Genomic DNA, 143,483 nt, shown 5'->3' with positions numbered 1-143,483 from the left:
GGAGACAGATAGAAAGCAGCAGTAGGTGTTGCAGTAATAACAGAGGATAGGGGTGTTTTTGTCTGGCGTGCATGTGACCATAGACATGTGTGTTTAAGGTAAGACCTTAAACTCTAGGATTATCCTGTTTCTACTGATTGAGAAGTTGTTTTTCTCTGCTCACGTGCAAAACCTGTGAGTGAAAAAAAAAAATCTAAATTTCACTTGGATGCATGTTTGCTAGGTTTTAAACTATATTCATTGGAACATTTAGAGAACATTTTGATGGGAGAGGGAAGGAGAGCATTTAAAAAATGTGTTTATGTTATAATGCTGGAAGGAAGAACAGTCTTTTTCTGGCTGCAGCTTAGCAACATCATAAACCCAGTCAAGCCAATTCCCAGTCTTACATTAGAAAGATTCAATTTTCAAAGTAAGTCTAATTATATTTAAAGACGTTTCTACAATGCTGGTAATTTAGGTCATTTGTTTTCAGTCCCAAACCTTCCAATTTATTTTTGTAAATAGAGTTTGTTTTTAGCTTCTTACTTTTTAACATTTACATAAGAATCAATTCTTATTTTCAGTCTGATTCTTAGTCTGATGGCGAAAAATATGGAAACAGCTTAAGGAAAGACAGATGGCAACATTCTCCATATTATGTTTGATGCATCCTCCTTATGCACAAAGTCAATAATTGTGTCATCTGTATATATTTGTAAGATAAACCTTAATGAGTCAGGCAGTGCACTTATTAAAAGAGGGAAGGGGGAGGGGGGAGGGGGACAGTGTTGAGCTACAGCATAGAAAGTTAAAACAAGATTAAGTTCACATAATTGTTCAGTCTAAGAAGGAGATGTGGATGGATGGATCTCTAGACAGTGGAGACAAGCAATTTCTGCTTTGCTCTCATTTTTATAAATCATTATAGCTCAGGCGTCCGTGGCGAAGAACACACACATTTATTTATAATGAGATTTCTGTGTAAAAAATCTCAGAAGATACAATCACTGCTAGTATGATAGACGGGGACACTCTGCTCTCTGCTCTCTGCTCTGCACAGATTGTGTTGGGGACACCGGTTTCAATGGTTGAGATTTATGGTTTTTGGCCTCTGTCGGTAATTTATATACCCCCCCCATCCCCTCCTGCCCCTCCGCCTCTCCCCACACACACTCCCTGAGGGCCCTGTCTGTCTGTCTAGCCTCCTTTTACTACCCATCCTAAACGGAGCTGGAGCTCATGCTGGAGGCAGAGTGAGGTTCAGAGTCGGGCCTCTCCGGTTTAATATCAACAGACAGCTTCCTTGAGGGCTGATTGTAGGCCCAGAGCTCTGTTCTGTGGAAGTAAGCATACTGAGTGGATGAGCTGGAGCTACTGCCAAATCCTGCTTCACATACTGAAAATTACACAAGCAGTATGAGAAAGTTTATGCGTAGTAATTCTGTGTAATGATTTGTCACGGCATGGAGAGGAAGTCTGGTTTATATGCACAATAAAAGGGAAAATGAAAGAAGAGTTATTCAGATATGACTCTGGCTCTAATGTGACTTGTTGTTATCGCCACTCTCCTCTGCCCTCTCCACAGTCCTCAGCGGGGCACCGTGACCCGTTCAGCTCGTCAGCTCACACGTAACAAGAGCTCAGTGATGAACGGTGAAGAGAGAGAGGGGAGGGGGGGGGGGTGGAGTGGAGTGAAAAAATATGACTGCTGTGCACGTGCAGCCTGATTCAGGTCGGTACAGAATAATTAAAAGTAAACACAAAGAGAAAAAGAACAGTATGTGCACACAGCTAATAACTTCCCAAATATTTATTCTTATTCTCAATCCAAAACCTTTCATCTGCCGTTTTTATCCTCCCTTCATTATCATAATCCTTTATTGACAGCTTTATTATCTGGCTATTTAGACACTTTGCCCATGCATCTGTCATCTTTTACTGACCCCCGAGGCAGCTTTTCTGTCATTCCAGTGGCCTAAAGGCTAAATAAAGTTTTGTGTGCAAACTGACAGATGGCCTCATTCCTGTCACTACCTTTCACAGGAAGAATGGCTCTGAATACAGGTGGATTAGGCACCTGTGAACACAAGTCTAATGGCACACACACGGACACATAAACCAATAGAGGAAAAAAAGGGAAAACTTTACAATATTAAGGTGTTAACGGCGTGTTTGCATCAGAGTGTGCGACCTGAAGGACTTTACATCAACATACTGAAGACAGACATGACAAGAGAATCATATCTGAATAGACAACACAGAGGTAGTTTAAGGTTCTGTCACTGAAACAATGGCACACCCAGCACATGGCTGAATAAACCAACAGCCCTGTTGTGAAATGACAATTTCACAACAAGTTCTTTTAATATGTTTTCATGTGCACAAAATGTCTTTGCAGTGTTCTTTAGAGGGTTTAGGACTCATTAATCCTTTGATGAATGTCTTCCTTTCCTCTGGTGAGAAATCTGACTCAGAGGAGTCTTGAAGCAGTTGTTTTTTTAGAAAGTAGAGCAGGGACGTAATTGCACAGAGTGTCTTCACCTTGTTCCTGAGATTCACACTTAATCACAGATGCTGTTCTGCCGAGTGCATTACTCGATGGCCCATATATCATCTGCACCTTTCCATAGCACAGTCAGAGCTTTTACATTTTGATTTTATTTTAAGGGTAATATCTGTGCTCAGAATATGGAGTTTATGCACAGTGAGGATGATTATCAGGAGTTGCATCATGAGTCGTCTTTCCTTCATCCGATAATGACTAGAATCCTCCTCCAAACACACTCAGTCTTCACAAATGCTTCCATTTCAAAGAGATACTCCAACACATTCATTGTTACAATATACACTTTCATACATATGCTCATACACACCCACGCAGACACCCATGCTTTGGCGTATGCTCAGTTATTATGCAGCATGCTCACAGGCTTTGCACAAAGAATTAAAACATTGCCAAATGAATGTGTGTGTGTGAAAGTGTGTGTGTGTGTGTGAATGTGTGAGTCTGATTCGAGACGAATCTCCCTCAAGATTCTCAAGGTCAGTCTCAGTGACAGCGTCTGTCCTTTGTGAAGGCGCGCAACAGGAAGAAGGCATGAAAGAAAATATGTTTTAATCCATGTGCGTTAACGGAAGTTCAAAGTTTTATGCTAGTCGGAAGCAGAAAACTCACCACCTTTTTTGGACTCAACTGCATAGAGGAAACAGCAAAGCTGCTCATCTGCAGTAAAGCAGATTTGAAAGCATGGTTTTATTTGTGATTATGTGGATGTTGTTTATTGACATCCACATTTTAGAACAAACCCTGCATATTTAAAGTCACCCTCTGATCAAAAATACGTCCTTCTTCTTCTTCTTACTACAGTTGAGTCTAACAGAGAGATGCATGTACAGAGTTCAACACTGTTTTCACCTTCATCTGCTGAAAGTGGAAAGTTTCTCTATGGTCACATTAAATCTGATTTTAAGGGCGGGTCAACCAGCGTGATTTGTGACATCACAAATAGTTTGGAAGCCAATCCTGGCCCAGCATGGACCTTGCACAAGTGTGATGTGGAAACTTGAAGCCTCCAGTACACAAACACTGAGAATTGACTTCACAGTGAAGTAGGAGACATCTTTTGTCAAGTAGTTAACTTTAAAATGAAAGAAAATTAAATATTCACAGATTCTGAATTATTAATAAAGCAGAGGGAGTAGATACCATTTTAAGGATATTAATGTCATAACTTTACTTTATTGTGTTAAAACCATATCAGACACACATTATCATTCCAAGCAGAGGTTTTTTTGTCTTAGTACATGTCTTGAGGGGATTTTTAGGCGGTGTGTTAAAGCATCATTGGTTCAGAGTGTGCTGTATTGCTTCCCTTGATGTGATCATCCAATTACTTCAACCGTGCCTCGTCTTCTCTGCGGCCTCTTCAGCCGACCACAGACGATCCTTGCATGCCGGTTAAGAAACACACAACGCCAGCCTGGCCCTCAGAGGCACATTATGTGTGCTGCAGGGAGGAGTTGTGGTGCAGCCAGGCCATTAGGACGCCACAGAGTGAGAAGAGGGAAACAGACCAGGCCAAACTGCTTGTGGCAATAATGGAGAAGAGGTGTCGCTGTTCTTGAAGGGTACACACTGTACCCTAAGCAAAAATTGGCAATGAAAGTGAAAAAAAAGAAAAAGATTTGCGTCAGACATCCTGAAGAAAGGAGTACCATAACCCCCCCACCCCCATCCCCTAACCTACTGAATACATCCAAGAGCTGTTTCTTCCTAATGTTTCCCACATCACACTGAAAATAACTTGAAGTCCTTTCCTAGATGTTAGGAATATTGCTCAAACCTGCATTCAGTGTGTTGCAGAATCTGAATGAATAGTCTTCCTTTCAGGAGCAGATATTCCATAGATATATGATATCATCAGATCAAATCAGGATTCACACCTTCAATGCTTTGACGCACGAGAGAAAGTCAAGGTGATTTTTCTTTCAAAGGAATGTGTTCACTTCTAGCGGATAAAAGAAGGTTTGCACATGTTTTATGCAGGTGCATCACAGAAGAGATTCCTGCACACTGATTTTATATTCAAAACATTCACTGAATCACTTCATTCAGCTAATGTTTTGGTCCATGTAGACCTCCAAGAAGTAATGTGTCACAACAATATATGTTTAAAGGCACACTCCCCAATTCCCTTAAAGAGCCTCAAATGTCCTGATTTTATACCTCAGTTCATAGTTGAGCAGTGGTGGAAGAAGGATTCAGATCCTACTTAAACAAAAATATGTAAATATGAGCAGCAAAATGTAGTATGCAGTATTACAGTAAGAGTACTGCAGAATTATGAGTGATGTAGTATGCAGTATTACAGTAAGAGTACTGCAGAATTATGAGTGATGTAGTATGCAGTATTACAGTAAAAGTACTGCAGTATTATGAGTGATGTAGTATGCAGTATTACAGTAAAAGTAGTGATGTATTATTATATATGACATCATTAGATTATTAATAGTGAAGCATCAGTGTTAGAGCAGTATGTTACTGTTGTAGCTGCTGGAGGTGGAGCTAGTTTATACTACTTTATATACAGCTAGTTAGCTAGTTTAGTCCAGTGGTTCCCAACCTATGGGTTAGGCCCTTCTAAAGGGTCAGCAGATAAATGTGAGTGATGGTGAGATAATTAATGGGAGAGCAAAGTTCAAAGAAAAGTTCTGATCAATAATGTTGTCATTCCAGCAGAAGATCATTTCCAAAATCAGGTTCTTTCTATCCTTGACTGATCTTGGCTTGACTACTGTAACACACTCTATTCAGGTATCAGCCAGGGCTCCCTTCACCGTTTCCAGCTAGTCAAAAATTCTGCTGCTCGCCTCATTACTGACACTAAAAAGTATAAGCACATTAGACCCTGTCTCTCCTTACACTGGCTCCCAGTGAGTTTTCATATTGATTTGAACATTTTATTACTGGCTTTTAGGGCATTAGGTTTAGGTACAGTCTTGCTCCAAATTACCTTTCAGAATTGTCGACGTGCTATATTCCCCCTTGACCCCTATGATCTGCAGATGGAGCCCTGCTGGTCACTCCAGATCACAGTTGGTGACAAAGGGGGATGGAGTCTTTGCTATTAGAGCCCCCACACTCTGGATCTCACTGCCCACTGAACTCAGACATACTAAATCCTTAGTTACTTAAAACTCTTTTTTCTTTGTGAAAGCTTTTGAAAATATTATATATATGAATTGCTCTATTGATTGCTGTACAACTTTTAATTGAATTCATTCTTTTACTGTTTTGCTTCTGAACATTTTATTTTTTTATCATTTTATTCACCATGATCCATTACTTCTGTACCTCCGTCTGTATCTCTGTGCTCTTCATTGCTTTACTTTTATTCCTTGTTTGGTTTATTTCTTCTGTAAAGCACTTTTGTAACCGTGTGTTATATAAATAAAGATTATCATTACCATTGCTTTCATATTTTTGTCTTAGACATACTGAAGCAATATAACATAAACTGTGTCAAGGTAATTTTCCATTCTTCTATCCACATCTCAAGCTCTAGCCTGCTGGGTGAAGGCCATGGTACATTCACTTAGCAGACATCCAGCCTCTCAAGCACCTGGCAGAGTGAATTAATGCGGTTCACAGGAGTGGAAAGTGGGTCAAGCCCCAGTGCCTTCTGCAGCAAAACCAGCTCACTGTAGACATCCAGTTATACAAACACATCTATTGTTATTGACCATGATCAGGACAAGATGCTGCTGAGCCTCCAGAGAGGAAGTAGGGCGGCACAGGAATCTGGAGCTGCTAAAGAGATGAGGTGAGTGTGTGTGTGTGTGTGCGTGCGTGTGTGTGCATGTGTGTCTTTCTGATATTCTACCCATTTTAGGCCATTTAGAGGATATGTATTTTGATAATACATCTGCAAAATGAGAATGGTTGCCTCATGTTTCATTGAATTCTCACAGTTCTCATTAAAAAGCCACTGTTGACTCACTCCTGTTATTGTGTGAACAGAAAACAGTCACGGACACTCTTTAGACACCCAGAATGCATGCACAACCCAAAAGCAAGACAAATCTGTGTGCAAATGTAGGTGAAAAACATAAAAACTAGGCCAGCGTTTTATATAGTCTCACTGCCACTATTATCCACTGACACTCTGACCTCCCATCATAAACCCCAGTGTTTAAATTGAACGCTTGACTAAAAGTTTCATAAGCATCCTTCATAACCGTTTCTAATTTGGGTGCTGCACATTCATTTGATTGCATTGTGAGCACTGAGTCACCCATATAATCATTTGCATTCACCCAACTGCACACATGTATGAGAGCTTACATACAGATATACAGGGCTGCCTGTATTAGATGGACACAGTGAACTCTTCTGCTCCCAGCTTTCTGTAATGAGAACAATTGGGCTATTGTGCTGTTGTCACTCTATCGCTGACTGAAAGTGGACGTGCAGCAGAACAGGTGCATTTTGCGGTAGTTGGGGCGAACCGAGGAGGAGGCTGTTTGCGGGGTCATCACCCATGGGAACATTTCTAGAGATTGGGGTATTTTTAGCATTTTGTAAGTTTGTAATAAAGGAATAGAAATGCTACTTTTTATTGAATTACAAAAATACTAACTGGTTCCATCTCAAATGTGAGAATTTGTTTTTTTTTCTGCTTTAGATCATTTTAAGTTAAACACTTTTGAATTTCGGACTTTTAAATGAACAAAATATGCACTGTGGAGACATCACCTTGGGATATGGGAAACTATATGAATATATATTTAAAGATTAACTGACTAATCTTAAGAAATAATGGAATAACCAATAAAAGTATTAGTGTCTGTATTTTTACTTTAGATGTATCCAAAATATGCCTTTCCTCATATTATTTCTCTGTGCTCCATGATCAGCTGGTGATAAAACACATCCAGCAGCCCAATGTGTCAATACAGCGGTGAGCTTGTGCAAATCCATGGAGAAGTGCCAGCAGCCAACATGTCCTGTTCCTCTGTTTATAGAGGCAGGGGTACCGTAAATGTAAACTATAGCGTCCAGGAGAGTCTGTTTGGAACACTATGTACTAAAGGCAAAAAGAGTGCCAAAGCTTGTGTGTGCAACTAATAATTCATTCCCCCTTTTGTCTTCGCTGTTCTCCATTTCTCGTCCAAGTTCTTGTTGTTTTTCTCTTCATCTCATTTAATAACACAGGAAATATTTATTATATTAGGTTTTAGTGTGCTCGGCCAGCCCCCCTGAGTGAAGTATGAGGAGAGTAACTTGACTGTAACAAGGGAGTCTTATCTGATTGGTCAAGTTAATCATGGTTGTAGGGAGTATTTGTGTGCTGGTGGTGCATTTTGCGGTAAGGACTCTGACTTGAATTGACTCCTCTGAGAGTTCTTTAAACAGAACTCTTTCAACACATCTGCTTAAAAGGCCACATGCATATTTTATACAGTGGAATATCTCCAATTGTGATATTGCATCTCTACCAAAAACTGGGCCAATGTTTCAGCTCCTTCCTGTTTGCCAACTAGGACACCTTTGTGCTAAGAAACCTCACTTCATAATAAACTAGACAAAGGCTTCATCATTTTTATTGATGCAGGTACATAAGATCCAAATCTCAGGGGACCAAATCATGCACACAAACAATCTGAAATGACGACCGCTAGCAGTAAGAGACAAGACACCTGCTTTCTCTCTAACACTGACTCAGGCGGTGGAAACCTACAGAACACAGCACACACATTCACTCTGATTTATGTGTTGCTGTGACAGTGAACCTCTACCTACTCTATCATATCACCAGTATAACCAGCATCTTTCAGTGGAGCAACTTTGGGAGTGTTGTTGCTGGTACTGTACAGGTGCTGAGATACACACAGGTGCATGGATTAGAAACTATGAAATGTGCATATCACTATTTGTTATTTATCCATACAAAAATTGAGCGTAGCGTTAGTTGAGACAGGCCATAAAGTCAAACTCAGCTCATAAACTCAGCCTACATCAGCTGATAGCAGCTGATCTTAAAGCCAGCCCACATCAGCTGACGTCTCAGCTGATTCCCTTCTGTACATTCAATTGGCAAACTTCATACAGGGCACTTTTTGAAGCTGCTTTACTCTGCTTACCATTACTGCTTCCTCAGCAAGCTGCCATGCAACCCGCCTCCACCCCAGCTCTTCCATACTACACCTGACTCAATCAATGTCATTTCTGTTGTCATTGTTGCTGGCTCTATTCTGTCCCAGGGGTCTTTGCTGCAGCTCTAGGCTTTCCATGTAAGCACATCTAAGAGCAGGGAGGTCCCAGAACTGAATCACACTGCCAAATATAACTTACTGCAGATGGAAATAATGGTTTACTTTAACTAAAGTGGATCTGACTGAAACATTGTTCTGACTTATGCACAAAAAAGGACTGCAATCATTCATGTACATGTCTTACATAAAATGAATGTCACTTTTGAATTAGAACATTGAAAATGAAGTTTTGTTTGAAACAAAAGTAAAGAAGTAAAGAAAAAGGACACATTTCAAATGTATTTTATTTCACTTCAAATGTAGCAAATGTCACAGTAACCAGACATAACAGATTTTCCTTGTGAGGTGCAAAAGAGCAAAATGCTTTGGGGTATGACTCAGTTTGTATTTGCAGCCATCGCCCAGGAAAGTGCACTAGCTCTAGCACTGTGAAAAAAAATAGCTTCTCTGTTGCGAGTAAACTACTACAGCATAAAATAACCTGAATAGACCCGTAGCTAACCTTGATGTCTCAGAAGTCTGTGCCAAATGTCACCAGGCTGCAGTGAATCACAGATTCCAAAATGGAGGATTATTTTCTCAGCGGTGCGGAAATGATGCATAATTCAGTTGCCTCTCATTGTAGAAACTGAACAACAGGAAGGTCATCAATGCTTTTAGTAGAGCAGCCAGACTCGTTTACGGGAAACATTTTCTGAGCTCCCATTATTTATTTTTTTCCTCTGCATGTCTGTCCGTGTGTTTGCAGCCACATAAAAAATCGAAACATTCTTCCCTACTTCTGATTTTAACCGAGGTGAGCAGAGGAGGTCCACTGAGGATCACCTGCTGGCTGCCAAAAAACGTGTTGTGGATACAAAGTCCTGTCAGCTCCATCTAAACATGAGGAGGGGAACCACGGAGCTGGATGAACGAGATTAAAACTCCATATAAACACAGAAGCACAGACTGAGCAGCCTCTGAAGCTTCATGTCAACACGTGAGCTACAAAAAAATGAAGACAAAACTGATTTTATCACCTCCACGAGGCTGCAACTACTTTATCAGATGCATAGAGCTGGGGCTGTTTTGATGCATATTTTGGTTGCTGAGCGTCAATGAATATTATCCATAGCCCCATATCCATCGGTTATCCAGTGAAGAGCAGCAATAATGACAATAACAGCAGTATTAGTCAGGAAAAGGGCAGCTGCATCCACAGTGCCCCTTGGTCCTCTTAATACTGACTGGACTGAAATAGAAAGTAAGTCTGGGAATGTTGTGTATCAAGAGAGCCCACAAGCTACCGACACATGTAATTGTTTCCCTGTCAATCAAAGACATTCATAAATAAAGCTTTGAGAACAATAAGCCCGTGGTGCATACTAAAAGTCTGACCAACAATGAGGCTCTCCCATCCTCCACAGCTCAAACTGGCAACTCTACATTATTCCTTTATTTGTTTTTCTGCAAATACTTTTATCATTCTCTCTCCTTCCCCGTCCTTTTTGAAGTCTGTTAATCATAATGATTTGTTGTTTTCCTTTCTTTTTGTTCAGATGTTAATGCTAAGGAGATAATTGGCGGGGGATTGTTGTGAAAGCACTAACAAAGCCTGTGGTGAATGAGTGTCCTGGGGGCCCAGGACTCCTGCTGAGCTCTACAGAGAGGACATCTACCTTTGAAGGCCCCCACTCTTCGTTATTGCTAGCTAATTGGTGGTTAGAGTGTGGAATACCTGCAAATGAAAGAAAAAATAATAAAACTGGTGACATCTATTTACATTCATCTTGGGCTTGAAGACTACAAATTTCTAACAAAAAGCTACAATAAAAACTGTTGACATGGAGTTAACTCTAACACCAGGTAGTGGGGGTCAAATGAAAGACACCAAGTAATTGCATCATGGGAAATGATGGATCCAGAGTTTTTAGAGCTTAGCCCATACATGGGACTAAGAGTCATGTTATCTCTATCACTCTTTTACTTTGCCCAGCACCACTCTTGATCATTTGTCTTTTTAAATCTTGTAAATCCCCCATTCTTATGGAGTTGCATAACGAAACATGCTCAACTTAGTTTTTTTTAAGGTTTCTGATGGACAAAATCAGTTATTTTACTATTAACTGTTTGTATTATTGCTGAAACAACAATTGACTGCAAATATAAATATATTGCCAATTTAATAACCAAGCAAAAGCGTTACCTAGTTCCAGCTTCTCAAATGTGAAGATTTGCTGTTTTCTGTGTTTTGTATCACTGTGAATTTAACATATTTGGATTTAAACCGTTGGATGAGCAAAACAAGCAACTGGAACATTCCCCTTGAGAAAACAGGACATTTTACTTTTTATTTTTATTTTTATTTATTTTTTTAGCATTTTAGAGAATACATTTTAAAATGAATTAACTCAAAATGAGGTATGCTTTCATTTAAAATGAGGCCTATTGACTATTATTTCCAAATATATGTGTAAAACCTGTGGTAATAAGTTGGAATGAAGTTGGCTAAAAAGGTCTAACAAAGAATTGGGTGATATGCTTTATAAATAGTCAAACCAAACTGTGTCAATTTTGAGCAGGGAGGATAAAAGTTTGAGTCATGTCAGTTTTATTTATGAATGACAAATTCACACCCGCAGTTAATGAATAGTTGCAGCCCTACATGTCTACACCTTGGATAAAATATAGTTTTGCATATAAGCATACATCTCTTTAAATGCGTCCCAATAATAAACTACAACTCCCAAAAGCCATTGCTTCAAATAGCTACCGTTAATTGGTTGCAGCTCAGCTAAACTTCACCATCCAGATCTCTGTTTGGCTGTCTGCTCCTATCAATCACGCGTAGAAAATCTCAACCAATCAGTTGTAGAGTGTCTGTCTGGAGGGCGGGGTTACTACGCTCCCGTTCTCACAGCAGGCTAGTTTCCTGCTTGTTGCTAACAAACCTGCCGTCTGCAACTTCGCTCGGCCACCATTCACTCATGCATTGACTTTTCTCAGCTGCAGGCTCGGTTCCAGTGTGTGAGGATGGAGCCGTGTGGACGCTGAGTGCAGCTGGACGCTCGGCTCCGTGCTGGCTGCATGGTGCTCCGTGTCTCTGCCTGCTGCTTTCTGACGCTCGGGGTTGCAGTCTGGCCTCCAGCCGCGGCTGCGAATTCACTTCATTTCTCAGCGTCGCCTCGCTCCCAAAGTCATGTTTATTTTATAAAGATGGCGGTGAGGGGGACACTGTGAACTAAATGACTGTCAGAAACATCGCCTCCATTTGTAATATGGTGAGTAATTCGCTGGCTATCCTTGTTGCTATCGATCTGCCTGCAGCCACTGTGTTGAACCTGGTGTGTAATGATGTACATGGGTGAGTCGCCCCCCCCCTCCCCCCTTTACACACACACACACACACACACACACACACACACACACACACACGGTGCAGGATGCAGGCTCTTTAGAAACCAGGATGCACAGTAAATCTGACTATGAGATGTCCTACTTTAACAGGCCTGCATCCCAAATCTTGATATCTATAATATGTATCGTGGACTTGTGCACACTGATGTCTCCCATCAGCGTTGACATTGTGTGCTGCTGCCTGACTGAGACGACACAGTGTGCACTTTGTGTGTCTGTCACCGATGACTGACAGCTGAATGAAGCCGCTGACAGCTTGTTGGGATTGCATAATGTAGTGCTCCACAGGGTCGGTTACAGTAGCACTAATCTGTGTTTACATTATGTTGAGGGGCAGTGAAGAGTGGGGAAGAACAGACTGAAAGGGCTCTGCTTAATGCCATTGGCCTTCTCTTTATGTAGACTGGATACTATAATGTCCTGCAGCTGCTATAATGATACTCTGACTTATCTTTTTTAGTCAAGTCAAAGATCAGCAGGCAAACTTCAATTCTGTAGGTGTCTAAATGCTCAATGACATCTCAGCAGACATTGAAAATGCTCTAAGCTCATGGAGACTGACAGCATGTGTGATATGTACAGTACTGTGGAGCCAGACCATTAAAGGGAAACTTCACTATTTTTCAACCTGGACCCTATTGTCCCTTTTTTTTTTGCATTTAAGTGATTTAAAGAGGACAAGATTTTTTCAGATTGGTCCATTAAAGTCAATAGCCAGCAGCCATGGAACGTGCTGCAATGTGATCCAAGGGGGCAATGGAACCGCACCAGTGTTTGTCCACTAAAAGCAGTTGTTTCACCACTGGCAGACTCAGATTGTTACTATAAGTGTCTGACAACATTGTAGAAAGGACCACACAGAGAAATAAAATGTTTCTCTTTCCCTTTCGCTTGATCTGGTCTGTTTGTTATTGTGTCTGAGCAAGTCTCACTCAAGAAGAAGTCTTGATCTGAACTCTTGCGAGAGTTGAGTTGTTGTAGAGATCAGTTAAATATTCAGCCATGATTCTAAAAAACTTGAAGATAACACCAACACAACAACACCAGCACTCTCCAACTCTTTAATTGGACATACATTGACCGAGCGCTGTTGCCCCAAAAGATTACATTACAGCTTGCTTAAACACTCTCACTCAATACTCAACCTATTTTCAAATGTTGTCACCATAAGTCACAAAAGATGGGAATAGGGTTGAGGTTAAAACATCTGAAAGTTTCCCTTTAAGTACTTTGTAAACCAGGAAGAGGATTTTAAATTGCATTGTGAAAACAACAGCCAACCAGGGAAGGTTACAGAGGACTGGAATGATGTGGTCTGAACTTTTTGTCCTGGATAGAAATCGTGCAGCTAAGTTGTGGATGAGTTGTAACCGACAAATAGTTTAGTTTGGAAGACCCATAAACAGAGAATCTTACTAGTCCGGCATGCTCATGACATAAGTTACGCATGTGTTCGTTAATAGTTTTACAGAAGTATCGGTGAAGACTGCTTCTCCAGTCTGCAGCAGAACTGAGCGTTATGCGTCATATTAATATAGCCTATTATTACATGGAAAAAGGTTGAATGCAAAATGAATTAACTCTCACTTTGTGCTAAACCTTCAGTTATTCATTTAGTTAGTTTTTCAGTTGAAACATACCTGCAGGCACAACAAGCTGCTGTGTGCATGTTTCCCTGGGAGACAGGAGGAGACATTAAACCTACTACTTCTCCATTAAAACATTCCAGATACTAATAAATCTGCAAATATATTTAATTCCTGAAGTTTGGCTATTGGATACAGGATGTCTCTTACTTCACTGAAGCATCAGTTCTCAGTGTTTGTGCACTGCAAGCTTCACAAATCATGCTCATAGGCCTTAAAATTAGATTTGCTATGAGCTCAGAGAAACTTTCCACATTTAGCAGATGAATGTGAAAACAAACTCCGCACATGCATCATTCTGCACAGCTATGTTCAAACATCCAAGTAAGTGGAAGAACAAGAAGTGTGAGTGGAGGGGGATATAAACTTTTTGAAGGATGCATATTTAGGTCACCGGCACACTGATTGTACCATTTATTATGTGTAATATGTCGGTCAAGGATCTTCGAAGCATTTAAAAGCATGTAGAAAATGAATACAATTTAGATGGAAGGTAAAAAATAAAAGTTTCCAGCTGCAGGCGATTATAATGAAAGTGACAACAGTGTGTGGGAGCTTCACATTGTCTTGTGTGTGTGTGGTGTCAGGTGGATGTATTGTGTAAATTCTTGTGGACTGTCAGGTGCACTAATGCTACATTTTCACAGAAGTTTTCCAAAAATGGTAACCCCAATTTTGGTCTGTAATTGCATTAAGAAAGAACCAGTTTGTGTGTGTGTGTGTGTATACAGTACATGGACCTGTGTCTGCGTTTTATGCCGCAGCATCTCAGACTGGAAGCTGCACAGTCGGAAACAAAGAGGCATTCACTGTCTGGTTTGACGGAGAGAAATGACAGTCATTGAAAGTCAAACTAAATTGTCTTCTGTGTTCGCTTCAACAAAGCTGCGGTTCATTTGGAAAAAAAGCTTTGAGCTCCGACAAGTGAAAAGGCTCTGACATGAGATAAGTGGCCTGTCTCAGCAATCAGGCGTAAAATACTCCTGACTTTTTGACATGGGTGCACCTATTTAGACCATATCCTTTTTCTACTTTGACAGAAAGTGTTTTTTGGAGGTTTTTTTTTTTTTGCCTGGCAGCCAAAGGAAGCGAGATGAGGCATAATATTCTGTGGGAAACTGAGACCTTGAAATTTGGCCAGAAGGAGGGTTTATGAGTTAAACTGTATGAGACAGGCCTCTATTTTTGGTTTAGCCTGCTAACCCTTTGTTAACTTTTCAAACTTTCCATATTTAATTTGGTTATACACACATAGACAAATGAGCTTTCTTCTTTGCCTTTGCCTTCTAAGCACAAACAAGCAAAGTGTGTCCTATGAGCTGCATTAAATGTGATGATAACATTAGTTAAAGGAAGAATACGTGATTTCTCAGTTGTAGTTTGTAAACATGAAATTTGTTAGCCCCTCCTACCAGCTTAATGAACATCCTGCATGCTGTTATTGGCTGGAGGCTACACACTCACTTGCCCAAAGGTTGACAACCAGAAACATCCCGAAAGCAACAAAATAATAAGAAAATACAAGCAGAGCGACGATTGAGAGTCTCTACATTGTTTTTTTTTGTTTGTTTTTTTTAAATGAAAACTCTACTCATTCAAGGTTTAATGTTGCCTGTTCTCATGTTTTCCCTCTGGTCTTTTCAGGGCACCAATGCCTCTGCTCTGGAGAAAGACATCGGCCCGGAGCAATTCCCAATCAATGAACACTACTTTGGATTGGTCAATGTAAGCATCAGTATAAATCCTTTCGTACACAAACAAAGGTCATTGCCAAAAAAACACTGGTGTCATTTTTCAAAAACAGACCACTAGAATGGGACCCCGATGAGTCACCTGTCCTCCTAGTGGACAGCTAGTATTGAAAATAACAGGTTGTGTTGTTGTATCTGTTAGCTAATCCAGACGTCACTTGAAATGTATTGTTGATAGAATAAGCTAGTGCTGAGAAGTCAATATATTTTGACAACTATTTGGTAATGCACACAAAAGGACAAACAGAAAGATAGAGAAGAAAACATGAAGGGGAAGGGGGGGGTGGGGGGGGCAATTACATAACAATCATTTATCATTATTTCATTATTGTAAAGATTAACATTAGAAGCGATAACTTTAAATTGACTAATGAAATGTTCTTCTGGCAAGACCGCAAATTAAGAATGTCATACTATGATGTAAACTATTTGAAGTAACATTAGACGGTAAAAGATGGAACTGACATTAAAAGAAAAACAATGTTTGATTCTATAGCAGAGACTTTGCTTTACCTTTTTTTTAATAACATACACCGATCAGCCATAACATTGAAACCACCTGTCTGATATTGTGAAGGTCCCTCTCATGCCACCAAAACAGCTCTGTCCCATCAATGCATGAACTCCAAAAGACCTCTGAAGGTGTCCTCTGGTATCTGGCACCAAGACGTGAGCAGCAGATCCTTTAAGTCCTGTAAGTTGTGAGGAGGGGCCTCCGTGGATCGGACTTGTTTTTCCAGCACATCCCACAGATGCTTGATCAGATTGAGATCTGGAGAACACCTTGAACTCTTTGTCCTGTTCCTCACACCATTCCTGACCATTGTTTGCACTGTGGCAGGGTACATTATACTTCTGAAAAGAGGCCACTGCCGTCAGGGAATACCGTTACCATGGAGTGGTGTACTTGTTCTGGAACAATGTTTTGGTAGGTGGTACATTTCAAAGTAATGTCCACATGAAAGCCAGGACCCAAGCAGAACATCACCACCAGCTGGCCTTCCTCCCACGGCACATCCTGGTTCCATCTCTTCTCTAGGTACCTTGCCTTCCACGTAAAGAAAACATGACTAGAAAAGAAAGAAATCCCTAAAGAAATCAGACCATTGCTCCATGGTCCAGTTTTGATGCTTTTGTAGGTGGACAGTGGTCAGCATGGGTACTCTGACCAGACTGCATTGTGTGTTCTTACACCTGTCTATCATAGCCAGCATTAAACTTTTTCGCAGTTTGAGCTGCAGTAGCTCTTCGGAGGGATCGGACCAGTCTTTGCTTCCCATGCCCATCAATGAGACTTGGGCGCCCATGACTCTGTCGCAGGTTAACTGGTTGTCCTTCATTGGACCACTTTGGATAGGTGCTGACCACTGCATACCTAGAATACCCCACAAGACCTGTGGTTTTGGAGACCCAGTCATCTAGCTATCACAATCTAGCCTCTGTCAAAGTTGCTCAGATTCTTATGTTTGCCTATTTTTCCTGCTTCCAAAACATCATCTTCAGGAACAGGCTGTTCACTTGTTGCCTAATATATCCCATCTCTTGACAGTTGCCATTTTAACAATATAATCAATGTTATTCACTTTGCCTGTCAGTGGTTTTAATGTTTTGGCTGATTGGTGTCATTTTTACCTGCTATATGTTGTTTTGATGGTGTTAATCTCCTGAGCTGTGAGACTTTGTTCAGAGAGGCTTCACAGATTCTAAATGTAAAACACAATGAGTTCTTGTTGCATGTTTTTATAAGAATCATTTCTCTTCTTCCTGCCCCCCCATCAGTTTGGAAACACATGCTACTGTAACTCAGTGCTGCAGGCACTCTACTTCTGCCGGCCTTTCCGGGAGAACGTGCTGGCCTACAAAGCCCAACAGAAGAAGAAGGAGAACCTGCTCACGTGCCTGGCCGACCTCTTCCACTCCATCGCCACACAGAAGAAGAAAGTGGGCGTCATCCCGCCCAAGAAGTTCATCTCCCGCCTACGGAAGGAGAACGGTGAGAGATCATGCCCGATAATAGTCTGAGGTGTCATATGGCTTATCAGGACACTTCAATGAAAGCTATCCATCGTTAATTATTTGTTACACCAACATACATTTAAAACCACAGATAGCTGATTCTTGCAGTTTTGTGTTCTATATTGGTAGCAGTGATGTCTTTTAATGTAGTCTGAATATCAGAGGTGAAGGGCAGGTGCATGTTGGTGGTAAGGTCATTCAGAGAGTAGAGCTGACAGAGAGGCCGACTGTTCTCTGCTGTCCATATTGAGGAAGCTCTTTATGCGAATGAACAATGCAATCTCTGTTGGGACCGAGCTTTTGGTCAGCTGCCTCCTCTCTACTGGACGTTTTTTTTTTTTTTTTTTTTCTTCCCCTCCCTCTCCCGACTCTCCACTTCTCAGTTTCACCTTTCACATACAGATCTGTCAAAACCAGGAGTGTGTGTACGGATGTTTGTAATATCAATGAAGCTTTCTGATTTTTAATTGGCTTGATCTACAGTAGACCTTTCTCAGGGCAGAAATTCTCCAAATAGATTTTTGATAGCAGGGGAGGGGAATGCACAGGTGTAACCAATCACTGTAATGATGTCTCTGTTTAGGTTGGCATGCCAGTGAGCCAGCAATCATTACTGTTATCAATTACAGCTGCGCTTGTCAGAAAGCCCCTCAGTGAAAAAGGTCCATTATTGATTCACATTGAATTGAAACTTCTATAATAATAAAATGAATTGCTCACTGAGTTTATTATAGGCGCTGTGCAGCAATATGATATACAAAAATATGAATGTTATATTGAGTATTAAATTTGGACATCCCAATCAGTTCTCTTCAATGAGTTATCCCCCCCCCCCTTTATCTTCACCCTCCAGATCTGTTTGACAACTACATGCAGCAGGATGCCCACGAATTTCTCAACTACCTGCTGAACACGGTGGCCGACATCCTGCAGGAGGAGAAGAAGCAGGAAAAGCAGAACGGACGCCTCAAGAACAACGGCACCGCTGTCACCACGGAGACCGACACAGAGAACAAGACAGAGCCCACATGGGTCCACGATATCTTCCAAGGCACACTGACCAATGAGACACGCTGCCTCAACTGTGAAACGGTGCGTGGCTGCATTTTGCCTTTTGAATACTTCTTGCTTGGGTTGTATAGTATATGTTCTGCTTAATGCTGATTACCGTTCAACAATTGTCCTTTCACACATTATCTATACACGCCAGTCCTGGGGTGACCGTGAATAAGAGATCCCTCCTGACAAAGAGATGAGCCCTTTACAAAGATGCTGAGAGATGAGACAGAGAAAAAAAAGATGTGGTGAGCAGGCCCGGTGGGCTCTGGCCACCCACTTTACATCAGGGCTGCCAGAGGCTTTGTCCTCCAAAATGGTGAAGGCGAGCAGTGGGACGGGTTGCCCTGAACAACCTCTGCAAACACCAAGGCGCCGCTCTGTGCCGAGACAAAAGCTGTTCATTGTAATAAGCATTTCAAAGACAGTGTGTATGTGTGTGTGTGTGTCTGTGTGTAGTTGTGGGCGGGTGGATGCTCTGTAACAGCACTGCAGGCTTATCCTCACTGACTCAGTCAAAAGGAAATGACAGTTGGATGACATCACTGTCCCTCCCTCTGTTTGTTTGACAGGTGAGCAGCAAAGATGAGGATTTTCTGGATCTCTCTGTGGATGTGGAGCAGAACACGTCAATAACACACTGTCTCAGGTAGTATCGATTTATCATACATTCACTCACACCTTAAAAGGCTCAAAGTCGTCATCATACTCTCTTTTTGCTTTGAGCGAGATCAAATAACCAAGCCTCTCCTATGGCATGCTGTCCTCTCCAGGGACTTCAGTAACACAGAGACTTTGTGCAGTGAATACAAATACTACTGTGAGACATGCTGCAGCAAGCAGGAAGCACAGAAACGGTCAGTAAAGCGCTACGCTAAATACCACTGAGACATGTGCAGAAACGTCACTCCTCTGACCTTGTACGCCTCTCTGCAGGATGCGTGTGAAGAAGCTTCCTATGATCCTGGCGCTACACCTGAAGAGGTTTAAGTACATGGAGCAGCTGCACCGCTACACCAAGCTGTCCTATCGAGTGGTTTTCCCCCTAGAGCTCCGTCTGTTCAACACGTCCGGAGACGCGGTCAACCTGGATCGCATGTATGATCTAGTGGCCGTGGTGGTTCACTGTGGCAGGTACAGTAAATAGTTAATCACCATCAGGATGTAAAGATAATATCTAAGTGTCGGATTTCGAGGTACACACAACAACTGATCTGACTCTAGATTTGTTGAAGTGCAAAGCAGGTTTAGCCAGGTTTGGTCATCCACACACACACACAGGAGCCACTGATTCTTATTGTATCACATCACTCTGTTCTATATAATATTGAAAGAGCAGTTTGACATAGTATAAAGACTGGAAACATTCAGACTGGCTCTGTCCAGATTTTATATGAATCCACTTGCCAGCACCTGTAAAAGTGTCTGAAGTATGAAAAAGACAAGTTTTCGGTTTATGTGCCGGACTGTTTCTTCTCGTTCTCGTTTTCGTTCACTTCCTGCATTCTCCGCCGGTTGCCTGGCGCCCCAAAAATGCGACAAGATTAATGCGAGAAAGCAAATAAGCGTGTTTAAATGCTAAGTGCTGAAAATGTCAAACTTCCATTTAAGCTTTCAGATGAATAAACAGCAGCATAAATGACAAGCAGCTTGGCTCATACTCCGCTATGAAATTCGCCAACGAAGGAGATCTTGTGTTACTGGACAGAATTACCTGAATACCTGTAACACAGACATGTTTTTACAATCTGTTTTATTGCAAATTCCTTGGACAGAATTTAAAAGTGATCTAATGACGATACGATGTTGTTTGGACACACTTTCTAGTTCAATAGAAGGCAATCATGGGTCCAAACTTTTGACTAGTGCTGTATATTTTTGGCTGCATTACATCACAATAATGATAATAGAATTTAAAAAGCGCTGATGTAATGTTTTTACTTTACAAGTGCGCTCCATTTCCAAATCCTAATACAATGACAAGCATGTGCAGTACAGTGTGTGAGTTCTGATACTGCAACATGCGAGTAAAAGAAAGTCACTGTCTCTGTCTCTGTCTCTGTCTCCACAGCGGCCCTAACAGAGGTCATTACATCACCATAGTGAAGAGTCACGGGTTCTGGCTGCTGTTTGATGATGACATAGTGGAGGTGCGTCACTCACACTACTCTCTGCCTGTTTGTGTTTTTGCTCGATTGTTCCCTGACTCACCTGTTTGTACATTTAGTATTGTCAGCGCCATCACACACCGTGTCTCATTATGTCGTGCAGAAAATTGACGCCCAGGCCATCGAGGAGTTTTATGGTCTTACCTCGGACATCTCTAAGAACTCTGAGTCGGGATACATCCTCTTCTACCAGTCGAGGGAGTGACTGGAGCTGGATCAGTGACACAGGAAGAGACTAAACAGGATGAGACCTGTTTGTTTTTGTTGTTTTTTTTACCTTACAGATCCAGACTCACCTTCACCCCCATCCTCCTCTTCCCCCTCCTCCTCCATGTCAGACCTCTCCTGACGTATGTGCCAATCCTCTACTACTCCAGCGCCTGCCCCTGGGTTTCCCTGTTCCTCATCTCTCTCTCTCTCTATCTGTCTTTCTCTCTCTCTCTCTCTCTCTGTCTTTCTCTCTCTCTCTCTGTATAATTTGCTTCTCATGTTCTAGTCACCTGCATCTGGACTGCACTTTAAGAGAAAGGCAAAAATGCTCTACAGCATGACAGAAACAAAAAGAAAGGAGTGTACCTCCACATCAAGCCCTGCTCCCTTTGGTGTAGACTGGTAGCAGAAACCTGCAGAGGTGATTCCCCACCAGGAACATGACTGGGTGAAGGGTCTGGCTTGTCAGAAATTGTACTATATCATTTATATGTATATAAGGTCTACTTCCATTTATTTGTCACCCTCCCCCCTCTCCTTTCATTAGGGCTATTCCCCCCCCCCTCATCACTGTCCAGTCCTTTGATATGTTCATGTCCCTGGTGGATGCATGAGAAGCGAATGAAGTTGGAGACAAACACTGTATAATAGGCACAGATAGATTTCATGCATTTCTAATGGTTTCGAAGCAATATCTTAGCATTAATTAGCGAGAAGTCACACGCTGAAAACTACCTAAAACGATTAACTCCTGATAGTACGAAGGTCATCTGTAGCTGCTGCCTGTCTAACCAGATATGACCCAGTACTTTAACACTACACACGAAAGGACACACTGCTGTTTTTAACTTCAGCAAACCTTTCTCTATCAAATAAATCTCCATTCAGATCAGCTGAATCTTTATAATTTTTTATGATATTAAAAAAAAAAAACCTATTTATTGAACTTAACATATTTATTACTGTTATTTGTAATGCTGACTGCTTGTTAATGAAGGTTTGTGTGTGTAATAAGGCTCATTTCAGAGCTGCGTATGTTAAGACTTACTGTCTATGCTCTTATGGTGTATGTAATACACGACTTGATAGGACAGCTATGGCAGGGTTGCAACAAAAAAAAAAAGAAAATTGGTTTTATCAGTTTGTTGTTCGCATGTTATGTGAAAAGATAAGACAGATTAACATGATGCAAGTGAGACTAAACCCACAACTACCTAATTTATCGATTTGACATTTAAAAAAATAATATTGAAATAATGAAAAAAATAGTGCAATAACAGAGGGAGTTCTTCAATGTGGAATTACCCCCATGAGACTTGATATACAGTATATTTAAATGTTAGTAGATGTGTTTCTTAGCAGCTGATCTTTTTCCCCCCAGTGCTGTGTATTTGTGTACCCATGATCAAAATAATACCCCCCCCCCCCTTTTAACACACATGATGCCCACTTACCTGCTGGGATGTTTGCTGCAACGTTCTGTCATCCATCTCTTTTTGCAACCTTACATAGCATATTGTCTTTTTCTTTTTATTATTACTCCTTTTGTTGAACTACAACATTGTTTTTTTTTCTTGATTTGTCTCTTGACTTTGATGATGTGACTTGTGTATTTCATATGTAGGACATGCTCCCCTAGAGGTAAAATTCATGTTTCAATGTTAATTAATACAATATCCCGCATAGATGATCTTCTCTTTGGCCTATTCCCCAGGGTTTGTTGCCATGTCCTGTATAGTGAGACATCAAACGCCTTGTTTTCATCTCAATGACATTCCTATTTGCCGCACATCAGAGGATATTACCATTTCAAACGCATCTCATTTCAAAATAAGAGGTAGGACTAGGATTAATCTGGTAGCTTTAGTGTCTGTGTCTATACAGGAAAGACAGATTTTAAGGTAAAAATAGTGAAACTCGGGATGTTGAATGCACTTGTTTCTGCTGTCTCTTCCATTGAGTGTGTTACTGGATGAAGTCATGAGGAATATGTGCCAAACTGGAGTCGATATTGACCTTGCAACATGTCTTTAACAGAACATTATTTTCTTTGTAAAGATACAACTGTACATATATATTATGTAGAAAACACTTCTGGAAATAGGAAAATATTTTTTTAAAGTGAAGATCTTGAAAATGTAAAAACAACAAAAAAAAACACACACACACAAAGATTTTAGCTTACCGTTGATCATAAATGAAATCCTGTTAAGAAATACTGTGCTATTTTACAATCACTCGATCACATAATCAATCAGAGAATCATACAGAATCACCATCTGTCATATTATTGCCGTTCTTTGTCGGGTTTAACTGAGCCAGGGTAGGGAGCGGTTGAAGGATTAGTCGGAGACATTTTAGACCCGTGTGAGAAGAAAGAGACTCTTAATGCGCTGATCTTCCATTAAACACTTATGCACTCGCCCTCACTGAGATGTTCAGTCGTTGCACTTGGTCTAATTTATCTTACTGTGATAGTGTTCTACCTAGGAGAGCTCCACCAGGTGGGATCTGATTGAGCTTGTGGGAGGGAAGGAGGAGATGAATCTGACTCTCCATTTGGCTGTAAACTGAAAGTGCACTTTATTAGTGATGAGCTTCAATGCTTTAACATGAAGAACCACAGTCTAAAGCCCAATCCCAATGTCCATGCTCACGGACTTTAAGGCGTGTTGCTGCTAAGTCTGCAATGGCTTAGGGCTCTGCCACTGTCAAATCACCAAGTGCGTTATAAGTCCTCAGGCATATGAAATTAGTAAGAGAAAAAAAATACTAAAATGACCGTATATTGACTCACCATCCACTGAAAAATGAAGTTCCATGGCCTCCACCATGTCTGAAAACATGTCAAATCTGTTGAACCTGGAGATTTCATAAAACGTTTGCTTCCAAAGTTGTGAAAACCATAAGTGGGTTATAGCATGGTGATGTTAAATTCGGAGTTACCATGGGAGATCTGGAAACATTTAAATAAAAAAAGAAGATATACATCATGTGTAGCACTTGCAGCCCCTCGTACCACACCAGGTGACATCAGTTCAGTCTGAGGGCTCAGGGTTTAGACCTTGAGGGGGGGGCATTGGGATTGGGGCTAACACACTCATTTTGAGTTTTGTTTTTTTGTTTTTTTTTTCTTCTGTTCAATAAAAAAGACTATCAACTAACTTGCTGAAGTGTTTTTTTTATTTCTCTGCTGCTTCCTGAGTAGAAGGATGATTCATTTACACACAATTGCTTTCTCTCTTTATTAACCAAAAGATGTCCTTCATAGCCATAGCCATTTCTGTCCTTAATAAATCACGTTACTGTGATATTTTTACCATTTCTATTTTGCTATTGTTACATTTTTCCAGCTTTGTCTGTGACTGAGCCATGTCAAGGGGACTTTCTGTTAGTCTGTGACAAAGATTCTTGATTTTTACCAACAGGAAATGATTTGTGCGGAGATGTAGGTCAATCAGACGGCAAGTTTGTAATGTCATTGCCAATTCAATTTCACAAAATGTTTCTCCAAAGATTGTATTATTTTTTTTTCCTTGGTTGCTTAAAAAGCTGCTTTAATACAGCTCCTCTGTGTGCTTTGCTCAAAATATACAAGCTGATTATTTAGAGTATACTTTATTATGTCAATTTTCTAATATGAATATAATCCATACTCCAAACCTGCTTGGAACTCATATAGTATTTCCATCCTTTGAGAGCATCCTGACACAATTTCTATGAAAAGCAAGGATATTACCCAGACAACATTAAGGCTGCACTCATGAGGAGAGAACATTATCATAACCATTTGTCACCACTGCAGCATCCAAGTCTGTCTCGTAGATCATTTAGTCCGAAAGAAACTGTTTGATTTGCTTTTCACTGAAAATTAGACATGTCTGTCTTCACAGCTATCAGCTTTGTGTCCTCTCAGTCACCCTGAAACCTTGAATAATCCCCCAGGAGGAAGAATACAGCAGCTGCCAAGAGTCTGGCACAATCTTCCACCTTTTTTTTTCTCCTCTCTCTCCTCTTTTTCACCTTCAACTCTCGCTACTCTCCTTTTGAGGCTGCATTCAATAAGATAACACAGTAGACAACACATGAAAAAATGAAACTTTCTACCTGACAAATGCTTTATTTTATTTATGTATATACTGTACTGTATCGCACACATGTCAATTGATTATCAGTGTTATGTAAAGCCTGACCAATATTATTGGCCTATCACAGATATATTGGTATCGGCCCTCAACTCAAGTAATTTACTTATACTTACATAAATTGATATATGCGTACAGATGTTTTTTGGTAGTTTTTATTCATAGTTGATTATAATTATTTAATAGCCAGTGAAATGTACTGTTTCAGTGCACTGATGTAATTTTTTTTACAGTAAAGTTAATCAGTAAAATATCAGAGCCTCCATTAGTAACTACATTTGAGGGATCATTACAAAATGTTCATGTACATATAAGAGCTACAAAGGACAACCCTGATTCCCAAATTATTTTAATTACACATAATTATAACAATCATCTGCATCATTAGCTCACCCATATCAGCTGAACATTCATGACTACCGGTACGTTGATTGGGGAATAGCCTGCTGCATGTTAGATTAACAGATACATTACACAAACCACACATTTTTGATTATGTTAAAATTGGAAAGATGTTGTTTGTTGGTTAACAATGTTCACAACCATGTCTCATAATCATCATTTTTACAACACTAGAGTGAGATTGTGTGGATCACAGGGTTTCCCAGTGTGATTTTCCGGTGGCGTACGATTGGAGGCACAACAAGATGAAGGGGTAACCGAGGATGTTTGTCTTTTGTGGTGCTTTCTTGTTAGAGTTAGAAGTGAAGTCACAGTGAAAACCGCAGGTGGTCTTGGACTTGATACTGACCTCTCATTCTGTTTCTTTGAAAAAATCCCAGGCTCTTCTCAGAAACACTTTGTCTCCTACAGAGAGCTGTGCTGAAGGATAAACTGAACACCCCAACATACACACACACACACACACACACACACACACATACACTCAGTCACACAATATGTTGCAAAAAATTAGTGTCCTGGTTATCAGCATATTTTAGGAAACCTTCAGCCTCTTCCCGGAAAATTCTTTGTAATCGTAAGCAAAAGAAATGCATCAAACTGAAAGACAATGACACAAAGTGTAATTTTGTAAAGCACAAGGTCTATTTTTGTACAAGGACGTTTCTGGAAAATAAAGGATGAGAAATCTTCCTGCTAAGGGTTAGACGGAGGATGTTTGCAGACCAAATATTGCTCTAATAGTTCCGTTTTTTTAATGAGCTAGTTTACATTTTCATGGACTAGAAGCTGCAATGTTTTATTCAGCGTTCTTTAAATACTGCATCCACTTGTTCAGCCTTATTCTCATATCAGTTCCACATAAATGAAGAGTGTTTACAGAAGAATCTATTTTCATCATATTATGCCCAATAAAACCATGCCACGCAATCATGAGACCTTAGTCACAGCTATTTTGGTAGTCGCTGGATCAGAAATGGCCAAAATAAACCCTGCTGCTGTATAAACATAGAAGTTTGATGTAAATTCCCTGGCAAAGTCTGCAGAGAGAAGATGGCTCAGTGACTTCCAGTTAGTCTGTGTGGACAAACAACCAGCTTGTAATGCATCACTATGAGACCCTTTTCTGCATAGTCCATTAGATATTTCACATTAGATATTAAACCTATATGTGATGATAGGATAATGGCATCATAGGTCATCAATTTAATGCCAAGCAGATATAACTGACCGGCAATAAGAGACTTGATTTGACCAGAAAACAACATGCAGCATGTGTTTGATTATAAAACTGATCCAAAAGCAGTTCTGAACCACAGCTTCATGCAGCACACTAAGTGGGACATTTATATTTATTATATAAGCTCACTGTGAGAGTCAGATGCTCTCCTTACCTACACACTAACTTAGTCACTAGTTCTCTAACTGACACCTCAGTGATTATGTGTTGGTACAAGTCTCGGCAGCAGACTGACATCCAACCGGTCTGTTTTCTTTGTGGCCCCAAGAGCCAGTTGGGGATGCTCGTGTACCATGTTGAATAAGAGGAAGGCGTTATACACTGTGTAACAGTGTAATAAAGCATGTTTTGATTGTTAATTTGCTTTAATTCAGTTCAGAATCCAATATGTTTAATGTGTATAATGTTATAACTGAGGATTATTGTGTTCTAGTCTTATTGTCAGCTTCAAAATAAGCTGGCCGAGACTCTGTTATCCATCCTTATTCTTGTGGCAGCCCGCCTTCTGATACCAGTGAAATCTGAGATTCCATCGAAGATACTCCACAGAGAACTGGAGCAGAGCAAACATCAATAAACAGTTATCCTTTTCATTTTGAGACTGTAAACAAAGTCTTCCAGAGAAATTTAGTAGACTTTTATAGTTTAACTTGAGTTTTAGGTCAGACATGCAGGGTGCTGGCCTTATAAAGCCAGCAGCTAGATAAACCAATACCATCTTAGGGAAATAGGACCATACAGTAACTTTGAGAGACACATTATTTTCTAATTTTTTAACAGCAAATTTTAAACCGTTCTCTATTACTGTTGCTGTATAAGAGTAGAACGAGAACCCTGCTATACTTCCAGTGCAATAGATGAATTGCTGAATGAATGAGTGGTTACAGTCTGAGAACTGTGCAGGTGTGCTTCTGTCTTTCCATGTGTCCATATTGCAAGTGAATGCAAACACTGCAGCCAGTTCAACTCATGATTTGTTCTTTGTTTTCTCTCTGACAACCCAGCAGCCACATTCTCTTCTTTACAGTACATTTTCCAGAGCTGACATCTGTGGTATTTAGAAGGAAACCTCCTGTCATGCTTACAGACTTATTCACACTGTACAAACTGTACTAACCATACTTATACATCTCATATGTCACATTTATATGTTGCCATGTGAAAATATTGCAAATCATATTGACTGAATGAGACACTAAAGCCTTCAGATCATGAAAAGGCCTTTTAATGAAAATGATGAGAGCATATATCACTCCAAAAATCAATATTTTGCATAAAATGTTCACCTGTTGAGATTTGTTACTGACCATCCTGCCATGACATGTTAGCTTGCTTCCACATTGTTGCATTTGTTGACCTCCAGCCCTTGTTCAGTGCGGAAATGAGACTAAAAATTTGAATTATTTTCGTGCAGGTGTTTTTAAAGCAAACACTGGCAACAACCTGATACACAAAGAGGAGACTGTGCTTGCAGCTAAGCAAATAAGCTGCAAATGTTCTCCCCCATCATGTTGAAATATTCTCTCACTAATAAGCATGTGAATTTTACATTTTGAGACAGGAAATACCTCACCTTTTATGGCCTTATACTGTGTTCATTGTTTTCGTTACACACAGGAAGAGCATTTCTAACTAAATTATCTTCCTTAAATGACCACCCGGAACACTTTTCATTCCTTTTTTCACCCCACCAAATCAGTTTAGGCCCTTAGTCAGCGAGTCATAGCCAGTAACCATGATTTTTGTCTTGATCAGGAGGCGTGTCCAGTCATACTCCCCCTATCTGTTCTGTGTTTTACCTCCACATCATAGAAGTAATATTTATTTCTCTGCCCTTTTTGGGGACTGACCATGGGCATCCGGTAGGTCACAAATAATGAACAGCTCTGTGTTGGTTGAGGGGCCCTGGGCAGGCACATGCATATATCACAGGAGATCAGCTGGAAAGTGTTTGTCCCACTAGGACAATTAGCAAGTAATAAGCACAAAGGCATGCTCACTGAAAGCTGTGTTTCACTGAGAGTAACTTGGCCAGAAAAAAATCCATTATTGTGTTGAGCTGCCATCTAGTGGTGAGTTTTAGTCAATTACTGCAAGACAGCTCACAAGAAACACAAATCTGTTAGTTCTGAGGTTGAAAAGTGATATCCAAACCAGCTCCCTTCTAATATTTGATCATCCAAAGTTACACACAAACAAAAAACATATTCATCAATCAAAATGCATCTTATTGATGTTGTATTGTGGTGTTGTAACAATGTTCAGCCTGTTATGTGTTTCTTAGAAAAAAGTGTTTGCACAACATTTTTGTTTGCTTTTACCCAGTGCCAGTTTCACCTTCTCACATCTGGGATATACAGAAATAGACAAAAGACAGAGACAGACTGATCCAAAGACATGGTGGTGTGTCAGTTCAAGTGAAGCTGAAAATACTCTGTAACCCCGGAGGTCAAACCACTACAGCCACAAAAAAGTTTCCACATATCTAGTAGTTGTTCTTGTTCTCTGTGAGGCCGATGTTATTCCAGCTCTCACATCCACCAGATATTTCTTTCTCTCATTTTTTTCTTTCTCTTTGCCTTTTTCTCTCCCTTTAATGTTCCTTTCTTCCACCCCTGTTTAGGGTGGGGGTGCTCGGACACAAGATTGGCGCCAGGTTTGATCGCCTGTTTCCGTGAGAGTATCAAATCCAGGCTATGTGTAACAAGTCCCGGCAGAGCAGTAACATTCGAAACTCACACCTGCATCAACGGCCCTCTACCCTGCCAGTGCTCCTCTGTAATGTAAATGGATGGCTGTTATACACATTAATCACATCATCCAGATGTGTTTTTATACGGAGCATTCCAGCATCCAGGCAGGGCTCCCTTTTGAGGACAAGACCAATTTTATAGAAGCAGGTTAAGTTAACGACAGCTCACCCTCCAGACAAAGCCAAAGCATGTAATTAAGGTACAGTTTGACATCTCTTCTTAGCAGTTAAGAGGTTATTCCCTCTCAAATGTAAATAGATTTCTCCATGCCAAGCCTAGCAAAACCATTCAAAACCCATTGACATCTAGTTGATCTCTGCAGTCCTCAAGAAAGAGAAAAGGTCATGACAGCCTCAGAGGTTTTAATGATGTGTTAAAAACTGTTCTGTGGAAAATCATAAGCCATCTCTCTGGGTCCTGCTTTTGTGTTGCTGTTCTTTCAAGCTCATGAAAAGCAGGGCACATGATTACCAGGCCTGGTCTGGTGCTTGTAAGAGAGCACCCATGCTGATTTCATGAGGAAAATATTACATTTTGAACAAAGCTACACTAGACACGTCTCAATGAAGATTAAAGGTACATTTCATGTTCCCCAGTGTCTGCTTTAATGTCAGGAAATCACAAGTTCACCAACGCAGGTGTCAACCTTTGTGAGAAAGTGACTATTTTGAAGAGAGCAAGCAAAATTATTCGGCTTCCAAATATTCTTAATCGTGCATTTCTTATGATAGCCCAGATGTGCAATGGATGACAGAGCAGGAAGAGGAATAAGCCTGGATAAATGTTCGCATTGGGAAATAGAGTGTCCAAATTGGAAGTCGTTTTTCTTTATTTGAAATGATAGTCATCATAGAGAAAGGAAGGAAGTATTATCCGTGGTATCTCTGGCAGAGTATTTGGTCACTAGATGTCTGATCTCACTGGAACTGAGAGGATCAGTTGTCACGCCTGTTTGCTCCTTAGTATCCATCAGGCTGATGCCTGCAGCCAGCCCTCACTATGACCTCACATGCTCAGTAGTGCCAAGGAATCGCCCAAGGAGGGTGGGGTTGGGTTGTCCATGTGGTGCACTTAACAATTATTCACCCACAACATCGCACTGATGTGTACAGCTACGGTCATGAGTGCTCTGTCTCTCTCTCTGCCTCTGTTTTGTCCCTCTTGTCATAAATTGTGAGGTCCTCCTGTGCAAACCTGCATCCTGCTCCGTTCCAGATGTGTTTAACAGCCTCTCTGGGCCACAGACAGCACTGCCTCTCAAAGATACAGAGGCTTTGTTGACCTGAAGTGGCTCATTGACTCCTCTGCTGAAGGGTGACTCCATCAGATCGACACACCCCTGCTGATGTTTATGTTGTTTGCAAAAACAATTAGCTGTTTTCCAACTTGTCTTGACCCATCAGCATTTTGGCGTCCACTGCCTTGATTTTCTCCATTCCTTCTCTGTCTATTTTGATATCGTCTTTGATTTACACACTGTAGTCTGGTCAACCATAACCATGTCATGATGTGCTGTGATATACAGCCCCATTAATATTTTCCCCTCTGGTCTAGCTGTGGGATCAGGGCGAGCACTCATCATGCTTAAGCTCAAGAAACTCAACTCTTGCCAGAATGGAGCACATTAAGAACAGCCACAGGAAACATCACACGCTCCAGGAGCGTTGAGTCAGGCTTCTGCCACCAAACTGGAAACTTTAGCTGGATTTGCAGCTTTGAGTTCTGTTAAGGGTGAGCTCCAACTACTACTGTCTCTCTAGTGAGGCCACGGATTAAGCTTTCACCAAAAGATGACTAAATCTACATGTGAAAGCTTAATAACAACTGTAATTAAAACTGCAAGCAGTGATGAACGGGCCCTCGCGCCCCATGCACCGCCTTGTACGCGCATGTCGGTGCATACTGCAGTCACATGGCAGACACAGCGGGCACGTAGAAGTCTTGGCACCGGGGCTTGTAATGAACACTGTGTGATGGGGCTAAGTCACATTGCATGTGTCCACTAGGTGGCGCTAGAGATCACCCACCAATTACATGTCATGTTGCAGTGTGTGATGTGGAGAACACACCCTGTAAATTTCATGTAAATCGGATAATGTTTGTCATATGAGGCTGACTTCCTGTGTCCAGTAGGTAGCGCTGTGTATTTGACACAGTATTGATGCATAGATGTGTTCAGGGCGGGACCCTCTACATGCATGATGAATTTGGTGTAGACAGGACAATGTCTGTAGGAGTTATAAGGACTTCCTGCCTAATGGCGAAGCATCGAAATTGTCTGCACAGCCACGCCCAACAGGAAGAAGTCATAAAAAAGCTTTTGATAACTGGTGTTATGTCTCAGCTGAGTTAATTTCAGGTATAAATACTTAAGATTATGGGAGTAATTAGTGAACGACTGAAGCAAGTGACTTCCTGTTGCCAGTAGGTGGCGCTATGACTGTCACTAAATATGAGACTGTACATGTGTTCAGACCAGGACGCTGAACAAGCATATTAAATTTGGAAAAGCTCAGACCATGTGGAGTCAAGTTATGAGGGTTTGAAATTTCATGGCGAGACATCGAAATTCGCCATGTCACCATGGCAACCAGGAATGACGGACGAAAAAGCTTTTGATAACTTTTCATCTCCAATGTCTCAAGATGATTCTGTGTGAATTTGAAGAGGATGGGATGAAATCCCTAGGACTAGTTCGTTCAAGTATGATGCGTGGAAATGACCAAAACACTCACCAAAATTGAGCATTGAGCCAAGATGGCCGACTTCCTGTTGGACTTAGGGTATGGGTCTAAATGGCGTTTTTGTGCGTCTGGAGATGATACATAAACCTACCGAATTTCATTCTTCTATGTCAATCGGGAAGGCTGGGGTTCAATTTTGAAATATTCAAGGGGGCGCTATTGAGCCGTTTAGCAACGCCCATCCTATTGAAGTATATAGGATGTTAAATGACCCCACTCCAGACGTGTGTGTTGAGTTTCGTTACCGTGGAGGCATCCTTTGCCTCTGAAAAGTGTAATCGTATTTTCATGGCGTTGAATGCGTTGTCATGGCAACAGTATTTGATGATGGGTCATGAGTTGCAGAATGTAGCATCACCAAGGTCTTATGTCTCAGCTGAGTGAATTTCAGGTGGAAATACTTAAGATTATGGGAGTAATTAATGAACAAATGACGCAAGTGACTTCCTGTTGCCAGTAGGTGGCGCTATGACTGTCACTAAATATGAGACTGTACATGTGTTCAGACCGGGACACTGAACAAGCATCTCAAATTTGGGAAAGCTCAGACCATGTGGAGTCAAGTTATGAGGGTTTGAAATTTCATGGCGAAGCATCGAAATTCGCCGCGTCACCACGGCAACCAGGAATGACGGACAAAAAAGCTTTTGATAACTTTTCTTCTCCAATGTCTCAAGATGACTCTGTGTGAATTTCAAGTGGATGGGATGAAATCTCTAGGACAAGTTCGCTCAAATATGATGCCAGATTCAGCATTAAAATCAATATTTCGATTCAAAATGGCCGACTTCCTGTTGGTGTTAGAGTATGTGTCCAAGAGACTTTTTGGTGCGTCTTGACATGATGAACATGTGTACCAAGTTTCGTTTCTCTATGTCAATCTGTGGCGAGGGGCTCGATTTTCTTGATTTTGTAGGGGGCGCTAGAGAGCCATTATGGCACGCCCATTTATATAGACCATAAAATATAAAATTTTTCGCCGGGTCTGGCTTGCGTGCAAACTTTGGTGACTTTTAAGGCACGTTCAGGGGGTCAAAAAGGCCGTCACTTTGTCAGAAAAAAAAAAAAATGAATAATAATCATGGCAAAAACAATAGGGCTTCGCGCTGGTCAGCGCTCGGGCCCTAATAATAATGATAATACATGTATAGGGCTTTATCTTGATACTAAAAGTGTTTCACAGTGAAGAGGGGAAACTCAACCTCAACCCCAACCAATGTGCAGCACCAATTTTGTTCCAGAACACCCACCAAACATCATCTTGAGGTGTTGAGGGAGCAAATCACTGAGCCAATTACACTGGGGGATGATTAGATGGCCAGATGGAGAGAGCCAGTAAGCGCTATGGGATCTTAAATGACCACAGTGAGTCAGGACCTTAGGCTAATGTCTCATCTGAGGGACGGCATCACAGCACAGTGTCCCCGTCACTGCACTGGGGCATTGGGATTTTTTATTAGGAAAAGAAGGAAGACTGACCCTTACTGGCTCACCCACACCACTTCCAGCAACAACTTAGTTTTTCCCAGGATGTCTCCCATCCAGCTACTAGCCAAACCCACACCTGCTTAGCTTCAGTCATGCAGCAGAAAGAAAATAAATGTTAGTGTGGCTGCTGACAAATGCTTTTTCTGTCTGTGCGCATCACAAGTGAAAGCAGATTTGATGCTTTATAGGGAGCAGGACCATTTTCGAACCTCTCTCATCTCCATCCATCCGCAGTCTGTGATCACACTGCCCATGACACCATAGCTGACCACAGCAAACCCCCACCCCTCAAAGGCTCACAGAATGACAACTGAGCTGACACACAGTCTACAGGCTCCCACCCACTTACATCGTGGTAGCAAGACCTGGCCTGTGTCCCAGGAGCCAGGACCTCTCCGAACCACTAGAGATCAGACAAGACTCTCATTGTGTGGGAATGGGATGAGGAGGCATGGCGGAAGTTTCCATGACATGGGTCTTTGCATATTCTACACATCATTTTTCCATACATATTCTCTAGCTCTCACAGATTCACCAATGCAAGGGTTAACAAAGAATATGTTGTGTTGTTGTGAGGATGCATGTGAATTTTGATGACTGCCTCTAGGGAAATGGCATAGAAAAAAATAGCATGGGATTCATGTTTATACTGGAATGATACTATAACCACAACACATATTTTTGCTCTCTTTGTGGGTGGAACCATAATATGATATTATGTGATATATATGCCATTCTTAGTATTTGAAGATGTTTTGTTCTTCTTGCATCCTCTGATTTGGGTCAGCATCAACAAACCCATCATATACTCCTTCCTCAGTGTATATATTCCGCTGGGCAAAGTGGATTAATATCATTTCCAACTATGTAAGAGAACAAAAGAGTTTTTCTTTTTATGAATGGACGGATGTTAACTTGGACATTAGTAAATTGCCATCCAGCAATGGTCAGTGAGTGAACCTGTTAAGACTTTTGGCCTGCTGCAGCTCAGTTTCTGCTCCACAGAGCCGAATTGTAGATATGCTTTAAAGAGCAGATGATTTAATTGGTTACGCTGGTGCAAAAAACTAGGCAAGACCTAGAGAGAAGGGGGCCTAATTAGATGGCTCTGATTGCAATTTTGCGACTGGGATGTTGCTACTGGGATCCCCTTGAGGACCCCATCCACATGTGAATGTGAATATGAAATGTTGCACTTGCATACATGCATCCAAGCACGCCCACCCACAGACACTCACACACATGCCTACACATGCATATACACACAGAGTAACAAAAACTTTCTTGGCTGTTGTGTTCATGTTTGATTTTAAATTTCTCCTCAAGGTCATGGCCACATATACACTTGTGCACAAGGGTAATCACTTCTGACTTCCAAGAAAGCCAAAGTCTGAACTTTATTTGCAGAAACTTAAGTAGTTGAGAAACTGTGCTGTTTCACCCCCTGGATTCACGATAGATGATAGAGTAGCAGCACCCTCTATTGTTGAAATAGGGTAGTGGTAAGACTGGGAAGCCTGGAAATGTAAATTGGGGGAATTATTGAGCCTATTCTGGAAACAAATAACTACAAAGCAGTCCTTTGACAGCCTAATATATTTGAGAGAGGAGCTTTCATGATTAAAATAGATGTTTTCTGCAACTTTATAACTAGTTGCATTCAGTTCTTATTCTAATTTAGACTATAAACTAAATTGATAGATATCCACCGCTTAATTGTTTGATCAGTTAAGCAGTCATTCTGAACAGTGTTTAAAGGTATTAAAAAGTGTTGTTACTTTGCTCAACAAAAAACTGAAAACAAAGAATCATTGACAAAAGCCCTGAAGAGGACAAGAACTGCAGGAAATCACAATTTTGTCATTTATTCTAAAAAAAAAAAAACTCTCATAAAAGGCACAGTCAAAGTTCATATTTATCAAAAACCGCAATTCAAATCATGGTGAATCAACAAAAATGTGCGCTCAATATTTACTATATTCTGTTAGTTCAAGTCATTAAAAGGCAAATTAAGTACAGTAGTATCAGATATAATCATATAAGTGGTGATATACAGTACACAAGTTTTAAATGAGGAAATACAATGAAAACAATGCAATGTCAAACTGACATTGCTGCAAAATGATTAGTTACTAGCCCTATTTCTATACACAATAACACACACTACTGCTGAAAAAAAATCTAATTTAAAACCAATCTTTCATCCTTAAAAACTATATAAGGCTACTATGTTTTCAATAAATGTTCTTAAAACTCAGTATGTCTCACTTTGTCTCGATACAGTTCCCAGAATATAAAACAACAGCACCAACAAAATAATTAAGAGACAAAGACAGCAACCACTGTAACTAAAAATCACAATGACCAATATCAGTTACTCAAGTACTGGAGGAGTTCATGTTAGCACAGTTCTTTAGCACCATATCTCCCACAGCATGCTGACAAAGGATTCATTAGGATTCTGCTACATTGACATTTGGTAAAAAAGTAAAGAGGAGTAAAGGTTGAATAGGTTTCTACATATATAGTTGTTTACTTACCAGTCGAACTGAGAAAGTGCTACTGCGTCGGTCAAGTTTTCACCTGGAAAATCTACTAAAAGTTTCTGATGATCACTAAAATACTGTGAGCATAATCTATCAAAAACCTAGTCACAGAGTTAATATGGAAAACTAAGATATCTATTTAGTTAGCTGCCAGACTATTTTGCTCCATCTGTAATATTCTGACTGTATCACTCTACTCTCCTTACTGTCAATGTCCCATTAAACTGCCCTCCAACAGTGTAAACTCTGAACAGCCTTTGGATAGTACAGTATCGAAGGATTTCATTGTTTTATTTGGTGGAAGCATACACATCTGAAAATACCTCACATTTCATTTCCCTGACATCAAGTACAGATGTAGATTTGTGTCCAGAGGTCACAGGCGACTGGCTGTGAGACGCTGAGGAGACAGACTTCTTTTGCTGTTAAATCGCTGAAAGCATGAATCAGAGGAGAGAGCTGTTAGAAAAGATGATGCTGTTGAGATATTTACAACTTTGGAGTACGTCAAAACTAGGCAGAATTTTTGAAATACATACCCTGAGGGCCATGGGTGTGCATGTTATTTAGTGGAAAGAGTGATAAGTATGAATTTAAAATATTGCTGAATTTCATGAGTAGTTGAGAAATGCTGAACAGAGCAAAAGGATGCATTCCCTTTTGTGACCAAAGCTCACAAAGTGTGCCGTTATTTCTATGTGGTTGGTGGGATTGTCAAATTTTATAGGGACTTACAAGGCTGCGAGATGGGCTGAGAGAGCGAGCACGCACAGGGCTGACACTCCTGCTCCTGCTACGACGTCTACTCCACTGCACAAACAGACACAACATCAATAAACACATGAGCCTCTCCAGCTACATCCATACTCTTTACATTATTCTCTACAGCAACTATTTTAAAGTAGTATAAAGTCAGTACCGGAGCTCCTCTTCTTGTGACAGCCTCGCCCTTCACTAATATAGTATGTCCTTCTACCAATGTTGGCCACACATGGTACATCACCAGAGGAGCAGTGAACTCAGAGTCATAGCTACGCCGATACCTGTTAAGCAAAGAGGGATGGCAGAACAGTGAGAGAGAGCAGTCAGTCTCTGTGGGTGCCATCTGTGTGTTTAGGGCGACCTCCACTGGTAGGAACAGCACGTAACCTAAGTTATAAGTAGCAGTTCATAACGCACTGTTTTACATTGATTATTTGAAAATGCAGCAGGTAACAGGAGTTAATTCAGACAGTCTATAATTTATGTGTATCACAAACTGACTGAATGGTTCAGCAGTAGATTTACTTTTCATGAAATTCCTGTAAGAGAACAAACTTTGTGCAACCCCAACTCAGGATTTTGACACAAGTGCTGCACATAGGACTGACTTGCTGTCGTTGTAAAGTTCTCCATCACTGGCAAAGGCCAAGTCAAGAGGGGGGTCCAGTGTCTGCATGGCGAAGACCATCCTGCATGTCTCCCTGATCAAGGCACTGATGAGGGCAAAGTCCACCTCTGGTGGGAAGGAGATCCGAGGGTTCACATTCATTGCGTTGATCACATCCTGAGGAGACCAAACACACATCAGATACGCTGCCTTTTTCAGCACTAAGTGTTAAACTACAGTAACTTTCACAAATGTAGCAGAAGAATTCTTTCCTACATTGACACTGGCCTGTACATCATAGAGGTCCAGGTTTCTGACGATGTAGTCCACAGCTGCATCCTCCAGGCTTTCTGGCCCAAAGTGGGATGAAGACAATGTCTTTCTCACACGCAGCTTGAACTGACGATAAGCCAGTTTTGCTGTTTTAAAGGATTCCTGAGATGTGATAACATATAAAAAAAGCATAAGACAAATTGTCATCCAACTGCTCCATATGCCAATGATGCGCAACTCTAATCTAATTCAACTCTTCTGTTTATCTTTGAAAAATTATAACAGTCCTACCACGACAGCGATGAAGATTATTTTCTGGACCATCTCTAGGTCATCAATGTAACGTCGAAGCACGGACTGGGCCTCCAGACGCTCCACAGCATACAGGTCACTGAAGCGTGACACCAGGCGTGCGTGGCGGGAGGAGCTGGTGAGCTGGGCTCTGGTGGGAGACTCACTCCTGATGGGGCTGGTTGAGCGGCTGAGTCTCGGCAATGGGCTCGGAGAACGACTTCTCACCAACCTGAGAGAGAAGGAATGAAAGAACACATAAAGCCATAGAAATAATTTGAGAGATTGTGCTGGGTGTGGATGTAAAGTATCTGTGTGTGTGTGTGTGTGTGTGTGTTTGGTACATGTGAGCACCTCTCCTGCAGCATGGCCTTCTCTGTGTTCAGATATGACACTTCATCTCTCAGGAGGTGAACCTGCCGCTCATAATCATCCAGAGCATCCAGCTTCCTCTTATAAATCTCCAACTGTTCATGTGCAGATCGCAAACTGAAAAAAAACCCAAACCCACACACACCTTGCATTAACACAGAATTCCATACTGTATATTGCAGCTAATATAATGTTTGGCTGTATCACCCACTCTGATTTCAATTCTAATATTTCGTCTTCGGTGGCCAGCAGAGTGGTTGCCGACTTGCTCTTTGTCTCATCCAGCTCCTTCTGAGCGTCTTCCAATCTGTAAAAAAAAAAAAAAAACCTCCCAAAATTGAATTGTATGTTTTATGTATTTCAGAACGTATAATTTAGACAACGAAGGGAAAACAATGTGCAAAAAACGCTCATATCCATCATGTTGCTTGTGGAGTTGTAGCTTTACCATATAATTTTTCAGCTGATCCAAACCACATAAAACAAGACCCGAGTCAGGAAACTGGCTGATTTATGATAGTTTGCTTCATTCCAAAATAAAATGTGCTGCATTTATTAAATCTCCAGTAACATAGCTGTCATGTGATTGTGAGTGATGTAATGAACCTCTGCGTGAGAAGTATCTAAAAGCAGAACTGCTTATCATACCATTATAATTTAACAGCTGTGTGTAAACTGTTTGTGGTTCTGTTAGCCAACACATGCTGTATTATATTTGTGAGACTCACTCGGCTCTGACGGAGTCCAACTGCAGGCGAGTAGAGCACAGCTGAGTTTCTATCTTCTGTATTTCATTGTCATGGGATGAAGAGAGCTCCCTGATCCTCCTGTCCTTTTCTGCTGAATCCTGATCATAACAAATGACACAGAAATGTCACAGTAACACCAACAGTAGATGGCCATAATTAATGAACATGATTTGAATTGTTTTTAACTGTTTTAAAGTAATTTTATGTCGAGGAAGTAGTGTTACATAAAATTAGTCTGATGCATTGTGTATTCTGTGATGTCACCTGGATGAGTTGTAAACTGGTGTTTTCAGTGACAGAGGACCTCGCCATTGAGAAACAGGTTCCCAGCCACGGCAGCAGGCGCATTTTGAGAGTGTCCACCCCAGCATAGTGTCCACCTGTTTTATAGGGACAGATTAATACAGAGTACATGTTGAAAAGTTCATGATCTGTTTGGCGCTTTGTTAAATAAAACAGTGTCTTACACTTTAAATTAAAAGTTTACCTTCAGCAGCTGTGAGGTTAAGGATGGAAAACAGCTGGCCCTGGATCGCAGCAGTTAATTCTATCAGATCACAACATCTGTTCAGATTCTGGTCACAGGAAATCACCTGAAGGGGTACCCATGACAAAAGTAGCTCAACGGACAAGACAAATTCTTGCTGTGTAACTTTTTTGTTTGTTTTTGTTTGTTTGTTTTCATTATACACCTCAATTTAAAAAGCCCCAAAACAGGAAAATGTTTTTAGTATTACATAAGAGGAGATCCCCCTCCTTCTTTGCAATTGATGGGACTAATTTATTGATGAATGGTTGCCTCTTTGTCAGATAAACATGGCATTTAAATTTTAAGGCTGCAATTGGCTTTCTAGTGTTTGTATTTTAGAGTAGACTAGACTACACTTGAAAAAACATTTTATAAAAATCATAAAATGATACCTGTTGTATCAGTTAGGATGTATGTGTGTTGTAGGCTATATATTTTTGGTCATTATAAGATATAATCTTGTTGTGGTAATGTCTGTTGAAGACAGGTGAGGATAAACCAAAGGAAGAGTCAAAGAGTATCTAAAGAGATCAAGAGGTATCACTCCTGCCTGCCGTCAACCTCCATTAAAAACAGTTCACTACCGTCTCTGGACAGTCCCGGTTTTTAAAGCAACACGCTACAACACAACGGCACAGAGTGACTGTTGTTTGCATTTATGGCACAACAAACAATTAGCCGAGTATTTTTGAAGTTTACACAAAGCAGTTCCACCCAGCCGGCAGAGACTTTCACAGCATGGAATCTTCTACAGTGAAGTAAAAGATCTCTGAACTAGTTCAACCGTAGCCATGGCGACTGGCGTCCATGGCAACCAAACTCTACCAGGAAATCCAGTACCTAGCTAAACGAGTGCATTCCTTTACTGTAATGTTTTAAATTATTTCAGCCATTTCAATAACGTTATCCATATTTATAACAATAATAAAACATAATAATTGGTCGAAAATTCTCCTTTTTATGAGAGCTAGTAATAAAAAGTCGCCATTCCACAGGAGTAAACAGCAATTTATAATTCTGAGTGGTCATTTTGTTTGAAAATATTTGACTAAAAATTACATTTTAAGTGTATGCAAATGTAACTTTTAAACAGTGGCTAACTAAAGAGATAGCATCGTGGAACATGGCAGTGATGAAGTGGTTTGGTCAGATTTAGGTCGGTCATCATTACTTATTGATGAACTTACATGATAGTCTTCGTGCCAGCTCTCCAGCTTGTCTTGTAACACGCTGAATGAAGATGTTTTAGCCAGTCTCCTTAAAGTGTCGGCCATGTCCCTCCGTAATAACTGCTTAATCCTCTGAGGTTTTAAATGACCCAGTGGAGGACAACAGCCGGAAGGTTTAATCTGTAAAGGGAGTAAAACTTCCTGTCCTGGCAGCTTTCTCCACCTACGACGCAGATGCCAAGCAGCGCTTCAGTTGTGGCAACCAAGTGAGGAGACGAGCCGACAACTAGACCGCTCAGTGTTTAAAATAAGGGAGAGCACCACTCACTGCAGGTTGTAATGTAATGTCATACTGTCAAACGACACCAAAGCCTGTAGCTCATTAACACCTAAGTACCTATAACTATGATTAACACACACTGATGATGTGTCCTCATAAAGCATTGTATTGTTTTTGACTGTTGACAGCATACACACACATCTGTATTAATGTCCAGTTATTAGCATAGTTTTTTTTTTATTTGATCTATTTTATTTTATTTTATTCATTTTAATCATTTTTAGGTTTCTCATTTGCATTAGTCTCAAATTGTGTCTCCCCCCAAAGTCCATTCATTGGGAGTCATTTTAGACTTCAAATAAAATGTAGACCTACTTACCTGAAAATACTGAAAGCCCGTGTGTACATATTTTTTTGGTTCACATTTTTAAATTCAACCTGCAGAGACACAGAGTTTGGAACTTGGAAAGCAGAGTTTTGGCAATCTGTTTCTATTTATTGATGTGGACAAAAATGATCAGAAGTTGAATTATGTTGTTCTGTCTTATTATTGGCATGTCAGTCATCTATGAAGCACTTTGACTTGCCATAACCTTTATGAAAGGAGCTAAACAAATAAAGTTTAATTGATTGATTGATATTTAATAGCCTACTACTAATAGCACTAATGATAATAATAATAATAATAATAATAATAATAATAATAATAATAATAATAATAATAATAATAATGATACTACATTATTTATTGCTACATGACTATTTGTAACATTTAAATCCGCTCACTGTCTATCTGATTTATATAATAGAAATGAGAGATAATATAATAGAAAATGTTATTTGATTTTTATTTGTTTGCAAAAGATTATTGATATACACATAAACTACAGAAAATGTGTTGGAGAAGTGTATAATTATACAGGTTGGTGTTTACTAAAAAGCTGTTGTAACTCTGAGCCAGCTGGGAAACTATTCGCTTTTGCTTAATTTTGGTTGTGATCTTTTTTTTTCTCCATCAAACACTTTTTAGACTTTACTGTTAAACAATAATTAGGAGTATAAGAGTCCATGGAAAGTATGAATGGGTATGTTTTTCTCATACAGTCTATGGTTTTTCTATTTTTGGATCCTTCTGTCATTGGCTGGTTGGCTTGGACTGCACCATCTTTTATTATCATAGAAAACGTCCCTTACTAGACTCAAATGAGCTCGTTTCAAATAAAAATACCTTACATTTCTTCTCCAGGTTTGTATTAAAATAATATTTCATTCACTGTTAAGTCATTAAAAGTCAATAATTACCATATAACCAGTGTTCCACCTATGTGAAAAATGGTATGCTCCCTGTCACTCCGCTAGCAGGAGAGGGAGGGTCAACATGGCGTCTGAGCAGGTCCGTTATATCCAATATTTGTTGTTATTGCTGCATTTTCTCCATTTCTGCGCTAGTGTTTTTTAGAGGGTATTGATATAGTTATTTTTCGAGTAACGTAATATATAATACAATATATTATATAAACGTACTTGGCTTTTCTCGGTCCTTAATGTCAGTGTATTAAATCTGGCCTTCGCTTTGTTATTTCTAACAGGCAGCGTTAGATGGACATAAAAAAGCTGTTATTTTAGTAGCTCTATTGTTTGACAACGAAGTCATTTGCTTATATAACGATCATATAAGCTGCATGATATTAAAACATTGGAGTTTATTTCCAGGTAGCGGCTAAAATGAGTACAGTTTATTTTTAGTTATGGCCACACAGACAGGCAGGCGCGGGGCTTTTAACTGAGGTGCATACCAGCGCAGAGCACAAGAGACATCCAAAATAACAAGAAACTAAAAGCTGACGTTTGTCATGTCATAATTGGTCATCTCTGACCAGTTAATAATAAGCTCACATAGAGAAACACAGTTTTACTAAACTGAGCGAGGAAAACATTATTATATATTACCCCTATGTGTAAAATAATTGTAATTTTGAGGTGAATGCATTCAAGTAAGATTTTAAAAGATCAAATCCAGGATGTATTTTAGTCATTTGTATTATGGCTCAGTGTTTAAGTAGTCTTGTTGGGTTTAAAAAAGAGATTGTTTTGCATTACAGGAAAGTTCCAACGGGCCAGTGAAGAAGTCCATGAGAGAAAAGGCCATAGAAAGACGCAGTATCAACAAAGAACACAACAGTAACTTTAAAGCAGGCTATGTACCCATTGAAGAGGAACGTCTTCATAAGACTGGGCTGAGAGGACGGAAGGGAAACATGGCTGTTTGCATCATCGTCCTCCTCTTCCTCCTCGCCTTAATAAACCTTATTGTGAGTACTGAGTCAATCCAAAGGATAAGAGTTAAAGAATGCTCACAATGTGTTGTTTCATTCATTGTGAATCATGGTCTTTCAAAATCTGTATACACTTTCCTTCAGATCACACTGGTAATATGGACAGTGATCCGCATCGGTCCGAATGGCTGTGACAGTATGGAGTTCCACGAGACCGGCCTGCTGCGCTTCAAGCAGAAGGCGGACATGGGCATTGTTCACCCACTGCACACGAGCACAGTAGGAGGTCGTAAGGACCAGGACCTGGTCCTTGTTGGCAACAACCAACCAGTGAGAATCCTTATAGAAGACACTGAGCATTTTTTAAAAACATGGAAAATGACACATGGTATGGATAATTCACACTCTTTAAACTGTTCTCTTTTATTTCATTTGTCTCAATCCAGGTTGTGTTCCAGCAAGGCACGACTAAGCTGAGTGTAGAAAAGGATAAGACCTCAGTCGTCAGTGATGTTGGCATATCCTTCACTGACCCTCGCACACAGAGCACATTTTTCAGCACCGACTTTGAAAACCATGAGTTCCATCTGCCCAAAGGAGTCAAAGTCCTCAGTGTTAAAAAGGCTTCCACAGAAAGGGTGTGTATGTCGCTTATATGTCTGATGCCTGTTACAAAAGGTATTCATTAATTGTGTCAGTGTTTCACAACCGGGGCACAAAGCAGCATCTCTCCAGAAAGTATTCAGACCACATTTAACATATTTTGTTGTGTTATACAAACATTTGAAATAGATATAGAGAATCAGTTTTACTATCATTCTATGTACAATAATTCATTACAGTAAAATGAAAGTACAGGTTTTTATTTTTATTTTTGCAAATTAACTTAAAACACACTGAAAGTCCACAGGAACACATTTGAGTGCCATTTATTTAATATGTAGGATGTTGAGAGCCAGGGACAAGACATACTCAGCTCAGATCATTCTGCAGCAGCCTTAGAGTAAGTATCTGAAGGCTTTTGAGGGGCCAGGTTCACCAGTGCTCCTGAGCCAATCTGACAAAGCCTGAGAGGATCTGAAAGAATAGCAGGTGTACAAAGCTTCTTAATACAGGCCCAAGAAGACTCAAAGCTGTAATCACTCCTAGATGTACAGTTCACAATAAAAGCCTGAACATAGATATAGATCAATACTTTAGTTAAGCATATTTAATAAAAGAGGAAAAAATAATGTAAAAAATTTGCTTTCACATTGTAATAATGAGATTTTTCATTTAAACAAAGTCTGAACGCACACATTGGAGTCTAAACACTATATAAAGCATATGACTAATCTCACATTTTGTCTCTTGATTTTAGATCACTAGCAGTGCAGCATCTGACCTGAACATCAAAGGGGACAGTAAGGCCATCATTCGTGGTAATGAGGGTGTCAATATCATGGGCCGGACTGTAGAGTTCAAAGTGGGTGGAGGCATCGAGCTCAGGGCTGTAAGTATGTGTGATTTGTGACACTGGGTTTGGTGTGGGACACTGTTGGATGAGCATAGGAAGGCGTGTTTTCTCAATTTGGTACAAAAACCTTCAAATTTCAAACCTTCAAACTTTTCTTTTGCATGGATACTATGTAAAACTAAAGAATTTCTCATTGCAGGAGAACAGCATTGTCCTGAATGGATCAGTCATGTTCAACGCTACACGCATCCCTAACTCTGCAGCAGATGAGTATTTTAATGAAGGTCTAGAGAGGTACAAGCTCTGCATGTGTGCAGATGGAACTCTGTTCCGTGTGCAGGTGAAGTATCCCAACATGGGCTGCCAGACATCAGATAACCCATGTAGAAGAGCTCACTAGGGAAGTGGACTGGAATCTGCTGAATCTCCTTTCAATCTGTCACCACTGAAGTCAGACAAAATGACATATTTTGATATTGTATTATTGCAAATCATACAATATTCTTCATAGCTCACACATAATACCTCTACAGTTCTCATCTGATAAATTCTGTATTTCTTGCCAAATAGCACTTGTGTTACAGATCATTGCCACTTGGCCAAAGATATTAACATACTTATAAGTGCTTGTTTTCTTTTAATGTTCTGCAGATTTGCCAACATAATATAAAGTTCATAATACCATATCAGCTTAACACTCCGATATTTAATATTATACTGTGGATTACCCACTTCTTGTGGTGTTTTGCAGCTACAGTATTTATTGTTTTTGCCTTACCGTCCAGTATTATCTATATACAAACCCTGTAGAGGGTCATTTTATTTGCTGTGCATTGTTTCTGGCAGCTGTGTTTGATATTTTCCTTACTACATATACTGACAAGTGTGAAACACTATATGATTATAATATTTGCAGGTGAAATGCACAGAGTTTTGGATAAAGCGTTATACATTAGATACATTTTAAGCCATCCAGTAATGCTAAAGCAGAGTAGGTCTCTTTCTGCACATCTTGGACTGTCAATCATGCACGTGCCAATGGATTAACAAGGGATGATATATAACATAATATATATGTAACATTTAAATTTTGTCGCAAAAGCTTTTTTACAGTGAAGTAGTGCAATGTGTGGAGAAACAGAGCGAGTGTGTTTGCACTAAGTTATGCTACAGATTAATGCAAATCTCTTTAAATGTTGATGTTCATGAATGTCAGGAAAGTTTAAATCAACAGCAACTTGGGTCTAAGCCTTCACTGAGTGGTTTGAATTTGTGCAATATAGTATAAAATTTGACTTTCATTTAGTTTGGATTGTCTTGTCTGTTTTATAACATTACTGATGTTGAGAAATGTCATGAAGTAGCTGTTTTCAAAGGATTACAAGCTTGTTGCCTGTTTTGAGAGAACGTTGTTTTTGATCAACTAAATGGAAATAAGAAAAAAAGACTATCAGCTTTATTTTAAAAATGTGTCCAACATTTCATTGCTGTTTGTTTCAATAAAGAAACATGTTAAAACACTGCTGCAATGTGAAACTTCTTATGATTTGTTTTCATTGTGTTTACATGGTTATTTAGAACCATAAAAGAATATTGTGTCTCATTATGATGTTTTATTACCTAATAAAATGCGCAGGCAGGGTACGGCTTTATCATAAACCTCCAGGATTGTAGTTATCTATGATACATAACAAGTGAAGGAATGACAGTAAGATATTAACTTGCCATGTAAATGATTGAATGAATCACAGAATTCCATCTTGGGGAGTTTTACGTTAAGCAAGACACAGCAAAACACACTTCAGACTTTGATCAGAAACTGCCCGAGAGCCAAAGTTAAAAGCCTGAAAGCCCTGTGAGTGTGAAAAGGTGTCACAAGATTTCCTGTCAGCGTGGCAAAGAGTTGATACCCAGGTCAGTTTGCTGTTTTTAATGAATTAGCTATTTGATACACTTATTTTAAGCTTAAGCTGTTGTATGTTAGTGAATTGCTATGTGATGAAGAGTGATACAAATTTAGCATCTGGTCTGTTGGCATAAGATTTAGTAATTTCAAAAATGATTGTACATGTAACCTGTCTCGCATACAACCCAATCCTAATGGTAAAAATGGGTCTTATTTTATGTTTTTGGGTGAAGTTCTTTCCTGTCATTCATAATCTATGTGTATTCTCAGGATAGGTAGTGATGGCAGTAGCACAGGTGCCCTTCTTGGCTCTTGTGCTGCTCATTGTCTCCTCTGGGTTCCATTGCACCTCTACCATACCTGCCTGTCCAGAGTTGTGCACCTGCCAGAGAGCTCCCTTGTTGAACTGTTCCTCCTCTGGTCTTTCTTTGGTACCACAACACATCCAAGACTCTGTCACTGAGCTAGATTTGTCTCATAACCTCCTGGACTTTATTACACTGCGCCAGCCACATCATAACCTCAGGAGTGTATGGCTGGGAAACAACAGTATCACACACCTGTCTCTCTGCATTGAGAGAGCCCCAAGAAGCCAATATGTCAGAGGTGGACGTATGCATCGCTTGAGACCTCGGAGCAGAGGATGTGTATCTTGGGCCCCGACCCTGCAGCTGTTATCTGTTGAGAGGAATCAGCTAGTGCAACTCCCAGAGGGTGAGTCAGTGTAATATCGTCATACACCCACATATAAAACACTGCTGTAACACATGACCAGCATAATTACCATTGCTTCCAGTGAGCACAACATTAAGAAATTTGCACATTTCAATAAATCAGGTGCCACAAATGTCTTTTAAGTGTTAACACTCTGGTATTCTATGCCCATGTTAACATTTTCTTATCAGCTGTTATCTATATATTCTGTACATGTAAGCAGCTTGTCCATTACTGCACTAACTCAAACTCAGACTGCTCTCATCAATCAGTGTTGGAAGTATTCAGATCATTTAATTATGTAAAGATAGCTAGAACACAGTATAAATACTTCACAACAAGTAAAAGTCTTACCTTCAAAAATTTATTTGAGTTAAAGTGCCTATGTCAGTGTTAAATGATCATATGATTGAGTTGTTTTGATGCATTTACAATGAAACAACCCTTGAATGCTGTAGCTGCTGAAGCACATTTTAATTGCTTTATGCGTGGCCGGGTAGTTTACAGTAGTTTTACAGTAATGCATTATATTTTATAAAGCTGAAAAGTAACTACTATAGTTCAGATGTTAAACATTTCAAGTGTAAAGTAACCCCAAAATAGAAATAGTCAGGCAAAGTAATTCAAAACTATATCTCAGCACATAACTTGAGCCACTGTTTTTTTATCACACATATACTGAATAAAAAGTTATAGAATACATTATCATTATAATCACAAAATCTTAAATATTAGCCACTAACACTGGCAATTATCAGCAGACCTGAGTAAGGACTATGCTACACACCTGAATGACGTACAGCATAGTAAGATCTTGTGTAATTGACAATATTGAATAGGATCCTATAATGACTTATTGGCCACACCCAACATGCTAAAAGACTATATTCTTACAATTAAGGATTGTCTTCTTGAGTGACTTCATCACAGGTGTTAAAAGTTTATAGGTTCAGAGTTTTCACCTTTGAGCTTTTCATATTGTGTGTGCAGAAGTAAAACTATTTAATATTTCAACAAAGCAGAGATTAGGGATGTCCAAAAAGATCAATTAAGAGAGTCCCACCCAGCTCCTAGGGTGGGAATCAATGACGTAGATGACGTGATCAAATTGCATCTGAACATCCCTTTTAAAAAATGTGTGTGGGTTATCAGGGATTGTACATCTGATAGAGAAGTTGTAAAACCAACATGATGCACACCTTTAGTTGCCTCCTGGAATGTCATTGAGTAAGACCCAAAGGACCGGTCCACCTTGCAGGTTAGAGTTTACCAGATGTTGCTGAAAAAGGAAAACAGGTTAATGAGTTTTGAGGCCTTATTTGTCAGTTTTGAAAAAATCTATGAGCTCTGTGAATTAATGTTACGGTTCTTTCATTTCATTTTCACATATAAACAAAGACTCCCATAGATTGGTTATCTTTAGTACTTTGCTCCACTAAGAAATGATTAAACCTGAGACCCAGATAATGACCCTGTACAGCCTTTGGATGGTCACAGTTTTTTATTGACATTTCCGGTGACTCAATGAAGAGTGTAAACACGCAATGAAACACTTACATTTCCCTCTGCGTCTCTTAGAATTTCTTCTGCTTGGTTGAACGTATGTGTGTTTCAGATAAATGTGTTCTCTGTGGTTCTTTTAAAAGGCATGTGTGGACAGCCCATTTACTTAGCAAGAGCTGTGTTGACAGTCAGACTTCTTTCCTGTTTGGTATTCAGCTCACAGAACCCTCAGTGCCTCTCTAATGAAGCACAGACCCACAGTGCCTTACTTCAGCCCAGCAGTCTCAGTGAGATTGTCTCAGGCTAGTGAAAAGGAGGAGACAGCAGGGGAGAAGGAGCACCACAAAAATATTCTAAGCCCTAAATTAGTTATTTTATAAGAGTTTTCACAGTGAAAATAGGCCAGAAGAATGTAGATTCATAATCCAGGCAAGGGATGTTAATTGATTAACATTTTACACTATTCACTATCTAGAAGTCCATAGAGAGAGGCCTGTATTTTACATGATTTAATCATACACTACTAAGGACATGAGAGACAGATACCGTCTGTTATTAACTTCTAACACACAGTACATAGCTTTCTACCTTCAAGAGCCATCACATCATGATTATTGTTGAGTTCTAATTAGCTCTAATTTTCTGTTATACAGGTTTGGAGGGTAGTGGGTCCTTACAGGTTCTGCAGCTCTCCTTCAACAGGATCTCAACTCTACAACCAGGGGTCCTTAGCAATCTTCGACAACTGAAAGAGCTTCATCTACAACATAACCTAATCACGAGTCTCCATCCACAGATGTTCCAGGACTTAGCCCAGCTCACGGTAACACTGATTTTTGCCATTTAGGAGTTTATGTATAAAGGGCAGGTCTTCTGTTCATCTTATCCCTTCATCATCCAACTTTTTGAAAATACACATAATATTTAGTATACCAACAATAACCGCATAAGCTCATTATTTATAATTTTCAGAAAAGTATTATCTAAAGAAAGGATAATGTATATTAAGTGTACATTTGAATTGTTTTCACAGTCAAATTATATTGTCCATATTGTGTATCCCTCAAAGGTCCTTGATCTGAGCTTCAACATGCTGACCAACCTCCATCCTTTGATGTACCTCTCTCTGCGTAACATTGGGGCAGACGTTAGCCTGGGTGGGAACAGGTGGGAGTGTGACTGCAGCATGCACAGTCTAAGAAGACGGATAGCCTATGACAGCAGCAGAAGCCTGCAGACCTGGAGCATTGTGTGTGCTTCCCCCTCTATCCTCTCAGGCAGAGATCTGCTACAGTTGGAGGAGAATGACCTTAACTGTTTTAACACTGAAAAGAGGCCAGAACTCCACCAAGATGTGACAGTCCATAGAGGTTCTGAGATACTGCTGTCTTGCGCTACGGAAGGTAACAGTCAAAAATTCTAATATTACTTTTCCAGTTTAAAGAACCGATAAGAATTAACTGCATAGTACATACAGTACATCAAAACTTTGGACACACCTTTCTATTCGTGGGTGTGTTGAAACTTTTGACTGGCACTATGCATACACTATAACAAAGCTAGTCAGTCCAACTACAACTCAATGTTTTTGTGTGTGTGTGTGTGTGTGTGTGTGGGTTTTTTTTTTTTTTGTAGATTCGTTTTGGTTGATGCCCAATGGTCAAGCATCTGTGAAGCAACCTCAGGCTGGTCTGCTCATCAGGAACATTACTGAGAAAGACACAGGACTATATGTGTGTGTGTCTAAGGAACATGAAGTTGTGTCTGTGTTTAACCTCCATATTAGTAGGACAGAAGAAACAAGAAGAAAACCTAGAAGTTTATCTGGAACCACCCAAGAAATAGTTGCACAAGACACCTCATTAAATAAGATGGGTCAAGTAAGGAATCAGACAGCTACACAGTCTGACTTGACATTAGCTGTATGTCTGTCTGTTTTCATCACATTTCTAATAGCCTTTATCCTTGGAGTCCTAGCAAGACCTCTTATTGATATTGTCTGGAGAAAGATCACCAAGAAGAAGAGCTCCTCTACAACCAACTCTGTCTCATCTGTAGAACAATATGATAATGAGGCCTATTCCAATGTAGAGGAACTAGAAGAGACAGTAACTTACAGGGAAAGGAGGGTCACATTTAGCACTGTAGACGTTAGAGAAGAGCAATATTATGACACTGTGTACAATGATTCAGTGAAGGAACATGAATCAGCTGAGGCTGAGAAGGACAGGCACACAGCTGAAGATTTAGGAAGTGAAAACAGCTTACAGCAGAACAGTCCAGAAGGCAACCAGAGAGATGGCAGGGACCACACACACAACATGGAGTATGAACACATCCCAGATGTTGTTGACCTGGAGGAGAGGAGAAGGAAAAGCTTGTCTTCACTGTCAGATTCTTCATTATCTGATGACGAATCAAAAGAGGACCAGATGACCCAGGGACACCACACAACACCCAAGACTCCTCAACTAGAAGAGGACTCTTTTCAGCAAAGAGCTGACTTCTCAACACCAAGAGATGTAGAGGTGCCACAACTTTCCATAGAGGGCACTAGTGAAACTCCTGGATTTTCCTCTGAGCCCTTTGTAGATTGGTCACCCCATGCAGATACTACCAACCCAACAGATGGAGAACTATTTGAATTTAGCGATTCTGCAAGGTCCAGCAGCCTGTTTGGTTCATTTAATCATTCAAAATTGATCGTGGTACCTACATCACATAAGGAAAAGGGGGGTGATATGTCCAGCTCCAGCTCATATGTCAGTGACGATGAACCTTCACACTACACTGTGAACTCAGACCCAGGGGAAGAGGAGGAAAAAGAAAACAACTACACTGAACCTGAGGTCAGTTTTGAGCAACAGATCCATGATGTAGACTCATTAAGGCCCTCAGTAGGATTGAATAATGTTGATTCCAGACATGATATAAAAAAACCTGCAATTAGACCAGACCACTCCTCTTCTTCAGATTCCAGTGACACTGATGGGGAGTCAATGCACTACACAATCAAACAAGAAACAGATAAAGATGAAAGGGAGGAAAAGTCCATTACTGGACCTGTCAATCCAAGCAGCAAGATAGTTAAAGAAAAGAGGGATACAAGTCAGAAAGTTAAACCCCTGCCAAGGACAAAGTTTCGGGATGTAAAAGCACCATCACCACATCCTGATTCATCCTCTAGTAGTGACAGTGAGGATGAAACAACAGGCTACATAGAGAAGCAGAGACCAGGAAAGGTGAACATTGCAGGTCTTCCATCTCAAGAATCTCAAACAGTAAGTCGTGATCCAGAAACAACGTGGCCTGCCCTTGATCTTGAGCATACTACTCACACCAAGAGGCATCTAGATATCAGGGCACCATCAGCAGCTTCTGATTCATCTTCTAGCAGTGACAGTGAGGATGAAACAAAAGGCTACATAGAGAAGCAGAGACCAGGAAAGGTGAACCCTGCAAGGCCCCATATAAAAGTATCTCCAACTGTGAGTCATGACCCAGAAACAAGGTGGCCTACCCTTGATCTTGAGCATATTCCACGTGTCACCAGACGTCTTGATATTAAAGCCCCATCAGCAGCTTCTGATTCATCTTCTAGCAGTGACAGTGAGGATGAAACAAAAGGCTACATAGAGAAGCAGAGACCAGGAAAGGTGAACACTGCAAGGCCCCATATAAAAGTATCTCCAACTGTGAGTCATGACCCAGAAACAAGGTGGCCTACCCTTGATCTTGAGCATATTCCACGTGTCACCAGACGTCTTGATATTAAAGCCCCATCACCTGCTTCTGATTCATCTTCTAGCAGTGACAGTGAGGATGAAACAAAAGGCTACATAGAGAAGCAGAGACCAGGAAAGGTGAACATTGCAGGTCTTCCATCTCAAGATTCTCAAAGAGATAGTCATGATACAGAAAGAAAGTGGCCTCTACTTGATCTTGAGCATAGTACTCGTATCAAGAGACGTCTAGATATCAAAGCACAATCACCAGCATCTGATTCATCTTCCAGTAGTGACAGTGAAGATGAAACAACAAACCACATAAAGAAACAGGAGCTAGGAGAGACATACATAGCAAGGCCCCATATAAAAGTATCTCAAACTGTGAGTCATGACCCAGAAACAAGGTGGCCTACCCTTGATCTTGAGCATATTCCACGTGTCACAAGACGTCTTGATATTAAAGCTCCATCACCTGCTTCTGATTCATCTTCTAGCAGTGACAGTGAGGATGAAACAAAAGGCTACATAGAGAAGCAGAGACCAGGAAAGGTGAACACTGCAGGTCTTTCATCTCAAGATTCCCAAAGAGATAGTCATGATCCAGAAAGAAAGTGGCCTCTACTTGATCTTGAGCATAGTACTCGCATCAAGAGACGTCTAGATATCAAAGCACAATCACCAGCATCTGATTCATCTTCCAGTAGTGACAGTGAAGATGAAACAACAAACCACATAAAGAAACAGGAGCAAGGGGAGACATACATAGGAAGGCCCCATATAAAAGTATCTCCAACTGTGAGTCATGACCCAGAAACAAGGTGGCCTACCCTTGATCTTGAGCAAATTCCACGTGTCACAAGACGTCTTGATATTAAAGCCCCATCACCTGCTTCTGATTCATCTTCTAGCAGTGACAGTGAGGATGAAACAAAAGGCTACATAGAAAAGCAGAGACCAGGAAAGGTGAACACTGCAGTTCTCCCATCTCAAGAATCTCAAAGAGATAGTCATGATCCAGAAAGAAAGTGGCCTCTACTTGATCTTGAGCATAGTACTCGCATCAAGAGACGTCTAGATATCAAAGCACAATCACCAGCATCTGATTCATCTTCCAGTAGTGACAGTGAAGATGAAACAACAAACCACATAAAGAAACAGGAGCTAGGAGAGACATACATAGGAAGGCCCCATATAAAAGTATCTCCAACTGTGAGTCATGACCCAGAAACAAGGTGGCCTACCCTTGATCTTGAGCATATTCCACGTGTCACAAGACGTCTTGATATTAAAGCCCCATCACCTGCTTCTGATTCATCTTCTAGCAGTGACAGTGAGGATGAAACAAAAGGCTACATAGAGAAGCAAAGACCAGGAAAGGTGAACACTGCAGTTCTCCCATCTCAAGAATCTCAAAGAGATAGTCATGATCCAGAAAGAAAGTGGCCTCTACTTGATCTTGAGCATAGTACTCGCATCAAGAGACGTCTAGATATCAAAGCACAATCACCAGCATCTGATTCATCTTCCAGTAGTGACAGTGAAGATGAAACAACAAACCACATAAAGAAACAGGAGCAAGGGGAGACATACATAGGAAGGCCCCATACAAAAGTATCTCCAACTGTGAGTCATGACCCAGAAACAAGGTGGCCTACCCTTGATCTTGAGCAAATTCCACGTGTCACAAGACGTCTTGATATTAAAGCCCCATCACCTGCTTCTGATTCATCTTCTAGCAGTGACAGTGAGGATGAAACAAAAGGCTACATAGAGAAGCAGAGACCAGGAAAGGTGAACACTGCAGGTCTTCCATCTCAAGAATCTCAAAGAGATCGTCATGATCCAGAAAGAAAGTGGCCTCTACTTGATCTTGAGCATAGTACTCGCATCAAGAGACGTCTAGATATCAAAGCACAATCACCAGCATCTGATTCATCTTCCAGTAGTGACAGTGAAGATGAAACAACAAACCACATAAAGAAACAGGAGCAAGGGGAGACATACATAGGAAGGCCCCATATAAAAGTATCTCAAACTGTGAGTCATGACCCAGAAACAAGGTGGCCTACCCTTGATCTTGAGCATATTCCACGTGTCACAAGACGTCTTGATATTAAAGCCCCATCACCTGCTTCTGATTCATCTTCTAGCAGTGACAGTGAGGATGAAACAAAAGGCTACATAGAGAAGCAGAGACCAGGAAAGGTGAACACTGCAGTTCTACCATCTCAAGAATCTCAAAGAGATAGTCATGATCCAGAAAGAAAGTGGCCTCTACTTGATCTTGAGCATAGTACTCGCATCAAGAGACGTCTAGATATCAAAGCACAATCACCAGCTTCTGATTCTTCTTCGAGTAGTGACAGTGAAGATGAAACAGCAAACCACATAAAGAAACAGGAGCAAGGGGAAACATACATAGGAAGGCCCCATATACAAGTATCTAAACCTGCGAGTCATGACCCAGAAACAAAGTGGGCTACCCTTGATCTTGAGCATATTCCACGTGTCACAAGACGTCTTGATATTAAAGCCCCATCACCTGCTTCTGATTCATCTTCTAGCAGTGACAGTGAGGATGAAACAAAACGCTACATAGAGAAGCAGAGACCAGGAAAGGTGAACACTGCAGGTCTTCCATCTCAAGAATCTCAAAGAGATAGTCATGATCCAGAAAGAAAGTGGCCTCTACTTGATCTTGAACACAGTACTCGCATCAAGAGACGTCTGGATATCAAAGCACAATCACCAGCTTCTCATTCTTCTTCGAGTAGTGACAGTGAAGATGAAACAGCAAACCACATAAAGAAACAGGAGCAAGGGGAAACAAACATAGCAAGGCCCCATATACAAGTATCTAAACCTGCGAGTCATGACCCAGAAACAAAGTGGGCTACCCTTGATCTTGAGCATATTCCACGTGTCACAAGACGTCTTGATATTAAAGCCCCATCACCTGCTTCTGATTCATCTTCTAGCAGTGACAGTGAGAATGAAACAAGAGGCTACATAGAGAAGCAGAGACCAGGAAAGGTGAACACTGGAGGTCTTCCATCTCAAGAATCTCAAAGAGAAAGTCATGATCCAGAAAGAAGGTGGCCTCTACTTGATCTTGAGCATAGTACTCGCATCAAGAGACGTCTAGATATCAAAGCACAATCGCCAGCTTCTGATTCTTCTTCTAGCAGTGACAGTGAGGATGCAAACACAGACCATACAGAGAAACAGAAGCCAGGGGTGGGGCGATTTATAGGACTATCATCTAAAAATTTGGACATCAAAGCCTCATCACCACCTTCTGATTCATTATCCATTGGTGTGTCTCAAGGCTCTCTGCAAAATGAATCAAACTCCTCCACCAGTGACAGTGATGATGAAAACAGAGAACACAATGCTAAAGTAAGCTTGGGAGCATCTACTGTATCAAAGACCACAGAGAAAAAGTTCATTCAGTCTCTAAAAATTCAAGAAAGAAGCATTTTACACAAGCCAAAGACAGACCACAACATCAAATTAGAAAAGTATGCAGTTATTCCAGATGACACGACTACACCAGAAATAAACACAGAGCTTCAGGCACGGTGGGCCACAATGAATCTTGGTTTTTCTCGCTTCAGAAAGCGTCTTGAAATCACATCACATACAGATGGAAAACAAAATCTGCCCTCATCACCTCCACCTGACTCACCTTCTTCTTCCAGTAGTGAAAGTGGGATAGAGAGTAAAACCAGTCGACCAAAGCAAAAGGTCAATGATAAGGCACCTGTTAAACCACAACAACGACTGTCTGATTCCTCTTCCAGCAGTGAAAATGAAGCCAAATCAACAGAGCATGCAGGTAAAGGATGGAGAGAGTCCCAGAATCGTTCCTCTCTATATGTGGCCCAAGCTGTTGATATCAAACTAGATCTGACACGGAGCAAAACTGCTGATGTAGAGAAGGCCAGGACAGTGCTTGAAAGTCAAACATCAAAAGTGGGAAAGGAGTCGGATTCATGGCATCATCAGAGTCTCACCAATGTCCCCCATATCAAGAGGGATTTGAATATCAGAGCACAAAGGGAATCCTCCTCTAGCAGCAGTGAGGAGGAGACAATGGACCAGAGTGTGCCTAACCTGAGTCATGGTGTCCCTCGTGTTAAGAGACGTCTGAACATCAAGGCACCATCACCACAGCCAAGCAATTCCCCATCTTCCTGCAGTGATAATGAAAATGAGGTGATAGGATATACTGCAAAACAGACATACAGCACACATGCATCAAATCTGTCAGGAATGACTGATAATGACTCACTGATAACTTATAAGCGTGTAATTATCAAATCTTCATCACTACCAAGTGATTCTTTCTCCTCCAGTGGCAAAGCTCAAACTACAGACCATACAAGACAGAGATATACAGGGGCTGAAATGGTAACTGGTTCATCCCATAGTGTGGGAGATAGAAATGCCCCTCTTGCCCCAGAGAGAGTTCCCAATATGAGCTTCAGTGCTATGGTAAAGAAAAAGGTCAGGCAGGTCAGACACACCACAGATGTGGACCTGCCACCTGAGATAAGGTGGAAGGGTGTTGGCCGTCATCTGTCTGATCTTTCCATCCCCAGTCCAAGGAGACATATGGATGTAAGCGAATCATCTCCACAACAGGCACCACCTTCAAAGCCAGAACCTGACTCCTCCAACTCATCCAGTAGTGAAACTGATGATGAAGTAAAACAAGAAAGAAGGAAAGCAGATGCGACACCAATACATGAATACTCATCTCTTAGTCCCAGTAGTGTTTCTCTTTCATCAGGTAGAGCTCTTGGCAAGCTTGACAACAGCAACACAAATGAGATTTGGAGAATTGTATCCGAGAAAAGAGAAGAAAGGAAAGGCCTCAATGCCCTGAAAGCAATGTCATCAGAGAGACGAATGTGGGACGCTGAACACAAAAACTTAAATATGGGTACATCCCCTCTGTGTGATGACCAGCTCCCACAAGGGGACATCAGTTTTAACCATCATAGGTCAGAGGAATACATCAAGCCCCTGGCCAAACAGTCAAAGTCACTTTTTTCCTATACTTCAGTACATGAGGAAAAAAGTAACTACAGTTACAGGAGACATGCCGCTGTAGCTATTGGCCCACCCCAAGAGCTTCCACCTCCTATTCCAGCAACACCACTACCAGAAGAGGCAGTAGATCTTTCATGGAGGTCACCACAAAACAGTAACAAACAAGGGCGTGAAAGCACAAGATTCAATCTGCAACAGCAGAGAAGCATGGGGCAGGCTGACCCTTCTTCACTGATGTCAGAGAACCAGACAGTATATTTTGACTCCCCAAACGGGAACATTAGTAGTGTTTAATAAAGAGGCCAATGAATGCTGATCAAACAGGTAAATCATTGGCATTGTTGTTTGATCTTTACTTTGCTGGTGAACTACAAAGATTATTTTGAATTATTGTATTTTATATGAATTAAACTAGAAATTAAATGTATACTGATCATTAAATGTATTAGCTGTTATGGAGCAAAATAGATGTTTTCTTTTCAGTTTCTCAACCTTTGCCTTATTTCAGTGAATCAAAAGTAAAATTGTATCATCTTAATGAACATATATTATTAATGCACTTATTAAGAGACCTAAATAAAGCCACATTTCTGAACAATAAAATGCAGAGCTTTCATTTGTAGTAATAAGTATATCTGAATATGGGTAATAGAAACCCAGTGGTATGGACAACCGCTAACATAAGAGCCCAAATACAACACTGTAAGTTAATAAACCCTTTTATTTAAGTATATAGACATAGGTTATAGTGAAAACAGACATATAGACACTTACAGAGTTTACATACATATATACAGTTGGGACAAGGCTGTTCATCCTCCTGCATTGTCTTGGGAGAATACTAAAACATTTATCTGTACACAACATTTGGTAAGCGATCCAACAACTACCTTAGTCTCAGATTTTATGCTGATGGTTTATGCATTGAATTATGACAATAGAGGCTTTCATATAGTTCCATCTGTTGTGGATTTCAATGAAATGAGAGCTGATTTAAATGTGTATTCTAAATGTACGTGACTGTGCAAAAGTTTCTTCCAATAAATAAAATAAAAACCCGGGTTACTGGTTGCAGCTTCCTAGAGCTTTACAGAATGTGCGAGGATGTTTAAGATTGGGTAAATGCAGGAGGGAACTCTCGTTCCACCGTGAGGTTACAGGTGTGTTCCAGGTCTTAATAGACACAATCATGACTTTCATCAGAATTAAGATAACATGATCGTGAATATCAAATTAAGCACAAAACACTTGCACAAATTCCTGTACAAAACAAAAATGTGTTTGAAAAATGTTTTCAAAAAATCTCATCCATTCACAAAAGGCTCTGTTGGAGCATGCATGCAAATATTAAATCTTCTGACAATTCAGCATCACACCACAGCCAAAGACAAAAATTTATACATGTGTTACAAGAACATTATACTAGGCGAAAAGAACAGCATAGCATCAGTACACAGTTCCAAACTGTCAGTGTCCATTGTTTTGATTAGATCCTATGGGTGGTGCAAAGCAATGCTTTCCTAGCTTTCTACTCAAGCCTAAAGGACCTCGTCCTGAGAGGGTCACTCGTCTTCCACTGTAGTTATATTAACACTGTCAATGTTGGGAGAGATGCTACTAGTAAGAGGAGACCTGAAACTATCAGTGGACTAAGGAAGACAAAACAGATGCCACATATCAAGACAAAATGGACACCAACTAGCTCTATGTCATCTTCTAACACAGCCCAAACAGTCTGAATTCATCCTGAAATATTCCCTGACCACTCAGTGTCTGTGTGTGCATGAGCATGTATGAATGTATGTATGTGTGCGCGTGTTCACACACACACAAACACACACACACAAACACACACACGTGTATATACATTTGGGTTTGTTGGTATGTGTGTGGCACACACAAAGTGACTTCCATGTTTTGAGGCACAGTAATACTCTTACCTACACAACGTAGATACATAAATTGGTCATCAGACCAATAAATGTTGATCAGAGCACTAGTGGCTCACCGCTGTACTGTAATAAGAGTTAGTAAGCAGCAATGCTGATTTGTTTGGTGTTATGAGGTCTAAAGCCTTTGCTGGGGTTTAGCAAACTGTTAGCATTAGCTGGAGCAAAACAGCAGGAGGGAACAAAAACTGGAGGGAAAAAAAGAAAAAAAAAATCACTGGCACAAATCAACAAACAAAAAAAACAAACAGCACAGGCACCGGAAACCTGCAATCAACCATTTGACACAGTGTGCTTCTTGAAGAACTCCTATCTAACTCAAAATATGACAAACTATAGTAAGTGCCATCTGTCCAGAAAAGCTCAAGTTCAAGTTCATTGCACAGATATATAGTATTTAAATGTGCCCAGGTCAAAGTGACCCTGTTTAAGACTCAGACACAACGCATGAATGGTCACTTCCATTGGTTTCTCTGTGCTGAAGACAAGGGGTGAGGAGTGGTTCTCCCACATTATACCATTTTGCTTTCATCATCCCTGTATGATACCATGTTATCCTAACACAGACAGCAATATGACATGTCACAGTGAGAGAGAGCAATGCCACTGGGATTGCTGCAAGCTAGCCCACTATGCAACTTCGGTAGGGAACATAACTCCACAATGACAGCCCTCCGCCTCTGTGCTCTGGGCAGCGTGCACCCAGGCAGCAAACCCAGCGCCCCCACCCTAGCCCACCCACAGCCCGAACCCCTCCTTTACCGGGAAGCACCCCCTGTCACTGCCTCACCATTTTTGTATTGTTTACTTATTGGTTGTTGATTCTCATAGCCGTTGTTGTCACAGTTGTATTTTTTGCCATTTTCCATTTTGCTTCTGCAGCTATGACATCTGTCTTTCCTTGTACCATTCCACAAACTCGTCCAACAAAACTGGCCCTGATAAGAGGAGGAGACAGAAATAATAAAAGATTAAAATATTGTAATTTGTGAGGCTCTGTCATCGCATTGATGTGTAGTTAAAAGATTCACTCACAGGCACCATCCTCATCATAGTTACTGAGGTCCAGGTTGATTGTCCTGCTGAACTCTAAAACATTGCACCACTGGTCTTTGTTGATGACTTTGTACTTGGATTGCTGAGGAATAATACAGCACCACAACCTTTTACTGTCAATACAAAACTGCAATTGAAACAATCTAATAAACAACCTCTGTATGAGACATATTCGATTTTGCATACTTTTGTAGAGGCAATTTCTGAACATGGCCCTTACCTCTAGAAACTGATTGAACACGGGAAACAGAGGCCACGTCTTTCCCAAAAGAAGTCCCAGCATGCACTTGGCTGTGTTCAAGTCCAAACTCCTCTGATCCTTTTCCTGTCCAATCAAAAACACCCAGGGCTTTGTGAAATCAATGCAAAATGTCAACTGCATTTTAAGAACAGGGGCAGTCTAATAACATCATTATCAGCAACATTTGCCCAACACACACACACCAGGCTGAATTCTTTAACCCACTGGTAATAAAACGTAACATTGTTATGACTACTGCATCTTGTTTTTTCTCACCATTAGTATTTGCATTCACTAATCAGAGACTTTCTTTAAGCCATATGTTTAAAGTCAAGCTATGTAAATAGGCTATACACTTGATAAGTGCTTTCACACTCCAAGTCAAAGTGTAAAATGATCTCAATCTTTTCAAAACATCAAGGTTGGTCTGAGTGCTGCTTGATTTTGCATTTAATTTCAATCAGACATACTTAGCAAACAACTATGTTTGCATTACTATTGAACTGAATGTGAATGAACTTGTTTTGAGAGGGCTTGTGTGAGCATCTTTGCAGACAAAACTTGGCTTGACTCACCCGTGCAAAATCAAAGGCATATCTATAAATAAGCTTAAAACTGGTGCTGTCGTTTAGGACAGATCTCAGGTAGTCGAGCGAATTCCTCAGCCTCTCTGTGGAGTCGCACCTGACAACAGCAGAAAAGTGCCTTAGACATGCTCTTTAATTTGCCACCTGCTCTGCTAAAAATGAAGGGCATGCTTGAAAAACATGACTCCAGACAAGGAAAACACAGCAAGGGGACAAAAAATGTTGAGAATAATGTGCTAAAAGATTTTTTTTTTTTAAAAAGCAGGTAACTGACGTACTGCAGTGAGCCCATGCCTCTCAGCCACTCCTGGAGAGTGAAATATCCCATACTCTGGGCGTCCAGCTTCCAAGCAAGCACCAGCATCACCACCTGGGCACAAACAACAATCTTCATAGCTACAGATATCCTTAAATAGAAGATGTGTCATTCATATTATCAGTCCTTCAACTGAACTGACATGTCTGTTAAATGTCAAACACTGAAAAAAACTGACATCAAAAGACCTTTGAGAGAATAAATGAGCATGGTCTACTAATTTAAACTAGAGCTGCATCCGACAATTATTTCTTATTAATTGTAACTGCACATTTTAGAAAATAATAAATTGTGAAAAATGGACATTACATGTTACCACAGCCAGAACTGGTGCCTTATAACTGCTTGTATAGTCTGACCAGCAGCCAGAAAATATCAACAGTCACGTCATGAAGCGGTAAAAAAACGCACAAAAAAACAACAACTCTTTTGCTTACGTTCTCTGGTTCCACTCCGATGTCCTCACAGAACTTCTCCATGCCTTCTGGGCCCACCACGTCATCACAGCCTGTTTTAGACAGAGGTGTGAAACCACATGTAGCTTGAATATAACATGTGCGACTAAAAACCTACAGGACTGAACAGTGGTTGAATGGGAATAAACCTATAATATACGTTGTTGTGAGCGGTGTGGTTTCTGACGTAATGCCTCACCTGCGTATTCATAGAACCACTCCAAGCATCGTTTGCTGGAAAACGTCTCCTCCTCGCGGATTTGTGGTGTTTCATGTTTCCTGAAGACGCTGCAGAGGAAAAGAAGTAGTAGTAGTTTTGGTCACTGGCTTGGCAGCATGACGGGGAGCACACAACAGAATTTCAAAAGTAGTCAATGTGATTTGGGAAAAAAAAAAAAGGCTGTTTCGATTATAGTTTATGAACTCAACTTTTAAGTTCTCTTGTATAACTGGATAAGACAATGAGTCATAGCAATGCCACTGAAGGGGTTGTGTTGTGAAAAGTAAAAGTATTGTGTCACACCTGTCCTGGCGACTTTTTTTGGCTGACATGTCATCTCCAGCAGAGGGTCTCCTCTTTTTCCTAGGAGGCATGGCTCTCGAGCAACAAGCTGGGGAAGGAAGAAGAAGAAGACAGAGTGAAAAACAAGTAATTATAAACAATTCTTAGTTGATGATTTTGTCTCTTTCAAATGTGCTAATGACAGAGTTGTTGGTAGTTTCAAACATGACTACTCTATTAATGTTAAGTTGCTGTGTAAGACACGTGGACCATTATTACCTGAGGGGTGGCTATCCTGTCCAACGTCTTCTGTCAGGTTCTGTTAAAACACATACATAAAAACACCACATACTTATGAGCAACCCAGATATGTACACTATGCACATCCACACAATCACACACACAAACTAACAAAAACACACAAGCTGCCAATATGTATTTACCAGCCTGTGCAAGGTGTGGTGGATCTTATGGATGCTGGCCAGTGTAGTCAAGTGGGAATTCAGCTGAAAATCTATTTCCACAAAAAATAAAGATGGCATCAAAAAATCAACCTAAAGCATGACACACAACCATCTGCTGCTAGTCAAACTTCTAAGCCGGGTTGTAAGTACAAGGGTACAAGAAGGTGACATCATTACATCGCCAACAAGAGCCTGTGATTTGAACTGCAAGTTTCTCAGTAAAAAAAAAAGAAACCAAACTTATCAACTATAAAGTATTCTGGTCACTTTCGTGTGATTTCCACTTGTGTTTTGGGGAAACGACAGAAAAATCTCCAACACGAATGAGGGAGTGACTCTCTGCATTCCTCGACAGACATGCAAACTCGAAAATACTGGATCATGCATGCTACCTTTTCGCCAGATGTCATCTATACACCCGCGTTGAAAAGCTGTCATCAAATGTCGCTGCTATCAATTTATTTTTCAGAGGCCAAGACCTGGACAAACCAACACACAGCCGAGCAGATAGCACTAGCTGCATACCTAAAATAGCAGTGCAGACGCGCAACTTGCACAGAGTTTACAAAGTATCTAGAGAGTTGGGCGTATGGGCGTTGTAGTCCATTTCCTTCACGGAGGCCATTGAAACGTCAGTTGTTGTCAGGATACTGAACTACAATTCCCATGCCTCGACAAAACAACTATTTCTCCTAGACCCCTCTACCCCCCAACATTACCCCAACTGACTGAATGCATTTAACATTGCCTTATATTAAAAAAATATCTAACATTATATCCCTACTTGCACACAAGCACTGCGCAGACGTTTTGCAGCAGCGGGTTTAGGTGTCGCAGAGCCCGACGGCACTGCTGCATTAGCCAAAGAAAGATGTTTTACACAAACTGCGTCACAATTTTCATTCTCTGTAATAGTCCGCAGTTGACCAGAAAATTGACCGATTTACAAAAGCGTTACGTTGATGCCAAGTTTGAGCAGAAAAGCATGTAGCATCCTCAGTAACGATGACTATAAAGACCACAACGCAGCCAGATTACCATCGAAAACCTTCCTGAATTTAACGAACGTCGGCTGCATTCAACCAAGCACTGCTAATGCTACACAAAAAATAACTTCAGGAGCACCGCCGTGTCAAAAGTAGCCTCCTGTACGTCCAATGCAGCTGTTATTTCACTAGCTATCCTTCCTTTGTTGTCGCCAAAGACAGCACTGGCAAATACAAAGAGACCAGCAAATAGCACGGAATTCATGCGTCCTCATCAAATCCTACTGAGCCACGGGGTGTGAGGAGACGTGCTATCACAAAGCGTCCGCCTGCTTCTCTCCGGCATCATCTGAGAACGGTTATAATTTGACCGACGAGAAGCCCCTTGTAACGTTACTACTTACTTGCCGCATCAGAGTGCATTTTTATGAAACATACAACTGTCTGAGGGAAGTCCGCAGACCGGCCAATAGGCGGGCCCTGTGTGCGTAAACCACGCCTGCGGGCCACGATTGGACGCGAGCCTGCTCTCTCTCCGCCTTCTCTCGTCGTCGATTGGCTCTGCAGACTGCCATGTCTCGAGACGGCACAAAAAGAAATAGACCCCTCCCTTGCACAAATGTGATTAGCCAGAGTTCCCAAACAGGCTGCGCTGCCTCTGCCGTTCATTGGTGTCGAGATTTTTATAAGGATGTCAATCACCAGAATTTCCTCGTGCAAGCTCGAAAACCTGCCCACGATGGAAGCTGATTGGTCCACTCCGTCATAAGTTGACCTCCCGGTGGGTGGGAACCTGCTGCTATTTGGGTTCGTTTAATGTCAACCCAGCCGGGTCGAGGTTTGTGCTAGTTATCGTTTTACGACTGTGTGGTCATGAGAAACTGTGCTGCTCCAGCCGTTAGCGCTTATCTTCTCCGGGACGCCGGTCGGTTGAAGCCCCGGTTGTTAACACTGGTCTCACCACACAAATAACGCTTTGGTTACTGTGTCAAACTCAGTATTGTGGAGCACTGCCGGTCAGGTGATTGTAAATGCTTGTTGTGAATCAAAACGAACGGATACACACAACGCCATTGCCCCCCCCCCCCCCTACGTTTTGTTTTTATGACCAGTAACGAATATATTAATTACATGGCCTCTTTACACTGACTACCCCAAATCTTTCGAGTACTGTATTGAATCTTTTCCACCGTAGGTGACACAACGTGACCACCTGGGCCTGAATGCCACCATTTTTAGTACATTCATATTAACTTCAAATGGGGCTAAGCAAACTGCATGTAAGTGCTGGCAGACCATTGCAGGGACAGTTTGTTGACATGACCACAGCAGGAATCGGTGTCTCCAAGGTTTATGATTAATATGATCTACCACACCTGTTGGTCCTCCCACGAATAGAGTCAATGTTTGCTTTTGCAGTGGCACCATTGGCAGTTTTCAATACAAGTAATAAAAGACTTTAATGCTACTTCAAACTTACACCCAGGTAAGTAGGTAAATCAGAGGTAAATATTGTGCTGTTAGTCCACTACATGTATCTGGTACATTGCAGATTATTATTTTCCACACAAAATATACTATAATCTAATTAAATATGATACAATTGTATTGTGTCTCGAAAAACTAGCTGCATGTTTGCCTTATGTGTGATGAGGTCATGGGTCATGATTGAAATGATCTATTGTGACCATTTTTATTCCTTTATTCAGTTCAAATTAATGTAGGTCAGCAGGGCCAAAGGCAGTTGCTGTGCTTTGCCTATAAAAAGACAGCCACTAATTATATTATGTCAAAGATGCCTCCTTTTGAATCAATAGTAAAAAGTGAAATTAACTGAAGAACCTCTCTAATTCTGTTGGAATTTGTGCAAAACAGTAAATCTGTGTCATCATTGCCTTTTTATCTGTAGCAACAAACTCCTACTCCTCATTGATTTAACCTATAATAACCATGTTGACGTGCAGTCCTATTGCCAATCTAGTTTGCTGTCTAGTGCAGTGACTTTTGTACATTGACAGACTCATGTTAAAATATCCTGAATGCACCGTTTATGTTTTCCGTTTTCATTTTTCATTTCATTCCGTTGTCAGTTGCATTTTTTCTATTTCTTTTTCTTATGATGCATTTAAAGTTTTCAAAGTATCTATTGGTCTCTTCACATATACTGTACTTCATTGTGTGACATTGTTGATAATATATTCATTCAGGAGAAACCATGCACAATATTGCCCCTAGAGGGAGCTACTGTCCTTAGAACAACTAAGAATATGACTTAGAATTCAAATGTAATGTATTTACAGTTTTATCTGTAGGAGTACAAAGTCTCTTACAGGGAATACAGCAAAGGACTGAAGACAGTACACCAAAATCACTTGGACTAATAATTAATTGCAAGACATGTTCACAACAGAAAAGAAAACAGATGACCAAAATCAGGCCATTTCAAAGAATCATTAAATTGAGAGTCCACCAAAATACACATTTTAGGACATACATAATGGAAATGTCACCACCAGTATAGTTTATTTAATAATTACATTCGTTCCATCTATCTTTATGTTGGCTTCTTCAGGAAAGAAAATAAAAGTTACTGTATATTGGACCCCGATTTCACCTTTTTATGTGCAAATGACATGATACCACCACATTCAATGACTACAGGTTTCTCCTGTTTAACTGAGATCACAATCTTTTTAGGGACAAGTATTTCAACTGAACACATTTGCAGAGTTGTAGTTGTTATGGAAACTTCACTGTTCATACTGTGTTTGTGTTTGATGTCTTCTGCTTAAAAAATATGACATGACAGAACAATATCCAAATACACATCTATTTCTTGAAATACTGTTTGCTTGAATATAGTTATTATCTGTGGCCTATTGGTATCTTTCAATGATATATGAACAGACAATTTATTTACATAGAAGAGGAAAACCTTCTGACACACAGTTACTAGTTTAGCAGTTGCATGGGACCACAGTCATTCCATACAGCATGTGGATCTGGGTGTTGTGTGATAAGGGATATTGCTTTGAATAATTTCAGCTAGTGCTAGAGATTGAACAGAGGTCAGTAGATTCACGACCCACGTATAGTGTATGATGCTTGAATGAAACTGATGAAATGTATCAGTTCCACCTGGTGCTCCCTACATGACAAAGTCTTGTCTGTTGACTCTTGGGGAATTCCATATCTTTTTTGTTCACTCAAATATGATGCCACAAATACCTGATAAGTAGGATTTGAACCAAATAAGGACTGTGCCAGAAAGTCCAGTCCAGTTTGCCATCTGCTATCTAGTAATATAATACAGGTCACCATGATGCTGCAGTAGGAACAACTAATAACACTGCAACTGTGATTTTGCTGTAGTCAAGTGAGAACAGACAATATCAAAACAATGATTTGAGGCCAACAGAGTTATAAGTTATAAGAAACCTTTATTTAAAAAAAGCCACACACTTAAAACACTAACACAGTATTATAATAGGATTACTAAGGTATCGGGATGCTCAGTGTCTGTTTTAATAAATGGCAATCAGTTTTTTTCATTCATAGATTTCTAAAAGTGTAGAAACTTGTCACTGAAAACTATGTCCTCTGGTGTGACATCATATTATTTAAAGTCGGGCAATTCCACAGACAACTTTATTCAGTTGAAGACCCTATTCAAGGTGGAGCCCCCTGTGATGTCCATCACATGTGCACATGGTGAGTTTTTGTTTCAGAATTGGTCAAATATTGAACTTTTTAAAAACTACTATAAAAGTGTTAAGTTTTGTAGTTCTTTGATGTGACACCTTTACATTTTATATTTTTGTATTAAAAACTGTATGCTAAACTAAACAATTATAGAAAATGATATAATATGCCCTGCTAACCACTAATGACAGGTTAGGCAGGAATAGCAAGATGATTAACTGACACAAAAGGCTGAAACATCCTGTCATGTGACAGAAAGTGTCACTTGTATTTTCACACAGGACAGTCATGTCTCACAAGAGGACAAAGTCTATAAAGAAGCATTTAAATGAATTAAATTTAATTCATTTAAATAATTTAAGATTTGTTTAACTCCGTGTTTTTAAATGAAATAATGATTTTTTTCCTTCTTTAACATGAATTACATTAGGAAAGATTTTGTGGTGTTTAGAGTTTAAAAAAATATGTCAAGGAGTCTCACTTCACTTTGTTCATGAACATTATTATTATTTTTTGGTTGATAATGTTTGTATCAAAACTAAACTTTCTTCTTTGAGATATTCAAAGTTAAATGAAAATAAAAATACTTGAATGTACCCTACCTCCTACCTGCCTTTCTCTTTAATACAATAATGACCACGTCTGTCCATTAATGTGACACACAGAAGAAGTGTATATACTGTAGCAGTAATCATATTATATAATACATGATATTGATGCTTCACTTATACATCTACTTATATCTACTTACTACACGTGTTAAACCATTTTTTAAGTTCTAAATTTACTGTAAGTCATTTTCATGTTGTAAATGTCATAGTTAATTTAAAGCCCCCTCCAGACATGTATTAAGCCAAAACAAAGGATGATTGCCACTTTACAATCCTTAAAATGACACTTACTCCTCATCCCTCATTAAAACTCCCATAATCTATAAATATGCAATAAATATAATTTCCAAAGTTTAACTGCTGGACACAATGTCTCTTATTTAGCTGTAAAGACCATTCTCATTGTTTGTTCTCAGGAGTTTCCAGGTTTCCACATCACACTTCATCACACTTATGTTCTGAGTATTGAACCAGAATTGTCTCCCAAACAATTTTTGATGTCACAAATCCCACTCATAGGCCCACCACTTAAAATCAGATTTGTAACAAGCACGCACAGAGAAACTTTACACATTTCCACCAATGAATGTGAAAAAAACAATGCAAATACATTATCCTGTACGTAGTGAAACTCAAACATCCAACTTGACACACATTTTTGAGTGGAGGAGGCCTTTAACAGCTTAGTTTTCCACCATCTTCTGGCAGTGTTGACACTTTGGAGTTTCCCTTTGAGCACAAATAATTCTTACCTCATTAATCATACTTATATGAACTATATGAGAGGTAGCCTACTCATAAAACATAGTGGTGTACCTAAAAGTGTGCATATTCAGTGCCCGTACATACCCGCCTAGCTGTGTAAATTTCGGTGTACGCCGGTAAGTAAAAAAAATGGACCCACAGACGTCATCCAATCAACAGGTCGATTTTTTAGGATTGCCACGTATTTGGTGAAATAGAAAGCTATATTTTATGTAGGCGTACACCACCACAGCCAATCCTCAGCAAGGAGGGCGGGACAAACAGGCTACCGTCTGCTCTGACAGTGGAGCTCTCCCCAACACGAAACAGACCGAGAGAAAAAAAAATCACACCACTACGCAAATCCTTCCCATGGAGGAGGGCCAGGACACTGAAGCTTGTTCGGCAAATGAGAAGAACGTCTGCAAGCTAGCTACCTACTAGCTCAACTAAAGGGAGAGGAGACAAAAAAGTTGTGAGTAACGTCAGCTTAACGATTATTTATGTAACGGCGGACACGGTGGTTGCTACCCGATGCAAGTTAACGAAGGCTTAGGTCAAGTTACGTGATTTACTTTGTTGTTTGGGCTTAACGTTAGCTTTCCAACTGTGGTACCCAAACTGGCTGCCGTAGCATGCTAAAGAAGGAGTTTGGCTCCTCTGCTAGTGTGAGTTAATCGCCTAGCTACCTTGCAAGTTAAACCGCACGGCTTCCGTGTGACATCAGTTTTATCGTTGCCACACAGTTAATACGGCTCTCATCTTAGCATGTTGAATGTTAACTTACAGCTGACAACTGGCCTCTTCCTCAACATTAGCAGTTTGCTCGGCACAGCATCAACACCAGGCTAGTTGCTAAATAAAAGCTACCGTGAACGTTACCCTGAGTATATGCTATTTGCTAGTCTTAACATGTCTAATGTCAGTTCTCCTTTTTTTGTGAACATAGTTTTTGTCTTGTTAGTAAAACGACACGCGTCTGACAACATAATTATTAACAAAATTGTCAAATGTGCTTACCCGCAATGTCAAAATAACCGTGCACACACAAGCAGCTTAGTGTTTTTTAGTGCACTATATTTATCTGGAACATATAACAGCGGAAAAATGCAGCGTTTTTCTTTTTTTAATGCAAGAACTTTTCTGTTCATAAGAGGTCACACTGTTTAATAAATGGTGCGTTGGAAGGGACTAAGCCACAACATGTCCAAGCATGGTGGTGGCTTCTTATATGCATTGGCACAACAGTGAGAGAGCTGTCAGCGTTGCATCTAACATTCCTCGGAGGACTTCATTCTCCCCGTTCAGACTGTATCAGTCATACAATGAAGCATTTGTTCGTTTCCTGTAGGGACCCGAGCAGTAACACTGGGACACAGACAGAGAGGAATCTGGTCAATCTGCTGGAGGTGGAGATGGCCAAACTATTTCAGAAGAAGACTCAGTGACAGAAAGAAAAGTCAGTTTGTCTTCACTCATGGGTTCCACATGAGGGTGCTCAGCTACACCAACTTTTGTTTTGCAGACAAAGATTGGTTACACCAGTTCAGCGAATACACCTGTGTATTCATGCTGCGCTGTTAAAATAAGGTGACACTCATTTCATGTACTCTCTGTTTTATTTTGCTGCAGTCAGTGTAATTTCAGTCGACCACTGCAGTGCCGCTGATGTGAAGCTGATATGCAGTGACACACTTAGTTTCAACATTTTATACAGCAGACTTTGAAATGCTGCGCTAGGCCTGACCTAATAGACCATCAGTCTGTGCAACTGACTGAGCCCCCCCACCCCCTCCCTCTCATCCCTTCCAGGATAAGCTTCTGATGGCAGTACAGATGTGTAGTTTATTCTCTTGTATATATGCACACAAACTAGAGGGAATCCCCCTATACTGAAGAGAGCCATCTATCTGTGATTATCTGGGGCAAAATTCCAGCGAGTTAGTGCGTGTTGGTTAAATCTGGTAAGACATTAATGGTACTGAAAAGTATGGGGATGAAAAACCAAACTCTGTAAAAAAACAAAAAAAAACAAAGAAAAAAACACCCCCACAGTGGCCCCTCACTAAGCTGCCCCTTTGCTAGGATTAACTGTTAACTCAGCAGTTCAGTTGTGACTACAAATAAATATTATGCAATACAAAAATAACAGCCCATTTACTTCAATATTTCATGAAACAGAGCTATCAATTAAAACGACAGCTGCTTTGAGGTCTGTTTTGAGCACGGGTAATGAATTACCACACAGTTAAATGTTTGGATGAACTATTATCAGCTGTTATTTGAAACCTTTCTTTCTTGTTCTTAACTTATATTTTAGTTTGACTGACTGCCGCATTGTCATCTGCATAAAGTAAACACGAGGTGACGCTTTGTTTGCACGGGCCTGGAGCTGGCAGCGACACAAATATCTCGGTCAGTGAATTTTCCTCAGCACCTGCTTCTATGGCCTTTAACCTCTCAACAGTTGAGCCGGTTGCATATGATGAGCGCTTGTAGGAAATCCTCCTCACGGACCTTATCAAAAACTGTGCAATGTTTTTTTCATGTCGTACCATATCTGCATTTATGTATTTTACTAGATAAGAGCAGATGACCTCTTATCTAGACCTCAACTGACCAGTTGTGTTGGTGTGTTTGGACGCGGCTAAATTATTAACTGGACAACTGAACGTGGAATATGTGAAGGAATCGCTCATGAACGTGGCTTAAAAACCTTCAGCTGTTCAATTGAATAAGTGTTCCCAACCATTTCCTGTCTATGCTTACACCTGTCTTCATGGTCATATTGTCCCACACCGAGCATTAAACCTAATACAAATTGCACCTCTGGAGCACTTTACATGGAACATCATGCTCCTCTGCGCTCTTTAATTTGGCTCGTGGGAAATACACATACTAAAATGAAGACTTCCTGTGAAACAGTGAAGATAAGAATATTCAGGAGTTGGTAAATGACCGAGAGAAACACTGCTCAAAAAGGATGATGTCCTTCCAAAATGGTTCATAAAACAAAAGTTTAAATGAGGTTTGTACTGGATAGGAGCCTACATAAATCAGTGGTTAACAAAATAATGAGCAATTACGCAGATTTGTGTGTTTTAGAGGTAATAAATGATGACTGCATATTATCTTTTTCTAATTAGCAGTTTGTTGCCATCTGTCTGACCGTCACAGATCTAACCTCTCGTCTGAAAGTCTCCTCCTCATGGCAGTGCGTCGTAGAGTAAAAGCACAACATCGCTCACTTGTGTTCCTGGATTTTTTTTTTTTTTTTTTTCATTTATTGCATTGAGAGACTTGGCATGATGTAGCACACAATAAGAATGAGTCTAGCTCGAAATAACCTATAATTGAGCCCTGCTGAGGAAGATTATCCTTGGCTTTGGGAGAGAGGGTTTGGAGCATAATTGATGTTTGGGTCTGCCTCTGCCAAAGAAACCACCCTGTCTTTGCCCTCAAGACAGCCCGAGCTGGGTCGCAAGTGTTGGTTTTTTTTCCCCTCCATGTTTAGATCCACTGACCGGATCTTTTAATACAGTCTTACATTTTTCTGGGCTATATACGTCACCCAAAGCAAGATAAAGATAAGAGGAATATCTGTTTTAAAATGTGGGAAAAAAGGGGGTTTGGGTTTGTGTACTTCCCTTCCCGGTCGGAAGAAGCGAGTAATGTTTCCGCTCAAGAGGTAGTGATTACGACAGGGCCAGGCCTGTCATTTAGTGCTGGTGGGAGCCAGATATAGGCCTTTTTCCCCCCTCCTTTTGTCCAATTTACTGTAGCAGCACACTGCCTTTTACTGGCTACGCGCCGTACCAAAAGTTTTCACAGCGCACAGCAGCAAATACACATCAGACATTCTTCAATTTGCTGCCTAAATGTTTACGATATATATATATAAGGGCTGAACTCAAAGGGAACTGTAGAGAACAGGTCGCGGGCTACTGGAAGTTGATATGCAGCAGGGAGGAGAAGGGAACATAACAAAATGAGACAGGGACAATCTAGTCTTTGTCAGGGGTTATCTTCTGTTTCCTGAATGGACGATCAGCCTCCTATTTGCAGCATCCCCACCGCCAGTATTGCAGTGTAATATTAGATGAAGTCAAGTTAACCATTGATCAGATCATTTCTCCTCCTCTGACCTTTAGCCCCCCTCCTCCCCCCTCCCCCTCCCCCTCCCCACCTGTGTGTTGCACTTCCATCAAAATGAACAATGTTTAAACGGCATAAACAGATTTGGAAATGTGCTGATATGGTAGAATAACGAGGATTCAGATATTTCTCAGCGTTAGCAGAGAAAATGCACGTGTTAGAGCGTTTTTTTAAATATAGAAACAGGAGCTTTGTGTGTGTGTGTGTGTTGACTGTTTGCTACAACATTCAGGACGTGCACAAAGTTATTTTTTTTTTTTTTTGTGGTCAGACTTTTTTTTTTTCTTCATATTTTGGAGTCGCTGAGTCGGAACAGGAAGTCAGATGTGTTATTCACAGGTCTGTCAGCGTGAGAATCGACTGATCAAGAGTGAGAATTCTTGTTGTTTCTTTCTTTTCCTCCGTGTTTGTGGTAGCAGGGATGCGCTACGTGGCTGTTAGATGACTTTATGGCTGTCAGGGTTTTTTTTTTTGTTTCACTTTGATATGTCCGCTGACCCGTTCTCATCATCTTTCCACGGTACTAGGGTGGAAGTTCTCACACCTCAACTTCTCTGTCTGGCTGTTGCGTGACTCAATGGCTTGCTCTTCCTTCCTTTGTGTGACTACAGTTTGATAATGGTTAGCAGTTCAGCCCTACTTTAGTTTCTCTATTGATGTCAGTCTGCTGTCTCTGGATTACGTCTATGCACCCTTTTTTTTTCCTTTTCTTTTTTTTTACTTACCAAAAAAACCTAATGAATATGTTTCATTCTGAGATTACCTGACTATAAAAGGAGCCCTTTTCAGCCACTACGGTGATAAACTGGCATGAAAGTACATTTTTGGAGGCCGGAATCGCTTATGTAACTGCCTCTTGCATGTAGTGGGTAATCTTCAGATTATTACTCCGCACAGGAGGAGGTTTTAATCCCGTCCCAGTACAGAGCAAGGCGAAGCCAGCAGTAGGTTGACGTATCACTCCACTGTGACCTGACAGCACCCGGCCTTTACTCCGTCCTTCATGGCCTTCTGTGTCTTAGCAAAGTTTTACTGAACAAACATGAAAGTATAATATCTGTAGAATGTGTCAGTGACTGAAATAAGACTGCCGTTCAGGCATGTTAAAGATATACAAGTATTGAATGATATATTATCACGGCTGCTGATTAATCTTAATGGTTTCTGAGAGGTCAAAGGTTGGATTGGGTCTAAAATAGGACATTTTGTGCTCAGCAGTGATAAATTACAGAATTGGTTTGTGTGTTTCTAAAGATGTGGTTTTCACTTGCTTTCTGTTTCAGATTCTTGTGCAGTGAAGGCGCGGACCCCACCCCTCTTTTTCTCTCCACCGTCAGCTCCCCTGCTCTATGGCCTTAAGGTACGTCACACGGGTTAGTTGGGTAGTGCGGTAGTGCGGTTTTAGCTTTCACAGGAACTGCACAGCTAAATCGTGGGGGGAATGAGCAGGGTGTTGGATTAATCTCTTTGTTTTGCTGAATTCTGAAAGTAGCAAAGTAGAGGTTTTTTTTAGTTTTTTTAGCTGCTGGTTTTTTCCCACATTCTTCTTAGAAAACTTAAAGGGCGACTTGAGTGATTTTCAAGTTGATTCATATGGTTTTAATGTGGGGAGAATTTTATATGAATGACCTGAAAGGTAAAATACACCTTCAATAGCCTTCAAGGAAGGTTAAAATGTGGGTCACCCAAAACACTCCATCTACCATGTTATACTAGCGATATGGAAAAGCAGACACTGACATGTCCTACTACTAAATACTTTAAACTATCTGCATATTTGGAAGGAAACTAGTTACATGATACGATGCTGAATATCGTGCTGTGAAATCATACACGACAGAGTGTGGAGGAGAAAGCGACCACCAGAGTTACAGTTCAGTGGCAGCTAAAAGAGATGTGTCGCAGCCGGGGTAGCTTTGCAGCATCGACCGGTGCCCGGTGAGGATCATCAGGGAGAATGGAGACTGTTGTTTATAATGCCAGTCTGCTGGGAAACCCATCTGCTGCCCATAAACACACCATCAGTATTAGATTGGATGGGGCTGTGTGTAATGGATTCTAGTTGTTGTTAGAGGTGTGAACATTTCTCATGTCTAAGATGCGTTGCGATGTGGATGATTCTCCCAGACAGTCTACAATGTGCACACACTAGAGTTATCTTGTAATTCATCTATAAAAAATAGCAGCACTTACAAGCATTTTTTGATTTAACAGCTACATTTTTCACAGTTTTCTCAGAAATAAGTGCACATTTCTACTATATAGGTGACATAGTTTTAGAAATCATCATATTCACAGCTGTGAAGTTGTACTCTGTTAATAAAAGTTGTCCATGCTGCAGTCAAAAGTTGAAGAATGCCTCATTCTACTTTGTCTGCAGTTTTAAAGCGTCTGTATGTTATATTTTTAGAATATCAATATGCTGGTTTGGTTTATACCCTTAACACAGCAAATCAGCTGTTAAATAGGTCAACATTATGACTCTGTAACCAGTAATCAGGGTGATAAAATAAACATGTGATGCACAAGCATGCTGTATTTAACTTCCCTCACAAAACGGATGACACAACTTTTGTCAGAAGGAAGTGAAGTGTGTCACATTGAAAAGCAGGTGTTCATAAAATAAGAACGAAACAAAAAACAAGAAGATATATGATGCCTTATGCCGATAAATATCATTAAAGTCAACATTAAATGACAAATTGAAGGGAGTATTATATTTCGGGTCTAAATTTTAAATATGTATATATAAATTTTCCAGTAAATGACCAAAGCAGACTGGGAAACATAGCACAACATAGTCTGGTTGAATGGTGGAACCAAAACTTTAGTAATCCATTAACGTACTGCATTGGTTGGTTCAATATATATTTGCAATCAATCAGTTTATTTAAAAGTTAATAAGAAAATAACCTATTGATTATTCTGCTGTGAAAATAACCTTTTATCTGCAGTTGTAGAGCTGATCAACATCCTTCTAACAATAAGTGTAAAAAGACTGTGGTCGTGCTGCATGAGCAAGACACTGTAAATGTTGTGAAGTTGAGTTGTACTGGTCTGTTCATCTAAATCGTTTTTTTAAACGTTGTTTATTGTGGTCTCTGGGAGTGGAGTGTCATCTCAGGATGGTAATTAGTCAGGACAAAAAAAAAGAGGCTGATTTCGATGCGGGTCCGGTCAGGTCACATTCTCGCATTCTTCAGCAGTGACGACCAACTTCTCTGTGGGTTGCCTCACAACTGTCATTTAGGACTGAAGAACCAGCTCAATCTCTTTGTCTGAGCGTCTGAATGTTAAACATTGAGATTCTTGTTGCGGTTTGCAAATGAAAAATGGCCTGCTAACTTCAGTTTGTAGACAACCAGATTTGAAAAGCAGTAGTGAGCAGGTCTATCCTAAGCAAGAACAGAAAGGAAAAGTGTTGTCTTCATACAGCAGAGCTCTGAATGAACCGTAACTGAACATTGACTGCGGTTATCAGAGCGTGAGACTTTGTTCCTTGACAGTCTTTTTGATATGACCTTGTTGATTTCAACTTCTAAATCTGGCAGGACTTCATAATAATAAAACAATTATAAAGTATTTAAACTACATATATGTAAGCAATAAAGCATATCCTGGAAATTCAGTCTCATTCACAGGATACATCACTGTGTTGAGAACTACACTAGCATATATATCATTTCCACTGAACAATTGCATTTGGGAATAAATATATATTGATTGAATTAACTAAATAATGAGCATTTATCAATAATGTGTCTTCAGTGAGCAAACCTTAGTAAGGGAATTTATTCTTTAAAGTTTTAAGAATCACTGATTAAAGTGAGTGAAATTAAGTGGGCGGTAACATTAAAGACATTATTTAAATGAAGTTGCCCGAGGGCAGTCGCACGCACACCTGTGCAGAAATGTAATTTTATGGCTGCAAAGTTTCAGGTTGCATTAACTCTGCAGGCAGCCTTGATAGTGTAGTGTCTATATGCACCAATAGGGGGCAGTGCAATGTTGTTTTAAAGTTCAGCCTACCTGACAAACTGTTTACTGACAGTGGGAGAGTAGCAGGTCAAATAAGTGCACACTCACAGTGATCAACATGACTGTAGTGGGGTTACTTCTGACAGTTTAATGTCCAGACCCTCCTCCCCCTTCCCTCCCCAGCTGACTGAACAACGGACTCTGACTTCTGGGCCCCAGCCCACCAGTTTTCCTGTTTTCTCCTGCTTAAAAGCAGAACAAGGCTGAGGCGGGTGGGACCCAGAATGGCATAGGAACGCTGCACATTGTTCCCAGAGCTTCCTCTTTCACATTCCTGGGCTGATTGGGATCTGGGCCTCCTGTACAGGGGTATTGTTCTAACTCAGCAGCACCACCAGACCTGGCCCCAGCAAACCGCAGCTGCCTCCACTGACCATTGTGGCGCACAGGCCGAGTGATGGCTATCTTTGCCTCATCAGTCATCCCTCTCTCTCTCTTTCTCTCTCTCTCTGGCTCTCATTCTCTCTCTGACTTTCTGACTCATTTAGCGATTCTTACCAGGATCTGCTGCCTCAGCCTCTCTGCATCTTTCTTTAGGCCTCAGAGCCTCATATTATCCCAACAAATACCCTTACAACTTAAAGCACATTTTCTCTCTTTTTCTGGTGCCTGATAGACTAGATCTATTTATCTTTTAGCATTGTAATAATGGAAAAATGAGCCCTGGGTTGTCCTTGACGTCTCTAGAACAGACCAGTAACTTGATCTTGGTATACATAATGATAATGGATCACACATCCATTTACAGAAGTGTTGTGAATTTACTTGATATTTAAAATGCTAAATCCATATCATGTATGCAACTGAGATGTTCACCAAAACTCTACAAAGAAAAGCACATCAAAAGCCTTTTATAAGTGGGTCTTAACTATTTAAATGTTACTTTATCTGTGGATTGTACAGGTTGAAAATGGATTTAACAATAAATAAATGCAGCATGAATTAATATATGAGGATAAAAGTGGGTATACATTCTATTAATCCGAGCTTTGACAGCTTTGGATGAATGGCGTGTTATTTGAGTCCAAACTTTCTGTAAAATTATTGGTGAGCCTGAGTCGGGCTTTAGCCAGCTCTGTCAAATCTTGCTGAGTGTTTTGTTTTTCCTCAGCAATTTGGGGCTCGTCAGTAGGTTTCAACTATTTGTTTGTGCCACTCGGCGTGCTTTCTGCCAGCCGACCTCTAGAGGGCACAGTTTTTCACACTGCTGCTGCTGCACTGCATTTATCATTGCATTCTTCCACTTTGTGCTTACTCTGCAGACTAGATTAGTCGCTGCATAAATGTAATAAAAAAGGGGCATAGTTGAAATGAACAGATGACTGTAGTAATTTCACTTAGGGAAAGAAACAGAAACCGTGACAATGATGACACCCCCCCCCCCCGCCCACCCCCTTCTTTTCCTCTTAGTCTCTTCACATGGTTTGTATACTAAAGTGGTTACATCATCTCGCTGACATTTTCACACACTGCAGTAGTGGGTGTATGCACAAAAAGTTTCTGACCACACATACCGGTCTTTCATACAAGCGACATCGCCTCAAAATCTTGAAAGTGATTTCTCCCCAAAGAAATCACTTTCTTATAAGATCATGACAACCTTTTAGTCATGATGACGTGCAACCCAAAAAACTGAGACTAGTTCTTTAAGCTCCTATTAAATTGTACTTTGAATAGTTGTTATCCACTTCAAATGGCTTAACATATAATATCTGGTACTGCAGTGGTTTTAGATGTTGATTTTTTTCATTGTTTCATGAGTTGTATCTTTTGTGAAGTGCGTAACGTATCCCTCCTGTAGACACTGCATGGGTAATTTAGTGTTGTTTATGGCTAAAGCTTACGGGACCCTGACACCAGGAATATAATTTGTTTATTTTGCTATTTTTGTGATAAAACTCTGCTTCATTTTTTAAAATAAAACTTAAACCAGTATTATTCCATTTTTTTTTTTTATCCTTGAGTGGTCGACAGACTCCAAAACAAACCAAAAGAGACACAGTTATGAACCTGCTGGCTTCTCATGTTGTAATGAATAGCCAAATAATGGCCACTGAGCAACACTGGTATCCATAGAAGTTGTTTCTTTTTCAATTTTATTCGAGCAGCGTCTTGTTTGCTTTGTCTTTGTTTTGCACAGGACAGACAGCTTTTCGTGCTGGCAAGGACTGATTTATGTGGGAAGGTTTCATTTTCAACCCTGAAACTCAACCATAAGCTTCATGTGTGGCCACAGAAACAAAAATAAAAATATCTGAGGTTAAAAGCTGCAAAGTTCAATGTAAAATGAATATCGACATGTCGCTTCATGGAGTTTTAATCAACTTTAAACAAAAGTATTGTGCTGTTTTGTCCAGCTGTGTTGTTGTGGTGCAGAGGTTATGATGAATCAGCAGAAAATGCTTATCTTAGAAGTGTTTTTTAACAGTTTGCTGCACACTGGTGCCTCAGTCATCTGTACTGAGGACTGGCTGTGTTTGTGCTTGGATGGGTTATTAATTTTTTTTTTTTTTTGCACTCAGTCCATGAGAACAGCAAATTGATGATTTTTCTAGTGAGCTTTTTACGGGAGTCAGCACAGCGTAGTCCCTCTCACTCCTCATCTGTGGATATTTGGAAGAGTTTGAGTTTGCTGCAGGTACAAACTGTGCAGCCAAGCAGAGCACAGCAGTCTGTCATCGGCCCCGTTTCACCGACCCCATCACTTTGCTCCGTCTGCTTCTCTTCATAATACCTCAGCAGAAGCAAAAGCAAAGGGGAGAAGCGCTGTCATTCGAGCGAGTTAGCAAGAAAGCAAACACGCGCTTGTGTTTGTGTTTGTGTGTGAACGCTAACAAGTGACAGCAGCTGCGATAAGGACTATCAGTGAAAGCAGGCGGGCGAGTGCAACCCACTCCATAAAGCTTTCCTACTTCTCACAGCGTCTGTCAATCTTCTTCCTCCTGCTCTCCGGTTCTCTCACTGGTGAGCAAGGCAGGCCAGCAAGGGTGTGGCCGACGTCGTCTCTGTTGTGATTGGCCGCCGGCCCAAGCTCATGTTATCTCCTGTGGAACATGTTCTAGTCGCACCCCAGATAGTGCCTGGCACTCAAACCTAGCCCTGCCCACTCACAATTACATCACGAGCCATGAAAAGTGCCATGTCTGTTTGCTCTCTGGCTTCATTGTGAGCAGACAGGTAATGTTGCAGCACAGGAAGTTTCTCACTCTGTCATGTTAAAACTAGCTGCAGTACACCGCTTCTCCACTGTAATCTAGTCAAAACAACTTTCAAGAAGGAGACAGTGAGTTTCTCCTCTGGGCTGTAAGGGCAGATCTCAGGGCTCATACATATAGGCCCTGACGGTGAGTGGAGCTGCTACATGTAAGCAGCACCGCCTTGTTTGCCTGCTCGTCTGTGAATGGGGCAACTGAGGCAGACAGGTAGCGTGTGTGGGAGAATGGCAGGGCACAAGTTTCTGGACCGTGCACCAGCGTGAAAGACAGAAAAAAGTCTCGAACATGGAGTTTCTGAAGAGCCTGGTTCCAGCCGTGATCTCAGGGGAGGCGCCCATTGAACATGGGGGAGCCTTGCCCAGGGAGTCGGGCCCGCGGCTCCTTCGCATGAAGCGGCTGGGCCTGCTAGCCATGGGACAGACAATCGAGGAGGATCCGGCAGGCCTGGTAACGGAGGTCGATCCGGTGATCGGGTCCTCCAGGCTGGCCACCAGTAACAAAACCCGCCTCAAAGGTACGACTGATTCCGCTGCATATCGACGCAGTAGTGATCTGTACTGATTTTGTTTGCTCCTGCTGATTAACTAGGCCACTTCATTGGCGCTTCCCATTGTTTGCATTATTAGTTCAGTATATGTTTGAGCTTTAACATGTTAGCAACATTTGGCTTTACCGCTACCTCATCCCCTCCCTCTATGCACACACATTAACATACACACACAGTGAGTGTATACATACATTTATCCTGTATACACACTGAGTTTCATGATTTTTATTGTTTTATTCTACGATACACAATATCATAGCTCAAGCAATATGATTTTTGAGGCTGATACTGATATCAATATTTTGGGGTTTAAGTTCATAATACAGATATTGGCAATTCTGTACCACAATTGCTTGTTACTAAACTGCTGTCGTCTACACGGAGACTGACATATCTACAATAAGCTAGTGTTGCCCAAAACATTGGCCTAGCTCCATCCAGTATCAGCAAGTGGCAGTAGGGCTCACCAGAGGCCTCAGCAAACTACCAAAACTCTGAGTCGGCTTAGCTTTGTGCTTTGTTCATATGTTTAAACACACAGATAGACACCATGCAGAACAACTGAGACTGACTACATTGCTGCCTGATGATGACAACACAGTTCAACACAGTTGTATTAATGATTAAAGCCTAATTTAATAGGAACTATTCAATATCAGTAAAAACATATAGAGTTAAATTATCTATAGAAAATCCTCATTATTTTAACATTAAGATTTGAGCATTTTAGTCATTTTAGTCACTTTTGCTAGGAGTAAGTGTTTTAATTGTATCAGTCATATCAACACCAATTCATTAAACCTAAGAAGTGGTGAGGCTTGCACTGATACATCATGTTTATCATGTATCAGTCTATTTGGCACCAACACCTCCCAGCAGTGTTTTAAAAGTTGCAACCAGACCAAATGAGCCGTCAGTCACATGTGTGAAGGTATCGGTACAGTTAAGCGGCCTGATCGCGTGAACTTTCGGTTTGGTTATATTAGAATTTGTTGTGAATCTTAAACGTGTTCAGACAACGATCAGTTTCAGGACATTGTTTTAGTTTCACAGCCAGCAGATTTACTGTATGATTCAGTCTCACCGCTCTCATTAATCCTGTCGCTAGCATTGCTTAACTGACTATACGTAACCTGTGTGGAGAACGACCAAGTTGGCAAAGATCTAGCAAGTTAAAGACTGTGGGGTTTTTTTACATGTTTATGAAGACCAATGCATAGTTAAAATGACAGTGGATTTTGGATTTACATTTGTCACGTAGCAAAAAACAAGAAATAGTAACGTTGCTCTGTGTCTGCTGAATGTGTAAATAAGCATTTGTTTGCTAACACAAGTGTTTGCAGCTTGTTTTGGAGTTTGTCTGAACCCAAATGTCAAAACCATCATTGCAGCTTTAACTCAGGACCAAGGACGTCATATACTGACGTGTTGAAGTTCTGTCCTATTTTACACCCCCCCCCCCCCCCCCCTACTTTTCATCATGTGATTCTTGTGTATTGTGATGCAAGTGTTGTTAAATAATCCTTTAATTCTTAACAGTGTCATAACACGGGCAGTGTTTTTGTGCTGAATGTTTTTTGTTTATTAGCCACACGAAGATGACATTGTAAGATAGGAAGACATGTGTCAAGTTAGAGTAGGGGGCCTCTGTGCAAATGCAGGACACACTCAGTGTTGCTCTGTAGTTGCACAGTGAGTCTGCATTATTCTCCCTAAATATGAATGAGAAGCTGTGATGCAGTTCATGCTTCTGTAATGCAGAACTTTTCTGCTGTATGAATTATTTTATCAAGATTAATGCTGGCTTAATTTGCAGTATGCAGCTACATCAAGAACAAGTAATCCAAAATATAATTAAAAATTATGGGGGAAAAAACAAGATTGAGTTTGTTGCAAAAGTATAGACTTGGTACTTAAAGCATGAGCTGTGCTGACAATAATAATCCTATGAAATAGCTCTGCTATTGTATCTATGGATACAGTAGTTAAAGGTTTAGTAGATGTGCATGTGTGTGTGCGTGTGAGTGTGTGTCCGCGTGTGTGTGCAGGCCAGCCAGTTTGCATAAGCAGTGGCGTGATGACTTGTCATCAGTCTTTTAGTATGGCTTCTTTTGCAGTGTTACCTGTCAGAGCACGCTTGTTCCCTGTTTGCTCATGGCTAAAGCATGACAGAGCTCTCCCTGCTCAGCTCACCTTTCTCCTGAGAAAAGGGCTAGACTGGCTAAACTAACCCACAATAACAATGATTGGATGACTGTTTCTTGAACACACATTGATTTGAAGCCTTGATTAGTTATATAAATACTTTGCCTATGACATCAGGATGACTCCTCTACATCCTGGATTTGGGCAAATTGTTTTCAAACCTTTCCTTTCTTTCTTTCCAACTAGGAAACATCAGGCGTTTTAGAAAAGTCTCCTTTTTACAACATGCTGGTGGTGGCAAGGGCCACGATGGTGAGTTATGTAATAAAAAGAAGTGACGTGATGACCACAGCAGTTAAGGGAAGGAGGGATATATAGAAATTGTCATATGGGTTTTTGTTGATACCTCAGGATCATTTTCCCTGCATTTTAATCAGTGCTGAGTACCACTCCCTGTTGCAGAACTGGCATAGCCTCAGTTGGCTTTTAAGGTGGTGCTGCTCCTTTTCTTTTTGTCATTTGTCTTTCTTCGCACGCGCTGACATCACCCGGTAGTTAGATGTACAGCTGAGTTTTTGTGAAGGGTTTGATTAGGACAGTATTTGGTTAATGGGCGCAGCAGGTTTCCTGTTTGTGATTTGGGAGTGTTTGGAGCATGAGACAGAACATGAGTGCGCACTTGGTGGAATCGTGCTTTTGTAATGAAAGAAGAACATGTGATTTCTCTCTCTCGGAACAGTCCGCAGGGTGTGTATTCAGACGGCCCCGGACAAACTTATTCATCAAGTTTCTTAAATAGGTGTGAGCCAACTCCAGTGAAAGAAACCTCCGTAATGGTGCAGCACAGCACAGACTGTGCACTTAGTGGGAGAAATGGTGTCATAGCTGGGGAGACGAATGCTGTGAGTCACTGTTGGTGCTCCGTCTTTTACTAGCTGTCCTCATAAAGGTTCCTCTTTAGTGAGCAACTTAAAGGCAGCTCATTTGAACATGTGCTCTGAAAAACACGCTGACCCATTAGGTACCTGTGTTAAGATGAGTTTTAATTCAAATTTTCCTTGTGTGTGCCGCTCTGTTGTTCCACAGAGACAATACACTCGTGACCTAAGAATGACTCTTTGCTGAAAGGAGTCGCCTCTCTTGATTTGCCAGGCAAATCTGAGAAATGCGGCTTGTTCATTCTCAGCTCGAGCAGAGGAGAAAAGCCACTGTGGTTTGTAATAGGAGCTATTTACAATGACATGCCTGAAAATATCTAGCTGTGTACATTCAGGTTATGGTTTCAAGCCTTTTTTACCTCACAGAATGTGTAGAGTTTATGTCTGTATGAAATAGCCCGTTCCTGACTCGAGGGGGAATGTTTGAAAGCGAGGGGCAGGTCGTAGAGCCGTGCCGCATACCCAGACTGCTCTGATGGATCTAAATGGCGTGTCCTCTGCAGCCCAGGCACCACCGGGGAGGTCAGGGATTGAATTACAGCTCCTATCGATTATTGTTCCCACCACTGCCCTTCAGAGAGGCCGGGACAGGAAATACATCCTCCACCCTGTGGGCTCCTGGGAAGAACAGCTCCCCTATAACGTCTGCAGTCAAGATGGCTCGCCGTCAATCACCGCTCCCACTTTGTGAATGGAGCTACTCGCCTCAGCTGTGCGTTTTGAGTTAAGATGATTTGATCAGCGAGCTCTTTGTTTCCAGGAAGTCTGTTTATAATGTTGTTAATTTGAAGTCCTGAACGTCAGCTGTGTTGGACAGAAGCTCGTAACTCTAATGTTCCCGGAGAGATGATGTTGTGGGTTATTCCTCTGCATTCTTTAACCAATAAAGCTGGTTTACAGACAACAATGCCTGCCGAGGTCTCTGCATGTTTGTGTGTTAACTGCTCTGCTGATAATGGTGATTATACGAACTCTGATTCTGTTTTTGAACATAATGTGTACAGATTAAGCTTCCTTCCTTCTGCTTGCCCAGGAGCTTGAGCTTAAAGGCTTTCAGTACACCTAAACAAGCATACTAGTACCACAGCCAGAAGGCAGTGCACTAGGGAAGGAAACATGTTACCTCTCTTTTTTGTTTAATCTGCACACACACACACAAAAAAAAACCAGAGGGTAAAAAAAAACAAGTTGTGGTTTTTATGTGAGGGTACATGCTGGACTGTTTCTCAGCCAGGCTCAGCGACTTCCTTCTGTCTCTGCCGGTTGCCTGGCAACCTCACAGTGACGACAAGACTTCACGTCGGGCAGACACGAGAGTGGTGGTATTGACCTTCTCATCTGACTCCCGTCAAGAAAGTGTAAATAGGCGCACCCATGGCAGCCCGCTGGTTAAGAGGCATGCCACCTAACCGCAACGTCTGTGGTTCGATTCCAGCAGCAGACCTTTGCTGCATGACTGACGTTAAATTAAGTCTGTTCAACTTAAAAAGCTGTGACTTTTTTTTTGTTATTCACAGAGAAAATGTAATGTTTAAATGTCTCTTAATGATCATCAAACTGCATTTAATTGTATCCAAAAGGCACCGAAGCAGGACAACAAATAAATTGAGGCAGTATGTAATTATAGAAAATGTGCAAAGGCGCTGTAAAGAATCTGTGCTTGTTTATTCCACAGTGGCAGCCTGCATCAGGGTCGCACCAGCCAGGCCTCGACAAAGCATCTGCTTGTGTTGTGTTTGTTTGCAATGAGCTCTGCCTCGTTTTGCATAACTTGTGTAGCGGAGGGCATGTGACAGAGAGAGAGACCGAGGGTGAGAGACAGACAGAGAGAGAAAGAGAGAGAGAAATGAAGACTAAATCGACACAAGACAAAGAGCATTTGTCTTTCTTAGCCTTCCCAGCTCTTGTTCCCTCCAAATATTTTGTTAACAAACTTTAATCCTGAGCTCAACTACTAATGACTTGACGGTCATGCAGATCTGTTTTTAAGTCTCGGCAAGGGCAGAAAAAAAGACGACCATCAACAATAATTAAATTATCAGATGAATCAGGTGTGTGTGTGTGTGTGTGTGTGTGTGTGTGTGTGTGTGTGTGTGTGTGTGTGTGTCTCTCTCTCTCCCTCTCTCTCTCACATATACACACACAAACACAGTCAGCTGTTTTCTCACTAATGCAGTGTGTAGTGAGTTTGTGTATCTTTCTGTGTGTTACTATGCCTGGTAGCTTTTGGACGGAGCAATGATGTAATGCCTATGACTCCATTGGGTGTGAGCGGTTAGGTTTTGCAAATAGATGAACTGCGATAGCTATCATTGCGTGATCTGACATTAGAAACTGGTTTGAAGTACTAATAACACAGTGTCATGTGTCTCATAGTTTGGACTGATGAAATATTGTCATTCTTTCAGAGTGAAGCTGGAGCACAGTTGACTTTGTATATGAATAAGAAGAGATGTAGTACATTTAAGTACATTTAATTTAGGAATCATTTTATTATCTAGGGTCAGGGATAGGAGTCGGACTACTGGTTGTTTGTGCCCACCCCCCCCCCCCCCCCCCCCACATTGAGTTCATCCTCCCTTTTTCCTTTCTTTCCTCTATCCTCCCATTCTTTCCTTTCCCTCCTACTGCAGTCAGGGATGACGCATCAGTATTGCCGTGGAGCTTACAGGAAGTGTCGTCTCGATAGGCCAGTGGAGAGGCAGCACAGTAGCAGCTCTGACATGCGTATGCATTACTGAACCAAAGCCAGGGAACACTCGCAGCATTTTGATGACATCACCCGCCCCCACACCGTGCTCACGCCCCCCCCCCCCCTTCTGTTTGCTGTTGAAACGAGCTCTCTCTCTCTCGCTCTCTGTCTCTCTCTCTCTCTCACTCAGAGAGAAAAGAGCAGGCATCAGTAAAAGAACAAGAGCAAGCTCGGAAGAGGAGGGGCCGCCCGCGAGCGAATGGAGAGGCAGAGAGCTTCGGGGGGAGGCGGAGGGTGGCTGACAGTGCTAGCGGGCTAGGACTGGGCACACACACATACATACTCACACATACACGCGCATACACACACACACACAGGAAGAGAGGAGGAGAGGGAATATTGCCGTGCATTGTTAAGACTTTTTAGCGTGTACTGTTCAGCTGCTTGTTTTCTTCCTACCAGGAGCAAAAGTTCTCACCCGGTTTTGTCCTTCGCCTTTCTGGATTTTTCCGCGCTGAAATGGGGATGAGGGACTCTGTGGATTGGCAAGCGGGCAGCAGGCGCCGGGGTGGAATACTTCTCTAGCCAGGCAATGCTCTCTCTCCTCTTCTCCCCCGAGCAGTTTCACTCTTCACTGAACTAGGTGGCAGAGGAAACAAACCGGTATAGCACTTCTCGGGTCCCTCTCTTCTCAGCAGCTGCTCACACTCGGGAGTCAGGATGCTGCCTTTTTAACTAGCACCTGTGGAGGGGTATCGCTCGGTTCAAGTCAAGGGGAGAGGAGCTGCAAGAGCGAGAGGCGCACAGATTTGTTTTGAGGGTGTTTATATTTTGGAGACGAGTGGAAATGCTTGGGTTTCGTGACATGAAAGTGACAGGAGCTGTGTAAAGAAATAAAAAATAAAATAAAATATTGTGCCTTCCGGTGAAGCCTAACTTTGAGAGCCGCCATGCTGAGCCTGCAGGATTCAGTCTTCTTTGAGATCAGCATCAAATCTCTGCTCAAGTCTTGGAGTAGCAGCTGTGAGTACCTCGCCAAAGCTCGCACACATGTTTACATACCACCAGACTTATCTGCCACACACACAGTCGGCAGGGGCTGCACAAGCCACCCTGAACACGCTCGCATGCAATCCATGCTTTGAGCTCTCTTATCTCCCTACCTGTATAGGAAAAGTAGTTATTAATGCAGATGTCAGGATGACTGATCATGTTTAGTCCAGGTTTAGTCAGGCTTGTTTGATGTGTATGCAGGTGGCAGCGGTTAACCTCTTCCTTCAGCAGAGTCTATCATCCTTCTGCTTGTCCCATAGATAATCTCTCTATTGACCAGTATCTGCTGATACACAGCACAGATTAGTGGACTCTCAGGCTCTTGATGGTACTTCCTGTTCTCATTCCCCTTCAACTTTTTTCTCATTTAACCATCCAAATCTCTCTCTCGTCTCTTGTTTCCCTCAGCAGCACTCAATGCAATCTTCATCCCTCCTTTTTTTTTCTTTTTTTCCTCCTCCCCTCCTACTTTTATAACCCTCTTCTCTCTTCCCTCTGGGGCAGCTAATGTTTCCCTACTATTGATCCGTCTCCTGCTTCCCTCCTATTATTAGCTTCCCATACAGCCCATTACATCAGGAATCCAGAAAGGCACCAGCTCTTTATTCCCACTCAAGTGTCGTGATGGAAAACAGCAGTTTGAATATTCCGGCTGCTGCTGATTCATCACTCCAGTTTTACCGGCATCAATGTTATAAAATGATTGGTTTATATTTCCTGAAACACACATGCAACCCTGCGTCTTGTGCAAACTCAGACACACGCATTTTGTCCACGACTCATTTAGGATACAGTTTTGAAGAATAACTTATATTTGCTATGAGTTTCAAATGCAGCAGGGGCCGTGTTTGTGTTTACATTCGGATCGAGGCCTTTGTGGTGCCTCACGGTTTGAAGTGTTTGATAAATGTCGCTTTCCACGCAGCTGTTTTGACTGCACGGAGAACAGCACATAGCCTACAATACATAGATTTGCTGTGATTGCAGAACCACAGCCACGCAGTGAGCCATTCCTGTCCGAAAGAGGAATGTTTGGTGCGCCCTTTTTATGAGGGACCACCCACCGGTCATTCCTCACCTGAGTTGAAGCTGTTTGGGTTCAAATTAAAAGGGAATTTATATTTTTTTGGCCGGGCTAGTTCCCTTTTTTGTGACCACAAGATGAAGTAGGTGTTGGCAAAACTTTTCTGGCAAATTAAACAAGTAAAGATATTTTATTACATTTATTTAAAAAGCCATAATGATTGAAAAATCCAGTACTGACATAAATCATTTGCTATAAGTAGTGTCGTCACAGTCATCATCATTTCATCCTATTCAAGGCCTAAGTGAGAGGAGGGTTGTCAGTTCAGACCAGACTGACTGATCGTATCTTTTGTATTATAGATGCTAATGAGAGCTTCACATTAGCTTTCCCTTCTGTTTGACTCTCATACTCTCCCTCTCTCTCTCTCTCTCCCTCCCTCACACACATGCTGATAGTGGCGGGGAACATATTCTACAAGTTTGTTCTAGATATGGAAGTTTTGAAGTTTGGTCTAGATATACTTTACAATGTTTGGAATTTGATTTGGGAGCAATCTGCGGACCTGTGCTGATCAGAGATTTAATTTGGTCCTAAACTATTTAATTATTTATACACACGTTTCTGTTCTCTGTCTGTTCTAAGAGAAGTGGATTAATGTGATCAGAGTCCAGCTCTTTTCCTGTATGGAAAGATTTTTATCATCCATATTGATGAATCAAAAATGGGTCCCTGATGTAATTGTAGGTAGGTGTGGTTGGCAATAGGATGATATAGACCAAAAGATGCTAGATTTGTCATCCCATACATGGTGATACATGGTGATTCATGGTTTATGGATGTAATTATCTCATATTACCCTTGGTTTCACACAGCAGGCCAACTTGCGTCAAATAGAAAGAAATCCTCAACCAACACTTGGAGAAATGACTAAGTAATGGAGTGGAGGCCCTACATCACGGATGTAAGAAGAGTGTCATCAGCATAATAAGAAATGTTGTTTTTCATGATGTGAACTGTTGTAGCATGTAGTGGTGTGGATTGATCTCTGGGATCCAATCTTTTAAGAAAGACTTGATAAGGTTTAGCATTGTGCCAGTCACTCCATCAGTTTTCTAAAGTCTAGCAGCGGACAGTTTGACAGCGTACATTAACATACTATAGATAACTCAATGATGACCTGAGATGTCAGGATCATCATTTTGTGCCTTCCCTGACAGGTCCAGTGTCACTTAACTGCTATCATCATATACTGTATGTGAAGCATTGCAGGACATAGCAGTGATGTAAGTAGCATTTCTGTGAATTCTAATTTTATTTGTTCCATTGGGGGGTTTTTGTGGAAAATATTTAGTTAACTTTGTGTTTAACACATTTGAATAGAATGGGGAAGGATGAGTATAGCACACTGGCTAGGAAATGGTTAGTGATGTCAGACGTAACCACAGCTGTCTGTATGAGATTTGTCATCAGACGGTTAAAACCACACATAGGCTCAATAGATTGATGATCTTGGATGTACATTTCAAGGGTTGTCAGTAGGATAAAGCAGGGTATTAACAAGGATGTTTCTGGTTGATTATGGATATGACAGAGCATTTGTGTGTACCATGAATTTACCAGCAGTTGAATTGTGTCAAAGAAAAATGAGGCAAATTCACTGCAAGACTTGATAAAGAGAAGATTGAGGGCTTTTGGCACTTGAAGAATATTTAGCACATTAACTGTGGCACATAATATGTGAACAGTGTAATATTTGGTTAAAACTTTAAAAAGAAAACACTTATTTCTTTTTTTTTTTTAGCTCAGTAGTTATAAACTGCCACCACAGAAACCTCAAAAATGTGTCTGGTTTTAAACTTTTCTCTCACTGTCTCTATATTTCCTTACACAATCCAAAAATATGCAGCTTTGGCAAATAAGAAACAGGAATAGCTCATAGGTGTGAAAAATGAGCGTGAATGTATTCGTCTGTATTTAGCTCAGTGATAGACTGCTGCCCTGAGTCCACTCTGCTCCTCACACAGTGTGCTCTGGAAGAGTTTCAACCCTCATGACCCTAAACAGGATATGGGATTTACAAAATAGTGAACAATACTGTAACAGTGATGTATTTACAATATTTAGTAATGAAACATAGCAACCATTGTTTTGAACTTCTCAAATATTGCCCCCCTCCCTAAAAACAAGGAGGACATGCATGCATTCCAGGACACTTTTTATTATGTCCCTCATGGCAAGAATAACTATGAAAATTATGTAATATATAAACATATTTGCACTCTGTATCCTTAAATCATCTAATAGCTACCACTCAGAAAGGCCTATGCACATCATTACTGTTAATTAACCTTCCCAACGCCCAGTTTTAGATCTCGGATTACTTTTATCTTTCCAAACAATGTTTTAAGACGGCATGAGCACAGAGTATTTAAGGTTTCCTGTTTGCTTAGCAGTAAAATGTTCACCTGTTAAGTAAATCACTTTCTTTTAAATTGCCCTGCTTTGTAATGACTGTCCCCCCTCTCTCCCCCCCTCTCCCTCCTCTTCCCTGTCCCGTATCCTCTGCTGTTTGCCAGTTCTTGGTTGGGCCTCTCAAACAAAGAGAGCCTGATTTCAGAGACCCTTTCCACACTGTCCCACTACAACTTCCATCCACATACTCTCTCTTTGTTATCATTTTGAGGAATGTTAATAGTTGTTTTCTTTATCCTGACATATATACAGGATATATAAGACATGTCAAGTTACAACACAGAGTTTTTACTGTTAAATCAATGTTGGATTCACTCAGTAAACATGTTGGATTCTCTATCTTTTCCCATTTTGTGCTGATATCTCGTCAGCTTTGGGTAACATATTAGTTTTTATTGGGTATCTTTTTAATGTGGGAGTGCTAATGGTGAAGAGTAAACCAGTAGTAACTCGTCAGAGTCTGTGCATGTTGAGACACAATAGCACAGTTGGCACTGCCACACCACATAAACATTGGCGGTGACTCTTTTGTCTCTCTTTAAAAAAAAAAGAAAAAGAAAGTGGACGTACTCACGGGTCCTGCATTCCAACGGTATGTGTATTTGTGCTGTTGTTTCTCGTTGTCCTAACAGGGGAAGTGAGCAGGCGTTTTATTGAAACTGTGACAAGGTGAAGTCGCTGCTCTAATAGTTGTATAATCCTGCGGGGTGCTGTGTTTCTCAAGTTCAGCCACGGAGCTCTGGCAGAGTGCAGCGTGTTGGCCTCTCACAACAAAACATGATAAGCATTTTTTTTTTTTTTTTATGCAGCAGTCAAGCAGCAGCTTATCCCACTTTCTATCAGAACTGTGGTTCAAGTGCTGTCCACCTTTTTAGTCCAAGATGTTCTGAATCATTTAGATACCACTGCAGCTGAGGTAGACCACAGATAAACTGTATTTTAGCAGATGACTTGAGGTATATAAGAAGGAGGAAAAACTCTTGAGCTACTGGTAAATCAGAAACCAGTAAACCAAGGCATATTTCAGTCATGAGAAACCCATTTTTTTTCCATTTTGAATATTTCGAGTACAGCACTGACGACATCCAACATTTGAGCCGACAGCGAAATAACACTGCATTTATGAGGTAACGCATAATCTTCCCAGTCAAAAGGATTGTACTGGAAATACTTGAAAGGCAAACCTTTCTCTCTCTCTCTCTCTCTCTCACTCTCTCTCTCTCTCTCTCTCTCACTCTCTCTTTTTTTTTTTTTTTACACGTTATTTGCAAAGCATGCTTGAACTTTAGTATTTAGATTGGACTTGAAAAGGAACATGGCCTCAGGGTGACGAGTGAGTCACTGGAGTCTCAGTCGGTACACTTCCCAGCTTAATAAAAGTGAGATGTTTGTAAGCAACCTTGCACTATTGCTAAGTATTAGTTAGCTAAGATTTGTGCAATAGGGTCAGCTTTGCAAGGGAATTGTAGTTTGGCATGCCACAAATGACTGGCATGTCCTAGGGAGAGGGAGGGAGGGAGGGAGGGAGGGAGGGAGGGAGAAATGGAGGAAGGGAGGGAGGGAAGGTCGGTGCAGAGTCTTGGCCCAGAAAAGGATGCCTTGCATTTTTTTTTTTTTCTCATTTTGTTGTTAACTGGAAAAGTACAGTGTTGGGGTATTCATTTGTGTTAACCAGTCAACAATCCAGCTGGCCCCAGGGTCGGGTAGAAAAAGAAGGGTGGGGGGGGGGGGGTGGGGGGCTGAGGGGGGGGGGTTAAAGGACCCGGCACTGATTGGATATCGGGAGCTGGCTATGTGACATCATCGTGGGGGGGTGGGGGGGGTGTTGTTGGTGAAGCACAGTAAACAAAGAGGGAAATGCTTGAAAGGCTCTCTGTGCTGCTGGACAACATGAGCACAATACACAGCCAACACTTATCACGCTGCTCCTGCCGCTGCCCCACTTCAGTCTGCTCTGGAAAAAAATAGTATGATACGTTTATGATGATGAGATTTAATGAGAAGCAATCAATTTCAATTTGTTTAAGATTGTCTTTTTCTACATTTTTCACATGTATACTTTCAAATTGAGTTAGTTTTTAAGGGGGTACTGGGGTGGGGATATGTAAGTGGTTACACATTTTATAGGCCAAAATAGTCCCTGTAACTTAACCTGGTCAGATCAAATAATGGCACTTTGGGAATACTATATAAAGTTTGTGTTTTGGTGCATGAGTTTAAGTCTGCTGTATTCTTGGGTAAATCTGACAAGTAAACAAAGCATTTGTTTGTTAAAGCACTCCCGTGATGAACTGGTCTCTGCTCCCTAAACTCAGTTACAGCTGCAGGCAAAAAACATTTTAATCCACAGTCAACCTTTTAAGTGTAACTGTCACCTCTGCGTGTTGTTGCTGTGACGGCATAATTGTGTTTTAATAGACCTCGCTTTTATTCGTACTGTATTCACCTTTTGGTTCCATTTACCAATTCATCCAGTACCATGTAAAAGATAATACAGTTTAATGCTCATTAATTGAAATCTGCACTTCTCATTGAATTCCTGAAATGTCTACTAAAAAACATTGCTTGATAAGTCAAATCTCATCTCTTGATGTTTTGGTTGGGAGTATCAGGGTAGTCTGTTTATACCAGACAGTCAGTGATTCAGCATATACAGGCGTCTTGATTAGCAAGTAGATTAAGTGAAAAATATTTAGAATTTTTGTAAGATAAAAAATCTTTCATGGACTGGGTGTGAATGTTTTTTGCCCTCAGCTGAAAAAAAAACAAAAAACAAAAAACCTATGTTGTACTGCAGCTCAGCTCCTTAATGGTATTCAGACTCTTCAGTATGCACGAGTGTTTCTGTGACAACCAGGAAGAAACAGAACAAGGCTTTTCCTGGGAGGGAATGAGGTAAAGGGTCAATTTACTACTGATTGTCTACTTGGCTGGACTGGAACCATTGTGGAGCATACTGGAAGTTCTGTCCCGGCTGTAGCATAAATCTCAAGGGCACCATTATATGTTATGAAGCCTTTGAATAGATACAATATGAAGTTGGCCATCTGAGCATGAAACCAGACGAGCATTGTGTGATGTAATACAGTTTTTTGTGATGCATTCAATTGATAAATAGCGGAGATTGTACCTAAGTGCTTTTCCAGGTAATTTTGTTGTATGTGTGTGTGTGTGTGTGTGTTGTAGTCTGGTAAACCTCAGATGATTTAGCAGTTACATGGAAATGCGAGTGAATAAGGCATAATGAGCATCACTCTTCTTGGAGAATCACAGCAATGTCGACACTTGACTCGCATTAAAAGTTTCACACACTTTCATTCAGCCGAGAAAAGTAAACTCCTGCTTCTGTTTGGCCAGGAAACCATAAACACTGGTCTCATAAATGTTGCACATTTGATTTAGTAATTAGACTGCTCCTTTATCTTTGGCCGTGTAGTCTAACTAAATATGGAGACGCCTGAAGATGACACCCATACGGACTTGAGTTCAGCCACCTCTAGACCATCTCCACCGAACACCCAAAACGAAACCCTTTAAGATTTGCTTATACTATTTGAATAGAATGAGCAAATGATCTCTGCGGCAGGCAAATGTGCAGAGAACTCCGGGTTCTCCTCACTGACCCTACATGATTGAGTTTCAGGAAGCCAGTCTTAAATAGTGCGATTAGGCCTGTGTGGACATACAGATAATTTTTTTTTTTTTTTTACTTTTCTCTCTGCTGAACTTTTTTTTTTTTTTTCAAAGTTGCTGCTCACATTGATTAACTTAATATTCCTTCTGATGTTGGTGTTTGGAAAAGTTTGATTCAACTGGCTCTATATGATGCTTGTAGGAAAAGTCGTCAGAAAAGCAGAAATACTACTGCTGAGTTGTAGTAACACAGCACAATGCACCGCTGACATTTTACCTGCTAGGATTCATGTAATCCTCTCTAACCACAGTGACTAATTCACATTTGTACGAAGCTTTTTCTGTGGTAAAAAAAAAAAAAAAAAAAAAGGAGAGGAATCCAGAAAGGCTTTCCTTAAACACCATGACACTAAACAGCTGTTTGAGACCGTAGTTGACAGTTTATCTTTCCTTTTGCATAAGAGTTGAACCAAGGACATCCTGTTTAATATTGCATGCAACAAAAAACCAATGATCTGTTAATGGCCACTGTAATATCTCTTAATTTGTCATAAATAATATAGATGCACACTTTGTAAAAATATGTAGATGATATGCTGATGACTCTTGATGTTTTGCTTAGTACTTAGTCTTGCAAATCCGATCATATGAAATATAAATGCAGTTGGCAAATAACCATCTGTAACATCTAACACGGGGTAGTTGTTAGTGTGTTATTCACAGCTTAGAAATATTATGGAAATGTCAGCAATATCTGACAATGTCTCATCATCATCTATCATGTGATAAAATCAAATCTGAATCTACTGTTTTAAATGATTAAAGGGATGAGCATGTTACAAACTGGAAAGGTACAATGGACCTAACATCTCTACTGTAAATAGGGTGATCTAACTGCAATTCACTAAATGTCATATATTATAGTGTGTTCAGTGTTTCAGCAATGCCAGATGTTTTTGTACTCTTGATGAAAGGTGTTGTAAATCTTACTTAAAGGTATAATTTACCACTCTCATGTCTGTACAGTAAATATAAAGCTACCGTCAGCGTCCAGTTAGCTTAGCTTAGCACAAAGACTTGAAACTGCAAGCTTGGCTCTGTCCGAGGCCTTGAACGAAGGGAAACAGCTTGCCTTGTTTCTGGTCTTTATGCTAAGCTAAGCTAACCAGCTGCAGGCCGTAGCTTCATATTTACCTTACAGACCTAAAAGTGGTATCAATTTTCTCATCTGACTCTCAGTAAGAAAGCAAATCAGCCTCATCAGAACAACAACATTGTTGACATAGCTACTGTGCCGCTGTTTACTCATTCTAACTTTAGACATAAATAGGGCAACATATTTTATCATGCTCATTTTTGTTATATCAGTTCATATCGATAAATATATATATCACAATCTAGAAAACACAAACAGCACCTTGCTGCTGGTTTGCTGCTGGTTGTGACTGTTAACGTGTGCACTCAGCATCTGCTGTTAGGTGAAAGATGTTTCAGGTGATGAAACACATTTGTGCGGTTTCCCAGTTTCCAATATATGCTCCACTCTGGCAACTTAAAGTCCGACTGACATCAAAGTATTGACATCTTTGTACCGTCTTTACCTACAATATTTTCCTTTGTTTACGTTAGTTTTGGCCGCTGAACTATCACTTTCTTTTTTGACACTTGAAGTTTCCACTGAAGAAGCGCTCGTCTCTTTCATGTCTCTCTTGTATAATCAAAATAGCAGCATGTGGTTTGTTCAGCTACATCAACCATCTTTGCTGGGGACAGCCTTAACCATGAGAGTTTAACATTGTTTTGATAATTAATAATATCACTGTAATATGTTTTTAATGTAGGGCTGGACAATATATCTATTATATCAATATCGAGATATGAGGTTAGATGAGATGTTGTAATATTGTTATATGGCATAATTGATGTCTTTCCTGGTTGTAAAAGCTGCTTTACAGTAAACCGATATCATTTTCTGATTGTTGTAGCTCTTCTATTGTTTGACTTTACCTACCTATTATGTGTGATACGAGTTTATTATGGACGTGAAAATTGTGTGTTTGCTCCATTCTGCACTGTCGAAGTTCTTGCTGCTTCATCAATTCAGTCCATTCACCTCTTTAGGAAATGTCTCTGTTCCTGTTTGGATTAGGACTAGTTCATGACATTGCATACTTTTACAAGAGTTGTTGTTCTCTGTCTGACCCTCCTGCTTCCACTCCCACTGTATTATTTCCTAACCTCTGCCCTCTGCCCTCTCTGCAGCTTCTGCACCGGTCAGCAGCAGCGTGAGTAGGCGCCGTGCCCCCTCCTCGGTGACTCCCCTGTCGTGGGATAAACACAACATCGCCGCCATGTCGAGCATCACCATCGACCCCGAGCTCAAGCCCGGGGAGTTTGTCATCAAGAGTCTATTTGCTGAGTTTGCCGTGCTGGCCGAGAAGAAGATCGAGATGGTGATGGCTGAACCGCTGGTGAGTTTACGAGGGGAGGGAGGGCGGGCTGGCGGGAGGGCGGGAGGGCAGGGGGGGGTGGTGGGGTGAGGGGTAGTGAACACCAGTGTCAAGAAACAAAGGAAATGAAAGTCAATACAAAACACGTGATGTGGAACATGCTGCTGAGATAACCTCCTCTATTTTGCAACTAACTGCCAGGAAAAACTGAAAGATGTGTGAGGAAACAGGCAGTAGAGGTGTATAATCATTATGTACTCTAATCTTATGCACTGTTTATGATCCACAGGAACGATAGAATAGTTAATTATTAACAGAGCGGATTGACTGTCGGCATATATCCTCCTTTTCTGTCTTTTCACTCAGCTCAGTTTCTTTTTTATCCATGTGGGCTTCAGACAGGCTAATAACCAGGTTGATAGTCTTGCCCCTAAAATTGTTATTCTCTATCATTTACTTAATTATCATCTAGCCTGCTGCTTGACTGACAGCAATCTGCTATTGTGCAAGTGGCAACAGTGTCTCTGCTGGGTTAGTACACACTTATTCTTAATGACTCTAATTCTTTTTCTTTGTCTTGCCCCTCTAACAGGAGAAACCCCTGTCCAGATCCCTCCAGAGAGGGGAAGATGCACAATTTGACCAGGTCAGTCCAGCCTTTGCTACAACCAGAAGTTAAAAAAAACCGTCATCAATGTGACAGTTTCATTTCCCCCCGACCAACAGCAGCTCTCTCTCCCACCTCCTGTGTGTGCACGCAGTATTTGAATCCCCCCAGCTCCACCCAATCAATCCCCCACTCAATGGCTCGTCTGTCCCTCATCTGTAGCTGGTGCAGAACTCTATACAATGGGCCTGCCTGCTGCAGAGTGCTTTGTTCAGCACAACACAAAGCCAATGAGGATATGGTGCTATAGATCCAGCTGTCCCCCCATTGTGAGTGAGGGAGAGAAAACGGGTATAGAGAGCGCAAAAAGTGAGAGTGTAGAATCGCTGTGTCATCCTCAGCAGTAAATCAGCATTGGGTGCTGGAGTGTATCTGCCTCGCGCCATAAGGGCAGAGGGAGCAGTTGCATAACTCTCCTGCCTAGCATCCATCATCCACCTCCCTCATCACACTGCACTGGCCCTTAAACACACACACACACACACACACACACACACACACACACACACACACACACACACACACACACACACACACACACACACACACACGTACACTTAAATAGTTTATTCATACTGACCACCTTATCTCATGTTTTATGTATCGTCTGAAACTATTTGGTGTAATCTTGAGTTGCCAAAGTGCTGATTTCCTGTTTTCTCAGTTCACTTGTTAGTTAATAAGACTTAGTGTTTTCTCACTATAGTTACTATACAGTGCAAACTTTCACCTGTTTTAAGTTCATCTCTCGCAATGAATTCACCTGACATCAAAATGTCAAGTGTGTTTGGAGGACAGCCTATCATTTCTGCTGTCTGACATACAGTATGAACACCAACGAGTCATGTGTATTGTGAAGCTGTTCGGTAGGGTAGCAGCACTGTGACGTGCTTCTTAGGTCACCCAACACCACCCTCTCAACTGCAATCAATAGCTACAGTATGTCACCCACCAGTTCAGAAAGCTTCCGGTCTGTGCTCACTCTGTACTGTATGCCACTCACTTATTGAATATTCACTTTGAATGTGTGCTTGTGGGACAGCAGCACAGCATTTTCTATTTGACTGGTGTGAGCATTACATAAGCATTTTAATGCTGAATGGAGACAAGGTTAACTTGTTACTAATCCATTTGTGTGTGTATATTGTTTTACAGTTAATAAGCTCTATGAGCTCAATAGCGGAACACTGTTTGCCCTCTCTACTGCGCACACTGTTCGACTGGTACCGGCGGCAGAGCGGCACTGAAGATGAGTCTTATGAGTACAGGCCTCGCTCCAGTACTAAGTCCAAAGGGTGAGATGCTCTTTACATGATTATAATTGCTGTGTGTTTTTTTTAAGGTGCTCAAAATTCCTTGCTTACAATTACTTTTCTCTCCTGCTTTTGTAGAGATGAACAGCACCGGGATAAAGATTACCTTCTGGAACGGAGGGACTTAGCCATAGATTTCATTTTTTGTTTAGTTTCAGTGGAAGTTCTAAAACAGGTAAGATACACAAGAAGTAGAACCAGTTGGATGATGACTCTTGTGACTACTAAATGTTTACATATAGAAGAGGAAATGCTGTGTACTTGCTTGACTAAATATTGACACAATCTCACCAAAGCTGTTTGCACATTTTGTTTAATCCTAGTATAGTTTTATATACACTATAGAACATATTTCTACTATAACTTTATGTAGGCAGAATTGCTCTTTTGTGTCTGTGTACTGTATTCTCTCACATGATTATTTCTATATTTGATTTGGTTTTTATATTAGAATTTGAAAATGGAGTAGTTTTAGTTACAAAATGTGTTCAAGTCTTTGTCCACCCTCTTCTATCTACCAGTCCTTCCTATATATTTTACTGCCAGAGGGTTGAGTTAACTGTGCTCCTCCAGAAAGTAATTGAAATAAGCATAATCACATATTTACATATGGTTTAATAGGTTTGTACTGGTTTTATTTACTTATTTATCGTGATACAGGAATGAGCTGCAGTGCTTTTAGCGAGGTCTTAGTAAATAAACACGATGGCACCATACCAACTTCCAGCTGAGTGTGTTTTCTAAAGCAGACTGTCTAAATCTAAGCAGCATTCTTAACTAAAAGCCAATCCCTGGAGGCCAGAGCTAAGTTGTCCTTGGCTTTGCTCCTGTAGGGAGGGCAATGAATAGTAGCAGTGAGAAAGAATGAAGACTTATGAATGCATCTAATAAGACTAATGATTCCATGTTTACGTCACAGATTCCTCTTCATCCCGTGCCAGATGTTTTAGTACATGAAGTTCTAAATCTGGCGTTCAAGCACTTTAAACACAAAGAGGGGTAAGTATGCATAAACACACAGATAAACCAGTGACAGATAAATAAGGCATGAATAAAAAGTGCTGATGAGTGAGAGCACTGTGGCACTCTCACCATACTGGGCATTTGGCTTTGCAGAGGGGATTGGGTTATTTATTTATGACATTGGTCATTGTGTTGCTTTATGAACTGTCTGTATCATTATTAATATTTACACAAAGCACAAGTGCTTCTTGTTGAGCAACTTCAGTCAGCTTCCACTAAGCACACCTACTTGCACATGGGATGAATGATGATACATGATGTATCATCGGATGCATCATGGATATTATTGTGAAAACACAACTTACAAAAGTGTTCTCAAACTTATCCATTCCCAGGTACTGTGGCCCCAACACTGGCAATGTGCACATCATCGCTGACTTGTATGCTGAGGTCATTGGAGTCCTTACACAGTCGAAGTAAGAGAGCTCAACTCTGCCTGTTGGCTCAATATTGATTAAAATGTTCACAGCTTGTCACATTTTCTTGTCAAATTGTCACCTCTTCACAACAGCTTAAGCATTTTTTGATTGTACATGTATGTATCTTTGTTTGTGTGTTTAGGTTTCAGGCAGTGAGGAAGAAGTTCATCACAGAACTGAAGGAGCTCAGGCAAAAAGAGCAGAGTCCTTATGTACTCCAGAGCATCATCAGCCTCATCATGGGCATGAAGTTCTTCCGTGTTAAAATGTACCCTGTGGAGGATTTCGAGGCTTCTTTTCAGTTCATGCAGGTAAATTATAATAGTTTATATACATGCATGTAGTAGTAGGGCTGTACCCTCAGAAAGCATGAGTTTGCCAAGACGTTTTGCACCCGACATTTTTTTTGTTTTGTTTTTTTACTGCTGGCCATTTGTTCAAACTCAGCAGCTCTCCGTAGCAATGGCTCATAAAGCCAGCTAGATGAGTAACGATCAAAGGTGACGTTTGCCAAGGAGTTAGTGCATGTGTGTTTCAGACTCTGCTAAGAGCAGTAGCTTTTCATTAATCTCTATACAGTGGTTTAAAAAAAAATCACTCACTGTTCTCACTTTTAATGTTAATGGAACACACTGTGGTTTATGTCCACCACTCTATTTCAGTACATATCTTGGTTTTTCCCCATATGGTGACCAGTTAGTGTCTAAATAAAGGTAGTGATACGTTTAGAAAGTATTATTATTATATATTATTATATCTAACATGAACTTGAGTTAGGGTTGGCAGTATTATGGTCTTAATACTATATGTTCATGTCAGACTGCACAGTACTTGTGTCAGTTCCTTTATGTTTACGTCTGTATCCGCTATATATTCTTCTTAACGTGTGTGCCTTTTGTTGTCCTTCCCTAGGAGTGTGCCCAGTATTTCCTGGAAGTCAAGGATAAGGACATAAAGCATGCACTCGCAGGCCTTTTTGTTGAGATCCTCATCCCTGTCGCTGCTGTGAGTAACACTTAAAACCACTTATTTTGTTTTAATCTTTATTTATTTAGATTAATCTCTGAATGTAATTGTCAATTTGAGAGCTCCGTGTTAACGACATGTTCATTCTCAGGCGGTGAAAAATGAAGTCAATGTGCCGTGCCTGAAGAACTTTGTGGAGATGCTGTACCAGACGACATTTGACCTAAGTTCCAGAAAAAAGCACTCTTTGGTAATAATTGATCGTTCTAGTTTTTTTTTTTTCTCTCTTCTTCTTCCCCACTCTTGCCACTATCTTTATCTTTGCTACTTCCTTCTGCTTTGGTGTGTCACTCTTCCTGTATTTTGTCAACGCCTTTATTAGCCTGAGCACATCAAGTCTGTCATTGTTATCCAGAAATGTTGGTCTTAAATGACTCCAACCTTGTTAGTCCATTATGTTTAGAGACAAAGACTCTCTCCCATACAACCTGCTACTGTTCAGGATTGAAGGAGCTCTGTAATATATCAAGTTCTTTGACATATGCTTCATGAAACTGGGATCCCTGCATGATTAAATCGATCTAAAAGTAATTCTGCTGCTGCGGTCTCAGCTTGTTACACTGCTTTTCACACTTTGTTTGCTCTTCAGAAATCACAATCATCACTGCTTGAATTTGTGTTTTGTAATATGAACCTAGAAAGGAATTAAAGGAAGTGTACAAGGCGTTTGAGTAAAACTCCTTCTCCCCCCCTTTCTGTTTTGATCTGACACTCTTTATCTTTCCCCCTCTAGGCTCTGTATCCCCTGGTGACATGCTTGCTGTGTGTCAGTCAGAAGCAGTTCTTCCTCAACAACTGGCACATCTTCCTCCAGAATTGCCTCTCGCACCTGAAGGTAACCCCATCACGAGCCTTTAACTGAGATACTTCAGAAAGTTTGCAGTCTGTAGCTCTAAAGAGCAGCACAATGACTGTATTCTGCACACTAAAGTATATTAAGGGCACCATACTCAGCCTGACAATGCCTAATTCAGTTTGATCCTCAGAGGTCTTATGACTCTTATGAAACCTATAATAAAATGGTGGTGTTCTTGCTGTCAGTATAAAGTGACATAAACCTCCTTCAAGCTAATAACGTCACTCTTATGAATGTGAAGGCCTCAACATTTATTTTAAGAAAGATATTATAAGTGTCGTGATGGTTAATATGTGTTTTTTGAAGAAGTTCTCTTGGTTGTGAAGGGTGTGCTCTGTGGTTCTGTCTAAAGATCATAATGTACTTTCCCTTCCATTATCAACAACCAGATCTGGACAGGAATAGCACTTGATTTGATAAGGTAACAATAGAGCCTTTGTTTGAACAAGATACTCTGATTTATGGACAACATACAAACATTCAAAGTTTACTACAGTAGGTGTCACTAATAATCACAAGTTGAGCCACAACTCATTTTTTACAGGCATACTAATAAAATAATCCTGTGTAGCAACTTCAAAAGTATCTTCCATCTTAGCTAAACCAGCTATAATAAAATGTACCTTATATATTTAATCTCAAGTGCTGTTTTAACTCAGGTCTGTTAATGACTCCTTGCAAACCAATTACAAACAGATCAAACCTACTTTCCTCCTATCCCTGACCATCATGAAACCAATTCAACTCAGCTACTCTCAGCCGATGGACCGAATCACTGACTGACTGAAAGACCTGACTGTCTTTTCCATTCTACATTGATTTACTCCCCTTCTTCTTTTTTTTTTTTTTTTTTGGAAATTGTTCAATCTTGTGGTGGATGAAATTCCGTTTGCGTCTTTCTGTGATGGTGGAATCCGATGGTTTTGAATGGCCGTCTTGTCTTCCCAGTGATCTCATCCCAGCATTCTCTTCTCATCATCGCAATCTTTTTTAGATTTCCTTAATTTGAAACTTAGTAATCAAGTCTCCTGACGGGAAGGGTGGTGCTGATTCTGTGATTGAGATGATTTTTGCGGGCTTGTGTGATGGCTCAATTGGTAGTGATGATTCTAGTGATGTAGGGCTTCTTGTCTAAAACTGTGATTTAACCCTGTGGCTGCTCTTAATATAAGGACTAATAAATTACTTAAACTGGCTTTTATAAAGTGAAAAAAGGGCGCCACCTCCAAGCAGGAGGCATTTTTGTGATTCATTCATTTTATATCAAATTACAGCAGTGTATAATGGATACAGCTTCAAGTTTTACTTAATGTTGCTGCTACAACGTGATTATTATAATATCATTATATGATTAATTTTCTTTTCCAGACAGGCTAAGAATGCTAACTACTTTGGAAATATTCTACTAAAAGGAGAGAAAATATATACAGGAGGAAAATATGGAATAATTGTTTCATTCAATCTGATCAAAATTGGTGAAATCCACATTTATGCCCTTATTGCGCAACCCTACTTTTTAAAGTTAGACCCCCACAGGGTTAAAATGCCAGTTTGCATTCTGAGTGTGCTTGACATAGATTTGAATGAATCACTGAGTTGGGTGTTGCTGCTTGTCAGCTTTGTAGGTGAAACAGGCAATTTTTTCTTCTTTTTTTTTGTGTGTGTGTGTGTGTGTGCGCGCACCCTTTTTTCCTCTTCCATTTTTTTCCACATCCTTTAACATCCCTTTCCTCATCCCTGTGTTCCATTCATCTATTTCTGTGTATTTTCTCTGTCCATCTGTCTGATTCGCAGGCCACAGCACACCGTCTTTTGTTTTTAGTTCACACTTCTAAATTTTTAGATTTTGCTCACTCTCTGTTTAAATATATAATCTCATATCAAATGCATATGAACTGTTTCTTACTAGCATGCCACGAAAAAATCCACCACTCAATCCCATGAGTGGCATGTTAAACAGTCCATTGTGTTTCATTTCAGTTAAATAGTTTTGATTTATTTAATTAATGTCACACTGACAAGAGTTAGAATAGTTTCTACTGCTCTTGTCATATTTGTTTAGGTTATGTTTTCTTTTGTTTGTTTTTTTGCTTATAACTTGCATGTGTCCCTCCCCAAACCCTACATTCTTTGTCTCCTGTCATTTTGATCTTTTTCTCACACTGACTCGCTCCAGATGCCGTCTAACAACAGCATCCGAAAGCAGATTGAGACGCTGCAGGTGAGTTATCTTGTGTCAGTGACCCTGCCCGGTGCCCCCCTTTAAATGCCACCTGACCAGGACGCAAGAAGGTGGTACAGTTCTGCCTGTGATTGGCTAATGAGAGGTGTTAATGAGATGTTTTCTGTATTGACACAGTGACATTTAAATGTGAATCAGTAGAAGTAGAGAAGAGGAAATTGTGATGTTGTGTTAGGCTTTGTTGTTGCTGGTTTGTGTTTATGAGCAGTGGTGATGACTTCTGTCTGCTGTCTAGTTACATATTTAGATATTTATGATAGAGTATTTATTAGGGATGCACAATACATTGATATTGAACAACAGTTTCTTTAAAGATGTTTCTTTTATTTTGACTTAAATTTATCTTCATAGTTTCGGATATATTTGATATCAAAATCAGAAACACCTTTATTGACCCAGCTTATTTACACATGCAATGAATTTGACTCTGGTTTAGTAGCTATCAGTGTACTTACACAGAATAACAACAGAAATATACATAAGAAATGACTGTATACAGGTGAAACTGTTCCTGTGAATTGTAGACAGGATACAAATAGTGCAAAGAAGTGAAGAGTGCTGGGATAAATATTATTAAATGGTTAAAAAAAAGGGATGTTACTTGACAGGGAGTTAGATATTCATAACATGACAGTAAGGGGAAAGATACTGTTCCTGTGTTTGGTGGTTTTTGGTGTGCAGTGCTCTGTAGCACCTACCAGAGGGGAGAAGTTGGATCGGGTTATGTCCAGGGTGTGAGGGGTCTGGATATGATCTGTTCCATACTGGTTATTTATGATTCACTTGATAATTACACACGTTTTACAGACTCTGTGTGAAAGGGGCAAACAGTTAGTAATGTAGTGGTAACCATTATGAATAATGTTTACTGTCAATTATAAGTAATGGTTACTATCATGGCAATATTGATATATAAATTCTGAATTGTGCATCCCTAGTATTTATTACCTGGGGGTTATTAGTTATACAGTAGATGCATAAAAGTTTTATTTGGCTATCATGGAATTTGGTGTTTTGCAGTGTTTTCTGGCCGTAGATACTGTGTGTTTTTTGGTGGAAAGAGGCTGGCTGGCTGCAGCCTCTCAGCTCCATGTCAATAGCCAATGAGCCAATGTATTGTTTTATTAAGTTGTTAATTAACAATGTGTGACAACCTTGACATGCACAACACTGAAGTGGGGAGGGGTTGTTGTTGTATTTCTTCAGCAAACATATTGCTTTGGTATGTGGTGGGGATTCTTCATCTCTTACTACAATTAGCAAATCCAGATGTACATTTACATGACCTAAGAAATGAGGTTACTGCTTTGTGCTTGAAAACACAGTCACTGCATCAGTGTCCAGTACCTGATGACTTGGTGCTGACAAAAATAAGACTTGTAAGTGATGATAAATAATGCATGTTTGAATCATTGACCTTTTTTTCACAATTGTAGAGTCAGATAAGTAGCTTCAGCATTTGCACTTATAACATTTTGCATTACCTAATAATATGTTTGGACCTTGTCAGGTTCTTGAAATAGAAACTCAGTTAATAATTTTCTGCCTTCTACACAAAAGCAATTGGAGATTATTAAATCTTACATCACATGTTAGTGATTTTATGTAAAAAAAATAAATAAATAAAAAAAATCAGAGTTACATAAAAACGCTGACTTCAATCAGCTCTACTTGACATTTAAGACTACATTTATTAGTGCTCAGTGATTTATTGCTCTGTGTGACTGATGTGTTGAGTTACCGACAGAAAGATAAGACGTGTAGCATTGATGCAGCCGAAAAATGACTTCTGGACTGTTGTTTTTAGAGGTCTGTCTCAGACGTATCTGCTACCACCTCCTTTTGCAGTATTTCATATGTTAAAGCCAAGTCATGGCGTGCCATACTTGCAAATATTTCCACAGCACCTTCCCAAGAAGGGGTTCTCTGTGCTAAGCTAGGAGCAGGGCCAGACTTGGATGGTGTCTCTTCTCAAACTGTGTCTTTACCATTAATGTTCCAAACTCAACTAACAACAACTTACTTAAATATTCAAATAAAGGAATGGTAAAAGGAGGTGCAGGCACAGTAAACTATAGGCCAATAGGCACTAAATGTTGGGTAAACCACAAACCTCCGTTATGCCATCAAGGTAAAGCTGTCATTTGGAAATTCACCTGCACAATGACCACATCACAGTATGGTACTGTTCATTCCCCAACAATATGGATACTGATTACAAGAGGTAATATGGTTGGTCCTAATAATTCCTGAAATACTGACTGGATCTGTGCTGTTCAATTGAGCATTTAAATGGTTTAATTTTATTTTAATGGATTGTATATTTTCCTAAAGATGAGTCCCTCTGGTTGGGAATGATGGCCTCCATAATCTGCATTTCTTCCTACAGCCCATAAAGTAGTTTTATTAGTTTTACTGATGACTACACCAATTAGTAATTCATTAGAAATCATGCTTAGAGACTGAGAAAATGATGATATTATTCGTTTCTGCATACAGTCATCCAATTTGAATGTGTTTGATCTGAATTACTTCAGACCACAACGGCCTGATGTCTTTTAATTTCACGGTTGGGTGATGAAATGTAACTCATAATACTGTTTTTACTTCTACAGAACAAAGACCCCAAAATGTCCCGTGTAGCGCTGGAGTCTCTCTACAGACTGCTATGGGTCTACATTATCAGGATCAAGTGTGAGAGTAACACTGTCACACAGAGGTCAGTCCCAGTGCAAGTTGTCACTCGCTCACTCTCTCACACACACGCACAATCAAATCATTGGCAATCAATACCTATCAGGTAGAAGTCCTTTAAATCAGCGCCTCTGTTGTTCAGCACTAAATATGCTTATTAAGTTTCCCCCTTTCTTTTCCTCCTCCTAGTCGACTACTCAGCATTGTTTCAGCACTTTTCCCCAAAGGCTCCCGCAGTGTGGTGCCCAGGGACACGCCCCTCAACATCTTTGTCAAGATCATCCAGTTCATAGCTCAGGTAGGCCCCCGAAGCATGAACTGACATACCTGGACTCCACAGCTGAGCTAAAACTGAATGCAGTGTTATGTAGTAGCTGTGTGTTAGTGATTGCTGGTTTGTTTGGTTGTTACAGGAAAGACTCGACTTTGCTATGAAGGAGATTATCTATGACCTCCTGTGTGTGGGCAAGTCTCACAAAACCTTTACCATCAATCCAGAGGTAAAATATTTATAAAATTTTAAGTACTGTTATTGTCGGTGTATTGGCATATTCTCTTTCTTCCATTTCATACCACTCACCCTCTCCCTATTCTCTACTCCCAGAGGATGAATATCGGTTTGCGAGCTTTCTTGGTGATTGCTGACAGCCTACAGCAGAAAGATGGAGAGCCTCCTATGCCTACGACAGGGATCATCATGCCATCTGGCAACACCCTGCGGGTCAAAAAGATCTTCCTTAACACCACCCTCACTGATGAAGAAGCCAAAGTCATAGGTAGGTTTTGATTGCTGAAACTTCACTTTTGGAAGATTGTCAACAAGGTGTATTTTTGGGCAATGCAAGTGCAATAACTCTGCTGGGTGTTTTTCAGGCATGTCACTGTACTACCCACAAGTAAGAAAGGCCTTAGATAACATCCTGCGACACCTGGACAAGGAGGTGGGGCGCTCCATGAGCATGACCAACGTGCAAATGTCCAACAAGGAGCCGGAGGACATGATCACGTATGTAACCACAACCTGGATCTAAACAGTTACTCCTGTGTTACTGTCTGTGTGTTTCCAACCTGTAGCAGGTTCTCATAAGCTGTTTATCCTACAGGGGAGAGAGGAAGCCAAAGATTGATCTGTTTCGCACATGTGTGGCTGCCATCCCAAGACTGATACCAGACGGCATGAGCAGACAAGACCTAATAGAGCTTCTAGCCAAGTATTTCACCTTCTTTAACTTAACTTCAATCTACTGTAGCTGTGGTGGTCTTCTATCTTGTAATATTTTTCTCCCCATTACCTCCTTTTCCTCCTCCAGACTGACCATCCACATGGATGAGGAGCTACGTGGCCTAGCCTTTACTACCCTTCAGGCCCTGATGGTGGACTTCCCAGAGTGGCGGGAGGATGTAATCTCAGGCTTTGTCTACTTCATCGTCAGAGAGGTGACTGACGTCCACCCCACACTGTTGGACAACGCTGTCAAGATGCTACTGCAGCTCATCAGCCAATGGAGGCAGGCAGTGCAGAGCAGCAATAAAAGCCATGACACACAGGTTGGTCAAGGAGGTTTCAGCAGGATTAAATTTGTTGCAAGTAATTTTTTGTCACAGCCTTAAATGATAATACATGTTCTCTTTAACAGGGCTCAAGCAGCGGCCATTCTCTGTCCCTGGATCGTACTCCTCCGTTAGGCGTACTACATGTTGTGGAGGGTTTAGCAATGGTGGTGCTTTGTAGCTGCCGCCCTGCCACACGTAGGTTGGCTGTTAATGTTCTCAAGGAGGTCCGTGCTCTGCACACTGCACTGGGCATTGGAAAGGTAAATTCACTGGACTGAAACCACAGTGCATTTTGTTGTGATTGATGAGGTCACAACAAAATGCACAAAATGTTTATTCTTATGACGAGCACTCTGTTTTCTGACATTTGTTTTGTCTCCCCCAATCTTTTAGGGGGATGAGGAACTGGCCATCGATGTAATGGACAGATTAAGTGCATCAGTGTTGGAGAGCTTCATTCATCTTACAGGAGCTGACCAGGTAAAAATGCCCTGGCTTATTTACACAGTCATAAAATATGCACGAATACTCTGAGACTCAGCCCATCTCCTTTCATTCCTCTCTGTAGACCAACCTGCTGTACTGTCCCAGTGGGATTGATCTTCAGACGCTAGCAGAGTGGAGCTCATCTCCCATCAGCCACCAGTTTGATGTAGTGAGCCCATCCCACATCTGGGTGTTTGCCCACGTTACTCAGGGCCAGGACCCCTGGGTCATCAGCTTCTCCAGCTACCTGCGGCAGGAGCACCTGCCAAAACATTGCCCCACTGCACTCAACTATGCCTGGATGTTTGCCTACACCCGCCTGCAGCTGCTGTCTCCACAAGTTGACATCAAGTATGTTTCCTCAAGCCTCCATGTCTTTGTGTTCAGTGTGTTTTTCCATCTACGTAATTGCTTGTTTTTCTGCCCTTGTGGGTTTTTTTTATTATAGATGGTCTCTCTGCAAGGGTGCTATGTGTTATTATTATTTGGTGAAGACTTTGCACCAAATAATACTAGCATAATTGGGCTGCCACACAATAAATAAATGACAAAAAACGATGAAACCTTGCACCTCCATGTGAATGCCCTGGCAGCAGTGAAGCAAGCAGTGAATGCAGCTCTAGAGATCTAGAGAGGATCGAGGGGCTTGTTGTGCTTGTTAAACAAAGGGCTTCCTGAGAAATCAAGCTAGCAAAGAAATGTTTGGGTATAACTGCAGTATCTGTGCCAGCTATATAATAACTGCTATTTTTCTTGGGGCTTGTTGAATGTCATTCTGCCCTTTTTTTTAGGTCATGTCATTAATCTCTGATCTTTCCTGTTTGTCCACCTGCAGTAGCCCCATCAATGCCAAGAAACTGAACAGTCTGAACAGCAGTGATTCCTACATCGGCCTTTGGAGAAACTACCTGATTCTCTGCTGCAGTTCCGCCTCGTCCTCCCCCTCCATGTGTTCCTCATCCTCCACCTCTGGCTCCGTCCGCTGCTCCCCGCCTGAGACGCTGGCGTCCACGCCGGACAGCGGCTACAGTTACGATTCAAAGGTCAGGAGCACCTCACTCTACCAACACACATCTATAAGGACAATAGAACAAAATATTTTGCTAATTTACATGTATTGAAAGGTTTGGAAGGTGTGCACAAATTTTTAAAAAGCTATCCATACTCAGTTCAAGTGTGACTACATATTATGAGTGACTGCAAAGTCACAACAGTTTAGTACCCATTTAATATAACATCAGCTAACAATGAATAGTTCAATGACAATGTCAATTTATTTATTTTAACATTTCATCCATGACGTTCCTCTTTTTCTTTGTGTTAATAGATTGTTGGCACTCCTTCCCCCTCCTCCCTGTTCAAACACATTGTTCCAATGATGCGCTCTGAGAGCATGGACATCACAGAGTCTCTTGTGTTGGGGCTTGGCAGGACCAACCCCGTAGCCTTCAGGTAAACAACTGTCAACATAATCCGTGGTATAATTAATATACTGTACATTCATACACCTTGACATACTTGAGAAATGTTGTGTTAATTTTTAGTTGTTTGTTTACATGTAACTTCCTTGTCATTCAGAGAGTTGATAGAGGAGCTAAATCCCATCATAAAAGAAGCTTTAGAAAGAAGACCCGAAGTAAGTGCAGATCATTTCTAACTTGAAATCCCTTCTGTCACAGTTTAATGTTAAGCAAAAGACAATTTACTACAATGGTGCTGTCTTTACTCTGCAGAACATGAAGCGACGCAGGCGTCGTGACATCCTCAGGGTCCAGCTGGTCCGGATATTTGAGCTGCTGGCTGATGCTGGTGTCATCAGTCAGATGTATGTATCCACAACAAATTTGGCCCATATGATAATAAGAAATGGATTTGCACTCTTATCTATCTGATTTATAGTAAAACATAGTAATCTTTTCTTTATTGTTTATTTTTCTTCTTTTACAGAGCCAGTGGAGGATTGGATGGAGAAAGCCACTCTCTGAACAGTACGCTGCTCGAATATGTTGATCTGACCAGGCAGCTGCTTGAGGCTGAAAATGACAAGGACTCTGACACATTAAAGGACATTCGCTGTCACTTCAGTGCACTTGTGGCCAATATCATTCAGAATGTCCCAGGTATTTCTCATGCTCACTTGCTCACTCATGTTACCCACTGAAAATATGCTCTTATTTTCACTGAATGTGTGTCTAATATTAGAGCAATAAAAAGTTAACGTGTCATCAATGTCATTATTTGTTCAGTACACCAGAGGAGGACCATCTTCCCCCAGCAGTCACTGAGACACAGTCTGTTCATGCTGTTCAGTCACTGGGCCGGGCCCTTCAGCATCATGTTCACTCCCCTGGACCGCTACAGTGACAGAAATATGCAGATCAACCGTCATCAGTACTGTGCACTAAAGGTACACACAAACGCTTATGAATTCTGTTTTATGCACACAACAGCTAGTCTATACTTATATCAGGATGTATAGATTATATTGTATGCATATGTTCAAACATCTTATTTGAATCTTCCAGGCCATGTCTGCAGTGTTGTGTTGTGGACCTGTAGCTGACAATGTTGGCCTCTCCTCTGATGGCTACCTCTACAAGTGGCTGGACAACATCCTGGATTCTCAGGACAAGAAGGTATGAGTGGTATTACTGATGGGACCTATTTCATTTATGGCTAAAATTAGCTTTTTATAGTCTGGCCAGTGACTGCGCTGACAGTAATGGATAGAAGTTATGCACCACAGGTTCATATATCATGGCACTAGCACTACACAGTGGTGTTCAGAAGTACTGCAGGAGGTCAATAGCAAAAAAGTTTCATTCAGAAAAAGGCCTATACAAAATAAAATATTTGTAACATGTAAATAATGTGGAGTTATAATTGGAATATTGGTGACTTTGAATTGTTTTACAAGTGAAAAAATGTTGAATTCATTTGTAACTGTATATCAGTGTTTCAGCCATACAGTGATTGTGGTTAAAATGAGCAGGATTGTATGAACTCTGGTTGTAACAGTTGCTGCGTTTTCTCCTTCAGGTTCACCAGCTCGGTTGTGAGGCTGTGATGCTGCTGCTGGAGCTGAATCCGGACCAGAGCAACCTCATGTTTTGGGCCGTGGACCGCTGCTACACCGGCTCACGTCGTGTGGCTGCCGGCTGCTTCAGGGCCATTGCCAATGTCTTTCACAACAGGTACTACACATTCCCAGCTTCAATTTGGAACACATTTTTATGGCTTTATTTAACTAATTAAACAACTAAAACACTGTGTGTGTTTTGTTTCTCTCTCTCTCTCTCTCTCTCTCTCTCTGTCTGTCTGTCTGTCTCTGTCTCTGTCTCTGTGTCTTTGTCTCTCTCTTTGTCTCTCTCTCAGGGATTACCAATTTGACACTGTGGTGCTGCTTAACCTGATTCTGTTCAAGGCAGCTGATTCTTCCAGGGATATCTATGAGGTGGCCATGCAGCTGTTACAGGTCAGAATGTCTGATTTATGAAAAGTGTTTTGTTCTGACATATCTACACTACACTTCATCTACACTGCTATATACATTTGTGTTCTTAATGAAATATATTGTAATTGTCTGTATTAAAACGAATAGATCCTGGAACCCAAGCTCTTCCGTTACGCCCATAAATTGGAGATCCAGCGAACAGATGGTATCTTGACGCCCCCCTCACCGCTGCCGCACCTCTACTCTGTGTCTTACTACCAGCTGTCTGAGGAGCTCGCAAGGACTTACCCAGAGCTCACTCTACCCATCTTCTCAGGTTTGCTACATGACAATTTGTCACAGCTGCTGTTTGGTTAGCAGGGTGCTGTAATGTGTGGAATCATCACATTAGCTGGAAGTTTTTTGTCTTTGTGTGTGTGTTTTTGTGTGCGTGCGTGAACCACTGAGGCTTTTCACAGCCACATTGTGCCATGATCATGTGCATTTTCACCAAGGCCTCAAAGTATCATTTTCGTTTTAAGGACTAACAAAAAATGACAATATGCTGGCATAATATTGCTGATGATACAACAGAAACATACAAAAAATCATGAAGCAAGGAAACATTTCTCCATTTAACTTTACTATAGCAACACAGAAAACAATGGCAAGTATTGTGGATATTATGATACTGTTGTGATAAGAAGATGGAAATAGGGTAAAAGATTGGCGGAGTAGTATTTACATGTTAAATCAGCTGCAGCTGCCAACTACCTCCTTACTGTCCCCACTGCAGAGGTCAGCCAGCGTATACAGACAGCACATCCTGGTGGTCGTCAAGTGATGCTGCACTACCTCCTTCCTTGGATGAACAATGTGGAGCTGGTTGACTTGAAACCCACCGTGCGGCGAGCGGAGGATTGCGGCAGCATCGAGGAAGACGAGGAAGCACACGGGGAGATGATGATGGTCAACAGCCGACGCTGGCTCCATGGAGAGGGCTGGGGCTCACCCCGTGCAACAACCATGGTGTTAAACAACCTCATGTTCATGACCGCTAAGGTGAGAGAGCTGATGGACCACGCACACTCGATTATATTCAGATTTACATGTACAAGATGGTTTTTTAAATGTTAGTTGAGTTTAACGACTAATCATGAACTGATTCTGTTTTTACAGTACGGGGATGAGTTTGCTTGGTCAGAGATAGAAAATGTGTGGACCACATTAGCAGACAGTTGGCCAAAGAACCTCAAAATCATTCTGCACTTCCTCATCAGTATGTCAGGAGTCAACAGTGAACCCAGCCTCTTGCCCTATGTAAGTAACAGCAAATTTACATCAAGCAATGTCTCCGTCTTGTCCATGTGTGTGGCATGTGCTACTCAATTCTCATGTTTCTGACTGTGTTATATGTGTGTCCTCAGGTGAAACGAGTGGTGGTTTACCTGGGCAGAGATAAGACTATGCAGCTGTTGGAGGAGTTGATGTGTGAGCTCGAGCTGACCGATCCTGTTAGCTCAGCTGTCACTCACATGGACAACCCCCCCTATTACCGCATCACCTCCAGTTACAAGATCCCTTCAGTCACCTCAGGTTAATGAGCATTTTAAATATACTAGTTCACAACATAGGCCATGTCCAATGTTAAATAACACCTTGTTAGTGCTACGCAGTTAATGTTTCATATCTGCTCCCACAGGAACAACCTCCAGCAGCAATACCATGGTGCCAGGAAACGATGGTCATCATGACAGCAAGATCAAAGACTCAAACATGGAGGACAGGTAGGGGCTCAAATATAGCAATCACACAACAAAAGTATTGATTGTGATTAATGAAAAAGTCATATTTCACACTAGAATAAACTAATTGTGGTGGAGATCCAGCAGTAACTAGTGCAAAGCTCAGTAATTTAATTATGTACGAGCCAAAATATGTGCAATCACAGCATCTTATTTCAGTAGTGATGAGCAGATATGATAGAATATATGTTATGAACAGTCTGTACTTCTTTTATAGTATCATATTTCACCTTTCATGCAAGTAAAAGGAAGGCACTAGGCATCACATAGTTCTCTTGTCTAAAATTACAAAATTAAGTCTCAAGTTTATTCTAGAAACATTTTAGAGACACTAAGGGCTATAAAGTGAGATTTCATTGAAAATACTTGCTGATGCAATGTGTTGTCGACTGTGGGTAAAAGAACCTCCCTGCTGGTACTGTCCTTTTTAAATCAAGCCTGTGTGTTCTGCAGTTACACCCACCTGGATATCTACAGTGGTCTGAACAGTAACCTGAACCGGCAGCACCACCGCCTGGAATCTCGCTACAGCAGCAGCTCTGGAGGCTCCTATGAAGAAGAGAAGAGTAAGAACAGACTCTTAAACACTTCCACACTCATCACACAATACCTCATTATTTCCCATTAACATATCTGGTCATCTTCTCACTTCTTCAGGTGACTCCATGCCACTTTATGCTAACTGGCGTTTGAAAGTGATGGATCACAACCGGCCAGAGCCTCTCCCCTTCCCTCCAACAGGGGGCTGCTGGTCTCCTCTGGTGGACTACCTGCCTGAGACCAATACCCCTGGTGTGCCGCTTCACAGGTACATCATACACCGCCCTTACTCTCCATCTCCTGTGCATTAGATTATTCATTTAGTAAATCAATCCGTATTTTCTCTTTCTCAGATGTAACATTGCAGTCATCCTACTGACAGACCTCATTGTGGACCACGGGGTCAAAGTGGAGTGGAGCGCCTATCTGCACCTCTTGCTCCATGCTATTTTTATAGGTAACTCACTAATTGTTCTGTTGCGAATGTCTCTATTGACTCCTCCTAAAGCCACTTTAGCTAATCTCATTCCCTCCTCTTCGTCTGTGTCTTCCTCCAGGGTTTGATCACCAGCACCCAGAGGTCTACGAGCACTGCAAACGTCTACTGCTGCACCTGCTCGTTGTCCAGGGAGCGAATAGCAGCGTTCAGTCCGTCGCTATGGTGCTCCTACGCAACAGAGAGTACAATGAACCCAGAGTCCTGACTGTGAAACCAGCAGCTCCAGAGTTCAACCTCACAGGTCAGTTCTGCCATGTTGTAAAGTCAGAAAGGGACAGGAAAGAGTTAAAGTGAAGGAATTTTGGTTTACCAAAAAAAAAACATAAGCTTGAAGATTCCATCCAGCTGTATAATTTACTTTTCTCGTCACTGTGAAAGGAAGGAATGCAACAAAAAAAAATTGTGTGTACGTCTATTTTTATTCATACAGGGGTGCAGGACTTTTTGCCAGACTGTCAGCCGTCACCTATGACAGACTCTGGCCTCAGCTCCAGCTCCACGTCCTCCAGCATAAGTCTCGGCGCAGGAGGAACGGCTCTGTCTCACCTCTCCCCCACATTCCTCAGTGAGGTAGATGTCACTGCTGAGCAAGACGAGAAGGTCAAATCTCTCATTGAGTTCATTACCTCAAGGTGAGTTTTTCCCATAAATGACATTTACATTTACCCCAGTCACTACTTGTACTAATACTACAGTTTGCTCTAACTTGCTAACTTGTCCTGATATATAATCTCACACGCTTATCGGTATTAATTACACTTTTATGTTACTTCCATGCCTCCAGCACTGTCTGAAAGGACTGGGTATTTTTGCATTGCATGGGTTTGATTTTGGGTTGAGTGTCATATTGGCTATATAAATGTTTGGAGTTGTGGTGTGCCTCTATAGTTGCAACACTTCACTCATCTGATGTGTGTTTGCTCTGGCCTTATAGAAAGCGGGGTCCGCTCTGGAACCACGAGGACGTGTCACCCAAGAACCCCAACATAAAGAGCGCCGACCAGCTGAGCGTGTTTGTCAGACACGTAGTGACCGTCTTCAAACACTCCCAGTCAGGTCTGTGTAGTTAATAGCTGCTTGTTGCTAGATTTAAACTTAAGTTACAGGTATGATTTGGACCGCTTTATCATATTTACCTGTGTTCTGTCTGTGTGTGTTCATCCCGACAGGTTTCCAGCTGGAGTCGTTGCTGAGTGATGTTGCCCTAGAAACAGCTCTTTCTTGCTCTTCTCGCCACTACGCTGGTCGATCCTTCCAGATTTTCAGAGCGCTCAAACAACCTCTGACTCCCGCCACACTGTCTGACATTCTCTCTCGACTGGTAGAGACTGTAGGAGATCCGGGAGAGGAGGCTCAAGTAAGAACATAATATATATCACAAGTAAGATTTTATAACTTGCTGGTATCCAGTGTCATCAGTTTTAATTTGACTGGTGTTTTTTTTTTCTCCTCAGGGCTTTGTCATTGAACTACTCCTCACATTGGAGTCTGGCATTGACACGCTAGCGGACACAGTCAAAAACTATGATCTCCTCACTGCCTTAGCACAGTAAGTTCTCATACTTTCAACTTCTTTGTTACAGTATGTTCGGCTCAGTTTTACTTTTACCCCACATAATAACATTGCAACATAAGCACGAGTTGTCATTTTTTATTTGCAGATCTTCTACCTGTGAGAACGTGTTGGGGCTCAAGTTTGCCACAAACAGGAAAAGCACGGGCCAGCTGAACCTGAACAGCGGCGGTCTCTTCCATCACGCCCACGCTCGCAGCAACTCCCTTCGAGCCAGCCTGATGGGCGAACGAAAAGCAGACAGACGTAGGAGTAACACATTAGATGTAGCCGACCGACTAGGAGGTAGCCACGGAAACCTAGCGCGCACGCGGAGTTTATCATCTCTAGGTGGTGGAGGGGGTCCAGGAGGGGAAGCCATCCCCCCCGTGGACCCTTCGAACCTGATGGCCACTGTGTTCTGGATTGCCGCCTCGTTGCTCGAGTCGGACTATGAGTTTGAGTACCTGCTAGCCCTGCGGCTACTCAACAAGCTGCTGGGCCAGCTGCCTCTGGATCGTGCAGACAGCAGAGAGCGTCTGGAGAGGGTCCAGGCCAAGCTGAAGTGGTACAGCTTCCCCGGCCTACTGCAGCTCTTCCTGAAGGGTTTCACCTCTGCTTCTACTCAGGAGCTCACCATCCACCTGCTCAGCAAGCTCATCAGTGTCTCCAGACATACACTGGTAGACCCATCTCAAGTGGCAGGTGAGTGTTTAGGGCTCCACGCAGGAGGTGTTTTAGCCTTAGTTTCATTTCTATTTTATTCTATACAATTTTCTACATGTGTTGGCTTTACTTGCGCTTTACACATGTAACCACAACCTGAAGCACAATTTTAGGCTTCTTAAGGCTGCTAATTTCTTACATTTTACACATCCAGCGACATTGATTGAGCATTGTTCAAAGCGCTACTGAAACGTAGGTGAACTACACTCAATAGTGCACCTGAACACATCCATTGTAGACTGACCCTGCACAAAGCTGCTGCATGTTTTTTTTAAATAAAAAATATGACACATCAATGTTAATCAAGAAAAATAGAGTGCAGGATAACTGATTTGTCTGTTTGTTGTTGTAATCTGACATGTGAAACTATAATTACCCCATCAATCCATGCAGCTGCACAAACTTTCCTTATTCCCCTCACTGGATTTATTGAATTTCCGTTATAAGTTGCGTCAACAACCGTAAATTACATCATTGCTTTAGATTTCTAAGATTAGACTGGTAATAATGTGTGTTCATTTTTCTTCCACAGGTTTTCCTTTGAATATCCTGTGCCTTCTACCACATCTCATCCAGCACTTTGACAGCCCCACTCCTTTCTGTAAGGAGACGGCTGATAAAATAACGAAGGTGTGCACAGACGAGAAGTCAGCCACACTCTCCAACCTGGCCCACATGATGAGCCTGTATAGCACGCACAGCTACTCCCGCGACTGCACCAACTGGATCAACGTGGTCTGTCGCTACCTCCACGATGCTTTCGCGGAGATAACTTTGAACCTTGTCACATACTTGGCTGAGGTAGGCGAAATGAAGATCTCACTTTTTTTGTTCTTAGTGATATTATGATAAGGTTGAATCAGTATTGACCGTGACCGTGTCAATCTCTTGTCTCTCAGTTGCTGGAGAAGGGCCTTCCCAGCATGCAGCAGTCCTTGTTGCAGATCATCTACAGCCTGCTGAGTCATATTGACCTATCAGCAGCTCCTGTCAAACAGTTCAACCTGGAGATAATGAAGATCATTGGCAAATATGTTCAGGTGAGCTGTCACTGCAATTCTTGTGTAAAGCTGGCTGATCATACTTGGAAAATATTATCCATTATTCCCATCACTTATTTACTCAGTGAGTAAGTAAGGTAAGTAAAGTAAACCTGTTAATGAATTAAGTAAATATGCTGTATATTGCTTAGTATTAATTGGTTCATTGCATTATTTTCTGAAAGTACCAGAACCAGGAATCAAATACTGCATCTCTGCTGTGGTGGACAAGAGCTTTACCCCATATACCACATAGATTATGTAGGGTTTATATGTTGCTTTATGTACTTCGAGGATGTCTTATTAGTACAGTATGTTTCACTGGGCTTACAGCTTATATTCACATACAGCCTAATGTTAGTGGAATGTATGCTGGAATGATCTGGTCTATAAAAAGTTGCACAATTGATAGTAAGAAAGAATAACATATCTTATAGGGTCTTTATTTTTTTACAGGCCTTTTTGATATAGTCGCAGCTCTTTATAGAAGCCTTTTACCAGTCCTGACCCAGGGCACTAAATGCCTCTCACCCAGAAATGCATCTGACAGCTGTTGTACCGTGATTGCCTCAGGCCAAGTCTGTACTGACTTACTACCAGCGTTGCCTTTTGTGGGCGGCATTGTGTTTGTGCGTATACAGTATGGCTGTGCATGTGCACTGGTGTACACTGTAAGATGTATTTGTTTAGTGTCTTCTGAGGGTTCTCTGGCATTAACACAGGCCTTACATTGTAGAAAACATTACAAAATATATATGGCTCTTGGGATTCTATAGCTGCTGTGGTTAGGGGATGGTTTGGCTTTGAGGGGAAAATATGTCTATTCACATTCATAAATTCTGTATGAAACGCCAACACAGCTTGATATCTCACAATGGAGTCTTTATGTTTCTGTGGTTTGTTTTTTACAGAGCCCACATTGGAAGGAGGCTCAAAACATTCTGAAGTTGGTGGTGTCTCGCTCAGCCAGCCTTGTTGTCCCAGACGACGTTCAGCGCTCCTACAGCACAGAATCGTGTGGCTCTCCTGAAATTGCCTTTACACGCATTTTCAATAATTCTTCCAAGGAGCTGCCTGGAAAGACTCTGGACTTCCACTTTGACATCTCAGAGGTCAGCTTCTGCCTGTGTATCTGCTCTGTTTGTTTCTGCTCTCCTTAATACGCTTAAATTGGTTTTCTCATCTGTGTTGTGCTGTCTTGCTAACTGGCATCTTTGGACTCTACAGACACCAATCATAGGGCATAAATATGGTGACCAGCGCACTGCAGCAGGCCGGAATGGAAAGCCGCAAGTGATCGCTGTAACCAGGAGTACATCCTCAACGTCATCTGGCTCCAACTCCAACGGTCTGGTGCCAGTGAGCTGGAAGAGGCCTCAACTCTCTCAGGTGCTGTAAAAGACACACAACATTAAACACTGTGTACTCATTTAAACCAGATGCTGTGAGGCAGCACATTCATTCATGGTGAAGCTTCGCCAGATTCAACTCTGATCCACTTTTGTCTGTTTTTTGGACCTCATTTGTACTCAAAATAACAGCACAGCCAGAATCGTAAAAAATACACAACACATTGTGTTTGGAACACCCCCAGACATATAAACCCACTGATTTTTATTAAACCTCTTTCTTAATATACTTTATCACAGTTAAAGTTATAGCAATAATGTAAACCTTAAGTTTCTCACATCGTACATGGTAACTGGGTGTTTCACAAGCAAAACTATATATTATTTTATCCAGTGTGCAAACAAAACAGACCAAATACTTAAATAATGGTTTATTAAGAATAATCGTCTTCCTTTTAGTCTTCCTCTTTTATCTCAGTGTTTCCTATAAACCAGGTGTCACACTTTTAAAGTCCGACATTTATCATGCTTTTGACTTTTCTCATCTTGTTTCTGTATTCTCATTTCAGAGGAGAACCAGAGAGAGGCTGATGAATGTCCTGTCTCTGTGTGGTCCGGAGTCTGGCATACCCAAAAATCCATCTGTAAGACTCCTCTCCTACTCTAAAGCCTCAGATAAGGTCTCTGTAAATTCTGTGTTAAGAATATGTTCTAAATGCTGCTGTTGTTTCTGTCTTATCTATTTGGTGGTGGTGTTTTTTTATTTCTGTCTATTTGATTTCAGTTTGAATTCATACAGATATACAACACTTGTATTGTACTGTTTGACAAAGACTCTCTTCCCTTCCCCTCCGTGCAGGTGGTTTTCTCATCCAATGAGGATTTGGACTCTGCGGACCAGCAGACCAGTCTCATACCTACAGTGGAGGAGGTGGTCAGAGAAGAGGATGTGCAGGGAGAAGATACGGGCAGTGAGCAACAGTTTGGTGTCTTCAAGGACTTTGATTTCTTAGATGTGGAACTGGAGGATGCTGAGGTGAGAACACACAAACACAACAAGGCTTCAATGCAGGTCTCAAAAATGTGAAAATGTTAATTATATAGAAATAGGGAGGAGCTTATAATGAGTGGACAGCACAACTAGTTGTATAAAGTTAAGAAGTGTAAGGACTCTGATGCCAGTACAACTGCTCTTTATAATTCTGTATTTTGTTGTTTTGCTCCAGATGGACAACACTAGAGTTTTGTTAGTACAACTCGTTGTCTCTTGTCCGTCCTAACTGCTGTAGTAGATAAATGTCTGTTTTGTGACTGTCTTTAGTCTACTAACACACTTGTTCCTTCTCTTCTCTTGCCACAAGGAGTTGCAGGTAAGTCTGTGGCCAGTAAGCTTTGTAGAGATACTTTTCTCTCTCGTTCCCTGGTGTCTCATCGTGTTTGATTTGCCTTTGATATAAAATCATGGTTACTGTGGTTGTGAACCCTTTAGTTTTAGATCTTTGCATCATTTACCATCCTAAAAAAAGTGGTGGGGAAATCATCTCACCCAATCATACATTCTTTTTTTTGGTTTTTGTTTTTTTGTGGTAAAAGTTGTGAAATGTATTTATAAGTGTTTGTCTTGTGCTTTGTTTCCTTGTTTTGTGAACTCTGCCTCACTGTTGTTTACTTGGCTGTCCTGCAGGGGGAGAGCATGGACAACTTCAACTGGGGCGTGCGTCGTCGCTCCCTGGAGAGCATGGACAAAGGGGACACGCCGTCTTTGCAGGAGTGCCAGTACACGGGCAGCACGCCAAGCCTCAACCTCACCAACCACGAGGACACGGACGAATCGTCTGAGGAGGAGGTACTAAGCGCTAGCCAGATTCTCACCCGCTCTGGCCTTGTAAGTCTCACTCTAATCAGGGTCCTCCCCTTCCCACCCCCAACCCCCACCCAACCCCACCATGCTCCTCACACAGCCCGCTGGCATGGTGTGTGTGTGTGTGAGTGCGTACTGAGCTGGACCTGCTGCCAGTGTGGACAGGAGCTAGATGCTTGCTTCTTGGCTGGTGGTAGACGCCCCTCTTCAAAACCTCAGCCCAGTCCCGCTCTCTCTGACTGCTAGATTAATGCTGTTATCCTCTCTTTTAATAGTTTTTTTTATTTTTTATTTTTTCCAATAGGTAAGTACAGTGTAGGAAAATTCAAATAAATAATTAGTTCAATTCACTCTCTGAGTAAATCTTCTATGAGTAATTGTTTTATTAACAAGAGTAGAAGAGAAAAATTGGAAATATTATAATTTAATAATATTTTTAAAGATAATGAAAGTGTAAAATATGACAAACAGAGTAACAGCATGTTCCTTTTGCACTTTTTTAATAGTTCGGCTGCTTGTCTCTAACTCTTCTTTGCTTTGTTTTGCACTGCAAGCAAGGTCTTCTCTAAAGCTGCCAGTAATAACGCCACTGATAGAACTGCTTTACCTCAGTCTAATGGGGATTTCTTTCTCTTTTCCTCTGCTCTTCTTGATCTTGGTAGTGCACGGTGAGAGAATGAGCTTTTTGCCTGTAGAGGATATTTGTCCTTTAAAATGTTTGCAGTTGTCCAGTATTATACTGTACCACTAGAAAAATGAGCATGCAGTATTTACATACGAGTTACACCAAATTGTGAAAGATATTAATTAATATTAATTACATTAGCATGATCTTACCGTTTTGCCTGAAGCTATTTCTATATAAATAGTTAAATAAAGTGCTGAATCAATTGAATGGAAGACTAAAACGACTAAACATGGTCTGTTTGATACAGACATATTGGTTAGTAAGCCACACAGATCATAACTATTAAACAGTGTAACGACTTGATACAGTAAAAGTAAATTCAGTGTTATATTTACAGAATATGATGAACACAAGTGGCCAGTTAATTCTAAACTAATCATTAAGCTCTAGTACAGTTAATAAGAGCACATTACATAATAATAATCTATCAAACCCAGCACATCATCATCACAGTTGAGTGTAGCCCACAGAAAGGTCATATACAGTGTCAGCAGTATGTAACACTGTATTAAAGTTTAAAGGATCTACTTGACATGACAGCAGAGTGCTTTATATGACCTTTTACCAATTTTTAACAGAATTATGAAAATATACTTTTTTTTAGAAATGTTCATTTTGTGCAGTCTCATCATTTTGTGTTGACCAAGGCCCTGTTCACACCTGGCATTAACATGCATCTCAGTGATCTGATCACGACTGGACAGCACTAAATAAACAGCCTCTGAGACAAACTGTGATCCAATCACTCAAACCGCTGACCTAGGACACATTTGACTACATATCTCTTGTAGTGTTAATGTGTTCTGATGCGACAGGAAATATGTCATCAATGCAGGACGTGGAGGAATAAGGGGGAGCTTAGATGTATGTGGTTGGAGTAATCTGAACAGTTGGAATAGCCCGTACACATATACTAGTTCTTGAAACTTTAGCTTTAGTCCACACTAAAAACAAAATGCAGGGACCTCCTCGCAGAAGTGATGTGACAGCAACAAAATTGGGACATAAGTGGTCAGCTCGAGACACTGAACAGAGACAGGTGTAAACAGGGATGTCTTTCGGCTGTCTAGTTGTGATCGGATCACCTGGGAGGCATGTTAATGCCAGGTATAAACATGGCCATAGTGACCACCCGTAGTGTACTTTAATAAAAACAAACTAGATGATGTCTAATATAATTTGTTGTGTACTGTATCTTAGCAGAGAAGCTAACCAACTCTTCTATTTTTCTCCTCCAGCTGAACAGTGACTCTGCTACGGACGACACCGCATCCAACCATGTAGACTCTTTGCAGCAGTCTCAAGAATCGTCCAGTAGCGCCCTGACAGAGGAGGCAACTGTACTACCCTCCCTACCTTCCCTTCCTCGACTGGATAGCCCCATTTTGGAGATGGCCCACTCAGACAGCACCAGCAGCCAGCTGCCTGAGGTGCGATCAATCGGGAGCAGCAATAAACTGTGGTGCTCGGGTGCTTTCTAGCTTGTCTTTCTTTAGTTTTCTTTCTGTTCAACTTTTATCTGCTTGTGCTGTACTCGTTGGCTCCGTCTTGTCATGTAGACAGATGACCGGCAACCTTCAGGGAGTTTTGGATGGGGGGGGAAAGGTGCTCGGTCCATAACTGTCTACCTGTTATCAAGTTAAAGACCTGCGTTGCTTTTTGCGGCTTCTCTGTCCTTTCTACAACTGCTTGCTTTTTGTGCTTTGCTCTGGTTATGGGTGCTGAGGGCTTGCTCTTGCTCCTTCTTTAACACTCATGTTGGTGGGGCTTGCTTGTGTGATTTGGGGAGAGATGAAACAAATGCTCACCTCAGGTCAGCTGTTACTGCACACCTCCAATAACACAGCAACTGACCATTCCAACTAAATCCCTCCATTAAAAACTTGTGAAATGGACACCAGCTCCTTTATCTTCGGGCATACGCATGTGTGAGTATAAGTCCATTTCAAGTGGTGTGTTAACATTATAAATACAGTTAAGTGAAAAGCAGTGGGGCTAGTTGAAGAAAGCCCTTCATCAGCCACTGGAGTTACAATATTAGCATGCTAAACCTTTCCGGTGATGAACATCTTTTCTATCTACTGCAACTGACATTTATCACTTATACTAACAATATTATATTGTCCTGATTTGCATTTGCACATTCACTGTGGGAAAGGCAGGCTCTTGTTTAAATTTAAAGGACAGTCGTAGCTCAAGCTGTAAATTGATATGTGTGCAAATCATATTTTCAAGTGGGTGTCCCTGCCCCTCAGCACCCCGAACACCAAACCGAATGTAACTTTCTAGGAACTCAAGCTTAGCCAACGGTCTCAATATCATCCCAAGGACATCTCCCCCATCACAGCCCCAGCTCTTAGCGTAATGAGCCCCAGATAAAACCATCAATACTCTTACTCATTCCCTCCAGGATGGCCACGACCACTTCTAAAAGCTTTCTGTAATATAGCTGCTGTCTCTGTGATGTACTGGCCGCCTGCCACACTCAGCTGTCTTAATGCATTAGACTTTTAAATAAAAAATAAAAAAACAAAGAGTGGAAGAAAAAACAGCAGCTTTTAATTAGGACTCTTTCTGTCCCTCCTTCATGTGTACGTGCTTTACATCAGGAATTTAATGTCCTGTGTTTAAGGCAGACGCTGAAACGGGTTCGATGCTAATATTATTAAATTGAAATATATTCAGATGTGGTTTATAAGACTGGAGTGTCTGTTAGGTTATCCCCCCCCCTCCCCCTGTTGATTACTGTTATGTCACTGCGACAGTCCATCATCTATGTGTACTCATGGAGTATGGCTCATAAATCAGTTCATACAGAACGTGCGTCAGAGCGTCTGCTATACCGTTGGATCTCACACCCCGTTGTGTCACAGTGTTGCTACTTTTTTATTAGCATTGAGGTCAGGTTTTTTTGAATAGCTTCCCAGTGATAGATTGCTATTGGCTCCTGTTTATTGATCCTTTTTCTTTTTCTTTAATTTCTCATGAGAGACGTTAGCTTACGGAGTGACATCAAGAGCAATCTCCAAGGAAGTGAACATCGTAAAGAACGCCGACTAAAAAGTCCCTCTTGTGCAATTGAAACTAATATATGCTCTTAAGTGTAGGCTGTAGTAGTCTTAATTAAAGTCAATGTTCTCAAATTGGCTTAAAGAGCTGCTGTTGTCATGACAACCAGTCCATCTCACGGTCTGGGGAAAACCAGTTTATTATAATGTTGAGTGTTTCAAGTGGGTGATCTACTGAGCTGCTCCTGAGCGCCCCCCTCTGGCTTGTGTTACAGGATGCTGTGAGCATGACGGCGGCGGATGAGCTGAGCAGCAGCGTGAGCGAGGACACGGGGTTTTGCAGCGCCCCCCCTCTGCCCTCTGACCCGTCGGAGCTCGGTGACCTCCCAGACTCGCAGGATACCCATGACTCCCAGGAAAGCCGGGACCCTCAGGACGACTTGGACCCTGCCCCCCCTCCCCCGCCGGCCATAGACACTCCACCGGGGTCTCTCTGTGAGGAGGACCCCCAAACAGTCCTGCCTCTATCTCTGCCCCTGCCCATGCCAACAGAGACCAAGCCAGATCCAGACCCGGACCCTGACAGCACCTGTGGCTCAGTATGGGAGGAAGATGTGACGCAGGCCCTGAGGGAGCTGGATGAGCGCTGTGAGGAGGAGGAGGCGGACTACTCTGGCATGTCCAGGTAAGCTGATCAGTATTTTATTTTGAAAAGGCTGGAAAATACGACACAATATCAGGTTTTCACTACACGATTATCACAGCCAAAAGAAGTCACGATAACGATATTATCACGATAATTACAGCAAAAGTGAAAAAAGAAAAAGTCAAACTCATAATTCACTTTGTTTATGATGTTTTGTGTCTTTTTCTGGCAAATGAGTCAAACTCAAAATACAAGTGTAAGGAGTTAGAGGAGAGAGAGTGTGTAACTATAACTGCACAATATTGTACAACAAGAACAGTAGCACTTAATAATAAATAAAACAGATGAACTGATGTATGTGTGGTTGGGGGAGGGGATACAACGTGAGAACAGAAAGAAACTAAATGATTTAAGAGGTGCTGGATTATTTACATGATATTATCATACATGTTTTATTAACCGGATATCAATATTTCATTTTTAAATATCACGGTTATCGTCAATACCGATATACTGACACACCCCTAGTGCAAAATTTACTTCCACCAGCCAGAAGTTTGCAGTTACTGTGTGTCATGCTCTTAGCCGCTCTTTTGTTTTTTACAGTGACAAAAAGTAATTTGTTGGCTAAAAGAATAGCTTGGGTATATCTGCTTATGTTGATATATAGCTAGTATAACCTCTATGAGATGAAGACTTCTGTGATGGCATGATGGGTAATATCTTTGCTGGCGTGGCTCCCATGTGGGCTGGGACTATGAAGGTGGGCCAGTGTAGGCTGGCTCCAATTCACTGTTAAACATTCCCTCCTCAAGGTGGGCCAATACTGGCTGGAGGACAGTTAGAGTCTGGGTTTTAAATCACTCTGAATCAATATAAAGAAACAAGGCTGGACACACACACAAACACACACACACACACACACACACACACACACACACACACACACACACACACACACACACACACACACACACACACACATATACACACACACACACATACACATACACATACACACACACACATACGCGCGCACACACACACTCTCTCACTAGCATTCATCACTGTAGTTGAGGACTATCACTTAGCTAAGCCACACATGATTGATAGATGTGTGTGAGCAGAGTGTACTCTGAGTGATTGTGTGAAAACAGTGGGACTCTGTACAGTCCAGTGTTATCTGTGTGAGGATTGATGTGAGAGCGAGAGATAAAAACAACTCTCCTACATTCTGGCACTGAGAGGATGGGAGCTGGCTGTGTGTGTGTGTAGAAGTCTAGCTTGTATAGAGCTCTCTGCAGTCCTGTGTGGGATGGGAGAGCAGTGCGCTAGTGCTGTTAGCAGTTGCAGCACAGTCGTGCTGCAGACGAGGGGGGAGAGTAAGGGGAAGAGAAGCGATAGTTACGGTGAGGATGAGGACAGAGACAGTGTCTGCTGCAGCGCTTGGCAGCGCAGGCTTTAGATACTTATATTCTGTCTGCTTCTTCAGGCTGTTTGGTCCTACAGGCCTGTGAGTATCTGTACGTGTGTGTGGGAGAGGGAGAGAGAGAGAGAGAGAGAGATGTTTTGTTTTCATGATGATGCTAAAATGCTAATAGCTCATGTGTTGTTATTGTGCTAGAGCACTGCAGTAGATTAGAGCTCTCAATATACTGCAGCAGAATTGTCTGCAGTGAGGGAGGCAAAGATACGAGATGCCAGGTTGTTTACTTGCAGTGTGAGGATGAACATGTGTGTGTGTTTACGTTTGTCCTTCAGTAAAGACTGAGGGGAGAGTAGAACATGTAGGATTGTAGCTCATTGGCCCTCGTGTGTGTTTCAGTCAAGATGAAGGTGACGCAGACTGCTTCCCAGAGATTCAGGCCTCTCCGCCCCCTTCGCCCTTCCTCTCTGCTATCCTGGCAGCATTCCAGCCTGTTGCCTATGACAATGAGGAAGATGCTTGGCGTTGCCATGTCAACCAGATGTTGTCAGACACAGATGGCTCCTCTGCTGTTTACACGTTCCACGTGTTCTCCAGACTCTTTCAGGTAAATGCCTCTTCAATGCTTTTTTAGGTGTTTTTGTATTTTTAGTTAGCAGGGCTGCACTGCATCTGAACATTCTCAACAGGATTTTTTTTTCTTTTTTATTCCTCATCCTTGTTTGGTACAGAGTATTCAGAGGAAATTTGGCTCCATAACACATTCATCCGTGCGCTTTCTCGGGGAAAGGCTCCAACGAATGGGTAATCAGTTTCTCAGCTCCCTGGAGGTCATGACGTCTTGCTCTCAGTGCCCCGCTGTGCTGCTGGATGCAGAGACGGTGAGGCTGTTCTGCATGGTTGTCATAATCATTTTAATAAAACTTCTAAAATAACACGTGCTAATATTTTACAGACATAGTCCTGCATGTTAGGCATATTCCATAATGTGTATGTGTGTCCTGCTGTAGACTTTTTTTTTTTTGTCATGTACTGTATATGTTTTGGGTTTTGTTGTGAGTTAATGTATGTGGTGTCCTGTCTTGCTGTTGTAGCTGGTCTCTTGTGGACTGTTGGAGACTCTGAAGTTTAGTGTGCTGGAGTTACAGGAACACCTGGACACCTACAGCGCCAAGAGAGAAGCAGCAGAGCTTGTAAGTCACCACATATCGTCACACATCCACCGTATGTGCTTCCCATATTCTCTCTGAAGCTCGTCCCTCAGGACATCCTCCGCGATTCCTAACTTACTGCTACCACAGCGCTTTCGGTTGCTGTGTCAGGATGTGTGTGTGTGTGTGTATGTGTGTGTGTGTGTTTGGGACTGAAGAACTGTTTCTTAATGGCGCCTCACCTCAAGAGGGATGAGCTTAGGAAGCATGTGTAAATTGCCCTTCATCTCTCTCTGCCATCGCATCATGGAAGGCCAATAGGACACAGAGACAAATAGCTGATGCTTTATGAGATAAGCCCCAGTCTGCCTCATCAGTGGCATGCATTGAATCAGCGTTGGGCATGAGTAGATTTAGCCCCCGTTTAGTGTCTGCATCACTAGCAACATCCCCCTGCTGAAGGGATAAAAATAACTCTTGGCGCTCCTAAATCAGTTATAGAAGGCCAGGCAGGAGGAGTCGTGAGGGGCGAAAGGGGGGAGGGGAATAAAGAAGAAGAGATGAGATTGCAGAGAGTTCTGGGATGCAGGGGCGCTAATTGAATGAGATGGCAACGGTCCCTGGAGGGCTAGATAGTATCCCGCTCTCTGGAACAGGCCTTCTATAATTCGCTAAGTACAACACTCTTATTAGATCTACTCCTTGACCAACCTTTATTATACAAACACACACACACACACACACACACAGGCACACACAGGCGCACACATGCAAAGGAGGAGAAAAAAAAGCTCTTGTATATTTCCTGTGTTACCAATCTTCCCCCCCCCCCCTCCCTCCTTCTAATCCTTTATATGTTTTTATCCTCCTCACCCTGTAGTGGCTGGAGAACTGCAGGAAAACATTTGGGGATAAAGACAGCAGCCAGCGACCCAATACTCACGCACAGGTAAGAATGATAACACACACACACACACACACACACACACCAGTTTAGTGGCTGGAAATGTAATCTGTCGTGTGTTGATTATTACAACTTCCAGTAGGGAAGTCCACAGATATTCTTCAGAGTGAGATATCCACTTAAAATCTGTGATAAATATTAGTTTCTTTAATTATTATGATGTTTTTTTTTTTTTAAGAATTGAGAATTGAGAAAAAAAATGAGAAAAAGAGAGAGAGATGATGAAAGGTAGAGCTACTGGTTTTCCACTCGAGTTGACCTCAGTTTCTTTTTCCAGTCCTTTGCATTGTCTCTAACTTCACATCCTAGAATTGCCGACACTTTACTTAGCTCGAGCTCCTCACACACATCTTTTGCGCTCCCAGCTTCCCTCAGGAACAGTTTTATCTTAATGCGTATGTGCTGTTTTTAGTCACAACACATTCAGATGAACTTTTAACTCCACTCTCCTTCCTCTCTCTCTCTCCTGCACCACATCTCCTCTCTCCTCCTCATCATACTGTACATGCTGTTTTGTTTTTCAGCTTCTCAGAGTAAAGGTTTCTGTTACTGCCGCTGAAATGAGCTCACATATGTATGTGTGTGTAAGTGTGTGTGTGTGTGTGTGTTTTTGGCAGCGAGCCTCTCCCGACGTGTGAGAAGGCGCAGCTCGTCGGCCGTCAGGTCACTGTGTCTCAGCTGCCGTGTTAAAGCTCACTAATTCTTGGTCTTTCTCTCCTTCTTTTTTTTTTTTTGTTTTTTTGTGTTTGTTGTTGTTTTTGTGACCTGCTCACCTTCTTGCTTAGCAAATGGAAAATCTAGCAGTAAGTGGTTCTCATATTATAGACTTTTAATAATCATGACATCCGGACCAAACACACTGACCATCTTCATCTCTGTGTACATACCTGCGCTGTTGACAGCCACAGACTGTGCTCTGCCTCCACCGCCCTCACCCTTCTGCATCCGTCTCCGCCTTTATCAGCCATGTAACCCCAGCTCAACCCCCCCACCCCACCCTTCACCCTTCACCACCCAATCATAATGAACTTTTTTTTTTGTTTCTCTTGCTACATCCTGATTTGGATAATCAGTGTCTTAATTTCTCCTCTCTTACTGCACACTGATTGTGAGTCTAAACTTGTACTGAGTGTAATAGCTACTGATGATTTCAGAGGATGATGCTGCGCGGAGAGATCATATTGTTGTCGGGGTTTTAGTTCGCTTTTCATTTTTGCATGTTTTGTTTGTTCCATATTCCCATTTCTGTTCAAATCACCATTTTTTCCCCCCTCTCCTCCCTCCTGTGTTTTCCTGCATTAAAGGGTCTTAACTTTTTTTTTTTTTTTAGTAATTCCAACTCATCTTTGGATCATTCATCAAATTAGCTGTAACCATTCACAGCGGCCTGTAGAGAACGTCACAGGAGGTTGCTGACGAGTAGTTTTTTTTCTAATCGAGATTCTTCATGACTAATTCTGCTAGCGATAGACTCTCACCTCTCGGCCCCCCGAACCAGATGGTGGCACTCCACTCTAGGCCACGTTAACCCTTTTCATCTATTCCCCACGTCTAACCCAGGACCCACCCATCTCCGTCTAATCATTATGATCATTTCAGTGCCAGTGGGTCGCCACGCCGCCGCCTGACTCACGTTCACGTTTCTGTCTCTGTAGGAGCTGGAGTTATGTCGCAGGCTCTATAAGTTGCACTTTCAGCTGCTGCTGCTCTTCCAGGCGTACTGTAAGCTCATCAGCAGGGTGGACACCATCAAGAGGGAGGCAGAGGTGAGTCTGAAATCACACTGACGGGTTTAGTTTTCCACTGATTGTTGCCTCGCTGTCTCTTTTACCACATTTGTTTTTCATAAAATGAAACAGTAAGCAGATGATTTATGAAACAACATTGTGATTATGAATTAGCAGTGAGATTTATTATTGAAGCAAAGGATGGTCAAAACAATCATTGCTGAATCTGTGCTGCAGTCGATCCCTTTCTGGGCTGAGTCGTAATGGAGCTTTAATTAGATTAAAGTACTTAATGAAATTTAATGATTTCTCATATGGAGTGATGGGGGGGGGGGGGGGTCATGTACTCCAGCTCATATTTAATCAACATGTTTATTTTGTTGACCTCCAGAGTAGATTTCATGTTATGTTACATGTATGCTTGTGTTATTTAGCGCAATGATATTAAATGTTCTTATATCTCCGTTACTAAGGTGACCAACATGTCTGAAGAACTCACTATTTTGGAGGGCTGCTTGAAGGAGGCAGAGACAGAAAACGATGGTCAGGAGGACGTGTGCATGTCAGACGCTGCCCAAACCAACACAGAGACGGCCATCCAGTCACTGATTGAAACCCTGAGAGCCAGAGACTTCTGCTCTGCCCTCACACAGGTCAAAATCTTCAGGTGAGATGAAGAAAACGCGCATCAGCACACTATTCACTTTGATTTATGATAAGTTGATTAATTAAGTCAGTTGACAAACAAAACTTTTAAGTAAGGAGTGATTAGTTTTGAAGTAATAGTGTCTGAAAGTTGCTTTTGACAACTGTTTCAATCTGCTTCCTCTCATATATTATATCTTATCTTAGCATGCATATCAGTGTAGTTTAAATACCCTTTGTTTTTGATAGATTAAACAATCAAATCTTTTTTCAGGTCCTTATCAGACAGAATTTGTCTTGTAGACTTAAACTCATGTCAAGTGTAAAGAAAAGCATTGGCTAACACTCAACCCCCCCCCCCTCAAAAAACATCTATTGTAGTGGCAGTGCTCCAAAGTGTATTACAAAACTGTTTTCTCTGGAGAGGAAAAACTGCTATTAGCCTCTCCTCTGCTTCCTTCAACACCTAAAAGCCACAATGAAGTCTGATGACAATGCACACTGCAGAAAAATAAAACAGGACTTCTGAGGAAAGGAACTTCTGTGCACAACAAACTGACCAAAATACTTCAAAGTCCTTGAAAATGTTTCTGGGAATGTTCATCCTGCTTCTAGAAATCCTTTTGTTGCTCTTCCCTTCATGTGCTAACCCCTGACCTTCCTTTATCCACAGGTCTCTTTGGCCCAACGACATCTTTGGCAACGAGACAGATAACGCGGTCCAGACCCTTCTGCACATCTACTTCCGTCACCAGACGTTGGGCCAGACGGGCTGCTTGGCGGTGGTGGGCCCCAGCAGGGACCTGTCTCAGGCTAGCACCCGTCTCATGGAGCTCAACCTGCAGATCCGTGAGGCTCTGAGTCAGGCACAGGCCTGTCAGCCTCACACCACCACCATGATCAGCACTGGACTGTGAGCCTGATGCTGCTGCAGGCTGCAAGCCTGGACTAGACTGGACAAAAATACCCCCCTCCCCTGCTCTACACAGACCTCACCTCAGCTGTAGAGAGAGGGTAGACAGTGAGGGGCTTCAGAGGAGGACGAGAGAGACTCCACCTATAAAGGGCTAAAGGATGTGTGGGAATAACTGTGACTCTTAATATATATTATTACATGTATGAATGCTTAAAGCTAATATCTTTTCCCAGACTAAGCCAACTTGCAAAATTCAGTTGCAATAAGTCATGTTGTGGTGTGCCTGGGAAAGAATAAGAGAGGACGCAGTGGGATGATAACTTTATTATTTTTGGTTTTGTTTTTTTATTTTTTTGTCATTTTGTTTTCTTTTTTCTTTTTTTTTCTTTTTTTAATTTTTATTCTTATTTTTTTGCCTGATGACCTGATGGACCTATCGTACCGAGCGGTGGCGTCCTCGGGGGCCTGGGCTGGGAGACGGTGTTGAAGCATGTAAGACAGTCCAGAGGAGGTGTCGTATGTGTGAGGACACGCCGTCAAGATTCATAAGCAAACATAGAAAAATCTTGTTTAAAAAAGTTTTCAAAAGCATGCTTGAAAGAGAAAAGCACTGCAAGAATATTTTTTGAGAAATGTATTTTTTATTAGAGCTAACATCCTAGGTTGTAAATGTTAGGATATTTAACATGTAATTGTAACCCTGTGGGAAATGTTGGCCCTCAGGGAGTGTAAAAAGAAAAATATATCTGTTTATTGATCTGCTTTGAGAGGAGAGTCCCCTTCAACAGGTCTTCACGCAAAACTCACTCTTTAACCAAATAAGTAGCTGCCTTTAGAGACTCTTGACTGTGTGATATATATTGGATATTCTGGTATACGCTCACACAAAAATGCATATAATTGCACACAAGTGCAGACTGGCTACAACTCATTATGGAAACATAACTTATTTTACTCTGTATATATTTTAGAAAATGTATAGTGTAAAACCAGTATTTTTCCCTTGTACTTTTGTGTAATGCACTGTTCATCCGAATAGGATGTTATGTATAAAGCTAATGTGATGAGAGAAAGCCAAGACCAGATTTGAGTCATTAATGATCCGCTCCACCTTTTGTCATTCAATCACACAAACTTCAAAATTTCCCAAAGGCTGCCTTGGTTGTTGGTTTTTTGCAAGGGTGGGTCATTTGGGACTAGCCACCTCTTGCCTTTGTGATGACGGCGTGGGGGGGGGTCTAATGTAGCCTCCATCTCCTGTTGGGCCGCGCCAATCCAGCCAAGCCAAGTCATATGCATTCCTTCTCTGCACTGTGATCTTTTTTTTTAGCATGGCACCCTTCGGCAGAGGCGCTGCTTTAAAGTCTTATAAAGGGGAGACTAAGGTTTGTGTTTTTGTCCATGTAGGTTGACCCTGTTGCAAAGCAGCGCTCATCCTCCGCCACATTTTTGATCCTGTTTTCTGAGGGGAAATGGCTGTCATTGAAGCTGCGCTACGCTTTCAGAATGGCCCTAACTTGCTGCTGTGACTGCAGGACATGAACCGTTATCTGAATGCTTTCTGGAAATCTTGTCATGGCACATTGTACTAGTCACTGTACTCATTCCTCAGAGAGCTTTTTTTCCCCCCTGCTTGTCTGGTACATTTGAATGCTGTTCTTAATTATTTAATGAATATATTATTTACCTGAAAGATGTTTTTAATGTAGAGGTGCATTATACATTTTTTTTTTTTTTTGTTCACTCACATACCAGCCTTCTCTCTGGATGAATAAAAACTTAATCATACAGTACCAGCTTGGTCTACATTTTTAAATGAGGAAACTGTATGATTGACTTGTAATGTACAGACAGACAGTGACAAATTAAAAAGGAAAAACTGAATGCTTGACCCCTACAGTGAGGGGGTCCAGTTGCTCTTATACAGGGGAGGCATGTTGCTGGCATGGTTTGAATCAACTTGTCCATCTAATAGTGAAGTTGTTTTGAATGATCACCTTTATCCTATGATGAAAAAATATCCTCTGGGAGTGATGTCTTCCAGGCTGACAATGCTTCAATCCATTGGGCATGAGGGGTCACTGAATGGTTTGAGATGTGAATAATATGCTGCAGCCTCCAGTCAGGAGATAAACCCAACAGACCACCTCAGAATTTGCACCAACATGGTCAACACTCAAACACCAAATGAGGATTCTCATCTTTAAAAGTTGTGTTCATCCCTGCCAGTAGAGTTGTTACAGCACATGGTGGACCAACACCTTAAGACACATTGCTGGGTTTTCCCTTTCATTTGTCACCTTGCCCCAAGGAATAAAACTAGCACAGTAATAATTAAACTCATTTTGATTATACTGCACGCAGTGAAATGTTTAGTATTTAGATGGCAGAAATAATTTGTTTGTGCAAGGTGAGCTGCAGTGACCTTTGAGCAAAAAGTGCAACAGCAACAGTGGGGGGCTTAAGCCTCAGTCTCTCAGCCAAACTCATTTCAAAACACTGCACTAGCAATTTTAATCTGAAATACAGGAAGCAGTTTAGAACTAATTGGAGTTATATTCAGTGTCACTTATGTGTAAGATGACATGGAATGAGACTTCAGGTCACTAGAAGCCCTGACTAGTATTGTGTTTCTGCCATTTACACTACTGATTGTAGTAGACAGCAGGGCAAGTGAAAAACATGAATGCTTCAGTACGAAGTGCAAGGTAGCCATTTATTACAGCAAAGTGAGTGCTTACCATCAATTTCATCAACACAAAACAAGCATGAAATAAAGTACTGAAACAATCTATAGTTTTGCATCCAAGATGCCATTATTGCATTTTTTGCAAATGTAATGGCACTGGGTGGAGGGATGACTATGTGGTACAGGCCAAAGTTCAGTTGAGATGTTTCTCTAGATGATGTATTTGAAGCTGAAAGTGCTGTCACAGGACAGCCGCTTGCCTTTGCACCTGCCACACAAGTCCTGTCTGTGGGGCCGTTTGGGGTCAACGTGGCGTTGTGTTATTGCACACGAACAGCGAGCTTTGTTGCACGTCTGGAAGGAGAAGGGCTTGAGTTTAGTGACAGTGGGACATTTTAATATACAGTGGAAAGAAAAAGGGCTTACGTGACATGTGATGTCCTCGACGCGGTATGGGTTGAATTCCTTTTGGCATTTCCTACAGAACTGTTTGAAGTAAACCTGGAACACACCACGCTTCCATTAGACCATTTACATTTTAATGTTAGACATTTTGACTGCTGACATCATCACATACAATTTTACTGAGGGAACCCATCTGACAACTAGATAAAAGTACACAAGTTTGCTCCATACATGAAACAGTCAGTGTAGTACAGTTCAGTCTTTGCTGTCCAGGATTCAGGTAATAGCATTAACTCAACTCTGACCTGATTTAGTGTCTTTATTGATAAATCACTGACCATGTTTTTGACATAAAGTACTCACCTTATTGGTGCCCTGAACACACCACACATAAGCACTCTCCCATCGCAGGTTGCATGCTCTGCAGTGATAATAGCCGTACTTCTGCTCCAGAAACTGATGGACAAATGACAAGTCAGTGAGAGTTTGTTCTGTTCAGTGGATCTTCACATGTAGACCATTCAGCTGATCAGACATATAGCCCATTTAGGAGGTGGCAGTGAATCGTGACCAATGTGATTTTAAATCATTATCCAAAAGTTTCATTTATAGAAACTTGCCTCATTTAAAAAGGCAGGTTTTACACTTCTGAATCAGGCCTGTGTCCATATTCTAAGAGTCTGCATACTCCCTGCATCCAGAGTCAGTGTTTACTGTGGGTCTGCCTCAGGATCTCTGGATAACATCTGGATAGGAGACTTGACATTTAAACTGAGTTGTATTATACTGATGCGATTAGGCTGCCAATTACTGTTAGAGAGGAAACAACTTTGAACTTGGAAGTTCATTTTGTGGGAAAGTTTTCCTTTCCTTTGAGAATGATTGTATTGCTTTAATAAGTTTACTGTTTTAAGGGGAAGGTTGCAGGTAATAAGCCTGAACTAAACAGGAGGTCACAAGCCAAATTACAAATAGACTTTAAAAAGTTACATTATCTTGTCCGTGATCACGTGACTAAACTCACCTGGAACCGCACGCGCGCCTTGCGTTTAGACCCCTCTGTAGTTAACTGCGCATCCTCACCGGTCACCTGTTTAGATTTGGGTTTTTTACGCGGTTCCTGGAGCTTTGCGGTCTTATTATCCTCTCCTGCCGGGTCGCCTTCCCCCGCAGTAGACTCCGGCGGGTCACCAGGCGGCTCTCCGGTGTTCTCCTCCCCACAGGAGACCACCTTGTCGTTATTATTGTTGTCCTCTTCCACCAGGAACGAGGTGACGCTTCTGTAGGCGACGGGCGAGTACACGGCCAGGGTGCGGGGATAACGTACACCGCCGGCCGCCTTGGGTGTTCCTCCGTCGCCGGGCGTCGTCGTAAGCACCTGCCTCCCTTTACGCCGCATATCTCGCTGCATGGCCAGGAGGGTCCGCGGGCCGATGGAGCACTGCACTGAGGCGTCTCTCTTCGGGTTGACCTGCACCGCCACATCTTTGGTGTTCGCCTTCCTGAGCCTCGGGGTGAGTTTAGGATTGATTTGAGATAAGATGGACTTCAGCTGGGCGCGCTGGTGGTTGTTGAAGGCGTCACAGGCTTCCGAGGCGTCTCCATAATGGGAGAGGTAACTTTTATATTTCCACCCCGCGTCTTTAGGCCTGTGGTATCTGCCCGTGTAAGGGTTGTAAGGTGAATAGAAATAGCTATCGACTGGCTCGTCACCATATGCTGCCATTTTGTTCAACCAACCTTGGTTGGTAGGTGTAGCTATTTAAATAGATTGAACTCTCCATCAGGCTTAATTAAGGGCAGGTGTGGGACAAAAACAGCAGACACGTGACGACAGTAAAAAAATAAAAATTAAAAGTTTTACTTTAGTCTCTATACATCTTTTTATTTTCTTGATACACTTGTTAATAATATACACATATTGTACATTTGTTCAGACTGTTAGCTCTGGTGCACACACACTGGACCGGCACTGCCTGGTTGGTCTGCACATGAGTTACACGCGCACACACACACACACACACACACACACACACTGACAGCTAAATACTGTCCTGCTTTGATGGTGTAACATACTGATTAATGTTACTCTCACAGATTGAAGTTAAGCTCAGCTGATGGAAATGTTTTACAGGTAACAGCAATGTATTCTAACACAATGATGTTTTTTTTATCACTACATTGGTGACCATGTTTGAAATGAATGAATGAAGCTTTTGACATCAAGCACCTTTTTTCAGCTGTCAGGTCAGTGATTAACATTCAGGGTTTCTCTGCACAGTGTGCAAGTTTTTCTTTGTGAATGACAGCAATCAAAACGACGGATCCACCTGCAGGTCTTATTCTGCTCCACTACACCTGTAGCACATTAAACAGGAGTTGGATCGGGAGGACAGGGGTCCAGCATGATGGTGTTGGGGTCACTCACTGTCACAGCACCATAAGATGAGTCAAAACCAATGTCCTCATCTTGAAAACGTTGATATGTTATATCCGTGTCCTCGCCGTCCCCCATGGGGTCTGCTTTGTGTAGGACCTCCTTCCTGTACATCTTGTAGGCCAGGATGAAGATGCCGGCCTCGGCAGCTTGGAACAGGGCGTACAGCAGAGGGAACATGTACATCCCTCCCATCAGCTGAGGGGGGAAGGCAAGCTTCAGGATGGCAGTGCACAGCTGCACGTTCTGGCATCCTGTCTCCAGGGAGACGGACCTGCAGCTGTTGGGCGGCAGCTCAAAGAGCAGAGCCAGACCGTACCCTGCAGCGTAGCCACACAGAGGCATCAGGACAGCCACCACGTAGACGGAGGGTGGGATGGTGGACAGCAGCTCCGGTCCCAGCATCGCTCCAGTCAGGATGAACAGCAACACAAGGGTGATGAGCAGAGACCACAGTGACACCTGGAGAGACACAATCATTCAGGATGATTTACTGTAGGCTACATATGAGGACACCTATTGCACGTCCATCATGAAAGAAGAATTCCTCCTTTTTTGCTCTTCAGTAGGTTTTCCCATGTTTTCCTGTTAAATTTTGAAGTCTGCATCTGATTATTTTCATTGTAAATTTGATAATTTTTTCGATTAGTGTTTGGACTTTCAAATGTCAGAAAACTGTGAAAAATGTTGATCACTGAGTCCTGAAGGCCAACATGCAGCCTGATATGTTCTAATATGTCTTGTTTTTTCTCATAGAAGACTAAAGAAACCAGAAAATATTTACATTTAAGAAGCTGTGACCAGAGGATTTTTACTTTTTTCTTGCAAAATTACTTAAAACGATTACTAGATTATGGAAATAGTTTTTATAAATTTTCTGCAGATTGACTAATCAACTAATCATCTGGTTTACTCATCTGAATTGGGGGGGGGGGGGGGGGGGTTGAAGCATAGAGATTGTCAGGATAACTTGGCATTTTTGACCATGTAAAACTTGATTTATCAAACACAGGGCTGGAGTCTCTGCTGCCTGACGTTACTGTCTAATGAAACTAATGTGGCTCTCCCTTATGCGTGGCTTTTATCAGAAATGGGAGGGAGGAGCCCTTCCTGTCACAGTGCCTCTGATGTCACTTTTCCTGCGGCCAGCATCCCCCTCTACTTATGACAGCCACAGAAAATTACGCACTGCGTTTTTGCGCAAAGGTGGTTCTTCACCGAAAATCCTCAAGGTCCAAATGACAAAGCAATAAAGTGTTTAATCAATCTAACACATTCACTGTGTGAGAAAGTAACTCTGATCTTTTTTTTTCTTAAATTACCTTTAAAACAATGTCGGCTACGCGCGTGTAGCGGTACCTCAGCACAACTCCTAAACTGATGGGGATGAGAGTGCTGCACAGGGTCAGGATGATGGCCCCGAAGGGCATGAGGTTGACCACAGGTGTGTTGATCCATGCCCGGCTGTAGATCCACAGACACAGTGGCATCAGCACGAGAGCCAGCAGGGTGGAAGAGATGGTCATGATGATGCTGGGGAGAGGAGAGAGAGCAAAGACGCGCAGTTATAGTAGCTTAGAGGATCATCAGTGACTGTGTAAGTTTGAGAAAATGTTGCGGTAACTTTGGGGAAGCACGCAGAACTTTAGTTTCACTGTTATCACTGCGCGCAATTTGCTGATTAACACGCCCAAATCACAGTCCAGCCTGAGAAATCATTTTTCAGGTTCACTTGATAACTCACTGCGTGTTTTTTTCTCTTGGTGAGAGCAACATATCTACCTGAGATTCATCTCTCCTTGCACCAGCAGACACATGATATTGGATAAGTTTCCTCCCGGGCAGCAGCCACAGAGAAGAACGGCCATCGCGGCCACATCATCCAGAGAGAAAGCTAAAGCCAGCAGAAAGGCCACCAAGGGCATGATAACAAACTGACACACCAGAGCCAGCAGCACCCCGATGGGTCTGCGGATATGCTCTCCAAGCTGGCTGATCTCCACCGTGCAGCCCAGCCCCAGCATAGTGAAGCAAAGGACAAGTCCCACAAATACATTGATTCCATGACTGAGCGGGGAATCCCAAAACGCAGGCATCAGGTGAGGGGTCTCCGACGGCGGAGCGGCCATAAAGTCAGCTCCAGCTGCATTCCTGAATGCGCTGCCTTCAAGAAAGATGGCACTGGCCGCTAACGCCGCATCCATGACAACGTCCTCCTGAGAATCCACAACTTGCTTTAAAGTCTCCATCCTAAGAAAGTCTATCAAGCCCGAATTGTGTGCGTCGCCGCCCAACAGGCTGGAGTTCTCCATGGCGCAACAGGAGGACAGAGGCTCTCCACAGTCAGTTAGTGACCGTCGGTGCTCGTGCGTAAAATGATTCCCCTAGTGGCGCACTGTCACTAATAAGAAACAGCCGAGGATCCAGCGGTCGGGGGATGTGATGGTGCCATGGCACTGGGTCTTAAAGCATCTCTCTGAGTCAGACTGGTGCCACGGATTGGCTCCCCGACAGACGCACAGTGCTGGAGGGGAGTCTGCTCTGCACACGGTTTAAAGCCTCAGCGAGAGTGGATAGACCAATCAATAACGCCCAACCTGCCCTTTTATACTCCGCTCTGAGCCGTATAAAGAGGAAAGTCCCCCAAAATATCAATCTAATCTTTATATATTGACAGTTTCCCCATCTTGAAAATTATACACCACCGACGGCAGCCACCGTCCCTCATATTTCATTTTGACGCACGGGAAATTAAGCTGTAGTAAAAAAAAAAAAACAGCTGTTTGTGGAGACTGAGCGAGCCCAGCCGACATGAATGGAAACTGTGCTGAGCTTTATATTAGTGCAGCAAACTGTGAACATCTGCGCGCCCCTAGCTTTTGTGTTTCTTTCTCGAAGTGCGTCCATTACGCACGAGTACACATCTTGAGCGTTATGGTGCAGGTCTGATGTTTGGTGTAATAGATGGTTATTAATGTGAGTTAATTATCTTAAAGGACTCGCTTGTTAAATATTATGGACTTTTGCATTTAAGCTGTCAGCCTGAGAACAAGTGAATCTGTCACTGCTGCTACTTTAATCACTGAGATGACTGAGGGTTCAACTGAAGGTGATCATATTCTGCTCTGAACAAATGTAAAAGAAAAAAATATATGTTATGATATGTTAAATCATATGTAATATAGACTCGTTTAATTAGTAAAATAAGCACTTACTCAAGAACCATTTCAAGCTTCATGATGATTATTGATCTCTGGAGTGTAACTAAAGGTTATGTATAAACCTCTAAGTATATAGTATAGTTGAAGCTGATCCAAGGAAGTCTGACCACTGTATTGATTGTTGGGTTGTTAAAATGATATGTTTTATGATATTAAAATAAAATCTGCAAAATAACTACAGCTTAATTTTAAATGGAAATAATAAAGTAAATTCAGTGATTTAACCATGCACATAAATCATACCTGCATAATGTACAGGACTTGTATAAATAGATATTTTCCATCCCTGCAGTCAAGTCTTAGATGCTGGACTACCTCTGTTTGTGTCTATCCCAAAAACCTCTTTTCATACAGTTTCTAGTGAATAATCTAATTAAACTTGTTGGTCTTTTATTTAAATTAGTGTCCTCTGATTCTGTGTGGGTTGGTTAATATAAGCAATACTTGTTAAACTCTAACAGTTGACTTCCCACAATGATGCATCAAATTCAGAGCAGCATCACCTC

At 41.4% G+C, this 143,483-nt stretch overlaps 7 protein-coding genes across 22 annotated transcripts; 3 read left to right on the top strand and 4 right to left on the bottom strand.

Annotated features, from left to right (window-relative positions):
• Positions 1-11,695: 11,695 nt before the first annotated feature.
• On the top strand, positions 11,696-21,229 carry usp46 (ubiquitin specific peptidase 46). Its single transcript, XM_053322525.1, has 9 exons — positions 11,696-12,017; positions 15,444-15,524; positions 17,330-17,543; positions 18,420-18,658; positions 19,195-19,271; positions 19,396-19,479; positions 19,559-19,756; positions 20,694-20,772; positions 20,894-21,229. The coding sequence occupies exons 1-9, from the start codon at positions 11,982-11,984 to the stop codon at positions 20,993-20,995; spliced, it is 1,110 nt and encodes a 369-aa protein (XP_053178500.1). The 5' UTR covers positions 11,696-11,981; the 3' UTR covers positions 20,996-21,229.
• Positions 21,230-36,694: 15,465 nt separating this feature from the next.
• Positions 36,695-41,175, bottom strand: spata18 (spermatogenesis associated 18). Its single transcript, XM_053321911.1, has 12 exons — positions 41,089-41,175; positions 39,860-39,965; positions 39,637-39,752; positions 39,352-39,470; positions 38,835-38,930; positions 38,606-38,740; positions 38,252-38,483; positions 37,964-38,122; positions 37,689-37,864; positions 37,238-37,361; positions 37,054-37,128; positions 36,695-36,751 (listed from the first exon to the last, which is right to left on the bottom strand). The coding sequence occupies exons 1-12, from the start codon at positions 41,173-41,175 to the stop codon at positions 36,695-36,697; spliced, it is 1,482 nt and encodes a 493-aa protein (XP_053177886.1).
• A 1,538-nt stretch (positions 41,176-42,713) lies between these two features.
• On the top strand, positions 42,714-46,625 carry sgcb (sarcoglycan, beta (dystrophin-associated glycoprotein)). Of its 2 annotated transcripts, none has more exons than XM_053321914.1 (6): positions 42,714-42,743; positions 43,453-43,662; positions 43,771-43,956; positions 44,073-44,264; positions 44,987-45,118; positions 45,282-46,625. In XM_053321914.1, exons 1-6 carry the CDS (start codon positions 42,729-42,731, stop codon positions 45,480-45,482), a joined length of 936 nt encoding a protein of 311 aa, XP_053177889.1. In that variant the 5' UTR covers positions 42,714-42,728; the 3' UTR covers positions 45,483-46,625. The 2 variants fall into 2 exon arrangements, with proteins under 2 accessions (XP_053177889.1, XP_053177887.1); XM_053321912.1 differs by lacking the exon at positions 42,714-42,743 and adding an exon at positions 43,130-43,138.
• A 2,207-nt stretch (positions 46,626-48,832) lies between these two features.
• dcun1d4 (DCN1, defective in cullin neddylation 1, domain containing 4 (S. cerevisiae)) lies at positions 48,833-65,009 on the bottom strand. Of its 3 annotated transcripts, XR_008321588.1 has the most exons (12): positions 63,954-64,928; positions 63,541-63,611; positions 63,377-63,416; positions 63,119-63,206; positions 62,795-62,883; positions 62,578-62,648; positions 62,103-62,194; positions 61,813-61,921; positions 61,217-61,321; positions 60,976-61,078; positions 60,731-60,878; positions 48,833-48,981 (listed from the first exon to the last, which is right to left on the bottom strand). XR_008321588.1 is itself a non-coding variant. In XM_053321916.1 (11 exons), exons 1-11 carry the CDS (start codon positions 64,968-64,970, stop codon positions 60,823-60,825), a joined length of 843 nt encoding a protein of 280 aa, XP_053177891.1. In that variant the 5' UTR covers positions 64,971-65,009; the 3' UTR covers positions 58,695-60,822. The 3 variants fall into 3 exon arrangements, 2 of the variants coding, with proteins under 2 accessions (XP_053177891.1, XP_053177890.1); XM_053321916.1 differs by lacking the exons at positions 48,833-48,981; positions 63,954-64,928 and adding an exon at positions 64,952-65,009 and having other exon boundaries at positions 58,695-60,878; XM_053321915.1 differs by lacking the exon at positions 48,833-48,981 and having other exon boundaries at positions 58,695-60,878.
• A 4,955-nt stretch (positions 65,010-69,964) lies between these two features.
• On the top strand, positions 69,965-136,018 carry fryl (furry homolog, like). 13 transcript variants are annotated; one of them, XM_053323174.1, is made up of 64 exons: positions 70,008-70,079; positions 70,956-71,063; positions 75,043-75,119; positions 97,782-97,990; positions 98,562-98,615; positions 99,792-99,931; positions 100,028-100,124; positions 100,869-100,948; positions 101,308-101,388; positions 101,534-101,702; positions 102,304-102,396; positions 102,509-102,607; positions 103,151-103,252; positions 105,450-105,494; positions 108,131-108,234; positions 108,399-108,507; positions 108,623-108,709; positions 108,814-108,985; positions 109,083-109,215; positions 109,313-109,420; positions 109,520-109,757; positions 109,847-110,023; positions 110,157-110,243; positions 110,332-110,600; positions 111,085-111,292; positions 111,577-111,701; positions 111,828-111,885; positions 111,983-112,074; positions 112,197-112,369; positions 112,496-112,656; positions 112,775-112,885; positions 113,289-113,443; positions 113,625-113,724; positions 113,851-114,019; positions 114,479-114,744; positions 114,862-115,002; positions 115,110-115,278; positions 115,385-115,469; positions 115,941-116,053; positions 116,145-116,295; positions 116,381-116,484; positions 116,585-116,767; positions 116,957-117,158; positions 117,461-117,582; positions 117,696-117,883; positions 117,981-118,075; positions 118,188-118,783; positions 119,337-119,605; positions 119,704-119,844; positions 120,756-120,956; positions 121,072-121,233; positions 121,763-121,873; positions 122,053-122,229; positions 122,878-123,078; positions 124,981-125,172; positions 127,026-127,435; positions 129,222-129,429; positions 129,554-129,703; positions 129,917-130,015; positions 130,854-130,922; positions 131,723-131,740; positions 132,593-132,703; positions 133,138-133,331; positions 133,983-136,018. In XM_053323174.1, the coding sequence occupies exons 4-64, from the start codon at positions 97,871-97,873 to the stop codon at positions 134,224-134,226; spliced, it is 9,288 nt and encodes a 3,095-aa protein (XP_053179149.1). In that variant the 5' UTR covers positions 70,008-70,079; positions 70,956-71,063; positions 75,043-75,119; positions 97,782-97,870; the 3' UTR covers positions 134,227-136,018. The 13 variants fall into 13 exon arrangements, with proteins under 13 accessions (XP_053179148.1, XP_053179149.1, XP_053179150.1 ...); XM_053323173.1 differs by lacking the exon at positions 70,956-71,063 and having other exon boundaries at positions 69,965-70,079; XM_053323175.1 differs by lacking the exons at positions 70,008-70,079; positions 70,956-71,063 and adding an exon at positions 71,151-71,194.
• A 1,106-nt stretch (positions 136,019-137,124) lies between these two features.
• Positions 137,125-139,045, bottom strand: zar1 (zygote arrest 1). The gene is made up of 4 exons (XM_053322455.1): positions 138,344-139,045; positions 137,683-137,775; positions 137,341-137,415; positions 137,125-137,268 (listed from the first exon to the last, which is right to left on the bottom strand). The coding sequence occupies exons 1-4, from the start codon at positions 139,043-139,045 to the stop codon at positions 137,125-137,127; spliced, it is 1,014 nt and encodes a 337-aa protein (XP_053178430.1).
• Positions 139,046-139,687: 642 nt separating this feature from the next.
• slc10a4 (solute carrier family 10 member 4) lies at positions 139,688-142,068 on the bottom strand. The gene is made up of 3 exons (XM_053322515.1): positions 141,539-142,068; positions 141,079-141,289; positions 139,688-140,218 (listed from the first exon to the last, which is right to left on the bottom strand). Exons 1-3 carry the CDS (start codon positions 142,066-142,068, stop codon positions 139,688-139,690), a joined length of 1,272 nt encoding a protein of 423 aa, XP_053178490.1.
• Positions 142,069-143,483: the final 1,415 nt, after the last annotated feature.

This window comes from Scomber japonicus, chromosome 7, assembly GCF_027409825.1.
Source record: "Scomber japonicus isolate fScoJap1 chromosome 7, fScoJap1.pri, whole genome shotgun sequence".
Lineage (NCBI taxonomy): Eukaryota > Metazoa > Chordata > Actinopteri > Scombriformes > Scombridae > Scomber > Scomber japonicus.
This window is presented reverse-complemented; position numbering and strand designations above follow the sequence as displayed.

Bases quoted from the DNA above. Each gene is read 5' to 3' on its own strand.
- usp46 (XM_053322525.1), top strand. From the start codon at position 11,982: ATGACTGTCAGAAACATCGCCTCCATTTGTAATATG. The intron at 12,018-15,443 runs GTGAGTAATTCG...TGGTCTTTTCAG, and splicing joins TCGCCTCCATTTGTAATATG to GGCACCAATGCCTCTGCTCT. The intron at 18,659-19,194 runs GTGCGTGGCTGC...TTTGTTTGACAG, and splicing joins GCTGCCTCAACTGTGAAACG to GTGAGCAGCAAAGATGAGGA.
- spata18 (XM_053321911.1), bottom strand. From the start codon at position 41,175: ATGGCCGACACTTTAAGGAGACTGGCTAAAACATCTTCATTCAGCGTG. The intron at 38,931-39,351 runs GTGAGTCTCACA...TTTTTTTTACAG, and splicing joins TTGGACTCCGTCAGAGCCGA to ATTGGAAGACGCTCAGAAGG. The intron at 37,129-37,237 runs GTACTGACTTTA...CTGTTTGTGCAG, and splicing joins TCACAAGAAGAGGAGCTCCG to TGGAGTAGACGTCGTAGCAG.
- sgcb (XM_053321914.1), top strand. The intron at 43,663-43,770 runs GTGAGTACTGAG...ACTTTCCTTCAG, and splicing joins TCGCCTTAATAAACCTTATT to ATCACACTGGTAATATGGAC. The intron at 45,119-45,281 runs GTAAGTATGTGT...TTCTCATTGCAG, and splicing joins GAGGCATCGAGCTCAGGGCT to GAGAACAGCATTGTCCTGAA.
- dcun1d4 (XM_053321915.1), bottom strand. From the start codon at position 63,999: ATGACAGCTTTTCAACGCGGGTGTATAGATGACATCTGGCGAAAAG. The intron at 63,417-63,540 runs GTAAATACATAT...GTGTTTTAACAG, and splicing joins ACCACACCTTGCACAGGCTG to AACCTGACAGAAGACGTTGG. The intron at 62,649-62,794 runs GTGAGGCATTAC...TGTCTAAAACAG, and splicing joins GTGGTTCTATGAATACGCAG to GCTGTGATGACGTGGTGGGC.
- fryl (XM_053323163.1), top strand. From the start codon at position 81,298: ATGGAGTTTCTGAAGAGCCTGGTTCCAGCCGTGATCTCAGGGGAGGCG. The intron at 101,389-101,533 runs GTAAGAGAGCTC...TTGTGTGTTTAG, and splicing joins GGAGTCCTTACACAGTCGAA to GTTTCAGGCAGTGAGGAAGA. The intron at 112,075-112,196 runs GTATGTATCCAC...CTTCTTTTACAG, and splicing joins GCTGGTGTCATCAGTCAGAT to AGCCAGTGGAGGATTGGATG.
- zar1 (XM_053322455.1), bottom strand. From the start codon at position 139,045: ATGGCAGCATATGGTGACGAGCCAGTCGATAGCTATTTCTATTCACCT. The intron at 137,416-137,682 runs GTGAGTACTTTA...GGTGTGTTCCAG, and splicing joins GTGTTCAGGGCACCAATAAG to GTTTACTTCAAACAGTTCTG. The intron at 137,269-137,340 runs GTAAGCCCTTTT...TTCTCCTTCCAG, and splicing joins TCGAGGACATCACATGTCAC to ACGTGCAACAAAGCTCGCTG.
- slc10a4 (XM_053322515.1), bottom strand. From the start codon at position 142,068: ATGGAGAACTCCAGCCTGTTGGGCGGCGACGCACACAATTCGGGCTTG. The intron at 141,290-141,538 runs GTAGATATGTTG...TCCTCTCCCCAG, and splicing joins CAAGGAGAGATGAATCTCAG to CATCATCATGACCATCTCTT. The intron at 140,219-141,078 runs GTAATTTAAGAA...GTGTCTCTCCAG, and splicing joins TAGCCGACATTGTTTTAAAG to GTGTCACTGTGGTCTCTGCT.